Consider the following 125,918-nt stretch of genomic DNA (forward strand, 5'->3'; position numbering starts at 1 on the left):
TAATCCTTTTAATATATTATTGAATTTGGTGTGCTAATGTTTTGTTTGGTTTCTTTTTGCATCTATGTTCATCAGGGATATTGGCTTGTAATTTTTTTGTAGTGTATCTACACTGGGTATCTAGGTAACGTCTGGATAACAGGGTAATGTGGGCCTTATAAAATAAGTTTGGAAGTGTTCTCTCCTGTTCTGCTTATTGGAAGAGTTTGAGAATCTTTCATATTAATCCTTCCTTAAGTATTCGGTAGAATTCAGCAGTGAAGCCACCTGGTCCTGGACTTTTGTTCATTGGGAGGTTTGAGAGTCTTTTTATCCTTTAGATATAAAAGCAGACTCCATGTATCCCACTATATTTTCGGGAAATTGTCTTAGGGATTCCCAGAGTATTTTGTGAAAATTCTGATTACCAATAATCTATAGAGAAGGTAAAATGGATCCCATAGTTACAAGTGATACTGTGTTTCATATGTATGTCTGTTTCTTCCATGACTTAGAACTCTAAAAATGTGTATGGACACTGAATTAACGTTTGCAATTATGGTTTATAGTTGTTAAGATGTTCTACATCTTAAAATGCCTATTTTGATATAGAATGACTGTCAAAATGTGAAGATGGAAGATGGTAAATTATAGTAGGTGTATTTTACCACAATAAAAAAAATGGAGGGGGTGTGAAGATGGTTCAGAAAAAAGAATTTTTCAAGGCTCTAAAACATACAAAGAGTTGGAGTTTTAAAAATTCCATCCATTTAATTACTGATGATAAAAATAAAGTCTCAGGTTTCTTAGCTGAAAATGAGATTAATAATACCTCTCTCTCAGTTTGATAAGAGGGGAAAAAACAGATATAGAGCATATATCATAATAGCCCACACATAGCAAGCAGTAATACATAGCAGCTGCTGTTACAATCCCAAGAACCTAAATGCCCTCCTCAAGGTCATACAGCCAGTCTGTGGCAGAATCCAGCCCAGAATCTGGGTCTTTTGATCCTGAGTCTCTTAAACTATTACCATGCCAATCTAGCCACTAGGCACAAGGCATGAATCCTTTGTCCAGGCAGTGAATTTTCTGAATCTTTATATAGACCATTCTTTCCTTCAGTCTTTGTTTTGTATCTAAAGAATTAAATGTGAATACTATTTCTAAAGGGAATGCAAATATTTTGAAAGTCCTTCAAAATCTTTTTTTTTTTTTTTTTCACCTTTTCAGAGTCCAGATGTCATTCAGAATTTGAAAATACCACCCATTCTGTCTTCAGGTCAGCTAAGTTTTACTTTCATCATCCAGTGCACCTACCAAGTGATCAAGATTTTTGCCATGAATCCTTAGGAAGAAGAGTTTTCATGAGGCATTCTTGGAAAGATTCCTTTCAGCATCATCCAGACAAACAAAGAGAACACACTTGTCTTCCTTCCTCTTATCAAAATGTGGCAAAGACAAAGTCAGATTATACCAGAATAGAGAGCCTCAGTATCAATGTAAGCTTGGAAAACAAAGAAGTACAGCATACTACTAAAAGTCAGGCTAGAGATTTTCCAAAATATGACAAACAAGTTAATGACCTAAAAAGGGATCATAAGGCCACCCCAGAGTTAACAACTCAGCACACTGTGAGTTTAAATGAACTCTGGAACAGGTATCAGGAGCGACAGAGGCAACAGAAACCTCCTGAGTTCAGTGCCAAGAAGGAACTTTCCTTGGTGGAGCGACTTGATCGTTTGGCTAAACTTCTTCAGCGTCCCATCACACATTCTCTCCAGCCCTCAGAAAGTACACAGGATGATAGCAAGGGGGAACAAGATGTTAAGGAATGGAGTGGTAGACAGCAACAGCAGAACAACAAGCTTCAGAAAAACAAACGGTATAAAAGCCTGGAGAAATGCCGTAAAAACACAGGCGATCTTAAAAAAAAAACAAGGTTCTTTCTACTCATCAAGCTGGGAGGGCCAATCAGATTACAATTGAACAGATTAAATTTGATAAATATATTCTGAGAAAACAGCCAGGTTTTCATTATATAAATAACACTTCTTCAGATTCTAGACACTCAGAGGAGAGTGAGCTGCTCACAGATACTGCCGCCAACATCCTTTCCACCACCACTTCTGTGGAATCAGATATATTGACCCAAACAGATAAGGAAGTGACTCTGCATGAGAGGGGCAGCTCTATTTCCACCATTGATACTGCCCGACTGACTGAGCCATGCTTTTGGCCATGAAAGAGTTTGTTTGTCACCCAGGCGAATTAAACTAGACAGCAGCATCACCGACCATCAGAGGAGATACCTTGAGAAGCGGAGCGAGAAAAACAAGAAACCATTGAATACAGGTTACCCCCAAATTACTTCAGAGCACACCAGAAGGAAACACATCCAGGTACATGGCTACAAATTCCATCTGGCAATGTGACTGCATTTTTCATGGACTTTTTAGTTAAGCTTTGCACACAGGTGAAAAATAGCCAATTGCCCTTTCCTCACTATAACATTTCTTACCAGCTGGAAAAGAGTGAGAAAGTGTAGTACAGTGCTGTTTGAGTCGTCATGCTTTTCATCAACACTCATTTACGAATTACCCTTTGGATGAAAGGCTTTGCTGCTAAATGCTTCAAAATCTGCAAAGTCTATACCTTTGGTACAGGGGAGCTTCAAGTTTAGAATGACCTCCATTCTGAACAATATTGCCTGGTTTTTTTGCCTGTTGGTTTTTGTTTATTCATTCCTTCCTGTCTTTTAAGAAATTTTGAGGTGCTTTTAAGCGCGCGCACACACACACACACACACACATACATATATAAGTAATATGATATGATTGTTTTTTAAGTAAATGAAGAATTGGAATGATGGAAAATTAGACTGAAGCCAGGGAGGGGTGAGCTACAACATGATTTGAAAAATAAATACATGAAGAATTAAGAGTGACGGGAAGGCAAGTTGATACCTTGTGGATGTGGTTGCTAAAAATGAGCCACAAATTTTGCTTTATGTTTTCTAGCAATTAGTGTTGCTAGAATTTTGTGATCACTTACATAACTCGAATATAAAAGCAAGCGAAATTTTCAAAAGCATTACAGATATTTCTGGTACTGAGACTTCTTAAATTTCTCTCGTCTGTCCTCATAAAGAAGGCGTTGTGGTGTAACAAAATCCTCAACGGCGTCCTTACAGTACATTCTCAGTAACAACAATCATGTAAGGCTAATAGGGCCTTAGTTTAGGGAATTCCATAAAGGCAGATTTCAAGGGGTCAGTAAATGCAGACCATTACTTTAACCCAAGATAAAATTGATTTGGAGAGGTGCTCTCCAAATAGGGATACTTGCAAAATGGTTCATTGGAGTATGAACCTTTTAAAATTTATATTTTTGTATATGTTTTACAGGGCATGAGTACAGCAATAATATATAATTTATAAATAAGTATCTACTTTAGTAGTTTGTACTCAAAAATATTTTATCAGTGGGACCCCATGATCAAAACAATTTGGAGACCACTAGTTTAGCTGAAAGAAGGCACAAAACATTCAGACATTTAACCATAAATATTATTTCTCAATTGAGTTTTTGGTAGGTATTAAATGACAGTAATTACACATATAAATAGTACAATCAGACTCTTTTTTAAAGTAAGCCAAAAATTGGGACAGACACAGATTGAGGCTTTTTGTTCCATAGAGGAGGTAGGGGGAAAGGATGCAGATAGAGGGGGTTTTGGTGTGTGTACTAGAATACATATACGTAACAAAGTTTACAGTTTTATCATTTTAAAGTATGCAGTTCAGTGGCGCTGAGTATATTCACAGTGTCTTACAACTATCACCACTATCTAGTTCCAGAGCTTTTTCATCACCCTAGTGGAAACCTCATACCCATTAAGCAGTTACTCTCTATTCCCCCTTCCTACCAGCCCCTGTCAATCACTAATCTACTTTTTGCCTCTGTGACCTTGCCTATTCTGGTTATTTCATTTAATTGGAATCATATCATATGTGGCCTTTGTGTCAGTCTTCTTTGACTCTAGAATAATCTTTCTGAGATTTATCCATGTCCCAGCATCTGTCAGTACTTCATTGCTTTTTATGGCTGAATAATATTTCATTATATGTTTAGACACATTTTGTCTATGTGTTCATCCATTCATGAACATTTAGGTTGTTTCTACCTTTTGGCTATTGTGAATAGACCTGATATGCACATTTGTGTACAAGTTTTTATTTGAACAGCTACATACAGTTCTTTTGGGTATACATGTAAGAGTTGAAAATGCTGGGTCATTTGGTAGTTTTATTTTAAGCTTATTTAGGAACCATCAAACTGTTTTTCACAGTGGCCACACCATTTTACATTCCCAGCAGCAATTTCTAAGGGTTCCAATTTCTCCACATTCACCAACACTCTTTGTTTACTTTTTTTTTTTTTTTTTTGCCATCCCAGTAGGTACAAAGTGGTATCTCACACTCATTGTCATTTTGATTGTGGTTTGTTTTGCCTTTCCCTTTGCATAATGACTAATGATGTTAAGTATCTTTTTATGTGCTTGTTGGCCATTTTAAAAATTTAATTAATTAATTAATTAATTAATTTTTGGCTGCATTTGGTCTTCGTTGCTGTGCATAGGCTTTCTCTAGTTGTGGCGAGCGGGGGCTACTCTTCGTTGTGGCGTGTGGGCTTCTCATTGCGGTGGCGTCTCTCGTTGCAAAGCACGGGCCCTAGGTGCGTGGGCTTCAGTAGTTGTGGCTTGCTGGCTCAGTACTTGTGGCTCGTGGGCTCTAGAGTGCAGGCTCAGTAGTGTGGCGCCTGGGCTTAGTTGCTCCGTGGCATGTGGGATCTTCCTGGACCAGGGCATGAACCCTGCGTTGTCAGGTGGATTCTTAACCACTGAGCCACCAGGGAAGTCCCTGCCCACTTTTTAATTAAGTTGTTTGGCCTTTTTGTTTTTGAGTTGTAAGAGTTCTTCATATATTCTGGATTGTGGAATCTTATCAGATGTGTAATTTGCAAATATTTGCTTCCACTCTCTGGGTTGTGTTTTCACTCACTTACTACTGTTTTGTGAAGCACAGCAGTTTACTTTCAGTGAAGCCCCAGTGTACCTATTTTTTCTTTTGTTGCCTGTGCTTTTGGTGTCATATTTAAGAAACCATTGCCAAATCCAAAGTCATGAAGATTTGTCCGTATATTTTCTTTCAAGAATTTTATACTTTTAGTTCTTTCATTTGCATCTTGGATGTATATTGAGTTAATTTATTTATATGGTATGAGGTAGGGGTCAAACATTCTTTCCACATGGAATTGTCCCAAAATCAGCTGTTGAGACTGTTCTTTCTCCATTGAATGGTCTTGGCACCCTTGTCAAAAATCAGTTGACCATAGATGTGAGGGTTTATTTCTAGGCTCTCAGTTCTGTTCCATTGATCTATATGCCGATCTGTATGCCATTACTGCACTGATCTGGTTACTGGAGCTTTGTTGTAAGTTTTAAAATTGAGAAGTATGAGTCTTCCAACTTTGTTCTTTTTAAAGACTGTTTTGGCCAATCAGGGCCCTTGTGTCTCCATATGAATTTTAGGATCAGCTTTTTTTCATTTCTGCTGAAAAGGTTGTTGGGAATCTTATGTTAATTGCATTTAATATGTAGCTTGCTTTGGGGTTTATTGCCATCTTAACAACATTGTCTTCCAGCCGATGAACACAGGATGTTTTTCAATTTATTTAGGTCTTTAATTTCTTCCAGTAAGGTCTTGTAGTTGCCAATGTACAAGTGTTATACCTTCTTGTCTAAATTCATTCCTAAGTATTTGATTCTCGTGTTTTCTTTCTTTTTCTTTATTATTTTTAATTGTGGTAATATATGCATAACAAAATTTATCATCTTAACCATTTTTTCTTTGTAATTCTAGTTTATTTATTTTTCTTCCAGTTTTATCGATTTAATTGACATACAGCACTGTTTGTTTGAGTACAGCATAATGATTTGACTTACATACATCATGAAATGATTATCACAGTAAGTTTAGTGAACATCTATCATCTCATACAGATACCAAATTAAAGACATAGAAAAAAATATTTTCCTTGTGATGAGAACTCTTAGGATTTACTCTCTTAACCACTTTCATCTATAATATACAGCAGTGTTAGTTTTATTTATCATGTTGTACATTACATCCTTAAGAGTTGTTTACCTTATAACTGGAAGTTTGACTGCCCTCAACCAATTCCCACTCCCTCCCCCCACCCGTTGCCTCTGTTAACCACAAATCTGATCTCTTTCTATGAGTTTGTTATCTTGTTTCTGAAGTATAATTAATCTACAACATTCTGTTAGTTCCTGTGCACAAAATAGTGATTTGATATTTCTATACATTTCAAACACCACGGTAAGTCTAGTTACGATATGCCACTATGCAAAGATATTACATAGTTATTGACTGTATTCCCCACACTGTACACTTAATACCCGAGACTCATTTGTTTTACAAATGGAAGTTTGGACTTCTTAATCTCCCTCACTTATTTCTTTCCTCCCTTCACCACCTCCCCTCTGACAACCACCTGTTTGTTTTCTATCTATAACTCTGTTTCTGTTTTGTTATGTTTGTTTGTTTTGGTTTTTAGATTTCACTTAGCATAATACCCTCTAGGTCCATCCATGTTGTTGCAAATGGCAAGATTTCATTCTTTTTATGGCTGAGCAATATTCCATTTCATAAATATATACACCACATTTTCTTTATCCATGGGCATTTAGGTTGCTTCCATATCTTGGCTATTGTAAATAATGCTGCAGTGACCATAGGGGTGTATATACCTTTTCGAATGAGTGTTTTTGTTTTCTTCAGAAAAATACCCATATGTTAATTGTTGGATCATGTGATAGTTCTGTTTTTAATTTTGTGAGGAGCCTCCAAACTGTTTTCCATAGTGGCTGCACCAATTTACATTCCCACCAACAGTGCACGAGTGTTCCCTTTTCTCTTCATCCTTGCCAGTACTTGTTGTATTTTGCTAATAGCCATTCTGACAAGTGGGAGGTGATATTTCATTGTGGTTTTGATTTTCATTTCCCTGATGATTAATGATGTTGAGCATCTTTTCATGTGCCTCTTGGCCATCTGTATGTCTTCTTTGCAAAAATGTCTATTCAGATCCTTTGCCCATTTTTAAAAATCAGGTTGTTTGGGTTTTTGATGTTGAGTTGTATGAGTTCTTTGTATATTCTGGGTATTAACCCCTTATCAGATAGATTGCTTGCAGATATCTTCTCCCATTCAGTAGATGATAGTTCCCTTCACTGTGGAAAAGCTCTTTAGTTTGATGTAGTCCCATTTGTTTATTTTTGGTTTTGTTTCCCTTGCCTGAGGAGACATATGCAAAAAAAAATTATTAAGATCAGTGTCAAAGAGCTTAGTGCCTGTGTTTTCTTCAAGAAGTTTTGTCTCTTTTTTTGGTTGTGGTTTCAGTTCTTACATTTAAGTCTTTAATCCATTTTGAATTTGTTTTTGTGCATGGTGTAGTTTAATGGTATTAAATACATTCATATTGTTGTGCAGACATCACCGTCACCCATCTCTAGAACTCTTTTCATCTTGCAAAACTGAATTTCTACATTGACTCAAATAGCAACTCCCCATTCCACCTTATGCTCAAGCCCCTGGCAACCACCATTCTAAGAATTTGACTACTCTAGGTACCTCACGTAATTGGAATACAGTATTTGTCCTTAAGTAACAAGTTTACTTCACTTAGCATAATGTCCTCAAGGATCATCAGTGTTGTACTATCTGACAGGATTGTCTTTTTTTTAAGACTGAATGATACTGCGTTGTATGTATATACCACATTTTGTTTGTTCATTCATTCATCCATCCGTTAATAGATACTTGTGTTGCTTCCACCTTTAGACCATTGTGAATAATGCTGCTATGAACATGAGTGTACAAATATCCATTCAAGATCCTACTTTCAATTTTGGGGGTTACATATCCAGAAGTGGAATGGCTGGATTATATGGTAGTTCTATTTTTAATTATTTGAGGAACCACCCTACTGTTTTCCACAGCAGCTGCCCATTTTACAGTCCCACCAACAGCACACAATGGTTCCACTTTTTCCACATCTTTGTCAACACTTGTTATTTTCTGTTTTTTTTTTTATAGTGGCATCCTAGTGTGTATGAAGTGATATGTTTTTGACTTGCATTTCTTTCATGATTATATTGAGCATCTTTTTATATACTTCTTGGCCATTTGTATATCATCTTTGGAGAAATGTCTATTCAAGTACTTTGCCCATTCTTGAATCGCGTTATTTTTTGGTCATTGAGTTGTAGTAGTTCTTTACATATTCTGAGTATTAACCTCTTATCAGATATATGATTTATAAATTTTTCTCCCAATCAGTGGGTTGCCTTCTCACCTTTGTTGATTGTGTCCTTTGATGCCCAGAAATTTTTAATATTGATGTAGTCCCAATTGTCGAGTTTTACTTTTGCTGCCTGTGCTTTTGGTGTCATATCTAAGAAGTCATTACCAAGTCCAATGCCATGAAGCTTTTCCCCTGTGTGTTCTTCCAAGAATGTTATGGTTTTAGGTCTTTAATCCATTTTGAGGTAATTTTTGTATACGATGTAAGATAAGGCTCCAACTTCATTCTTTTTTTTTTTTCCCCATTTCATTCTTTTTAAGAGCATGTGCATATCCAGTTTTCCCAGCACCATTTGTTAAGGAGACTGCTCTTTTCCTGTTGAATGGTCTTGGCCCCTTGTCAAGGGTCAGAGATCATTTGACCATGTGGCACAAAGGTTTATTTCTGGGCTCTCTATTCTAGTCCATTGATCTATTTATCTTTATGCCAGTACCACAGTGTTATTGTATTACTGTTTTGAAATCAGGAAGTGTGAATCCTCCAACTTTGTTGTTCTCTTTCAAAGTTGTTTTGGTTCTTCAGGGTTTCTTATCATTTTTAATGATTTCTTATTGTTTTCCATTTTTTTTATTGCTATATGATTTTCTTTGAGTTGTTTTTTTTTGCTAACTTAGCAGCCATGTAATTAACAAATATGCTTAAGCCACTGTCTCAATGTACCACTCAGATATGAAATAGTATCTATTGACTCCATTATATAAAAAATTAAGAAACTGGTTGCACTTGCCCTACTTCTCCCCACTCTCCACCTACACACACTTCCCCCAACATAACAATATTCGTTAATTTTGTGAATGTTGTCTCAGTTCATTATGGTAGTATTACTACTGTATTGATTAGCTTTATTTTTAAGAAGTATAGCATTTTTCTTCCATGTTATAAGCAAAATCACCATTTTATGTGTTTTTTAAAGGGGGTCAATATCATCAGTCTTTTCAGTGTAACTGTTTGTGAGTTTATTAATTTAAATAATTTTATTATTTAGCTAGATTTTTCAACAGTTGTTCAGGAGTGAGCATCTCTTCAGTTCTTATAAATTTGAGATTATCATTCTGTAACCTTTGTATAGGAATAACAACTTGTTTGGGTATAAAACTTTTGAATAATAATCTTTAATTCAAAACTCAGTCAGATTTGCTCCCCCTTTCTGGGCACATACAATTAATATTTCTGTGCCAGAGGCAACCCTAATATTTTTTCCCTATTGGATCCTGGATTGTTGTTGGGTTTTTAAAATTTAAGTTTTCTTACTTTCCCAGGGTATGTCTCAGCGTTGGTCAATCTCTATTGATTTTTTAAAAATAAAATTTACATACCTTACAATTCATTCTTGTAAAGTATACAATTCAGTGGTTTTTAATATATTCAGAGGAGGTTATACAACTGTCACCACTAATTCCAGAACTTTTTGTCATACCAAAAAGAAACCCTGTGCCCCTTCACAGTCATTTCCTAGCCTTCAACCATTAATCTACTTTCTGTATCTATGGATTTGCCCATTGGGCACATTTTCTATAAGCAAATCATGCAATATGTGGCCTTTTGTGTCTGGCTTCTTTTACTTAATATTTTCAAGGTTCATCCATTTTGTAGCAGGAATCAGTACTTGTTGTTTGTTATGAACAGTAACAAACAGTATTTCAAATACATATACAACATGTTTATTCATGAGTTGTTGGACATGTGGATTGTTTCTGCTTTTTTGGCCATTATGAAAAATGCTGCTGTAAACATTAATGCACAGGTTTTTGTGTGGACATGTTCCTTCAATTTTCTTACGTATATACCTAGGCGTAGAATTGCTGGATCATATGGTAACTCTGTTTAAGCTTCTGAGTAACTGCCAAAGTGTTTTCCAAAGTGGCTGCACCATTTTATATTCCCACCTGGATCATATTTCAGTTTGTCTACATCCTCATCAACACTTGTTGTCTGTCTTTTGATAATAACTATCTTAATGGGTGTGAAGAGGTATCTCACTTTTTAATGATTTTAATTTGCATTTCGCTAATGACTAAGATGTTGAGCATCTTTTCATATGCTTATTGGCCATTTGTTTACCTTTAGAGAAATGTCTATTCCAATCCTTTGCCCATTTTAAAATTGGCTTATTTGTCATTTTATTACTGAGTTCTGTTTCTTTGTCTATTCTGAATACAAGTCCCTTATTAGGATATGTTTTGCAAACATGTTCTTTCATTCTGTGCCATCCTTTTCACTTTCTTGATGACTTTACTTGTGGTACAAAAGTTTTAATTTTGACAAAGTACAATTTGTCTGTTTCTTCTTTTGTCACTTGTGCTTTTCATGTCATATCTAAAACTATTGTCTAACCCAAGGTTACAAAATATTTACTCTTTATTTTCTTCTAAAAGTTTTATAATTGTAGTTCTTACTTTTAGTTCTATGATCATTTTTTAGTTAACTTTTGTTATGTGGCATTGAGGTAGTACAGTTTTATTCTTTTGCCTGTGGATAGCCAGTGTCGTAGTACCATTTGTTGCAAAGACTATTCTTTCTTCCATTGAATTGTCTGGGCACCCTTGGCAAAAATCAATTGATCATAAGAAAAAAAAAAATCAGAAAAATAAAAATAAACTTAAAAAATGAAAAAAAAAAGCGATTGATTATAAATGTAAGGGTTTATTCTAGACTATAAACCCTATTTTATTGATCTATATGTCACTCTTTATGCCACTACCACACTGTCTAATTAGTGTGACTCCTCCAACTTTGTTTTTTCTTTTTCAAGATTGTTTTATCTATTCTTAGGTCATAGGAATATTCAGATCAGCTTGTCAATAATTTCTGCCAAAAAGAAAAAAAAAAAGACAACTTGAATCTTGGGTAGGGATTGCATTGAAACTGTAGAAAAATTTAGGGAGTACTGCTGTCATAACGATATAAAATCTTCTAATCCATGAACTGGGGTGTTTTTCCATTTATTTAGGTCATCTTTAATTTCTTCAACGATGTTTGTGGGTTCCACTTCTTTGTAGTTTGGCACTTCTGTTGTTAAAAGTATCCCTGAGGGGGGAGAAGAGAAGATGGCGGAAGAGTAAGACGCGGAGATCACCTTCCTTCCCACAGATACAGTAGAAATACATCTACACGTGGAACTGCTCCTACAGAACACCCACTGAATGCTGGCAGAAAACGTCAGACCTCCCAAAAGGCAAGAAACTCCCCCCGTACTTGGGTAGGGCAAAAGAAAAAAGAAATAACAGAGACAAAAGAATAGGGACGGCACCTGCACCAGTGGGAGGGAGCTGTGAAGGAGGAAAGATTTCCACGCACTAGGAAGCCCCTTCGCGGGCAGAGACTGCGGGTGGCAGAGGGGGGAAGCTTCGGAGCCACGGAGGAGAGCGCAGCCACAGGGGTGCAGAGGGCAAAGCGGAGAGATTCCCGCACGGAGGATCAGTGCCGACCAGCACTCAGCAGCCCGAGAGGCTTGTCGGCTCACCCGCCGGGGCGGGCGGGGCTGGGAGTTGAGGCTCGGGCTTCGGTCGGATCGCAGGGAGAGGACTGGGGTTGGCGGCGTGAACACAGCCTGAAGGGGTTAGCGCACCACAGCTGGCTGGGAGGGAGACCGGGAAAAAGTCTGCAGCTGCCGAAGAGGCAAGAGACTTTTTCTTGCCTCTTTGTTTCGCGGCGCGCAAGGAGAGGGAATTCAGAGCGCCGCCTAAACGAACTCCAGAGATTGGCGCGAGCCGCGGCTATCAGCGCGGACCCCAGAGACGGGCGTGAGACGCTGGGGCTGCTGCTGCCGCCTCCAAAAATCCTGTGTGCGAGCACAGGTCACTCTCCACACCGCCCCTCCCAGGAGCCTGTGCAGCCCACCACTGCCAGGGTCCCGTGATCCAGGGACAACTTCGCCGGGGGGAACGCACGGCGCGCCTCAGGCTGGTGCCACGTCACGCCGGCCTCTGCCGCCGCAGGCTCGCCCCGCCTCCTCTGTACCCCTCCCTCCCCGCGGCCTGGGTGAGCCAGAGCCCCCGAAGCAGCTGCTCCTTTAACCCCGTCCTGTCTGGGCGGGGAACAGACGCCCTCAGGCGACCTACACGCAGAGGCGGGTCCAAATCCAAAGCTGATCCCCAGGAGCTGTGCGAACAGAGAAGAGAAGGGGAAATCTCTCCCAGCAGCCTCAGAAGCAGCGGATTAAAACTCCACAAACAACTTGATGTGCCTGCATCTGTTGAATACCTGAATAGACAACGAATCATCCCAAATTCAGGAGGTGGACTTTGGGAGCAGGATATATTAATTTTTCCCCTTTTCCTTTTTTTGTGAGTGTATATGTATATGCTTCTGGGTGAGATTTTGTCTGTATAGCTTTGCTTTATAATAGCTTTCTTTTACTTCACTATATTATAGCCTCTTTCTTTCTTTCTTTCTTTCTTTCTTTCTATTTTTTCTCCCTTTTACTCTGAGCCGTGTGGACGAAAGGCTCTTGGTGCTCCAGCCAGGCATCAGGGCTGTACCTCTGAGGTGGGAGAGCCAACTTCAGGACACTGGTCCACAAGAGACCTCCCAGCTCCACGTAATACCAAACGGCAAAAATCTCTCAGAGATCTCCATCTCAACATCAAGACCCAGCATCACTCAATGACCAGCAAGCTACAGTGCTGAACACCCTATGCCAAACAACTAGCAAGACAGGAACACAGCCCCATCCATTAGCAGAGAGGCTGCCTAAAATCATAATAAGGCCTCAGACACCCCAAAATACACCACCAGACGTGGACGTGCCCACCAGAAAGACAAGATCCAGCCTCATCCACCAGAACTCAGGCACTAGTCCCCCCCACCAGGAAGCCTACACAACCCACTGAACCAACCTTAGCCACTGGGGACAGATACCAAAAACAACGGGAACTACGAACCTGCAGCCTGTGAAAAGGAGACCCCAAACACAGTAAGATAAGCAAAATGAGACGACAGAAAAACACACAGCAGATGAAGGAGCAGGGTCAAAACACACCAGACTTAACAAATGAAGAGGAAATAGGTAGTCTACCTGAAAAAGAATTCAGAATAATGATAGTAAGGATGATCCAAAATCTGGGAAATAGTATAGACAAAATGCAAGAAACATTTAACAAGGACGTAGAAGAACTAAAGAGGAACCAAGCAACGATGAAAAACACAATAAATGAAATTAAAAATACTCTAGATGGGATCAATAGCAGAATAACTGAGGCAGAAGAACGGATAAGTGACCTGGAAGATAAAATGGTGGAAATAACTACTGCAGAGCAGGATAAAGAAAAAAGAATGAAAAGAACTGAGGAAAGTCTCAGAGACCTCTGGGACAACATTAAACGCACCAACATTCGAATTATAGGGGTCCCAGAAGAAGAAGAGAAAAAGAAAGGGACTGAGAAAATATTTGAAGAGATTATAGTTGAAAACTTCCCTAATATGGGAAAGGAAATAGTTAATCAAGTCCTGGAAGCACAGAGAGTCCCATACAGGATAAACCCAAGGAGAAACACGCCAAGACACATATTAATCAAACTGTCAAAAATTAAATATAAGGAAAACATATTAAAAGCAGCAAGGGAAAAACAACAAATAACACACAAGGGAATCCCCATAAGGTTAACATCTGATCTTTCAGCAGAAACTCTGCAAGCCAGAAGGGAGTGGCAGGATATACTTAAAGTGATGAAGGAGAAAAACCTACAACCAAGATTACTCTACCCAGCAGGGATCTCATTCAGATGTGATGGAGAAATGAAAACCTTTACAGACAAGCAAAAGCTGAGAGAGTTCAGCACCACCAAACCAGCTTTACAACAAATGCTAAAGGAACTTCTCTAGGCAAGAAACACAAGAGAAGGATAACACCTACAATAACAAACCCAAAACAGTTACGAAAATGGGACTAGGAACATACATATCGATAATTACCTTGAATGTAAATGGATTAAATGCTCCCACCAAAAGACACAGGCTGGCTGAATGGATACAAAAACAAGACCCATATATATGCTGTCTACAAGAGACCCACTTCAGACCTAGAGACACATACAGACTGAAAGTGAGGGGATGGAAAAAGATATTCCATGCAAATGGAAATCAAAAGAAAGCTGGAGTAGCAATTCTCATATCAGACAAAATAGACTTTAAAATAAAGACTATTACAAGAGACAAAGAAGGACACTATATAATGATCAAGGGATCGATCCAAGAGGAAGGTATAACAATTGTAAATATTTATGCACCCAACATAGGAGCACCTCAATACAGAAGGCAAATACTAACAGCCATAAAAGGGGAAATCGACAGCAACACAATCATAGTAGGGGACTTTAACACCCCACTTTCACCAATGGACAGATCATCCAAAATGAAAATAAATAAGGAAACACAAGCTTTAAATGATACATTAAACAAGATGGACTTAATTGATATTTATAGGACATTCCACCCAAAAACAACAGAATACACATTTTTCTCAAGTGCTCATGGAACATTCTCCAGGATAGATCATATCTTGGGTCACAAATCAAGCCTTGGTAAATTTAAGAAAATTGAAATCGTATCAAGTATCTTTTCCGACCACAACGCTATGAGACTAGATATCAATTACAGGAAAAGATCTGTAAATAATACAAACACATGGAGGCTACACAATACACTACTTAATAACGAAGTGATCACTGAAGAAATCAAAGGGGAAATCAAAAAATACCTAGAAACAAATGACAATGGAGACACGACGACCCAAAACCTATGGGACGCAGCAAAAGCAGTGCTAAGAGGGAAGTTTATAGCAATACAAGCCTACCTCAAGAAACAGGAAACATCTCGAATAAACAACCTAACCTTGCACCTAAAGCAATTAGAGAAAGAAGAACAAAAAAACCCCAAAGCCAGCAGAAGGAAAGAAATCATAAAGATTAGGTCAGAAATAAATGAAAAAGAAATGAAGGAAACAATAGCAAAAATCAATGAAACTAAAAGCTGGTTCTTCGAGAAGATAAACAAAATTGATAAACCATTAGCCAGACTCATCAAGAGAAAAAGGGAGAAGACTCAAATCAATAGAATTAGAAATGAAAAAGGAGAAGTAACCACTGACACTGCAGAGATACAAACGATCATGAGAGATTACTACAAGCAACTCTATGCCAATAAAATGGACAACCTGGAAGAAATGGACAGATTCTTAGAAATGCACAAACTGCCGAGACTGAACCAGGAAGAAATAGAAAATATGAACAGACCAATCACAAGCACTGAAATTGAAACTGTGATTAAAAACCTTCCAACAAACAAAAGCCCAGGACCAGATGGCTTCACAGGCGAATTCTATCAAACATTTAGAGAAGAGCTAACACCTATCCTTCTCAAACTCTTCCAAAATATTGCAGAGGGAGGAACACTCCCCAACTCATTCTACGAGGCCACCATCACCCTGATACCAAAACCAGACAAAGATGTCACAAAGAAAGAAAACTACAGGCCAATATCACTGATGAACATAGATGCAAAAATCCTCAACAAAATACTAGCAAACAGAATCCAACAGCACATTAAAAGGATCATACACCATGATCAAGTGGGGTTTATCCCAGGAATGCAAGGATTCTTCAACATACGCAAATCAATCAATGTGATACACCATATTAACAAACTGAAGGAGAAAAACCATATGATCATCTCAATAGATGCAGAGAAAGCTTTCGACAAAATTCAACACCCATTTATGATAAAAGCCCTGCAGAAAGTAGGCATAGAGGGAACCTTCCTCAACATAATAAAGGCCATATATGACAAACCCACAGCCAACATTGTCCTCAATGGTGAAAAACTGAAACCATTTCCACTAAGATCAGGAACAAGACAAGGTTGCCCACTCTCACCACTATTATTCAACATAGTTTTGGAAGTGTTAGCCACAGCAATCAGAGAAGACAAAGAAATAAAAGGAATCCAAATCAGAAAAGAAGAAGTAAAGCTGTCACTATTTGCAGATGACATGATACTATACATAGAGAATCCTAAAGATGCTACCAGAAAACTCCTAGAGCTAATCAATGAATTTGGTAAAGTAGCAGGATACAAAATTAATGCACAGAAATCTCTTGCATTTCTATACACTAATGACGAAAAATCTGAAAGTGAAATTAAGAAAACACTCCCGTTTACCATTGCAGCAAAAAGAATAAAATATCTAGGAATAAACCTACCTAAGGAGACAAAAGACCTGTATGCAGAAAATTATAAGACACTGATGAAAGAAATTAAATATGATACAAATAGATGGAGAGATATACCATGTTCCTGGATTGGAAGAATCAACATTGTGAAAATGACTCTACTACCCAAAGAAATCTACAGATTCAATGCAATCCCTATCAAACTACCACTGGCATTTTTCACAGAACTAGAACCAAAAATTTCACAATTTCTATGGAGACACAAAAGACCCCGAATAGCCAAAGCAATCTTGAGAACGAAAAATGGAGCTGGAGGAATCGGGCTCCCTGACTTCAGACTATATTACAAAGCTACAGGAATCAAGACAGTTTGGTACTGGCACAAAAACAGAAATATAGATCAATGGAACAGGATAGAAAGCCCAGAGATAAACCCACACACATATGGTCACCTTATCTTTGATAAAGGAGGCAAGCATATACAGTGGAGAAAAGACAGCCTCTTCAATAAGTGGTGCTGGGAAAATTGGACAGGTACATGTAAAAGTATGAAATTAGAACACTCCCTGACACCATGCACAAAAATAAACTCAAAATGGATTAAAGACCTAAGTGTAAGGCCAGACACTATCAAACTCTTAGAGGAAAACATAGGCAGAACACTCTATGACATACATCACAGCAAGATTCTTTTTGACCCAGCTCCCAGAGAAATGGAAATAAGAACACAAATAAACAAATGGGACCTAATGAAACTTAAAAGCTTTTGCACAGCAAAGGAAACCATAAACAAGACCAAAAGACAACCCTCAGAATGGGAGAAAATATTTGCAAATGAAGCAACTGACAAAGGATTAATCTCCAAGATTTACAAGCAGCTCATGCAGCTCAATAACAAAAAAACAAACAACCCAATCCAAAAATGGGCAGAAGACCTAAATAGACATTTCTCCAAAGAAGATATACAGATGGCCTACAGACACATGAAAGAATGCTCAACATCATTAATCATTAGAGAAATGCAAATCAAAACTACAATGAGATATCATCTCACACCGGTCAGAATGGCCATCATCAAAAAATCTAGAAACAATAAATGCTGGAGAGGGTGTGGAGGAAAGGGAACACTCTTGCACTGTTGGTGGGAATGTAAATTGATACAGCCACTATGGAGAACAGTATGGAGGTTCCTTAAAAAACTACAAATAGAACTACCATACGACCCAGCAATCCCACTCCTGGGCATATACCCTGAGAAAACCATAGGTCAAAAAGAGTCATGTACCAAAATGTTCATTGCAGCTCTATTTACAATAGCCAGGACATGGAAGCAACCTAAATGTCCATCGACAGATGAATGGATAAAGAAGATGTGGCACATATATACAATGGAATATTACTCAGCCATAAAAAGAAATGAAATGGAGATATTTGTAATGAGGTGGATGGAGTTAGAGTCTGTCATACAGAGTGAAGTAAGTCAGAAAGAGAAAAACAAATACAGTATGCTAACACATATATACGGAATCTAAGGAAAAAAAAAAAAAAAGGCCACGAAGAACCTAGTGGCAAGACGGGAATAAAGACACAGACCTACTAGAGAATGGACTTGAGGATATGGGGAGGGGGTGGGGTGAGATGTGACAGGGTAAGAGAGTGTCATGGACATATATACACTACCAAATGTAAAATAGATAACTAGTGGGAAGCAGCCGCATAGCACAGGGAGATCAGCTCGGTGCTTTGTGACCACCTAGAGGGGTGGGATGGGGAGGGTGGGAGGGAGGGAGATGCAAGAGGGAAGAGAAATGGGAACATATTGTATATGTATAACTGATTCACTTTGTTATAAAGCAGAAGCTAACACACCATTGTAAGGCAATTATACTTCAATAAAGATGTTTAAAAAAAAAAAAGTATCCCTGAGTATTTCATTCTTTTTGATACCAGTGTAACTAGTATTGGTTTCTTAAGTTCATTTTGGGAATTTTCCTTGTGGTACAGGAATATTACTGGTTTTTGTATGTATTTTGGTTCCTGCAACTTTGCTGAACTTGCTTATAAGTTTGAGTAATTTGTGTTTGTGTGTTCCTTAGTGTTTTCTATATAAAATATTGTGTCATTTGCAAAGAGAGATAGTTTTCCTTCTTCTTTCCGATATCATGTCATTTATCTCTTTTTCTTGCCTAGTTGCCCTTGCTAGAACCTCCAGTACTGTGTTGAATAGAAGTGTTAAGAATGAGTATCCTTGTCTTGTTCCTGATTTTAAGGAGAAATCTTTCTGGTCATTAAGCATGATGTTAGCTGTGAGTTTTTTTTATAAATGCCGTTTATCAGGTTGAGGAACTTCTATTCCTGTTTTGTTGAGTGTTTTTATTATGGAAGGGTTTTGGGTTTTGCCATATGCTTTTTCTACGTATAATGAAATGATCCTATGTTTTCTTTATGAAGATGGTGTGTTACGTTGATTGATAATCATATATTGAACCAACTTTGCCTTCCTGGGATAAATTCCTCTTGGTTTTAATGTATAATCCCTCTTCTGTGTTGCTGGATTCAGTTTGCTAGTATTTTGTTGAGGATTTTCCTTCTATATTCATAAGGGGTATTGGTCTGTAGTTTTACTGTATCTTTGCCTTTTTTATCAGGGTAATAATCTCCTTATAGAAAGAATTGGGAAGTAATCCTTCTTCTCATTTTGTTTTGATGATGATGTTGTTTTTTGAGTTTGTGAATGGTTGTTGTTAATTCTACTTTAAATGTTTTTTAGAATTCACCAGTTTGGGCCTGGGCTTTTCTTTGGGGGGTGTTTTCTGATTACTGACTCAGCCTCTGTCCTTATTATAGGTTTGTTCAGATTTTCTATTTTTGCTTGAGTCAGTTTTGCTAGGTTGTTTTTCTAGGAATTTGTCTATTTCATCTGGGTTACCTAATTTGTTGACATGTGATTGTTCATAATATTCCCTTATGATCCTTTTTAATTTCTGTGTGATTGGTAGTAACATCCCCTGGTTCATTCTTAATGTAAATGATTTGAGTTTTCCCCTTTTTGCTTTTGGTGAATTCTAGCTAAAGATTTGTCCATTTTTGTTGACCTTTTCCAAGAACCAACTTTTGATTTCTTTGATTTTTCTCTTTTTTTGATTCTCTGATTCATTTATTTTCATTCTAATCTATATAATTTCCTTCATTTTGCCTGCTTTGGGTTTTATTTGGTCTTCTTTTTCTGGTTTCTTAAGGTTGAAGGTGAGGTTATAGTTTCGAAATCTTTCTTCTTTTAATATGGACATTTACAGATACAAATATCTGTAAGCTCTGCCTTCACTGCATCCCAAAGGTTTTGGGATGTTTTGCTTTCATTTTCATTCATCTCAAAGTATTTTCTAATTGCCCTTGTGATTTCTTCTTTGAACATTGGTAGTTAAGAGTGTGTCATTTAATTTCTCTATATTTTTGAATTTCCCAAATTTCCTTATTGATTTCTAGTTTCATTCCATTGTGGTCAGAAAACATACTTTGTATAGTTTGTAAATATATTGTGACTTGTTTTATGGCCTAGCACATGGTCTCTCCTGGAGAACATTATTATGTTCCCTCAGAAGAATGTGTATTCTGCTTCTGTTGGTTGGAGTATTATGTATATGTCTTTAGGTCTAGTTGGATTATAGTGTTGTTCAAGCCTTCTATTTCCTTATTGGTCTGTCGAGTTTTTCTATCCATTTTGAAAGTGTACTATTGCAGTCTCCAGCTATTACTATTGAATTGTCTATGTCTCCCTTCATTTCTGTCAGTTTTTTTCCTTTGGTACCTGTCCTTGGTTTTCCAACACATGGCAGACATTCATTAATTTTTGGATGAAGTGTGTTAATTTGTCAACTACCTTTTAGTCTCCCTGTATTGTCCTAGCTTATCTTGGATCCATTTCATTAAGTCCATGTTCTTTTTAAATTTTCTCTAGAGTGAGAGTACAAATTCTTTATTGACTAAAATGGGTAAACCTTCTGGCAAAATAAATTCTTTCTCTTTCCCTTCTTTTTTTCCTTCCTTTCTTCCACTTGTTTCTTTATACATTTATTTATTTTATTTATTTATTTTTGGCTGCATTGGGCCTTCATTGCTGCGCCCAGGCTTTCTCTAGTTGTGGTGAGCGAGGGCTACTCTTCATTGTGGTGCGGGAGCTTCTCATTGCCGTGGCTCCTCTTGTTGTGGCGCACGGGCTCTAGGCACACAGGCTTCAGTAGTTGTGGCGCGTGAGCTCAGTAGTTGTGGCTCGCAGGCTCTAGAGCACAGGCTCAGTAATTCTGGCACCCTGGCTTTCTTGCTCCGCGGCATATGGGACCTTCCCAGACCAGGGCTCGAACCCGTGTCCCCTGCATTGGTAGGCGGATTCTTAACCACTGCGCCACCAGAGAAGCCCCCTTTCTTCCACTTTAATGCTATAGAATATTTTCATAAATCCTTCTCTTTTGTTTTCAGATGACCTTTGTCTCAAAACAGTTCTGTGGAAGCCATTTATTTGATCACAACCATTTATTTGATCACATTTGATGACCTTATTACCTATTTACAAGATACTGCTTGAGTCCCCTTCCTAGGACATGAACTTGAAGGCTCATTGTGTATGGCTTGTATTTCTTTTGCCCCTCAGAGTTTGGGAAAGGCAGAAAGATAGTAATTGATTCTAGGACTCTGGACAGCTACAGTAGGTGACATTTTTCTCTGCCATTGTTTTGAAACTCATAAATTGATGGCCACCTTATCAAGTGTGGAGGTGAGGAAAGTATCTTGTTCTATAGGACATGCCCTTGGGGTTTTGCTATTACACTACTGTAAAGTCACCTGGCAGCTGCTTTCATAGCATTGTCGTGTGGGCAGTGATATGGCTGAGGCCTTATTTTTTTCTAGCAAATCTTAGTAATAAAACTAAGACATTTAGACTTAAAAGGTTATTTCCCATCCCTTTTTCTGACTTCTTCCTGGCCAGAGTAGGCATACAGTGAACCATTCTGGCAAGGACATAAGGAGCTATTTTTTCACAGGGAACGTGTCTCCAATTGGGACATTTATCTTTCTCCTGGGCCACTTATTACCTCAGTCCCCTTTCTGAGATACCAGTGGGATATTTTGAATTGTTGACTCACCTTTTACCCTTCTGCTGTATGGTCCTTTGTGTAGGAAGAGCTTTGTGGTGGCTCCTTATATTTATTCCCAGTTGTTTCTTTAGACATTATTTCTGGGATTTTGTGGTGTGAGTTGAGTCTGTTCCCTAGATTCTGAATATTTTTTTACTTTTTTAATAAATTTGTTTATTTATGTAGTTAGTTATTTTGGCTGCGTTTGGGGCTTTGTGCACGGGCTTTCTCTGGTTGTGGCGAGTGGGGGTTACTCTTCGTTGTGGTGCGCAGGCTTCTCATTGTGGTGGCTTCTCTTGTTGTGGAGCACGGACTCTAGGCATGTGGGCTTCAGTAGTTGTGGCACATGGGCTCAGTAGCTGTGGCACACGGGCTTAGTTGCTCCACGGCATGTGGGATCTTCCCTGACCAGGGCTCGAACCCATGTCCCCTGCCTTGGCAGGCGGATTCTCAACCGCTGTGCCACCAGAGAAGCCCTATTTTTTTACTTTTTGATGTTTTTTGTTTGTGTCTTTCAGTTATGAAAGAAAAGGTTCATTAAGGTCTCTGTGCTGTCATATTTTCTAAAATCCATTATCTGTTTTCTCAGTTTTGTTTTCGCTCTCTCTTTTATATTCCATTTCTTCCTTTTCTGTAGGCTCCTTCCTCTCAGCTAGAACCATGCTTATGTCTCTCCTTATCATAGACTGGGGAGTGGAGGGCTTGCCTGTGGTTGATGCTTCTACCACTTTACATCTCTCTCTTCTCTTTATTACTAAATACTTTGGTCAAAAAAGATATTTTATTACTTTTGAGTATAAAAGTAAAAAGGTAACTAAATATAAAGAGTTTAGATAATATATAAAATATAAAGACCTTGGAAATCACCCATAATTCTCACCATCCTGAAATAGTCGTGATTAACATTACAGATAAGCTTCCAGGTTTATATTTTATGATTCACATACCTACTGCCTATCTTGGATCTATTTTATTAGGTCTGCAATCTAATGAAGCTAAATATCAAATGAAGAACTCCATGAGAGCATAAAATGAGAGCTTTATTAATGTTTAATTAAATGTTTACCAGTGTTTCTTACACTTTTATAAAACAGGCCGATTTCATACCAGTCTTCAAAATCATGTTCATATATGGAGAGAAACAACAGTCCAAAAAAATGAAATCATACTATGTATATGTATGAATACATATGTATGAATACATACTATGTATATGTATGAATACAATATATGTATTGTTTTGAAGCTCTGCACTTAGTATATCATAGACATCTTTCTATGCAGTAAATAAAGATTTATGTAGTCATTGTTAATAGCTTTATGGGTTCCATTGTATAAATATAATATTTAGTTAGTTCCTAATGACAGATATTTAAGTTTTTTTGGAATTTTTCTTTATCATAATCTGCACTTCGATGGGTAGTCTTGTTACATCTTTCTGAATTTTTCAATTTCCTTGAGAAACATTTCTAAACATGGAATTTCTGGGTTACCAAGTAGGCACATTAAAAATGTTTAAGCCACACTACTAAATTGTCCTTCTGAAATGTTGATTCAATTATTTGTTCACCAGTAATGTGCAATAATATTTTGGTCAATACCTGCCAACAGCATCCTTGTTAATACTTGCCACATTGGCCAGAAATATGGTATCTATCCTGATCCACGTTTCTTTAATCACATGGAGTTTTTAGTTTCTTTTGTGTGTTGATCGACCGTATTTCTTCTTTTTGGAACTGCCTATCTTATCTTTAACCCAGGTTTCCTTAGATATGCTAATGCTTTTTTCCCCCTGAACATGTGTACCCAGGACATGTACATTTGAGGGGTTAAGAGTGAATATAAGGGAATAAGTGCAACTGCCTGCTTGTTCTTCCCTTCTTCCTTTGATTACACCTACTCTTTCTTTGACTCATTCTTTCTGTGCCTCTCTCTGCTGTGTCTATGCAGGCTGTCCCCAGGCTCTATAGTTCATGCTTTTCTCTTATTACAGTGTCTTTGCACCCTGTCTGCTTCTGTGTTCTTTCTCTCTGCCTCTGTGCACCCGCATTCTGTGCACTTGTGCTCTCCTCCACCCCACCCCATGCTGTCTCTTGTCTCACTGTCTCTGCTGTGTAGCTCTCTTGTTCTTCTGCTTACTCCTTTTCTCCTCTCCTTCTCTCATGTTCTTGCTGTGTTTGTCTCTGTGCTCTTTCTCTCTCTCCTTCTTGTTTTTTCTTTCTTTCCCCCTCCCTTTCCCATCTTTTTCTCTCAATGTCTGGGTGTATACTGGGATCAAAGAAAAGGGATAGTTTACTACTGTCAGTACAAAAGAAGCCATATTTAACAGTTTTTGTTTACAGAGAAAAAGCTGAAGATGAATAATTTCTCTGTATTTTTGACCTCTCATTATTTCCAGTTGCCCACGTTTTCAGCAGTGGGGCAAATGAACAACACAAACTAACTACCAAACAAAGAGACCTCCATGAGAGAATAAAATGAGAGCTTTAGTAATATTTAATTAAATGTTTACCAGTGTTTCTTACATTTTTATAAAACAGGCTAATTTCGTATCACTCTTCACAATCACACATATATGGAGAGAAACAACAGTCCAAAGCAGTATCTTGGAACCCAAGGATACATTTCATTATATGCTAAGAGGTAAAAAGCAAGATATAATATTTACATGTATTTATACGACTGGATCAAAATTAAATATTAGCAGATTATTTTAAGATTATGGGATTATACTTTTTTTAAAAAAAATTTTTCATGTTTTTTTTTAAACAAGAAGCACATCTTTTCTACTATGAAACCATAAAAATTTCTTTGTGACATTAATTAAAAAGTGACCTCAGCCAGACTGATCAAACATAAAACGTTAGTTATGAGCTGGAAGAGAGAATTCTCAAGCTTTTCATTGTGTTCTAGTTTCTGCCTAAAGTACCTGTTTGAACCTCCAATCTAGTCATAACAAATCCTTCTAGAAGCAGAGCGAAAGCATAGAATTAGTACGCAGTTTCTATGCCAAGATAAAGTTAAAAAAATTTTTTTAACTTCAGCTGCCAAGAGTTGAGTTAAGTATACTCCTAGGTTCATGGCCTCTCTTTTTAAAATTTCATTCCCATATCCCATCCTCATTCCTGTCCTCCCGTCGGAACTGGCCTTGTTATGTAAATATCTTTTGGCTTACAAGAGTTCTTACAAAATATGTATTCTGTGTTGTCATGTATTTTCAATGTATATAAAAGGTATGTCATTACTTTTGTTATTTTCACTAAGCTTGTATTTTTAAGATTCATCACATTGCTATACACACGTCTAATTCAGGTTTCTGATCACTGCATAGTACTCCATGGAGTGCATCTACCAATCTACCTATGCACTTGCCCTGTAATGGACACCCAGGTCGCCGTCAATTCCCAACAAGGCAAAACACCAGCAGTGCACATCCTTGTCCATATTGCCTTATGGACCTTGTGAGACTACCTTTGTTGCACAGACCCAGAAGTGGAAATCTTGGATCATAAGCTATATGTATACTTAATTTTCTACATTAGTACCAAATTAATTTCCAGTCTATATTCCTACCTGCAATGCATGAAAATTCCTATACTTCCACCTTTCTGCCAATAATTTATAGTTTTTCCGGATTAGAAATACAAGTTTCTATACCATGGAAAGGTAGCGTTTTGGGGTCATTTCTAATTAAATGTTACTTGTCTTGAGAATCTACCCTATCTCCACTCTGTAATTTCCAAGGGAAGAAAGAGTCTTTCAGAGACTTCCAAAATTACTGCTGTGCTTTCAACCAGAGTGCATTCATATGTTCATCCAGACATAATTACAATATACAACGTGACAAAAGTACAAGAATGGGATATTTTCATTGTTTTTATCAGATTTTGACATATAACAGATAAAAGATATGGAAGATTTTAATAGCAATATTAAGAAGTTTGATTTAAAGTATCTATAGAAAACTTTATTCCCAAAACACAGCAGCCACAGTTGTTCCAAATGCCCACGGAATATTTACAAAAATTAACTGTACATTTAGGCAAAATGTTGATAAATCCGCAAAGTAGAACATTTCTAACTAAGCTTATATTCTCTAACCACAGTACAATAAGGTTGGAATTTAACAACTATAACTTTTTCCTTAAATAAACATTTTAAAACAGTCTAAGCTTTTGGGCTACAGGAGAACTAAAAATTGAGATTATAGAATTTTTTTCATTAATGACAGTAAAAGCACATATCCAAAACTTACGGGATGTGACTAAATCTATATTGAGAGGAAAATGTATAGCCTTCAATGATATTTTAGTTCAACAAACTCAACTAGGAAACAATTGAAATAAGCATTCTATAAATCAGTCCCCAGAATTGATCGATATAACCAAGATCTGGTTCTTTCAAAAAAAAAATAGACCAAATCTCTGGTTATTCTGACCATGAGAAAAGGATCAACACTAATAGTATGGAAGGGTATAACCACAGTCAAAGAAGTGTTTTTTTTAAAAAGATTACTGTATGCAACTTTAAGCTGATATATATATTTTTTTTTCCTTTTTTTTTTTTTTTTTAATATGAATGGCTGGATTTTATTTATTTATTTATTTTATTTTTTTGGCTGTGTTGGGTCTTCGTTTCTACGCGAGGGCTTTCTCTAGTTGTGGCAAGCGGGGGCCACTCTTCATCGCGGTGCGCGGGGTTTTCACTGTCGTGGCCTCTCTTGTTGCGGGGCACAGGCTCCAGACGCGCAGGCTCAGTAGTTGTGGCTCACGGGCCTAGTTGCTCCGCGGCATGTGGGATCCTCCCAGACCAGGGCTCGAACCCGTGTCCCCTGCATTGGCAGGCAGATTCTCAACCACTGCGCCACCAGGGAAGCCCTAGGCTGATATATTTTAAAACCGAAATTAGATGGGTGATTTTCTAAGAAAATATAAATTAACAGAGTTGACCAAGAAGTTTTAAATCCTAAGTAGATCATTAATAATAGAAATTTAAAAGACTGTCAGTAATCTGTAGACCTCCCCACCTCTAACTATGTGCCCTCCGGGAATTTTGTACAAATATATGTGCCCACCAAAAGTATGAGAGGATGTGTTTCTTCATTCCTTTGCCAACTATGGGTAGTATCAGTCTTTTTAATATTTGCTAATCTAATGTGTGAAAAAACTCATTGCTTTAAATTGCATTTTTTAAATATTAGGTTTCAGAGATTGCTCTTTACATTTCTTGTTTTGAGAATTAGCTGCTTATATCCTTTGCCCATTTTTCTCTGAAGAATTTTTCTTATTAATTCTTGAGCATTATTGATATTGTATTAATAGTGTAATAGCATTGTTGTGTACTCAACTTCTTTATTTCTTTTTTCCATGCTAAGAAAGATGTCCCCAACCACAAGATTATAAAAAAGTATTCTCCTTTTTTTTTTTTTTTTTTAATACTTATTTAGGGTGGAGGGCAATGCATTTAAACACTTAATCCACATGGAATTTATTTTGTGTGTCTAGATATAATTTTATTGCCAAATGTTTAGCTAATTGTCAGCAGAGATTTTTAAATAAGAAAGTGATATTCATCAATTAATTTATGAGAAGAAACTAAGCTGGACTCTCATCACTTGGACTTGGTAATTAATAGCCGTGGTTCTTTTGAAATTTCTACCCAAAGCAACTAAAATACTATGCAAACACCTTATCAAAATGGAGAGATTGGAAGAGGAAACTAATTCTGACTGAAATATGAAGGAGTTTTATTGATTAAAGTTGAAGTTAGATCAAAACATCCAAGTGAAACTATCTAAAAACATAGCTACGTATGACCTCATGAGTATGTCATGAGTGGAATAAAGATTTTAGAGCCATCCATGTAAAAAAGGTGATCATAATCCTCACAAATACTAAAGCTAAGAGGAAAGATTTCAGAGAATGCAGAGAAGCAGAGAGTGAGAGGGTCACTTCCAGACCATAATTTTTCAAACCTGATAGAAAATCCTTTGGGACTTAAGTCATCTAGCTCTACCACCCTCTACAAGATTTTAATGATCATTTGCTAACCTTCCAGTTTTTCCTGTATATTGAGGGCTTTAGCTCTTGATTTTCTTTCTTTTCTACCCCAAACCCAGCCACTATCTGGGAACCTTACCATCCTGTTAGTTTCTTGACCTCGGTTCTAATGACAAGTACTTCCATTACATTTTAACTCTACAGTCTCATGGCCTGGAATTTTGGCATTATTCAGATTCGTTATGTCTCTGCAATCTTTACTCATTCATGTATGAAAAGAAATTTTCTGAGGACCATTCTGCAGGCGCAATGCATTTTTGATTTGAGGGGGAGGATATATTAGAGTTATCATCTACCATACTTGCAGAAGTAATTGACCAGTTCTGATTTTCTGATGGTGACTACTAGACAGTTATCACCTTAGTTCCTGCTTTTAGAAGTTCTAATCTTGCCTTTCAGAATTAAATCTACGTCAAAATGTTATTTTGGGGGCAGACGAGCTAGTACGTTTTCGTACTGAAACGCCAGTTGCCAGTTTGAACGGTGCATATCTAAAAACTTTTCACAAGAAAAGACTGTCTTTTGGTGCCATCGACTGTATTTCTAATTTTGACTCTGTCTTATCAATGTGTATCTCTGGTCCTAAACTTTAGTGGTTATAAATAAATGAGCATAAACCCATTTTTCTGAAAGAAAAGCATCTTTCAGCAGGCACCTTGCCGGCAGAAGGTCAGCAATAACAATCTTCATACATGAAGAATAGCTGTATAAGGTGATGTAAGAAAATACAGCCTTTTTCCTATATTAGAGATGTTTTCCTAAGTTCAGTTTCCACCTAAAAAGTCATTATTTAATTGAAAAGCTTTTCTTTTTCCCCCCCTGGGTCTCTATGATGGTTTGTCTGATCAATGAACACGGGAATGAATTTCACCTAGATTTTAATTAAACTAAAAAGTACTACAAAAAGCCTGAAACATCTCTGAGATGGTGGCAGTTACTTTTTCCCCAGTTGTAATAAGGCATTAACAGGTGAGTTTACTCTCACAATAATAGAAATTATAACAGAAGAAGCCAGCCAGTGTGTATCTCCTTTCAAGACTCTCTGCAACAGAAAGCTTAAATCATGGTAGCTGATAATGTGAGTTGACTTGTAGTCACTTCAATCTTTATGCGTAAGCCCAGTTGCAGAGAACAGAGTGGGTTGATTCACATCCAGGCGCTAAGGGATGATGAGATCATTAGAGGAAATGCCTGAGACTCTCCCACGGACTAAGGAAAGTGGATTGTTGTGGTTTACCGACGGCATCTGTAAATGAATTCAGCAACAGTTCTATGTTCTATCCCATGGTGGGTCCTCAGCACAAATTGTCACACACAGTGCAGACCTGTGAATTGTGGTTATTGATTGAATCTGTGGAAGTCAAATTAGCGTGACGGCACGGTTCTGACGGTTTGCACTTAGTGCTAGCCGTAGTGTGTGTAGCACTGCACCAAACGTACAATACCCAGCGCCCACATTTTTGTTGGGACTGTCCACTGTTAAATGGAAATGACGCTGTTGGTCACCTTCCATTGTTCTTGTACCCCTGATTCAGTAACAGAAGATGTAAGAACAGAGAGCCCGAGAAGCTTTTTTCTCCAAATAAGGCTTCATAATCGACATGTATTTTAGTTTGCGTACATGAATAAACACATTGTTATAGCTTTCTTGAGATCCTTAACATACCATAAAAGTCACCTATTTAAAGCGTACAGTTAAGTGTGTTTCAGTGTATTCACCGAGCTGTGCAACCGTCACCCCAGTTTAATTTTAAGACATTTTCAACACCTACCATAAACACCCTATGTACATTAGCAGTCACTCATTTCTCCCAATCTCCCACCCCTGCCCCAGCCCCTGCCCCGGCTGTGGTTACTAATCTGCTTTCTGTCTCTATAGATTTCATTATTCTGGACATTTCATGTAAATGGAATCATACAACATGTGATCTTTTGTGACTGGCTTCTTTCACTTAATATTTTCAGAGTTCATCTACACTGTAGCATGTATTCATTCCTTTTTATGGCCAAATCATATTCCACTGTATGAATGCACATATTTCACTTATCTATTCATCAGTTACTGGACATTTGCATTTCTTCCACTGCTTGGCTACTATTAACAAAGCTGCTGTGAACATCCATGTACAAGTTTTTGTGTGGACGTATTTTACATTTCTTTTGGGCATATGCCGATGAATGGATATACTCTGGATAATACAGTTAACTCTATATTTAACCATTTGGGGAACTACCAGACTGTTATGCAAAGTATTGTTACCATTTTGCATTCCTAGCAGCAATGTATGAAGGTTCCCATTTCTCCACATCCTTGAAAACACTTGTTGGCGTCTGTCCTTTTGATTTTCACCATCCTAGAGGGCTAACTAGATACATTTTGTTGAGAAAGAATTTATTTTTAGACTATTTTCTATTTTTAAATGTTTACCGTTTTATAGGCAGGAATGAACTTAATCAGAAAGATTGAAACTAGAAGCAGAAACACACACACCAAGGCTCCTCCCTCATTTAATCAGATGTAAACGTGTGTGCTTTACACCCAGCGGTGCATACCATGTCCTCTGGAAGTGCCAGAGGTTCTCAGACTCGTTCTCGGAAGGGACCGTCAACACTTCCGCTGCCTCTGCTCCACAGGGTGCTCCAGCCTCTGCTTCAACAGCTCCACCACTCACTTGCCGCTCATTGGCAACTTGTTCCATTTGTCTAAGGCTCCAGCTGGCAAAGGTTTTAAAACTTAAAAAGATCCAAAATCTGCCTGTACTAGATTTCCTGGCTCTGCTTCCAGTTCTGCTCTCTGAAGGCACAAAAGAGACCTAATCTTCTACCTCTCAGGTCCCCACTTCCTTCCCTGAAGTATTTTCCCTCAGGTCTTCACTCTTTGAACCGTTTCTCACAGGTCATCCTTTCTACTCCCCTTTCCTAAGTTGACAGCTTCTGGGTCTATTTGTTGACATCCTGTTTTTAAGCATGTCCCTTTGAACTAAGCATGTTGTGCTTCAGATGGTGACAGAGGATTTATCATCTTCCTTTCTGTAAGCTAGAACATTTCTATGGCCTAACATATGTTTTACTCCTATTGAACTCACCAAAGCCATTAAACCTTTATTGCCACACTCTTCCTTGTAAGTTTTTGTTTTGTTTATTCTCATTTCTTAAACTGACAATACATGGTACAAAATTAAAAATATAGAAAGGAGTATTTGATACAGTGTCTTCCCTCTCCCGTTTCCCAGGCACCCATCTTTCCTTTCCAGAGCTACTCAGTGTGACTTGTTCTGGCATATCTTTACAGAGATTTTTAAAACACTTTATAGAAGTTTAATTTACATACCATAAAATACATCCATTTTAAGTATACAATTCAATTATTTTTAGTAAATTTACAGAGCTGTGCAATCATCACCACAATCCAGTTTTAGAACACTTCTGTTACCCAGAAAAGTCCCTTATACCTGTTTGCAATCAATCCACATTCCCAGCCCCAGACAACCTCCAATCTGCCTTTTTCCTTTTCTGCACATTTCATGTAAATAGAATTATATAATATCTAGTCTTTGCATCTAGCTTCTTAGCATGATGTTTTCAAGATTCATCCTTGTTATAGTGTGTACCAGTACTCCTTTTTATTGCTGGTTAGTATTCCATTGTATGGCTCTACCACATTTTGTTTATCCAGTTGCCAGTTGTTGGACATTTGGATTGTTTCATTTTTTTTTTTTTTTTCCGGATAACGTGAATCATGCTGCTATGAACATTTTTGTAAAAGTTTTTCTGTGGACATAGGTTTTCATTTCTTTTGCATATATACGCAGGACTGGAATTGCTGGGTCATATGGTAAGTTTATGTTTAGCTTTTAAGAAAATGCCAAAGTGCAAGCCCCACAAACAGCAAGAAAGTTGAAGAATGAGGTCAGCATTCAAAAATGGGGTCAAATCTACAGCTGGGAAGTGGTGTACAGACAGGTAGAATTTAGATCCTGAGCCTTTAATAAGCACTACCTTCGCTCAGTGCTCTCTGTTTTTAGACTCTATATGAGAACACCTAGGGCTTCCCTGGTGGCGCCGTGGTTAAGAATCCGCCTGCCAAGGCAGGGGACACGGGTTCGAGGCCTGGTCAGGGAAGATCCCAGATGCAGTGGAGCGACTAAGCGCATGTGCCACAGCTACTGAGCCTGCATTCTAGAGCCCGGGAGCCACAACTACTGAAGCCCATGCGCCTAGAGCCCATACTCCGCAACAAGAGAAGCCACTGCGATGAGAAACCCGCACACCGCAACCAAGAGTAGCCCCCGCTAGCCGCAACTAGAGAAAGCCCGTGCACAGCAATGAAGACCCAGTGCAGCCAAAAAAATTAATACATAAAATAAATAAGTTCAAAAAATAAATAAACAAATTAAAAAAAAAAAACAGAACACCTAATGCAGGTGGGAAGGTGGGAGGGACACTGTAAAGGTCATCTATGCTACATGTACAAGAACCCCGAGAGCACACCAATAGGTACCACATTTTTCACTGCTGTAGCCGATCATTCCCCCTGTACTACCACACTGTAGCATTCCCTTCCCTGATCTACTGCTACAGTCTCTTTGGAAGGTGTTTCAGAACTCTTGTTATGAGAGTGCCAGTTGAACTGTCCTCACTTCCTTCATTTATACCAGGATTGAAGACCTTGTGGTCCGAGATCCTGTCCAGAGAGCAAGCAGGCTAAGACTCTGTCTTTGTTGATGTATTTCATCAGAAAGGGCTCTACCCCCTCTCCTAGTTCATGGTGTGAAGTGTTCTTAGCCTCTCAGGAAAGTGGGGAGAATTGGAAAGACTCTACATGAGAATGCTAGGCTTTGTAAAACACTTTAGTTTTTTAAAAATAAGACTCATTTTGTATTGGACTTATAACAATCCTATGAAATACAAAGAAAGCCAAGAATCAGTGACATGAAATGATCACCAGTAAGAACTACAACAGTCACCGCTTATCTCGTAGCACAGGGCATTGTCCATGATCCTTAAGAAGAGTTACTAGAAATGCCTCGCCCATCCTGCCCCTAAACACCAACACAGCAATCATGTACCTTGAACGGTACATGATTGCTGTGTTGGAGTTTAGCGGGAGCATCTCACTTACCAGGGACTGGACTTTTACCTTGATTCCTTTGTAGTGACGGAGACATCCCTGGTGATGAAAAATTCCCTGGGATTGCAACCTCCAAGCCAGACATTTTGTGTGACACAAACTCAAGAACTCCCCAAGTCCTGCAGTAGCAGAAACAGTCACATATTTGAGAGTAACCCAGCATCTGAACTTGGGGACATTTCAGTGACAGCTCCAGTCCAGAGTGCCAGGCGTCTCCTGGCCCTGCCTCCAGCTCCAAGCCAGGGACAAATAGAGAGTAAGCACGTGGATGATATTAAAACCAAGCTTTCAAAGATTCTGGATGCCTAACACATCCCAAAAGAAAACCAAGATCCTCCACTACTCCCTTTAGGAATCCCTGATATTCACCAGCCGCTGGCCTGCACCGATCCCCTCAGCCAAGAGGAGCAGCCTGGTTCTGAAAATGCTGATCTGGGAAAGAACAGCCTGAGTCGTGAGGACCTAGGGACACTCGAAAATGGGATCGAATCCAGCAGTGGTCTTGCAGACATTACTACACTGGCGGAGGATATTCACCTTCCCCAGCTCTTTAGTTCTTTGAAAGATCTTGATCAATCCCAAGGTCCCAACGGGATCAAAGCCAAAGATGCCAGAGCCTTTAAGGTGAATCAGGTGCAGGAAAAGCCAAGTGTCATAAAGGTTCCCTCTGATCAACCCAGGAAGAACAAACAGAAAGCCTCTGAGCCTATCAGTGGCGCTCCCAAGGCCAAAATCCAGCCAAAGAATCCAGAGTGCCTGTTAGGGGGAGAAGTGGTTACATGCCACGCTGCAGTCAGTGACAGGGCTCCTGTGAACACGGCCAAGCACTCTCAAGGCAAACCTCAGAAAGCTGCATCCAGAAAGATCAGCAAAACTAAGAGCCACGGGCAGGAAAAGACCAAAAGGACCAGAGGAAGAAACAAGGCTGAAGAGAACAAGCAGTCAGGGAACAAAGTCAAGGCAGAAGAGAAGCCAACAATTCCCGAGACGAAGCGAAAAAAACACCAAACTGAGCTTTAAAAAGCCTCGAACCTCCCTAGGCATGCGCATGCTGGAGTCTGTGAAGGTTCTTCATGCGCTGGGGAAGAAGGATGATAAGAAAACTGGGCTCTCTTCCTGTCGGCTCTTGGGAAATTCAAGCAACCCCAAAGACCCCCAGCCATCCAGCCATGGCGGCATACCCCACATGAGGGTAAGAGTGCTGAGAAAACTCAAGTCGAAGCCCAGAAACCAGTCAGCAGTGCTGAAACAGAGTGTCTATCCTCATCCCAGTATGAGCGGCCTCCTCCTGGGAAGGTCAAGTTGATACCTCTGCCTTTTTCTGCCTGGGACAAGCCTCAAGCTCGACCCGCTCCTCGGAGGCCACAGTCTCTGGCCTCACATCGGCCTGCTGGGGCTTACCGTGCCCAGCCTGGTTCTACTGACTCAGCTCAACCTGCTGCAGTCAATTCATCCCAGCCAGTTCCTGCCTCTCTGCCAGGTCCCGCCAAACCAGCTCAGCCAACTGTGACCAACCCAACCCAACCGGCTTGGACCAACCATACCCAGCCTCGTGTCCCCTCAGTCTGCTGCTCTTAGGCCTGCACCCTACAAAACTTCATCTGGCGCTTCTCTCCAGCGGGAAGCCTGTTCCCCCTGCTGTGACTAAGCGCCAGTCCCCATCCAAGCTCCAAACCCAACTTCTATGCCAAGACTTCAGCAAGCAACGAGTTCCATGGAGGGAACCCAACGTGCCTGAGCCAGTCATGTCAAAGCCCATCGAACAAGAGCAGAGGCCAGAGCGAGAGGCCATGAAGAGGCGGGCTCAACAACAACGGGAGAATGCTGCCAGATACACCTCTTCGGGGAAGCTGCAATTTTTCACTGAGAGGGAAAAAGAAATGGAAATTGCTGTCTACTACGGATACGTCAAGTGAGAGCTGCTAGGATTCTTGGTGCCACCTTGGCTACCAGCTGTTCTTCCATACATAGGTAAGATAGGTATAGAACTGAATAAGTAAATGGAATACAATTAATAGATGAGTAATAAACCTTAAGAATTTTGAGATGCTGCTAACTGGGGCGTGAGAAAGGAAGGACTGAAAGTTGGATGGGAGAATGAAGGAAAGGGGTAAAAACTGAGCAAAGAGGAAGGAACTTGGCCCAGGGCTAGGAAGGCCAAAAGAGACGTATGGATTTAGGAAAGGAAGCAGGAGTGAGGATGAAATGGCAGAAGTAAAAAGCAGGGTCAGAGGTCTGGGTTGAAAGAACACAATTGGAGTAGAGTTGAAGGTGACAGAAGATGAGTCTAGGTTTACTAGGAGAAATAGAAAAAGTCTCTCGGGGACGCTGGCCTTAAGTCTCACAACCACCAGATAGGTATTTCAGAAAACAAGAGGTTCAGGACACATCTCTGAAAGGTCTGAGTTGCCTTATTCAGGTGTGACTATAGTGGGGGAATAGGGAAATCTACCAGAGAAGTGGCTAGGGCTCAGAGTTATCCTAGGGGCAGCTGACGACAGGGGCAGAGCCAAGGGAACTGCTGCATCAGGAGGCCCACGAATAGGGCCTGGTATGTAAATCACGATGTACTCAACACCTAAGCACGAGGGGAGCGAATGCGCTCTTCAGTTAACCTTGGCAAAGACAGGCAAGGCCGGTATTCCTGTGCCACTTCACTTACAGAGGTGCAGCAAAGGGCTGAGGTCACATCCCATGTGGAGGTACAAGGACTCAATTTGAGGCCCAAATGCCTCTGAAGTCCTCTGTATTTGCAGATGCCCGTAGGCGGCCAACCTGGCTTTCAGAGCACAGCATCCTGAGGTTACTGGTGGACGAGATCAAACTTCTGCACGCGCCTAAATATTAACTTGAGGGGCTTCCTCCATTGAGCAGGGCACGTGCCGCCTTTTGTAAACATCACCATCTACTGAAACGCATGAGAAAAAATCCGACGGAAGCGTCCACTCTCACGGGTGAGAGTGGTGGGGGCACGCGCACTGGGCAGCAGCTCCAACAGCCACAGGACGCAGGCGCCCAGGGGTTCAGAGGCTCCCTGGGAGGCCTCGTGGGGCAGCTCGAGGGAGTGACGATGGGAGAGAGCGGCAGGGCTGGGCGTGAAAAGGAATGCAGTGGGGAGAAGGGAGAGATGGAGACAGTGGATAGTGACTATGGGAAAATGGGCAATTTTCATTTTCAAAATTATTTTTTTGAGATGTCATTCACATGCCATAAAATTCACCTTCTGAAACTGCAAATTCAGTGTCATTTAGTACATCCACAAGCCTATGCAACCATCACCGGCATCTAACCCATCACGTTTTCATCACCCCAAAAAGAAGCCCCCTTAAGCATCAGCAGGCACTCTTCATCCCCTCTTCCTTCAGCCCTGGCAACCATTAATTTGCTTTCTGTTGCTATGGTTTTGCCTTTTCTGGACATTTCATGAAATAATACAAATGTGACCGCTGTCTCTGGCTTCTTTCACTTAGCATAATGTTTTCAAGTTCGTCCATGTTGTAGCATGTGTTAGTACTTCATTCCTTTTTATGGCTGTATAATATTTCACATATCCACCACATTTAAAAAAATCCATTCATCCACTGATGGGCATTTGGGTTTTTTTCACTAATAATGTCCATTTTTTGAGAGTTTATTCTGTGCCAGGCAGCACCAGGCTGAGTTACTGACCTTACTTCACAGATTAAGAGGCTTGGAGAGTGTGAAGAGTTTGCCCTAGATTAAGAGCTAGCAATTGGGGGAACTGGGGTTTGAACTCAGGCAAACTTCAGAGGTAATAGATTCACATGACAGAACACTAGAAAAGGTACACAAGGGTATTCAATGAAAAGTGACCCTTTTCCCCACGTTCCCCAGCCACACATTTCCCTCCTCAGAGACATCTGCTTTGGCCGTGCTGTGGATCCTTCCAGAGAAATATTTATACCCCAACATTTATGTATCACAACTTATTGACTAATCTGTCCCACTGATTTGAAATGTCACTTTTATGGTATAACAGATTCTTATACGTATATATATATTTTAATGTATTTATTTATTTATTTTTGGCTGCTTTGGGTCTTTGTTGCTGTGCGCAGGCTTTCTCTAGTTGCGGCAAGCGGGCTTCTCATTGCGGTGGCTCCTCGTGTTGCCGAGCACGGGCTCTAGGCGCGTGGGCTTCAGTAGTTGTGGCACACAGGCTCAGTAGTTGTGTCTCACGGGCTTAGCTTCTCCATGGCATGTGGGATCTTCCTGGGCCAGGGATCGAACCCATATCCCCTGCATTGGCAGGAGGATTTTTAACCACTGCACCACCAGGAAAGCCCCTTATACGTATTTATATTTCTCTTTTCAGAGCTGTCCTGACTCTTTCTTGCCTATCTGTTATGTTTGCCATTTCTCTAAAATTCTTTTTATCTTCTTTTTGATTTAAAAAAATTTTTTCCTCTTCTTGTTTGTTTCTCTTAAGGCATTATCCATTATGTTCATTCACTCGTATTATTTTATTTAATTTATTTAATTAATTAACTTATTTATTTTTGGAGGTGTCGGGTATTAGTTGCAGCACGTGGGCTCTTTGTTGCAGTGCGTGGGCTCTTCCTTGCGGCTCGTGGGCTCTCCAGTTGTGGCGCGTGGGCTCCAGAGCACGTGGGCTCAGTAGTTGCGGCGTGCGGGCTTAGTTGCCCTGCAGCATGTGGGATCTCAGTTCCCCAACCAGGGACCGAACCTGCATCCCCTGCACTGCAAGGTGGATTCTTAACCACTGGACAACCAGGGAAGTCCCCACTCTTGTATTATTTTAAATTTAGTCCTCATTTCTGAAACTTTTTTCTTTTATTTTGAATTCTGTCTTGAGTTCTATCATCTTACCTAATTCTGGTTTATGCTGTTCTTTCATCTTTTTTTTATTATGGTAAAATATACATAAAACAAAATTTATTATTTCAACCATTTTCAAGTATACAATTCAGTGACATTAAATACATTCACAATGCTGTGCAACCATCACCACTGTGCAAATTCAAAATAATTATGTCAAAAGATTGAGCAGGACATCAGAAAGATGGAGGCAGCAGCATAGCTTCTGAATCTCTCCAAACCCTTTCATGGAAGAAGATCAACTAAAACCAAACACCCATAGGTGGCATTTATCAGCATTTACCATTTCCAGAACTTTTCCACCATCCCAAACAGAGACTCTATAGCCACTAAACAATAACTTCCCATTCCCTCCTCGATCCATGTTCTTTCATCTTTCGCATTGTTTTTCCTAACATCTTTTAGCCCACTTTGAAATAATAGGTTACAGTTTTGATCTGTTTTGTGGACCTGTCTTTTCCAACTTGATTTTATTGTCTGAAGACATGCTATTCTGCTCCTTATTCTCTTTTTTCTTACACTACCTCTGTACGGGATTTGATCCCAATCCTTTTCTGTTACTGATTTTTGGATGAAAAAAGTTTTACAGCACTTTGAAAAGGTGGTGCGAGGCCATGTGGAAACATGTTCTTCATGGCTGTTTCATCAATGCTTCACTTATACTGCTTTGGAATAACTGTTTTCCAGGAGGCATAAACCAGTGGGCTTTACCATTGGACAGAGTGCAGAGAAAGGACCCCACGAAAGCCGATCACCTTAGCAGAAATGACTTAGTTATGATTTCACCCAAGATTGGTCACAAACCAGCCTGGGAAACTCAAGGCACCAGAGACAAGGCATAATGCCATCTTTCCTTCTCTCTGCCTCAGCTCTCAAGGATTGGTCACCTCCATGTTATTAGTAACTATTATTTGGTTTCTGTTCATAATTACTATCAGGAGACACAGCACTTAGGGGCCTAATTACACTGCCTAGCTACGCACCATTCTTCTTCATCTTGGCTTCCTGTCCACCAGCAGGAACCTGATTTAGTTTTGTTCTCCCTTCACCACAGCCCAGTAATTTTTGTGCATGACTCTCAGTCTCACCAGAATCTGTATCTCTCACTCTGCCCCAACATTCCACCCCATCATTCGCTCCCTGAAGTGTACTCTAGAAATTTCGGTCAACTGGATATTTTACCACTGTTCACCATCTCTTATGAAACCAGAAGACGAGCAGCTTTCTTATGGAATGACGGAGAACTTGTAAAGATAAAACACCAGTCTGCAGGAGAAAGGGAAGAAGAGAATGATGGAAATCGTTTCTGCAAAACTAGTTTTACATTACGTTTTGTTTGTTCCTGGTAAAGAAACTGAAATCTTCTAAACATTAAAAAAAAAATCTAAACCACTAAAGTCAATAATACAGGAATATAACTTTTGAAAAAAAGTTCTTTGGCTGCGCAGCATGTGGGATCTTAGCTCCCCAACCAGGGGTTGAACCCACGCCTGCTGCATTGGAAGCGCAGAGTCTTCACCACGGGACCACCAGGGAAGTCCCAGGAATATCACTTTTAAAGGAGAAGTTATAAACCCCTTGGTTCTATGAACTGGAGATTTTTAGTAAGAAGTCATGTATTTTAAATGACTTGGAGCTTTAAAGGAAGGAAGGAAGGAAGGGAGGAAGGAAAGAAGGAAGGAAGAAAAAGGGACTTCCTTGGTGGGGCAGTGGATATAATATCAAAAGTAAATTAATTAATTAAATAAATTTTAAAAAGAAAAAAAAAATGCTGAAATCCACTGACTAATTATTCAGGCTATTATATCTTGCTATTTCCAGATACATCCCTTTATAAACTTTTGGTAAAAGGTTATCGTATGTCAGAACAAATGAATTACAGACTTTTCTATTTTTCCAAAATTTGAGAAATTCCCTTACATTTCTCCCTTCAAATTTTATAACAAGGGAAAAGTAGTGACAACCCTTATACTTACATTCAATTGCATCATCTGGCCACATGCCTTCTACATCAATCAAATATCTACAAAACAACAAAATTCGAGTCATTTGTAAATAAAAAGGAAAGAAAATCAAGTTTTTGCAAAAAAAGGTCCAATTGTGCTTTACAAATACAGATAGAAAAATCCTAAGAAAATATCAGCATATCTAATCAATAATTATTAAAGCATGATATATACCATGACTACAAAAAGGCTTTATTCCGGAGTTTCCCTGGTGGCGCAGTGTTGAGAATCTGCCTGCCAATGCACGGGACACGGATTCGAGCTCTGGTCTGGGAAGATCGCACATGCCCCGGAGCGACTGGGTCCGTGAGCCACAACTACTGAGCCTGCGCGTCTGGAGCCCGTGCTCTGCAACAAGAGAGGCCGCGATAGTGAGAGGCCCGCCCACCGCGATGAACAGTGGCCCCCGCTTGCCGCAACTAGGGAAAGCGCTCGCATAGAAACAAAGACCCAACACAGCCAAAAAAAAAAAAAAAAAAAAAAAAAAAAACAGGCTTTATTCCAAGGACCAAGGATGCAAGGATAACGCAACTTTAGAAAATCTATTAATATAGTTATTTACATTAATACAACAATTTAATCAATAAATGAAAGAGAATAAAATACAGGACCAAACTGGCAGATGTTAAAAAGTTATCTGATAACATACAACGGTCAGTTTCGGTCAAAATGCTTTGTACACTAAAAACAGGAGACTTAATATGACAAGAGTATTCATCAAGAACCAACAAATAACAAAAGACAAATTAGGACAAATATTAACATCATATCTAAAAAACCCTATCTAACCAACCACAGGAGCCAGAAACTTAGGAATCACCATCACTGACAGCTATTTCTCCCTCACCCTCATCCTCAACCCACCACCAGTGCTGACAATGATACTGCCTACATACCTCTAGAATCTGTCCACATCTTTCCACCAAAATGACCACCATACCCTGGTCCAAGCCACCATTATGCCCAATTTCTACACAAGTCTCCTAACTTGCTTCCTCGCTTCCACTCTTTCTCCCTGCAGTGTATTCTCCACTCGGTAGCAAAACGATAGGTTGAAAATGCAATTGGGTATGTTCCACACACTCACCTTCAACAAAAATAGTTCAATGGTTTTCTATTACTCTTCAAGTCTGAAACCTTAAACATAAGCCTGCACGATCGAGCTCCTACCCACACTTGCAGCTCCATTATAATGACATGCTCCCCCAACGGCCCCACCTTCCTGGCCAGTTCCTCCAACACAGCATATGCTTTCCTCTTAGAGGGTCTTTTGCTATTCCTTATGCTCAGAAATCTCTCCCCAACGTCCCTATCTGGTTAATACCTACTCATCCTTCAGATATCAGCTGAAACATCCCTAAACCTTCTCTAATCTCCATGATGAGATCAAATCCTCCCTAAAATATGCTCTCATGGTACCATGTCCCTCTCCTTGGCACCTGTCAGAGTTGTAATTCTACATGCAGAGTGTGATTCTTGAATAGCTATTCCCTCTCTGGACTGCTAGAATTCACAAAGGGCAGGCAGGTCAAGTCTCCTCACTCACAAAATTTCTCAAGTCTTTTTGCTAGCACCCAGCACAGTGCTTAAACATAACAGATGCTCAATACGTATTTCCTGCATGAACAACCATACATTGGTACAGTGTAGCAACACCCACAAAAAGCATAAGGGCATAAACTCCTTGATGCAGAAGTCCCATTCTGAGTGAAGTTAACTGAGACAAAGCATATATATTCAAAGATGTTCACACAGGAATGTTCATTACTTTGATGTTTTATAATATCAAAAACTTCTGACTTGTACATGTTCATCAGTAAGCAAAGGAACAATGCAGCCTTAAAAAAAAAAATAAACCGATCAACAAAGGATTAATCTCCAAAATATATCAATAGGTCATGCAGCTCACTATTAAAAACACAAACAACCCAATCAAAAAATGGGCTGAAGACCTAAATAGACATTTCTCCAAAGAAGACATACAGATGGCCAAGAAGCACACGAAAAGCTGCTCAACATCACTAATTATTAAAGAAATGCAAATCAAAACTACAATGAGGTATCACCTCACACCGCTTAGAATGGGCATCATCAGAAAATCTACAAACAGCAAATGCTGGAGAGGATGTGAGGAAAGGGAACCCTCTTGCACTGCTGGTGGGAATGTAAACTGATACAGCCACTATGGAGAACAGTATGCAGGTTCCTTAAAAACTAAAAATAGAATTACCATATGACCCAGTAATCCCACTACTGGGCATATACCCAGAGAAAACCATAATTCAAAAAGACATATGCACCCCAATGTTCACTGCAGCACTATTCACAATAGCTAGGTCACGGAAGCAACCTAAACGCCCATCGACAGGTGCACGGACAAAGAAGATGTGGTACGCATATACAATGGAATATTACTCAGCGATAAAAAAGAACGAACTTGGGTCATTTGTAGAGACGTGGATGGACCTCGAGACTGTCATACAGAGTGAAGTCAGTCAGAAAGAGAAAAACAAATATTATATATTAATGCATATATGTGGAATCTAGAAAAGTGGTACAGAAGAACCGGTTTGCAAGGCAGAAATAGAGACACAGATGTAGAGAACAAACGTATGGACATCAAGGGGGGAAAGCGGGGCAGGGCGGGGGTCGGTGGTGGTGAGATGAATTGGGAGATTGGGATTGACATATATACACTAATATGTATAAAATAGATAACTAATAAGAACCTGCTGTATAAAAAATAAATAAATTTTTTAAATTCAAAAATAAATAAATAAATAAACTAATTAAAAAAAAAAAAAAAAAAAAAAAAGAATGAGGTTGGGAGACTGTCAAAACAGCACACAGATCACACACTCAAGCCCCGGAAGATGGGGAACTGCCTTAAGTCCCCCACTTCGGATGACATCTCCCTGCCTCACAAGTCTCAATCCGACTGGGCTAGCTTTGGCAAGGGGACGGAGCTGGATCAGGAGCTGCTGCTGCCATATCTGGATCAAGTTCCAGTTTTGGTCTCTCATCCAACACCTAGTCAGACTCGCCTAGCACCTCAGCTGAGAGGAGCAAATTAGGATAGCTCAAAGAATAGGCCTCATACAGCATCAGCCTGAAGGAGTTTATGACCCTGGAAGAAATGGATCAGAAAAAAGGATCCGGGGGACTTCCCTGGTGGTGCAGCGGCTAAAGACTCCACACTCCCAACGCAGGGGGCCCGGGTTCGTTCCCCGGTCAGGGAACTAGATCCCACATGCATGCCGCAACTAAGAGTTTGCATGCCACAACTAAGGAGCCCACCGACTGCAATTAAGACCCGGCACAACCAAATAAATGAATAAATAAAATAAAACAAATATTTAAAAAAAAGATCGGGGAGTGTGTGATCTGTATGATGCACTTTGTTTATGAGAACCCAATTTGATTTCTGCTGTGTATGCAGATCACCTGGGCTGTACAGATGACTGGCTGATGAGATCCTTCACGTGCCCCTCCTGCATGGAGACAGTTGATGCAGCACTGCTTTTGTCCTACGAGACTAACTGAGCCAGTGTCTCTCACCTGACTTCAAGTGAACCATCATTTTTGGTGGTTTTGATCTTTTGTGGTTGAGCCCAAAGAGCCAGGGATTAGGAATTAAGATCATGCATGAAAGTTTCCTAAAAATTCCTGAACGGCTGCAGATGTTGGGGAAAAGCACGTGATATTTTAGAAATTTAGGGGGAAAAAGGAGGATGGTATTTTTATGTAAAGCCTTCACCCAGTGTTGAAAAATATAATTGTTATTTAGATCTTGTTATTCCTCCAGTACATAGGAATTGTGTAAAGTGTTACAGCAGCTATATATGTTTCAACTGTGTGCCAAAGATTAGGATAAAGATAGTGGTTGTTTTTCCTAAGTGAGATAACTTTCTTCTTCCCCCTACCCAAATTCTTTTCTGAAGTTGCTGGCATTTGGGTCAAGGTTTTATGAAAAGCCACATTTTAGAACACTGGCACAAAAAAAGGAGTTTTAAGCTGGTTTGCATAGTTCTTTTTTTGTTTTAGAATAAACATAGAGCACTTATATTTTTTACTTTATAGGAACTCCACAAGTTAAGGTCCCATTGTTCTTTTGCTGTGATTGTTGTTACTATTGATGTTGCTGTTTTCTGTCTTTGCTGGTTCTTTCTAATCTACCATTTGTCATTATTGGCATATGATCATCTCAGGGTCACAAGATGGCTGCTGTAAAACCAAATATCATATTCTCACAAAACAAGGAGGAAGCAGAAAAAGAGCCCAAATGGTCATTTTCCTAATGCCTATTTATCTTTTCTCAGAGAAAAATATCATTCTCATAAGCACAATAACAGCCTTCCCTTAATTACTCATTTGCCAAAACAGACTGATATGACCATTCGTAAGACAATTCATGGCAAAGAGGGATATGATAATGATTGTCTTAGCCTAACAAGGATTTATCCACTCAAGCTGAATGCTTCACTCCTCAAAAAAGTCATAAAGCTCTATGAGCAAGGAAGAACTACTAAGTGACTGTTAAGTAAACCATCAGAATTGTTTGTCCAAGACCATACGATTCTTTCTTTCCACTGGAAATGGAATTCATTGCCTTAGGTCTTTTTCAATAGTGTACTATTACTGTTGGGGCTGGCTCTGTGCTTGAAAACCAGCTGAAAACCAGTTATAACCTGTTACAAGTGCTATATCTGTTTGCAGTTAAGAAATGCAGAATTCAAAGTGATCTCCTAGCTTGTAAGCCAACTGAGATTCACTGTCCCTCTTCTATAAAAAAAATGAGCTAATGTGTCCAGAAACTAACTCTAGTAAAGTGGGGTTTATTAACATTACCCTTTCTTATGAGTTTCGTCAAATTATTTTGGTTGTTAACATGGTGATAATTAAAAGTCAAGGTAAATTTTAAATATTAAGAATTCTGATGTATTGAGCTTGAATTATGCCACCATGCTTATGTAAAAATGAAAGTGGCACCATGGTTACACTGAGAAAAGTTTCTCAGTTGTAACCATTTTGATTTCTTCTTTCCTGTGACCTCCTTCCCTGTTGTCTTGAAGCACAGCAAAAGGATACTGCATGTCTTCTTACTGTAGTGCTGAGGTTATTGAAGTTATATAAAACACATCTCAGTCTCTTGTTTCTTGGAAGGAAAGTCCTGCTAGTTGACTGACAATTCTAAGCAGGGAGAATTAAGAGAAATGTGTTTCATGTTTTGCACACAAATGAAGAATTTGTATAATCACGACTTCACAGCTGTGATCTCAAAAAAGAAGGAATTTCTCTCTTTCTATTTTTCTTGCAATTAACGTAAGAACACTCTAAATCTCTAAGTTTCTGAAGCGTTAGTAGAGATGGTCTAGTAAAGATGTAGTTGTAATGTTTTACCCATTTAGCATGTGTTTATTTTTCCTTATGTACTCCAAGGTGACATATTTGTTCAGCTCAGTGATATTACAGCTAAAACAATCATTCATTAGTAAAAGGAGAAGCAATCTCAACCTAACAAATCAGAAGTGTTTCTTATTATTTTATACTGAGTTGAATATTTGACTCTTAACACTTTTTGCTACATACAAAACACAAGTCTCTTGAAGGGTTCCTCATAAGTGCATTATACAAGGATTTAGTATGTCCTAAGCACTTAAAGATTTGACATTCAACTGTAGTAGTATCCATGTTGGTTACTTTTCTTACGAGCCCCATGATGAGTTGGAGAAACACTGAAAGAATTAAGAGTATCAGGTTCTATTAAATTGTTACATGTATCTTGCTTAAGTTTGTGCTCATTTATTTATATCCAACTACATAAAGCAAATTTGGAGGAAAAAAAAGAATAATAAATAAATAAGAATGAGGTCTCCAAATATTGTCAGACGAAGATGTCCTCCATATATTAAATTATAAACCAGAATGTCTAAAACACTATACCATTAAATCACAGGTACAGTCAGTTCTGTATATCCAACGGTTCCATAACCTGCAGATATGGAAGCCCGACTGTACTACACCATTTTACATACGGGACTTGAGCATCCGAGGATTTTCGGATCCATGGGGAGTCCTAAAACCAATCCCCCTGCAGATACCAAGGGACCATTGTATATGCTTATATCTGCATTTTTTACGTCTGAAAAAATATGTGCTAAATTATTACTGGTGGTAACATCTGAGTAGGGGGCAAAATTGCCTTCCACTTCATACACTTCTCTGACTGCATTTTTTGCATTCAGCTTACATTAGCTTACATTACTATTGTAAACAGAACAATTTAAACATGCTCTGCCTCTTGGGGTTGGCAACTCACCTGCACATGAGGTAGCCAGTCCTGTTGAAACCATGGGTACAGTGGACACCAAGAAGTCTGTCTAGAAAACAGGGAATATGGAATTAAGTAAGCGAAGTAGATACACTAAAAACGAGTTATACAATTTTCTGAAGAGTAGCCTTTATTAGTTACCACAACACTACCACTATCCTGAAAAGGAAAAACTCTGAAGAAAAGAGTGTTTTTGCAGGAACGTACTATAAAGAATTAACTACTATACAGTCAAAATTCATTGTCTCTGGGAAATTTTGCATAGCCTCCAATCAGATGCAATAGTGTGGACTGGAGAATGCCCATCAGGAACTGATCTGACTATAGAAAAAGGGAGTGGAAAAAAAAAACAGGCTATCAGAAGAACAGAATTTGTTTTTGAGTGAAACAAATGGAATGCCTTCACTTTTAATGCTCAATATTAAAAAGAACAAACGGTTTCTGAAGGGCTCTTGGGGTCCCCAAAGCACTTCCATTCCTTCTCTCCTTCACTGCTCCTCACACGCCACGGGTCTATATGCCTGGGGAGTTCTCGGGTTAAGTAGCACCGTTCTTATTTCACAATGAAAAAGTAAGGCTTGAGAACGTAAGCCCAAGCTGCAGAGCAGGCAAACAGAAAAAAGACTAGAATCGAGTCTCAGATTTTTCCAACGATGCCACAGTATTTTGTGGTCCAGGACTTAAAAAAAATTATATGAGAGAGTAAATAAAAAACAACAACATGTAGCTGATCTCTGCAAAAGCTATGTCTGTGACTAGGTGGTGTCTGGCATTCGTCATCTCCTGCCTGGAATACTACCGCCCTACAATTCTAACAATCTCTTCTATTTCAACTGATCCTCCACATGGAAGATGTTCTCTCTCTAAAATATAAACTTGGCTGGATTGCTCTGTTGCTTAAAAATCTGTTGTAGCAATGCAACTTCCCTAACACGAAGCGTCTGCAACTTCTCCAGAGTCTCTGCCCCTGCCGTCAGTTCGGCATCGGCTACCGGTACCCCTTTCCAGACACTCATGGGTAGTGCCTACCTTTACCAACATTCTAGCACGACTATGTTATCTGGAGTTACTGACCACAGCCAGATCTCCACTTCAGCTGCTTCCTATCCAGGTGTTCTTGAGTGGGACATCACAGCAAGCACTGAAAAGAATTCTTCTTCACTCGGAGACTTTACTCTGGCACTCACTGACCGGCATACAGCTGCTTCCTCCATGTTTCTGGCAGCCCAGTATGATAAAACTTCAGACGCCAATAACATGGTCCCTCTACATCCATCGCTTTCTGCCAGCCTTGCTCAGGGAACACCATCTCAGATTCCAAATCAGGGGCAGAGCCACCTGTCACTTACCTACCAGGAAGGAAGCCAGGTATATTACTATAACCAAGGCACACTGGGGTCTTTACTGTATGGAGAACTTGGCTCCTGCCCGCAATCCTATGGCTCTGTGTCATACACAGGAAGTAGGGCCTCTGTGCAACCAGAAATGGGAATGGGACTGAAGGAGATTCAGCCCACAAATATCCGACCACCAGCTTCCACCTCTGCAATCTGCCACCCTGTGTCTGCTCAACGCATCACAGAAACAAGTTTTCAAGGTGAGTACACAAACGGCAGAGAAAGTTGAAGAATGAGGTCGGCATTCAAAAATGGGGTCAAATCGACAGCTGGGAAGGGGTGTAGAGACAGGTAGAATTTAGATCCTGAGCCTTTAATAACCACTACCTTCTCTCAGTGCTCTCTGTTTTTAGACTCTATGTAAGAACACCTAGGGCTTCCCTGGTGGCGCCGTGGTTAAGAATCCGCCTGCCAATGCAATGCGGGGGACACGGGTTCGAGCCCTGGTCTGGGAAGATCCCACATGCCGTGGAGCAACTAAGCCCATGTGCCACAACGACTGACCCTGCATCCTAGAGCCCGTGAGCCGCAACTACCGAAGCCCACGCGCCTAGAGCGCATGCTCCGCAACAAGAGACGCCACCGCGAGGAGAAGCCCGCACACCACAACCAAGAGTAGACCCCGCTAGCCGCCAACTAGAGAAAGCCCGTGCACAGCAATGAGAGACGCAGTGCAGCCAAAAAAATAAATACGTAGAATAAATAAGTTCAAACAATAAATAAATACATAAACATAAATTACAAAAAAAAGAACACCTAATGCAGGTGGGAAGGTGGGAGGGCCACTGTAGAGGTCATCTATGCTACATGTCCAAGAACCCCGAGAGCACACCAATCGGTACCACACTTTTCACTGCTGTAGCCGATCATTCCCCCTGTACTACCACACTGTAGCACTCCCTTCCCTCATCTACTGCTATAGTCTCTTTGGAAGGTGTTTCAGAACTCTTGTTATGAGAGTGCCAGTTGAACTGTCCTCACTTCCTTCATTTATACCAGGATTGAAGACCTTGTGGTCCGAGATCCTGTCCAGAGAGCAAGCAGGCTAAGACTCTGTCTTTGTTGATGTATTTCATCAAAAAGGGCTCTACCCCCTCTCCTACTTCATGGTGTGAAGTGTTCTTAGCCTCTCGGGAAAGTGGGGAGAATGGAAAGGACCCTATATGAGAATGCTAGGCTCTGTAAAACATTTCAGGTTTTTAAAAATAAGACTCATTTTGTATTGGACTTACAACAGTCCTATGAAATACAAAGAAAGCCGAGAATCAGTGACAGGAAAGGATCACCAGTAAGAATTACAGCAGTCACCGCTTACCTCGTAGCATAGGGCACTGTCCATGATCCTTAAGAAGAGTTAGTAGAAATGCCTTGCCCATCTTGCCCCTGAACCCCTTGAAAGGTACACGACTGCTGTGTTGGTGTTTAGGGGGAGCATCTCACTTACCAGGGACTGACTTCTCCCTTGATTCCTCTGTAGTGATGGAGACTTCCCCGCTGATGAAAAATTCCCTGGGATTGCAACCTCCAAGCCAGACAGCTTTCCTATGGAATGACAGAGAACTTGTCAAGGTGAAACACCAGTCTGCGGGAGAAAGGGAGGAAGAGAATGATGGAAATCGTTTCTGGGAAACTATTCTTACATTATGTGTTGTTTGTTCCCGGTAAATAAACTGAAATCTTCTTAACAGTAAAACAAAATCTAAACCACTAAAGCCAATAATACAGGAGTATAACTTTTGAAAAAAATTTCTTTGGCTGCGCAGCATGTGGGATCTTAGCTCCCCAACCAGGGATTGAACCCACGCCTGCTGCATTGGAAGCGCAGAGTCTTCACCACGGGACCACCGGGGAAGTCCCAGGACTATCACTTTTAAAGGAGAAGGTACAAACCCCTCGGTTCTATGAACTGGAGATTTTTAGTAAGAAGTCAATATATTTGTTGTTAGGCTCATTTTATGTTAGGCTGTCTCCCTGCACAGGATGCAGGCGCCTTGAGGATGGAAGTCATATCCCTCTATAGTACGTCCCTCTTCTTTCTGCTTTGCAGTTTGCTGCTCCACTTGCTCAACCCCACCTAGTAATAACCTATACTTCCCTTGTTCCTGTTTTCCCATCTGGAAAACAGACAAAAGGCAACCAAACAACGCAAAGGTCTCAACAAATAAGGGATATCCAAAACCAGAGATGGCCAGAACTTCTGTACCCCTGATGAAATAGTCCTCATACAAAACCTGATAATCAAATTCCTTAATGCTAGGAATCACAGTGAAAAATAGTATCTGAACTGACTTCTGTCAGATGAGTGAGAACTAAGGTTAATTCAGTGTATCTGAAGCATAGAAAGTGAGGGCAAAAGTGGCACAAGATGGGGCTAGAGAAGCAGAGAGGATTCTAGACCACGCAGAGTCTTAAAGGCCAACAGTGTGTTTTCTATTCTCAAAACAATGCTTGTGAGCGATGTTTATGAGCAACGTTCCAACTTGCTTTGAAGGTTTCTTGTGTGAAGAGTGGATTGGAAGGAAACAAGATATATGGACACCAGTTAGGACCTAATCGCAACAGACAGGCAAGTTCAGTATTAGGAAGTTGAGGAAGAGCTGGCTGACAGATTCCAAAGAAATTCAGGAGATGAACTGAAGCGGGCTTAATGGGGTAGGAGATGGAGGAAAGGAAGGTCTTAGGGAATTCAAGGGTTTACTGCACACATGAGCAAAGTCTCAAAATTAATCATTTGAACGTACAGAGGCGGATCTCCCAAATGACACCGGTTAGGAAGCAACGGTACGCCCTTTAGAATTCCTAGAGACAACACAAATCAACTGTTTCGATGGAAAATTCGGCGGGACTCTTGATTTCCATGGGAATACAGAGAAAAGAGACACTGATCTGGCTTGCAGGTATATTTAGGAAGTTGTTAGCCGGACATCACCTACTAGTATCATGTAAGTAGGCCGTCCGAAGTAGGAAGCTTAGGGGAAAAACCTGGAGGAAAACTTAAAAGCTTAAGCCACACCTCTACACTACACCACCTTTCACAATTTCTTCTCAGATAAGCATCATCCCCATCAGTGAAGAAACTCGTTCGTACCTCATAATAGGAAAAACAGGCCTAAAGATTCAATGTGTGTCTTGGGAGGTCCCATCTATGCGATATCTTCCTGGGACCAGAAAAGGCCCCAGGAAGATCCATCTCTGCACCCCTGAAAGCTTACCACCAAGGAAAATGACTAGGTCCATAGATTTCCTCCCTCAAACCAGCTTACCTCACACATAGATCATTAGCAACTCCGCCCTTACTCACATTATCACAGTCACAAGAGTGGTTAGGGAGAAAAGCACTAACCAGGGGAACTAAAACAGAGGCAATCCAGGCCAAGCTGGGCTGGTGGCAGATATCTTGCTCCTTACGCTCGGGTGCATAATGCGACTCACCACAGTGCCTTTTTCACAGACCCTTTTGAACGTTTCTCCACAGAATCCAACAGCTCAAGTTAGTTCATGACGCTTCAAGGTCAACAATCGTCAAGAGAAAAACATGCAATATGTCTTACAATGTTGGATTCCTTACAAACAGGACAAGGAGATAACCATGTAGACAAAACCAGAGCATTTGAAAACATCTGTATTCTACAAACACACCAGTGAATGCTATAAATAAGGTACTATGACATAAAACAAAATGAAAACTAGATGTGAGACTGTTCTCTTCAGTGTACAGACTTCATGGCAGTTGCTGCACACTATCTAGCTACTTAGATCTTTAACTCTCTGTTCTGTTAATACCAAATGAGGCCCAAGTGTGTCAACCTGTTTCCCACAGAAACCAAAAAGTCTACATGCATCTCTTTTCTCCTGTGCCCTTTCACCTTACCTGCTCCCAATTCTCCACCAACGTCCTCCTCTTTCTCTAATTATTCTCCTCTTCATTTTGCTTGGCCTTGCCCCCAAGCATGCAAGACAGAGAGTCCTAGAGGTCCAAGATTCTAGAGTGGCTGTTTGCAAGGCGGAGGAGATTACAGTAACTGCCACACTGTATATACTTCTGTGCAAAGAAAAAGGGACAGTGTTCAGAATGTCTCTCACATATAACAAGAGCTGGAGATGGCAGGATACCTGTGTGGCCCAAGGAACTAGAGCTAGCAAATTATGGGCCAAACAATTGCAACCAAAGGCTGGAAGAGGAAAGGTCTGCAACCAGCTCTGTCTCCTAGCTCTCTGGTATTTGCTGCCAACGGGCAGAGTCTATTTCGTGAAGCATCAAGCACTGAAAAGAAGACTCCTGCTGCTGGAAGGTGACAGGAAGTAACGTCCAATGCAAGATCAAGGCTTGTCCTCGAAGCAATGCCCATAATGGAAGAAAAAAAAAAAAGAGAAAGCGGAAGAGAAATGTTAAGTCGCAAGTCCAACCTGGCCCCCAGCCTAGCCCAGCCCAAGGAAGGTAGGAGTCAAGGAGAAGAAACTAAAAGAGAAGAGCCTTGGACCACAACATTCTCCACAAGGTACACTCAACAAACTTCACCCTACTCTTGAACCAAGTTACAAAAAGAGCTTCTTAATCCCTACTTTGGCTCCTTAAAAGCTGCTATCAGTTCACTCATTAGACACATATGATTTCAGAACAACTGTAATAGTTCAAACTAGATGGCTCTTTCCTTCCTAAGGATTATTAATTAAAGAAGATCTATATAGCTCTAAGTATATGATACATAAAATAGAATACTCTGTAGAATATAAGTAACTCTTAGTTCAGTGTATTAATGAACGTCTGTAAGAAATGTGGCAATGATTTCCCTAATGGAAGAGCCTGGGGGAGGTAAATCTGTCTTCTAGGATTTCCTCCCCAGAGCTCAGAAACTCAGGTGTTGTTTTAGCTCTCCTACACTCTCTTCACCCAAGCCCGCCTTCCTGTTGGGGATCGGACCTCCCTATTGGCTCTCTCATACCTTTCAACTGCCTGCTTTGTGACATCACTCTCCTACCAAACCTACTACCACTTGGTAGAGTCTTGGGGTTTCCGTGGAGCTGTTTGGACCAGTAACCAGTGACCTCTGTACTGGACACGTGCGCCGTTCAGCTGCAGCCACTCGGACATCCTCTAGTGTTGTCTCCTCATCCCTGGTACCTGCAGTGGATGCTTCCTCTTCTCTGACCATGTCAGGTAAGAAAAGAAACGTTGGAAAGTTTTGCGTTCGATTTCTTTTGCCCCTAAATTGAGTAGGAGATTCAAAATAGCATGGAATAATGAGGGAAAGTATTGAACTACACGTCTGGAGACCTAATTTCAGTTTTGACTTTGACGTTTACTATCTGTGTGACTTTGGACAAATCACTGGCTGTCTCACAAAGCCTGTTGCTTTCCTTAACTGTTACGTTAGGATACCACGTTGGGTTGATCACTCTGATCCCCTTCTTTTCCAGTATTGAGCCTTAAAGGGTACCCATGTAGAAAACGAAATCAGACACTTCTCAAGAGTGTTTCAACAGAAACACAGAAAAGCCAGGGGACATAGAAAACTAGCAATATATACCAAGATGTTTCATCTCTAATGGTCTCCCTCCACTAGGATTTCGACTAGTTGAAAAGAGAGAATAGGGAGAGAGGATGGAGAGTACTGGGCTCTACAGGGAGGCACAGAGTCGAGCGTAAGGAAGTTTAGGATGGTTTTCATTAGCACAGGCCAACAGGCACCAAGAGATGGGAGAAAATGTAAGAATGAAGAGGGAAAGCATAGAGGAGCTCTCAAGAAAAACGGAGTTTGCAATGGAATGCTGATGGGAACCAAAGATTTTCAATTAAAGCAGAAACAGCACAGAGGGAAACCTGCTCAGAGCAGGGCAAAACCAAGTTGATGGTAGCAAACCCTTACATTAACAGACTAAGAAGGAAAGTAAGGCCAGAACAGGGGATCACCAGGAAAGGCAGCTTATCAGAAAAGTCATACTCCGTTTTCTTTCTTTTATTGCCTCTCTGAATACAGTTGGCCACTTGACAGTTTTGAATATAAACATTTTAGAAATACGTTTTAGAAATGATGCCTCCTATAAACAAGCAACCACAGTGGTTATCTAGGGGGCTGCTTTTCAGTGTTTTATTCTTTCTAATTTTTAAACTAGGTAGACATTTCACCAATTCAACATTTTAAGTGATATCTTCTAAATTGAATCAGAAGGACTATTTTCCTTGGTGTGATATGTAGGTTCTAAGGCAAGGCTGCTTTTCATTTTTACAGTTATTTCCTTCCTAACACAGAGAGCACATTGATCAACAGCCATCGTTCGCTTGTAGATCTTAGCTACCGAAGAAGAAGAAGAAGAAGAAGAAGAAAAAGTCAAGCCCCACATCTCTAATTCCCCCCACTTAGGGAATTCCCTGGCGGTCCAGTGCTTAGGACTCGGTGCTTTCACGGCCAGGGCCACGCGGCGCGGCCAAAGAAACAAAACAAACAAACATCCACATTTATCGAAAACCATATTGTGGAGTCCTGTGGATTTTCTTACATTTGAAAATCTTTTTTAATTGGATTCTAGGCATGATGGTTTTTTGAGGTTTTGGGATGCCATCTTCTTGGATGCTGAAGATGATTCTAATCTAAGTTCTAGGATAAATCCAAAAACCTTCCTGATACATTTTAAGCTTCCTTTCTGCTTATTATATAAGCTATATTCATTGAAATATATATTTCTCCTAGGCTTAATACCTCTTACTTGCTGGGTAAAAATATGAAGGAGCACAATAATGAAACTCTTTTACACTTATTATTTTGCTGTCTGCTTCGTACCGGTTTTCATTGAAATACTTGTCTATATGTGTTGTGGCTACCTATACATGCACATTTATTGCATTCTGTTGCTTGTTATGCATTTTTTACTGACATACCTTCTCTGTCTGTATGCATTGGCTAGGAATTCATTCACCTCTATCACCTCCATCGTGTCTTCTGGTTAATAGTATTCACTAAAATAGAGTGGGCAAAATTCACTTTCATAATATTGCATGGATAGTACAGAATGCCATTTGTTAGTAAATTCATTAGGCTTCGATACTTGCCACATACCCCAGTTTTCATTAATATCTATGGATTTCTTTTTCGTTAACGTAATATGCTTGTCATGATTTTTCTTTGTCTTTCTAGAACTTATTGTATCTTCCTCCATATAAATCATACGCAATAGATCAGCTTATTCATCTATTAATTATTACTGCTATTATTATTGGTGGTGGTGTTATAACCACTTTACAGGTGAGGAATCTGAAGTAATCAGATAACTCTTCCCTTTCCAAAAGCACTTAAGAAATCCACTTTCGGGTAATCATTTTGAGGTAGGATGAGAAACCAGGCTTGAAGAGGGCAAAAATGACTCTTTCAATTCACCAGTTGGACTGAGCTGTACGTCACCTCTAGGTAATAGCGTGGGAACTGCACAAGCAAAGGGAGACACTGAAGACGACCATGGTAATAGCCGTACTGTTTTCTAATGGACAAAAAAAATGCCTATATTATAAGTTCTATTTCTCCTGCTTTCTGGCAGTATCATGCTCAGAGTGGAGTCCTGGCAAGGAAGTCAGGATACTTAGGTTCTGAAACCTGGTAATGATACTAACATAATGAGAGAACTTGAACAAGTCAACCCGACCTCTCTGAGCCTCAGTTTCCTTACTCACGAAATGAGACTGAGAACATCGAAGTTCTCTAAGGGCCTCCTAGTTCTAAAATGCTTCCAGTCTAGGAAATAGCATAGAAGTCAATACGAGTGCAGGCTGAAGGGAAAGACAGGGCAGGGAGAAGGTTGCTTCCAGCCTAGAGAACAATCTCTGAACCACACCACTTGGCTCTTCTGCCCGTCTGTGCCCAAGATGGGAGCACAGGCAGTGAATAGAGAAGAGTGGAAAACTGCTCAGTCCTTACAGCCATCATTAACTGTCTGATTTTGGGTTTCTCAGGAAGTAGTGATAGTAGAGGTGTCCTGATAGCAAGAACCTTCAGATGATGCCGTTCCTCAAACGTAGTGAGAATTTCTCAACCTCCCTGAGTTTTTCATGACCCTCTTGTTCTTACAGAAAATTTCCAACATCCATCTCTACTTGGAACTCTAAATTCTCTGCAGCATTCTCCTCCTGTGGTGAGCAATGCAACTTCCCTAACACGAAGTGTCTGCAACTTCTCCAGAGTCTCTGCCCCTGCCGTCAGTTCGGCATCGGCTACCGGTACCCCTTTCCAGACACTCATGGGTAGTGCCTACCTTTACCAACATTCTAGCACGACTATGTTATCTGGAGTTACTGACCACAGCCAGATCTCCACTTCAGCTGCTTCCTATCCAGGTGTTCTTGAGTGGGACATCACAGCAAGCACTGAAAAGAATTCTTCTTCACTCGGAGACTTTACTCTGGCACTCACTGACCGCCACACAGCTGCCTCCTCCATGTTTCTGGCAGCCCAGTATGATAAAACTTCAGACGCCAAGAACATGGTCCCTCTACATCCATCGCTTTCTGCCAGCCTTGCTCAGGGAACACCATCTCAGATTCCAAATCAGGGGCAGAGCCGCCTGTCACTTCCCTGCCAGGACGGAAGCCAGGTATATTACTATAACCAAGGCACACTGGGGTCTTTACTGTATGGAGAACTTGGCTCCTGCCCGCAATCCTACGGCTCGGCGTCATACACAGGAAGTCGGGCCTCTGGGCAACCAGAAATGGGAATGGGACTGAAGGAGATTCAGCCCACAAATATCCGACCACCAGCTTCCACCTCTGCAGTCTGCCACCCTGTGTCTGCTCAACGCATCACAGAAACAAGTTTTCAAGGTGAGTATAACAAACGCCAGAGAAAGTTGAAGAATGAGGTCGGCATTCAAAAATGGGGTCAAATCGACAGCTGGGAAGGGGTGTAGAGGCAGGTAGAATTTAGATCCTGAGCCTTTAATAACCACTACCTTCGCTCAGTGCCCTCTGTATTTAGACTCTATATGAGAACACCTAGGGCTTCCCTGGTGGCGCCGTGGTTAAGAATCCGCCTGCCAATGCAATGCGGGGGACACGGGTTCGAGCCCTGGTCTGCGAAGATCCCACATGCCGTGCAGCAACTAAGCGCATGTGCCACAACGACGGAGCCTGCATTCTAGAGCCCGTGAGCCTCAACTACCGAAGCCCGCGTGCCTACAGCCCATGCTCCGCAACAAGAGAAGCCACCGCGATGAGAAGCCCGCACACCGCAACCGAGAGTAGCCCCCGCTAGCCGCCAACTAGAGAAAGCCCGTGCACAGCAATGAGAGACCCAGTGCAGCCAAAAAAATAAATACGTAGAATAAATAAGTTCAAACAGTAAATAAATACATAAACATAAATTACAAAAAAAAGAACACCTAATGCAGGTGGGAAGGTGGGAGGGCCACTGTAGAGGTCATCTATGCTACATGTACAAGAACGCCGAGAGCACACCAATCGGTACCACACTTTTCACTGCTGTAGCCGATCGTTCCCCCTGTACTGCCACACTGTAGCACTCCCTTCCCTCATCTACTGCTATAGTCTCTTCGGAAGGTGTTTCAGAACTCTTGTTATGTGAGTGCCAGTTGAACTGTCCTCACTTCCTTCATTTATACCAGGATTGAAGACCTTGTGGTCCGAGATCCTGTCCAGAGAGCAAGCAGGCTAAGACTCTGTCTTTGTTGATGTGTTTCATCAGCAAGGGCTCTACCCCCTCTCCTAGTTCATGGTGTGACGTGTTCTTGGCCTCTCGGGAAAGTGGGGAGAATGGAAAGGACCCTATATGAGAATGCTAGGCTTTGTAAAACATTTCAGGTTTTTAAAAATAAGACTCATTTTGTATTGGACTTATAACAGTCCTATGAAATACAAAGCGAGCCGAGAATCAGCGACAGGAAAGGCTCACCAGTAAGAATTACAACAGTCACCGCTTACCTCGTAGCATAGGGCACTGTCCGTGATCCTTAAGAAGAGTTAGTAGAAATGCCTTGCCCATCTTGCCCCTGAACCCCTTGAAAGGTACATGACTGCTGTGTTGGTGTTTAGGGGGAGCATCTCACTTACCAGGGACTGACTTCTCCCTTGATCCCTTTGTAGGGATGGAGACCTCCCCCCTGGTGATGAAAAATTCCCTGGGATTGCAACCTCCAAGCCAGACGTTTTGTGTGACACAAAGTCAAGAACTCCCCAAGTCCTGCAGTAGCAGAAACAGCCACATACTTGAGAGTAACCCACCATCTGAACTTGGGGACATTTCAGTGACAGCTCCAGTCCAGAGTGCCAGGCGTCTCCTGGCCCTGCCTCCAGCTCCAAGCCAGGGACAAATAGAGAGTAAGCACGTGGATGATATCAAAACCAAGCTTTCAAAGCCTCTGGATGCCTACCAGATCCCAACAGAGAACCAAGATCCTCCACTACTCCCTTTAGGAATCCCTGATATTCACCAGCCGCTGGCCTGCACCGATCCCCTCAGCCAAGAGGAGCAGCCTGGTTCTGAAAATGCTGATCTGGGAGAGAACAGCCGGAGTCGTCAGGACCTAGGGACACTTGAAAATGGGATTGAACCTAGCAGTGGTCTTGCAGACATTACTACACTGGCGGAGGATATTCACCTTCCCCAGCTCTTTAATCCTTTGAAAGATCTTGATCAATCCCAAGGTCCCAACGTGATCAAAGCTAAAGACACCAGAGCCATTAAGGTGAATCAGGTGCAGGAAAAGCCAAGTGTCATAAAGGTTCCCTCTGATCAACCCAGGAAGAACAAACAGAAAGCCTCTGAGCCTATCAGTGGCGCTCCCAAGGCCAAAATCCAGCCAAAGAATCCAGAGTGCCCGTTAGGGGGAGAAGTGGTTACATGCCACGCTGCAGTCAGTGACAGGGCTCCTGTGAACACGGCCAAGCACTCTCAAGGCAAACCTCAGAAAGCTGCATCCAGAAAGATCAGCAAAACTAAGAGCCACGGGCAGGAAAAGACCAAAAGGACCAGAGGGAGAAACAAGGCTGAGGAGAACAAGCAGTCAGGGAACAAAGTCAAGGCAGAAGAGAAGCCAGCAATCCCCCACACGAAGCGAAAGGAACACCAAACTGAGCTTCTCCAACAGAGCTTTCAAAAGCCTCGAACCTCCCTTGGCGTGCGCATGCTGGAGTCTGTGAAGGTTCTTCATGCGCTGGGGAAGAAGAATGAGACGAAAACTGGGCTCTCTTCCTGTCGGCTCTTGGGAAAGTCAAGCAACCCCAAAGACCCCCAGCCACCCCCAGCTATCCAGCCATGGCGGCATACCCCACGTGAGGGGAAGGGTCCTGAGAAAACGCAAGTCCAAGCCCAGAAACCAGACAGCAGTGCTGAAACAGAGTGTCCGTCTCCAGCCCAGTATGAGCGGCCTCCTCCTGGGAAGGTCAAGTTGATACCTCTGCCTTTTTCTGCCTGGGACAAGCCTCAAGCTCGACCCGCTCCTCGGAGGCCACAGTCTCTGGCCTCACATCGGCCTGCTGGGGCTTACCGTGCCCAGCCTGGTTCTACTGACTCAGCTCAACCTGCTGCAGCCAATTCATCCCAGCCAGCTCCTGCCTCTTTGCCAGGCCCCGCCAAACCAGCTCAGCCAACTGTGACCAACCCAACCCAACCGGCTTGGACCAACCATACCCAGCCTCGTGTCCCTCAGTCTGCTGCTCCTAGGCCTGCACCCTCCAAAACTTCATCTGGCGCTCCTCTCCAGCGGGGGAGCCTGTTCCCCCTGCTGTGAATAAGCGCCAGTCCCCACCCAAGCTCCAAACCCAATTTCTACTCCAAGACTTCAGCAAGCAACGAGTTCCATGGAGGGAACCCAACGTGCCTGAGCCAGTCATGTCAAAGCCCATCGAACAAGAGCAGAGGCCAGAGCGAGAGGCCATGAAGAGGCGGGCTCAACAACAACGGGAGAATGCTGCCAGATACACCTCTTCGGGCAAGCTGCAATTTTTCACCGAGAGGGAAAACGAAATGGAAATTGCCGACTACTACGGATACGTCAAGTGAGAGCTGCTAGGATTCTTGGTGCCACCTTGGCTACCAGCTGTTCTTCCATACACAGGTAAGACAGGTATAGAACTGAATAAGTAAATGGAATACAATTAATAGACGAGTAACAAACCTTTCGAATTTTCAGATGCTGCTAACTGGGGCGTGAGAAAGGAAGGACTGAAAGTTGGATGGGAGAATGAAGGAAAGGGGTAAAAACTGAGCAAAGAGGAAGGAACTTGGCCCAGGGCTAGGAAGGCCAAAAGAGACGTATGGATTTAGGAAAGGAAGCAGGAGCGAGGATGAAATGGCAGAAGTAAAAAGCAGGGTCAGAGGTCTGGGTTGAAAGAACACAATTGGAGTAGAGTTGAAGGTGACAGAAGATGAGTCTAGGTTTACTAGGAGAAATAGAAAAAGTCTCTCGGGGACGCTGGCCTTAAGTCTCACAACCACCAGATAGGTATTTCAGAAAACAAGAGGTTCAGGACACATCTCTGAAAGGTCTGAGTTGCCTTATTCAGGTGTGACTGTAGTGGGGGAATAGGGAAATCTACCAGAGAAGTGGCTAGGGCTCAGAGTTATCCTAGGGGCAGCTGACGACAGGGGCAGAGCCAAGGGAACTGCTGGATCAGGAGGCCCACGAACAAAGCAGGGGCATAGCCGCCTGTCACTTCCCTGCCAGGAAGGAAGCCAGGTATATTACTATAACCAAGGCACACTGGGGTCTTTACTGTATGGAGAACTTGGCTCCTGCCCGCAATCCTACGGCTCGGCGTCACACACAGGAAGTAGGGCCTCTGGGCAACCAGAAATGGGAATGGGACTGAAGGAGATTCAGCCCACAAATATCCGACCACCAGCTTCCACCTCTGCAGTCTGCCACCCTGTGTCTGCTCAACGCATCACAGAAACAAGTTTTCAAGGTGAGTATACAGACGGCAGAGAAAAGTTGAACAATGAGGTCAGCATTCAAAAATGGGGTCAAATCGACAGCTGGGAAGGGGTGTAGAGACAGGTAGAATTTAGATCCTGAGCCTTTAATAACCACTACCTTCTCTCAGTGCTCTCTGTTTTTAGACTCTATATGAGAACACCTAGGGCTTCCCTGGTGGCGCCTGCCAATGCAGGGGACACGGGTTCGAGCCCTGGTCTGCGAAGATCCCACATGCCGTGCAGCAACTAAGCGCATGTGCCACAACGACGGAGCCTGCATTCTAGAGCCCGTGAGCCTCAACTACCGAAGCCCACGTGCCTACAGCCCATGCTCCGCAACAAGAGAAGCCACCGCGATGAGATGCCCGCACACCGCAACCGAGAGTAGCCCCCGCTAGCCGCCAACTAGAGAAAGCCCGTGCACAGCAATGAGAGACCCAGTGCAGCCAAAAACATAAATACGTAGAATAAATAAGTTCAAACAGTAAATAAATACATAAACATAAATTACAAAAAAAAAGAACACCTAATGCAGGTGGGAAGGTGGGAGGGCCACTGTAGAGGTCATCTATGCTACATGTACAAGAACCCCGAGAGCACACCAATCGGTACCACACTTTTCACTGCTGTAGCCGATCATTCCCCCTGTACTGCCACACTGTAGCACTCCCTTCCCTCATCTACTGCTATAGTCTCTTTGGAAGGTGTTTCCGAACTCTTGTTATCAGAGTGCCAGTTGAACTGTCCTCACTTCCTTCATTTATACCAGGATTGAAGACCTTGTGGTCCGAGATCCTGTCCAGAGAGCAAGCAGGCTAAGGCTCTGTCTTTGTTGATGTATTTCATCAGAAAGGGCTCTACCCCCTCTCCTAGTTCATGGTGTGAAGTGTTCTTGGCCTCTCGGGAAAGTGGGGAGAATGGAAAGGACCCTATATGAGAATGCTAGGCTCTGTAAAACATTTCAGGTTTTTAAAAATAAGACTCATTTTGTATTGGACTGACAACAGTCCTATGAAATACAAAGAAGGCCGAGAATCAGTGACAGGAAAGGATCACCAGTAAGAACTACAGCAGTCACCGCTTACCTCGTAGCATAGGGCACTGTCCGTGATCCTTAAGAAGAGTTAGTAGAAATGCCTTGCCCATCTTGCCCCTGAACCCCTTGAAAGGTACACGACTGCTGTGTTGGTGTTTAGGGGGAGCATCTCACTTACCAGGGACTGACTTCTCCCTTGATTCCTCTGTAGTGATGGAGACTTCCCCGCTGATGAAAAATTCCCTGGGATTGCAACCTCCAAGCCAGACAGCTTTCCTATGGAATGACAGAGAACTTGTCAAGGTGAAACACCAGTCTGCGGGAGAAAGGGAAGAAGAGAATGATGGAAATCGTTTCTGGGAAACTATTTTTACATTATGTGTTGTTTGTTCCCGGTAAATAAACTGAAATCTTCTTAACAGTACAACAAAATCTAAACCACTAAAGCCAACAATACAGGAGTATAACGTTCGACAAAAATTTCTTTGGCTGCGCAGCATGTGGGATCTTAGCTCCCCAACCAGGGATTGAACCCACGCCTGCTGCATTGGAAGCGCAGAGTCTTCACCACGGGACCACCGGGGAAGTCCCAGGACTATCACTTTTAAAGGAGAAGGTACAAACCCCTCGGTTCTATGAACTGGAGATTTTTAGTAAGAAGTCAATATATTTGTTGTTAGGCACATTTTATGTTAGGCTGTCTCCCTGCACAGGATGCAGGCGCCTTGAGAATGGAAGTCATATCCCTCTATAGTACGTCCCTCTTCTTTCTGCTTTGCAGTTTGCTGCTCCACTTGTTCAACCCCACCTAGTAATAACCTATACTTCCCTTGTTCCTGTTTTCCCATCTGGAAAACAGACAAAAGGCAACCAAACAACGCAAAGGTCTCAACAAATAAGGGATATCCAAAACCAGAGATGGCCAGAACTTCTGTACCCCTGATGAAATAGTCCTCATACAAAACCTGATAATCAAATTCCTTAATGCTAGGAATCACAGTGAAAAATAGTATCTGAACTGACTTCTGTCAGATGAGTGAGAACTAAGGTTAATTCAGTGTATCTGAAGCATAGAAAGTGAGGGCAAAAGTGGCACAAGATGGGGCTAGAGAAGCAGAGAGGATTCTAGACCACGCAGAGTCTTAAAGGCCAACAGTGTGTTTTCTATTCTCAAAACAATGCTTGTGAGCGATGTTTATGAGCAACGTTCCAACTTGCTTTGAAGGTTTCTTGTGTGAAGAGTGGATTGGAAGGAAACAAGATATATGGACACCAGTTAGGACCTAATCGCAACAGACAGGCAAGTTCAGTATTAGGAAGTTGAGGAAGAGCTGGCTGACAGATTCCAAAGAAATTCAGGAGATGAACTGAAGCGGGCTTAATGGGGTAGGAGATGGAGGAAAGGAAGGTCTTAGGGAATTCAAGGGTTTACTGCACACATGAGCAAAGTCTCAAAATTAATCATTTGAACGTACAGAGGCGGATCTCCCAAATGACACCGGTTAGGAAGCAACGGTACGCCCTTTAGAATTCCTAGAGACAACACAAATCAACTGTTTCGATGGAAAATTCGGCGGGACTCTTGATTTCCATGGGAATACAGAGAAAAGAGACACTGATCTGGCTTGCAGGTATATTTAGGAAGTTGTTAGCCGGACATCACCTACTAGTATCATGTAAGTAGGCCGTCCGAAGTAGGAAGCTTAGGGGAAAAACCTGGAGGAAAACTTAAAAGCTTAAGCCACACCTCTACACTACACCACCTTTCACAATTTCTTCTCAGATAAGCATCATCCCCATCAGTGAAGAAACTCGTTCGTACCTCATAATAGGAAAAACAGGCCTAAAGATTCAATGTGTGTCTTGGGAGGTCCCATCTATGCGATATCTTCCTGGGACCAGAAAAGGCCCCAGGAAGATCCATCTCTGCACCCCTGAAAGCTTACCACCAAGGAAAATGACTAGGTCCATAGATTTCCTCCCTCAAACCAGCTTACCTCACACATAGATCATTAGCAACTCCGCCCTTACTCACATTATCACAGTCACAAGAGTGGTTAGGGAGAAAAGCACTAACCAGGGGAACTAAAACAGAGGCAATCCAGGCCAAGCTGGGCTGGTGGCAGATATCTTGCTCCTTACGCTCGGGTGCATAATGCGACTCACCACAGTGCCTTTTTCACAGACCCTTTTGAACGTTTCTCCACAGAATCCAACAGCTCAAGTTAGTTCATGACGCTTCAAGGTCAACAATCGTCAAGAGAAAAACATGCAATATGTCTTACAATGTTGGATTCCTTACAAACAGGACAAGGAGATAACCATGTAGACAAAACCAGAGCATTTGAAAACATCTGTATTCTACAAACACACCAGTGAATGCTATAAATAAGGTACTATGACATAAAACAAAATGAAAACTAGATGTGAGACTCTTCTCTTCAGTGTACAGACTTCATGGCAGTTGCTGCACACTATCTAGCTACTTAGATCTTTAACTCTCTGTTCTGTTAATACCAAATGAGGCCCAAGTGTGTCAACCTGTTTCCCACAGAAACCAAAAAGTCTACATGCATCTCTTTTCTCCTGTGCCCTTTCACCTTACCTGCTCCCAATTCTCCACCAACGTCCTCCTCTTTCTCTAATTATTCTCCTCTTCATTTTGCTTGGCCTTGCCCCCAAGCATGCAAGACAGAGAGTCCTAGAGGTCCAAGATTCTAGAGTGGCTGTTTGCAAGGCGGAGGAGATTACAGTAACTGCCACACTGTATATACTTCTGTGCAAAGAAAAAGGGACAGTGTTCAGAATGTCTCTCACATATAACAAGAGCTGGAGATGGCAGGATACCTGTGTGGCCCAAGGAACTAGAGCTAGCAAATTATGGGCCAAACAATTGCAACCAAAGGCTGGAAGAGGAAAGGTCTGCAACCAGCTCTGTCTCCTAGCTCTCTGGTATTTGCTGCCAACGGGCAGAGTCTATTTCGTGAAGCATCAAGCACTGAAAAGAAGACTCCTGCTGCTGGAAGGTGACAGGAAGTAACGTCCAATGCAAGATCAAGGCTTGTCCTCGAAGCAATGCCCATAATGGAAGAAAAAAAAAAAAGAGAAAGCGGAAGAGAAATGTTAAGTCGCAAGTCCAACCTGGCCCCCAGCCTAGCCCAGCCCAAGGAAGGTAGGAGTCAAGGAGAAGAAACTAAAAGAGAAGAGCCTTGGACCACAACATTCTCCACAAGGTACACTCAACAAACTTCACCCTACTCTTGAACCAAGTTACAAAAAGAGCTTCTTAATCCCTACTTTGGCTCCTTAAAAGCTGCTATCAGTTCACTCATTAGACACATATGATTTCAGAACAACTGTAATAGTTCAAACTAGATGGCTCTTTCCTTCCTAAGGATTATTAATTAAAGAAGATCTATATAGCTCTAAGTATATGATACATAAAATAGAATACTCTGTAGAATATAAGTAACTCTTAGTTCAGTGTATTAATGAACGTCTGTAAGAAATGTGGCAATGATTTCCCTAATGGAAGAGCCTGGGGGAGGTAAATCTGTCTTCTAGGATTTCCTCCCCAGAGCTCAGAAACTCAGGTGTTGTTTTAGCTCTCCTACACTCTCTTCACCCAAGCCCGCCTTCCTGTTGGGGATCGGACCTCCCTATTGGCTCTCTCATACCTTTCAACTGCCTGCTTTGTGACATCACTCTCCTACCAAACCTACTACCACTTGGTAGAGTCTTGGGGTTTCCGTGGAGCTGTTTGGACCAGTAACCAGTGACCTCTGTACTGGACACGTGCGCCGTTCAGCTGCAGCCACTCGGACATCCTCTAGTGTTGTCTCCTCATCCCTGGTACCTGCAGTGGATGCTTCCTCTTCTCTGACCATGTCAGGTAAGAAAAGAAACGTTGGAAAGTTTTGCGTTCGATTTCTTTTGCCCCTAAATTGAGTAGGAGATTCAAAATAGCATGGAATAATGAGGGAAAGTATTGAACTACACGTCTGGAGACCTAATTTCAGTTTTGACTTTGACGTTTACTATCTGTGTGACTTTGGACAAATCACTGGCTGTCTCACAAAGCCTGTTGCTTTCCTTAACTGTTACGTTAGGATACCACGTTGGGTTGATCACTCTGATCCCCTTCTTTTCCAGTATTGAGCCTTAAAGGGTACCCATGTAGAAAACGAAATCAGACACTTCTCAAGAGTGTTTCAACAGAAACACAGAAAAGCCAGGGGACATAGAAAACTAGCAATATATACCAAGATGTTTCATCTCTAATGGTCTCCCTCCACTAGGATTTCGACTAGTTGAAAAGAGAGAATAGGGAGAGAGGATGGAGAGTACTGGGCTCTACAGGGAGGCACAGAGTCGAGCGTAAGGAAGTTTAGGATGGTTTTCATTAGCACAGGCCAACAGGCACCAAGAGATGGGAGAAAATGTAAGAATGAAGAGGGAAAGCATAGAGGAGCTCTCAAGAAAAACGGAGTTTGCAATGGAATGCTGATGGGAACCAAAGATTTTCAATTAAAGCAGAAACAGCACAGAGGGAAACCTGCTCAGAGCAGGGCAAAACCAAGTTGATGGTAGCAAACCCTTACATTAACAGACTAAGAAGGAAAGTAAGGCCAGAACAGGGGATCACCAGGAAAGGCAGCTTATCAGAAAAGTCATACTCCGTTTTCTTTCTTTTATTGCCTCTCTGAATACAGTTGGCCACTTGACAGTTTTGAATATAAACATTTTAGAAATACGTTTTAGAAATGATGCCTCCTATAAACAAGCAACCACAGTGGTTATCTAGGGGGCTGCTTTTCAGTGTTTTATTCTTTCTAATTTTTAAACTAGGTAGACATTTCACCAATTCAACATTTTAAGTGATATCTTCTAAATTGAATCAGAAGGACTATTTTCCTTGGTGTGATATGTAGGTTCTAAGGCAAGGCTGCTTTTCATTTTTACAGTTATTTCCTTCCTAACACAGAGAGCACATTGATCAACAGCCATCGTTCGCTTGTAGATCTTAGCTACCGAAGAAGAAGAAGAAGAAGAAGAAGAAGAAAAAGTCAAGCCCCACATCTCTAATTCCCCCCACTTAGGGAATTCCCTGGCGGTCCAGTGCTTAGGACTCGGTGCTTTCACGGCCAGGGCCACGCGGCGCGGCCAAAGAAACAAAACAAACAAACATCCACATTTATCGAAAACCATATTGTGGAGTCCTGTGGATTTTCTTACATTTGAAAATCTTTTTTAATTGGATTCTAGGCATGATGGTTTTTTGAGGTTTTGGGATGCCATCTTCTTGGATGCTGAAGATGATTCTAATCTAAGTTCTAGGATAAATCCAAAAACCTTCCTGATACATTTTAAGCTTCCTTTCTGCTTATTATATAAGCTATATTCATTGAAATATATATTTCTCCTAGGCTTAATACCTCTTACTTGCTGGGTAAAAATATGAAGGAGCACAATAATGAAACTCTTTTACACTTATTATTTTGCTGTCTGCTTCGTACCGGTTTTCATTGAAATACTTGTCTATATGTGTTGTGGCTACCTATACATGCACATTTATTGCATTCTGTTGCTTGTTATGCATTTTTTACTGACATACCTTCTCTGTCTGTATGCATTGGCTAGGAATTCATTCACCTCTATCACCTCCATCGTGTCTTCTGGTTAATAGTATTCACTAAAATAGAGTGGGCAAAATTCACTTTCATAATATTGCATGGATAGTACAGAATGCCATTTGTTAGTAAATTCATTAGGCTTCGATACTTGCCACATACCCCAGTTTTCATTAATATCTATGGATTTCTTTTTCGTTAACGTAATATGCTTGTCATGATTTTTCTTTGTCTTTCTAGAACTTATTGTATCTTCCTCCATATAAATCATACGCAATAGATCAGCTTATTCATCTATTAATTATTACTGCTATTATTATTGGTGGTGGTGTTATAACCACTTTACAGGTGAGGAATCTGAAGTAATCAGATAACTCTTCCCTTTCCAAAAGCACTTAAGAAATCCACTTTCGGGTAATCATTTTGAGGTAGGATGAGAAACCAGGCTTGAAGAGGGCAAAAATGACTCTTTCAATTCACCAGTTGGACTGAGCTGTACGTCACCTCTAGGTAATAGCGTGGGAACTGCACAAGCAAAGGGAGACACTGAAGACGACCATGGTAATAGCCGTACTGTTTTCTAATGGACAAAAAAAATGCCTATATTATAAGTTCTATTTCTCCTGCTTTCTGGCAGTATCATGCTCAGAGTGGAGTCCTGGCAAGGAAGTCAGGATACTTAGGTTCTGAAACCTGGTAATGATACTAACATAATGAGAGAACTTGAACAAGTCAACCCGACCTCTCTGAGCCTCAGTTTCCTTACTCACGAAATGAGACTGAGAACATCGAAGTTCTCTAAGGGCCTCCTAGTTCTAAAATGCTTCCAGTCTAGGAAATAGCATAGAAGTCAATACGAGTGCAGGCTGAAGGGAAAGACAGGGCAGGGAGAAGGTTGCTTCCAGCCTAGAGAACAATCTCTGAACCACACCACTTGGCTCTTCTGCCCGTCTGTGCCCAAGATGGGAGCACAGGCAGTGAATAGAGAAGAGTGGAAAACTGCTCAGTCCTTACAGCCATCATTAACTGTCTGATTTTGGGTTTCTCAGGAAGTAGTGATAGTAGAGGTGTCCTGATAGCAAGAACCTTCAGATGATGCCGTTCCTCAAACGTAGTGAGAATTTCTCAACCTCCCTGAGTTTTTCATGACCCTCTTGTTCTTACAGAAAATTTCCAACATCCATCTCTACTTGGAACTCTAAATTCTCTGCAGCATTCTCCTCCTGTGGTGAGCAATGCAACTTCCCTAACACGAAGTGTCTGCAACTTCTCCAGAGTCTCTGCCCCTGCCGTCAGTTCGGCATCGGCTACCGGTACCCCTTTCCAGACACTCATGGGTAGTGCCTACCTTTACCAACATTCTAGCACGACTATGTTATCTGGAGTTACTGACCACAGCCAGATCTCCACTTCAGCTGCTTCCTATCCAGGTGTTCTTGAGTGGGACATCACAGCAAGCACTGAAAAGAATTCTTCTTCACTCGGAGACTTTACTCTGGCACTCACTGACCGCCACACAGCTGCCTCCTCCATGTTTCTGGCAGCCCAGTATGATAAAACTTCAGACGCCAAGAACATGGTCCCTCTACATCCATCGCTTTCTGCCAGCCTTGCTCAGGGAACACCATCTCAGATTCCAAATCAGGGGCAGAGCCGCCTGTCACTTCCCTGCCAGGACGGAAGCCAGGTATATTACTATAACCAAGGCACACTGGGGTCTTTACTGTATGGAGAACTTGGCTCCTGCCCGCAATCCTACGGCTCGGCGTCATACACAGGAAGTCGGGCCTCTGGGCAACCAGAAATGGGAATGGGACTGAAGGAGATTCAGCCCACAAATATCCGACCACCAGCTTCCACCTCTGCAGTCTGCCACCCTGTGTCTGCTCAACGCATCACAGAAACAAGTTTTCAAGGTGAGTATAACAAACGCCAGAGAAAGTTGAAGAATGAGGTCGGCATTCAAAAATGGGGTCAAATCGACAGCTGGGAAGGGGTGTAGAGGCAGGTAGAATTTAGATCCTGAGCCTTTAATAACCACTACCTTCGCTCAGTGCCCTCTGTTTTTAGACTCTCTATGAGAACACCTAGGGCTTCCCTGGTGGCGCCGTGGTTAAGAATCCGCCTGCCAATGCAATGCGGGGGACACGGGTTCGAGCCCTGGTCTGCGAAGATCCCACATGCCGTGCAGCAACTAAGCGCATGTGCCACAACGACGGAGCCTGCATTCTAGAGCCCGTGAGCCTCAACTACCGAAGCCCGCGTGCCTACAGCCCATGCTCCGCAACAAGAGAAGCCACCGCGATGAGAAGCCCGCACACCGCAACCGAGAGTAGCCCCCGCTAGCCGCCAACTAGAGAAAGCCCGTGCACAGCAATGAGAGACCCAGTGCAGCCAAAAAAATAAATACGTAGAATAAATAAGTTCAAACAGTAAATAAATACATAAACATAAATTACAAAAAAAAGAACACCTAATGCAGGTGGGAAGGTGGGAGGGCCACTGTAGAGGTCATCTATGCTACATGTACAAGAACGCCGAGAGCACACCAATCGGTACCACACTTTTCACTGCTGTAGCCGATCGTTCCCCCTGTACTGCCACACTGTAGCACTCCCTTCCCTCATCTACTGCTATAGTCTCTTCGGAAGGTGTTTCAGAACTCTTGTTATGTGAGTGCCAGTTGAACTGTCCTCACTTCCTTCATTTATACCAGGATTGAAGACCTTGTGGTCCGAGATCCTGTCCAGAGAGCAAGCAGGCTAAGACTCTGTCTTTGTTGATGTGTTTCATCAGCAAGGGCTCTACCCCCTCTCCTAGTTCATGGTGTGACGTGTTCTTGGCCTCTCGGGAAAGTGGGGAGAATGGAAAGGACCCTATATGAGAATGCTAGGCTTTGTAAAACATTTCAGGTTTTTAAAAATAAGACTCATTTTGTATTGGACTTATAACAGTCCTATGAAATACAAAGCGAGCCGAGAATCAGCGACAGGAAAGGCTCACCAGTAAGAATTACAACAGTCACCGCTTACCTCGTAGCATAGGGCACTGTCCGTGATCCTTAAGAAGAGTTAGTAGAAATGCCTTGCCCATCTTGCCCCTGAACCCCTTGAAAGGTACATGACTGCTGTGTTGGTGTTTAGGGGGAGCATCTCACTTACCAGGGACTGACTTCTCCCTTGATCCCTTTGTAGGGATGGAGACCTCCCCCCTGGTGATGAAAAATTCCCTGGGATTGCAACCTCCAAGCCAGACGTTTTGTGTGACACAAAGTCAAGAACTCCCCAAGTCCTGCAGTAGCAGAAACAGCCACATACTTGAGAGTAACCCACCATCTGAACTTGGGGACATTTCAGTGACAGCTCCAGTCCAGAGTGCCAGGCGTCTCCTGGCCCTGCCTCCAGCTCCAAGCCAGGGACAAATAGAGAGTAAGCACGTGGATGATATCAAAACCAAGCTTTCAAAGCCTCTGGATGCCTACCAGATCCCAACAGAGAACCAAGATCCTCCACTACTCCCTTTAGGAATCCCTGATATTCACCAGCCGCTGGCCTGCACCGATCCCCTCAGCCAAGAGGAGCAGCCTGGTTCTGAAAATGCTGATCTGGGAGAGAACAGCCGGAGTCGTCAGGACCTAGGGACACTTGAAAATGGGATTGAACCTAGCAGTGGTCTTGCAGACATTACTACACTGGCGGAGGATATTCACCTTCCCCAGCTCTTTAATCCTTTGAAAGATCTTGATCAATCCCAAGGTCCCAACGTGATCAAAGCTAAAGACACCAGAGCCATTAAGGTGAATCAGGTGCAGGAAAAGCCAAGTGTCATAAAGGTTCCCTCTGATCAACCCAGGAAGAACAAACAGAAAGCCTCTGAGCCTATCAGTGGCGCTCCCAAGGCCAAAATCCAGCCAAAGAATCCAGAGTGCCCGTTAGGGGGAGAAGTGGTTACATGCCACGCTGCAGTCAGTGACAGGGCTCCTGTGAACACGGCCAAGCACTCTCAAGGCAAACCTCAGAAAGCTGCATCCAGAAAGATCAGCAAAACTAAGAGCCACGGGCAGGAAAAGACCAAAAGGACCAGAGGGAGAAACAAGGCTGAGGAGAACAAGCAGTCAGGGAACAAAGTCAAGGCAGAAGAGAAGCCAGCAATCCCCCACACGAAGCGAAAGGAACACCAAACTGAGCTTCTCCAACAGAGCTTTCAAAAGCCTCGAACCTCCCTTGGCGTGCGCATGCTGGAGTCTGTGAAGGTTCTTCATGCGCTGGGGAAGAAGAATGAGACGAAAACTGGGCTCTCTTCCTGTCGGCTCTTGGGAAAGTCAAGCAACCCCAAAGACCCCCAGCCACCCCCAGCTATCCAGCCATGGCGGCATACCCCACGTGAGGGGAAGGGTCCTGAGAAAACGCAAGTCCAAGCCCAGAAACCAGACAGCAGTGCTGAAACAGAGTGTCCGTCTCCAGCCCAGTATGAGCGGCCTCCTCCTGGGAAGGTCAAGTTGATACCTCTGCCTTTTTCTGCCTGGGACAAGCCTCAAGCTCGACCCGCTCCTCGGAGGCCACAGTCTCTGGCCTCACATCGGCCTGCTGGGGCTTACCGTGCCCAGCCTGGTTCTACTGACTCAGCTCAACCTGCTGCAGCCAATTCATCCCAGCCAGCTCCTGCCTCTTTGCCAGGCCCCGCCAAACCAGCTCAGCCAACTGTGACCAACCCAACCCAACCGGCTTGGACCAACCATACCCAGCCTCGTGTCCCTCAGTCTGCTGCTCCTAGGCCTGCACCCTCCAAAACTTCATCTGGCGCTCCTCTCCAGCGGGGGAGCCTGTTCCCCCTGCTGTGAATAAGCGCCAGTCCCCACCCAAGCTCCAAACCCAATTTCTACTCCAAGACTTCAGCAAGCAACGAGTTCCATGGAGGGAACCCAACGTGCCTGAGCCAGTCATGTCAAAGCCCATCGAACAAGAGCAGAGGCCAGAGCGAGAGGCCATGAAGAGGCGGGCTCAACAACAACGGGAGAATGCTGCCAGATACACCTCTTCGGGCAAGCTGCAATTTTTCACCGAGAGGGAAAACGAAATGGAAATTGCCGACTACTACGGATACGTCAAGTGAGAGCTGCTAGGATTCTTGGTGCCACCTTGGCTACCAGCTGTTCTTCCATACACAGGTAAGACAGGTATAGAACTGAATAAGTAAATGGAATACAATTAATAGACGAGTAACAAACCTTTCGAATTTTCAGATGCTGCTAACTGGGGCGTGAGAAAGGAAGGACTGAAAGTTGGATGGGAGAATGAAGGAAAGGGGTAAAAACTGAGCAAAGAGGAAGGAACTTGGCCCAGGGCTAGGAAGGCCAAAAGAGACGTATGGATTTAGGAAAGGAAGCAGGAGCGAGGATGAAATGGCAGAAGTAAAAAGCAGGGTCAGAGGTCTGGGTTGAAAGAACACAATTGGAGTAGAGTTGAAGGTGACAGAAGATGAGTCTAGGTTTACTAGGAGAAATAGAAAAAGTCTCTCGGGGACGCTGGCCTTAAGTCTCACAACCACCAGATAGGTATTTCAGAAAACAAGAGGTTCAGGACACATCTCTGAAAGGTCTGAGTTGCCTTATTCAGGTGTGACTGTAGTGGGGGAATAGGGAAATCTACCAGAGAAGTGGCTAGGGCTCAGAGTTATCCTAGGGGCAGCTGACGACAGGGGCAGAGCCAAGGGAACTGCTGGATCAGGAGGCCCACGAACAAAGCAGGGGCATAGCCGCCTGTCACTTCCCTGCCAGGAAGGAAGCCAGGTATATTACTATAACCAAGGCACACTGGGGTCTTTACTGTATGGAGAACTTGGCTCCTGCCCGCAATCCTACGGCTCGGCGTCACACACAGGAAGTAGGGCCTCTGGGCAACCAGAAATGGGAATGGGACTGAAGGAGATTCAGCCCACAAATATCCGACCACCAGCTTCCACCTCTGCAATCTGCCACCCTGTGTCTGCTCAACGCATCACAGAAACAAGTTTTCAAGGTGAGTATACAGACGGCAGAGAAAAGTTGAACAATGAGGTCAGCATTCAAAAATGGGGTCAAATCGACAGCTGGGAAGGGGTGTAGAGACAGGTAGAATTTAGATCCTGAGCCTTTAATAACCACTACCTTCTCTCAGTGCTCTCTGTTTTTAGACTCTATATGAGAACACCTAGGGCTTCCCTGGTGGCGCCTGCCAATGCAGGGGACACGGGTTCGAGCCCTGGTCTGCGAAGATCCCACATGCCGTGCAGCAACTAAGCGCATGTGCCACAACGACGGAGCCTGCATTCTAGAGCCCGTGAGCCTCAACTACCGAAGCCCACGTGCCTACAGCCCATGCTCCGCAACAAGAGAAGCCACCGCGATGAGATGCCCGCACACCGCAACCGAGAGTAGCCCCCGCTAGCCGCCAACTAGAGAAAGCCCGTGCACAGCAATGAGAGACCCAGTGCAGCCAAAAAAATAAATACGTAGAATAAATAAGTTCAAACAGTAAATAAATACATAAACATAAATTACAAAAAAAAACAACACCTAATGCAGGTGGGAAGGTGGGAGGGCCACTGTAGAGGTCATCTATGCTACATGTACAAGAACCCCGAGAGCACACCAATCGGTACCACACTTTTCACTGCTGTAGCCGATCATTCCCCCTGTACTGCCACACTGTAGCACTCCCTTCCCTCATCTACTGCTATAGTCTCTTTGGAAGGTGTTTCCGAACTCTTGTTATCAGAGTGCCAGTTGAACTGTCCTCACTTCCTTCATTTATACCAGGATTGAAGACCTTGTGGTCCGAGATCCTGTCCAGAGAGCAAGCAGGCTAAGGCTCTGTCTTTGTTGATGTATTTCATCAGAAAGGGCTCTACCCCCTCTCCTAGTTCATGGTGTGAAGTGTTCTTGGCCTCTCGGGAAAGTGGGGAGAATGGAAAGGACCCTATATGAGAATGCTAGGCTCTGTAAAACATTTCAGGTTTTTAAAAATAAGACTCATTTTGTATTGGACTGACAACAGTCCTATGAAATACAAAGAAAGCCGAGAATCAGTGACAGGAAAGGATCACCAGTAAGAACTACAGCAGTCACCGCTTACCTCGTAGCATAGGGCACTGTCCGTGATCCTTAAGAAGAGTTAGTAGAAATGCCTTGCCCATCTTGCCCCTGAACCCCTTGAAAGGTACACGACTGCTGTGTTGGTGTTTAGGGGGAGCATCTCACTTACCAGGGACTGACTTCTCCCTTGATTCCTCTGTAGTGATGGAGACTTCCCCGCTGATGAAAAATTCCCTGGGATTGCAACCTCCAAGCCAGACAGCTTTCCTATGGAATGACAGAGAACTTGTCAAGGTGAAACACCAGTCTGCGGGAGAAAGGGAGGAAGAGAATGATGGAAATCGTTTCTGGGAAACTATTTTTACATTATGTGTTGTTTGTTCCCGGTAAATAAACTGAAATCTTCTTAACAGTACAACAAAATCTAAACCACTAAAGCCAACAATACAGGAGTATAACGTTCGACAAAAATTTCTTTGGCTGCGCAGCATGTGGGATCTTAGCTCCCCAACCAGGGATTGAACCCACGCCTGCTGCATTGGAAGCGCAGAGTCTTCACCACGGGACCACCGGGGAAGTCCCAGGACTATCACTTTTAAAGGAGAAGGTACAAACCCCTCGGTTCTATGAACTGGAGATTTTTAGTAAGAAGTCAATATATTTGTTGTTAGGCACATTTTATGTTAGGCTGTCTCCCTGCACAGGATGCAGGCGCCTTGAGAATGGAAGTCATATCCCTCTATAGTACGTCCCTCTTCTTTCTGCTTTGCAGTTTGCTGCTCCACTTGTTCAACCCCACCTAGTAATAACCTATACTTCCCTTGTTCCTGTTTTCCCATCTGGAAAACAGACAAAAGGCAACCAAACAACGCAAAGGTCTCAACAAATAAGGGATATCCAAAACCAGAGATGGCCAGAACTTCTGTACCCCTGATGAAATAGTCCTCATACAAAACCTGATAATCAAATTCCTTAATGCTAGGAATCACAGTGAAAAATAGTATCTGAACTGACTTCTGTCAGATGAGTGAGAACTAAGGTTAATTCAGTGTATCTGAAGCATAGAAAGTGAGGGCAAAAGTGGCACAAGATGGGGCTAGAGAAGCAGAGAGGATTCTAGACCACGCAGAGTCTTAAAGGCCAACAGTGTGTTTTCTATTCTCAAAACAATGCTTGTGAGCGATGTTTATGAGCAACGTTCCAACTTGCTTTGAAGGTTTCTTGTGTGAAGAGTGGATTGGAAGGAAACAAGATATATGGACACCAGTTAGGACCTAATCGCAACAGACAGGCAAGTTCAGTATTAGGAAGTTGAGGAAGAGCTGGCTGACAGATTCCAAAGAAATTCAGGAGATGAACTGAAGCGGGCTTAATGGGGTAGGAGATGGAGGAAAGGAAGGTCTTAGGGAATTCAAGGGTTTACTGCACACATGAGCAAAGTCTCAAAATTAATCATTTGAACGTACAGAGGCGGATCTCCCAAATGACACCGGTTAGGAAGCAACGGTACGCCCTTTAGAATTCCTAGAGACAACACAAATCAACTGTTTCGATGGAAAATTCGGCGGGACTCTTGATTTCCATGGGAATACAGAGAAAAGAGACACTGATCTGGCTTGCAGGTATATTTAGGAAGTTGTTAGCCGGACATCACCTACTAGTATCATGTAAGTAGGCCGTCCGAAGTAGGAAGCTTAGGGGAAAAACCTGGAGGAAAACTTAAAAGCTTAAGCCACACCTCTACACTACACCACCTTTCACAATTTCTTCTCAGATAAGCATCATCCCCATCAGTGAAGAAACTCGTTCGTACCTCATAATAGGAAAAACAGGCCTAAAGATTCAATGTGTGTCTTGGGAGGTCCCATCTATGCGATATCTTCCTGGGACCAGAAAAGGCCCCAGGAAGATCCATCTCTGCACCCCTGAAAGCTTACCACCAAGGAAAATGACTAGGTCCATAGATTTCCTCCCTCAAACCAGCTTACCTCACACATAGATCATTAGCAACTCCGCCCTTACTCACATTATCACAGTCACAAGAGTGGTTAGGGAGAAAAGCACTAACCAGGGGAACTAAAACAGAGGCAATCCAGGCCAAGCTGGGCTGGTGGCAGATATCTGCTCCTTACGCTCGGGTGCATAATGCGACTCACCACAGTGCCTTTTTCACAGACCCTTTTGAACGTTTCTCCACAGAATCCAACAGCTCAAGTTAGTTCATGACGCTTCAAGGTCAACAATCGTCAAGAGAAAAACATGCAATATGTCTTACAATGTTGGATTCCTTACAAACAGGACAAGGAGATAACCATGTAGACAAAACCAGAGCATTTGAAAACATCTGTATTCTACAAACACACCAGTGAATGCTATAAATAAGGTACTATGACATAAAACAAAATGAAAACTAGATGTGAGACTGTTCTCTTCAGTGTACAGACTTCATGGCAGTTGCTGCACACTATCTAGCTACTTAGATCTTTAACTCTCTGTTCTGTTAATACCAAATGAGGCCCAAGTGTGTCAACCTGTTTCCCACAGAAACCAAAAAGTCTACATGCATCTCTTTTCTCCTGTGCCCTTTCACCTTACCTGCTCCCAATTCTCCACCAACGTCCTCCTCTTTCTCTAATTATTCTCCTCTTCATTTTGCTTGGCCTTGCCCCCAAGCATGCAAGACAGAGAGTCCTAGAGGTCCAAGATTCTAGAGTGGCTGTTTGCAAGGCGGAGGAGATTACAGTAACTGCCACACTGTATATACTTCTGTGCAAAGAAAAAGGGACAGTGTTCAGAATGTCTCTCACATATAACAAGAGCTGGAGATGGCAGGATACCTGTGTGGCCCAAGGAACTAGAGCTAGCAAATTATGGGCCAAACAATTGCAACCAAAGGCTGGAAGAGGAAAGGTCTGCAACCAGCTCTGTCTCCTAGCTCTCTGGTATTTGCTGCCAACGGGCAGAGTCTATTTCGTGAAGCATCAAGCACTGAAAAGAAGACTCCTGCTGCTGGAAGTTGACAGGAAGTAACGTCCAATGCAAGATCAAGGCTTGTCCTCGAAGCAATGCCCATAATGGAAGAAAAAAAAAAAAGAGAAAGCGGAAGAGAAATGTTAAGTCGCAAGTCCAACCTGGCCCCCAGCCTAGCCCAGCCCAAGGAAGGTAGGAGTCAAGGAGAAGAAACTAAAAGAGAAGAGCCTTGGACCACAACATTCTCCACAAGGTACACTCAACAAACTTCACCCTACTCTTGAACCAAGTTACAAAGAGAGCTTCTTAATCCCTACTTTGGCTCCTTAAAAGCTGCTATCAGTTCACTCATTAGACACATATGATTTCAGAACAACTGTAATAGTTCAAACTAGATGGCTCTTTCCTTCCTAAGGATTATTAATTAAAGAAGATCTATATAGCTCTAAGTATATGATACATAAAATAGAATACTCTGTAGAATATAAGTAACTCTTAGTTCAGTGTATTAATGAACGTCTGTAAGAAATGTGGCAATGATTTCCCTAATGGAAGAGCCTGGGGGAGGTAAATCTGTCTTCTAGGATTTCCTCCCCAGAGCTCAGAAACTCAGGTGTTGTTTTAGCTCTCCTACACTCTCTTCACCCAAGCCCGCCTTCCTGTTGGGGATCGGACCTCCCTATTGGCTCTCTCATACCTTTCAACTGCCTGCTTTGTGACATCACTCTCCTACCAAACCTACTACCACTTGGTAGAGCCTTGGGGTTTCCGTGGAGCTGTTTGGACCAGTAACCAGTGACCTCTGTACTGGACACGTGCGCCGTTCAGCTGCAGCCACTCAGACATCCTCTAGTGTTGTCTCCTCATCCCTTGTACCTGCAGTGGATGCTTCCTCTTCTCTGACCATGTCAGGTAAGAAAAGAAACGTTGGAAAGTTTTGCGTTCGATTTCTTTTGCCCCTAAATTGAGTAGGAGATTCAAAATAGCATGGAATAATGAGGGAAAGTATTGAACTACAAGTCTGGAGACCTAATTTCACTTTTGACTTTGACGTTTACTATCTGTGTGACTTTGGACAAATCACTGGCTGTCTCACAAAGCCTGTTGCTTTCCTTAACTGTTACGTTAGGATACCACGTTGGGTTGATCACTCTGATCCCCTTCTTTTCCAGTATTGAGCCTTAAAGGGTACCCATGTAGAAAACGAAATCAGACACTTCTCAAGAGTGTTTCAACAGAAACACAGAAAAGCCAGGGGACATAGAAAACTAGCAATATATACCAAGATGTTTCATCTCTAATGGTCTCCCTCCACTAGGATTTCGACTAGTTGAAAAGAGAGAATAGGGAGAGAGGATGGAGAGTACTGGGCTCTACAGGGAGGCACAGAGTCGAGCGTAAGGAAGTTTAGGATGGTTTTCATTAGCACAGGCCAACAGGCACCAAGAGATGGGAGAAAATGTAAGAATGAAGAGGGAAAGCATAGAGGAGCTCTCAAGAAAAACGGAGTTTGCAATGGAATGCTGATGGGAACCAAAGATTTTCAATTAAAGCAGAAACAGCACAGAGGGAAACCTGCTCAGAGCAGGGCAAAACCAAGTTGATGGTAGCAAACCCTTACATTAATAGACTAAGAAGGAAAGTAAGGCCAGAACAGGGGATCACCAGGAAAGGCAGCTTATCAGAAAAGTCATACTCCGTTTTCTTTCTTTTATTGCCTCTCTGAATACAGTTGGCCACTTGACAGTTTTGAATATAAACATTTTAGAAATACGTTTTAGAAATGATGCCTCCTATAAACAAGCAACCACAGTGGTTATCTAGGGGGCTGCTTTTCAGTGTTTTATTCTTTCTAATTTTTAAACTAGGTAGACATTTCACCAATTCAACATTTTAAGTGATATCTTCTAAATTGAATCAGAAGGACTATTTTCCTTGGTGTGATATGTAGGTTCTAAGGCAAGGCTGCTTTTCATTTTTACAGTTATTTCCTTCCTAACACAGAGAGCACATTGATCAACAGCCATCGTTCGCTTGTAGAGCTTAGCTACCGAAGAAGAAGAAGAAGAAGAAAAAGTCAAGCCCCACATCTCTAATTCCCCCCACTTAGGGAATTCCCTGGCGGTCCAGTGCTTAGGACTCGGTGCTTTCACGGCCAGGGCCACGCGGCGCGGCCAAAGAAACAAAACAAACAAACATCCACGTTTATCGAAAACCATATTGTGGAGTCCTGTGGATTTTCTTACATTTGAAAATCTTTTTTAATTGGATTCTAGGCATGATGGTTTTTTGAGGTTTTGGGATGCCATCTTCTTGGATGCTGAAGATGATTCTAATCTAAGTTCTAGGATAAATCCAAAAACCTTCCTGATACATTTTAAGCTTCCTTTCTGCTTATTATATAAGCTATATTCATTGAAATATATATTTCTCCTAGGCTTAATACCTCTTACTTGCTGGGTAAAAATATGAAGGAGCACAATAATGAAACTCTTTTACACTTATTATTTTGCTGTCTGCTTCGTACCGGTTTTCATTGAAATACTTGTCTATATGTGTTGTGGCTACCTATACATGCACATTTATTGCATTCTGTTGCTTGTTATGCATTTTTTACTGACATACCTTCTCTGTCTGTATGCATTGGCTAGGAATTCATTCACCTCTATCACCTCCATCGTGTCTTCTGGTTAATAGTATTCACTAAACTAGAGTGGGCAAAATTCACTTTCATAATATTGCATGGATGGTACAGAATGCCATTTGTTAGTAAATTCATTAGGCTTCGATACTTGCCACATACCCCAGTTTTCATTAATATCTATGGATTTCTTTTTCGTTAACGTAATATGCTTGTCATGATTTTTCTTTGTCTTTCTAGAACTTATTGTATCTTCCTCCATATAAATCATACGCAACAGATCAGCTTATTCATCTATTAATTATTACTGCTATTATTATTGGTGGTGGTGTTATAACCACTTTACAGGTGAGGAATCTGAAGTAATCAGATAACTTTTCCCTTTCCAAAAGCACTTAAGAAATCCACTTTCGGGTAATCATTTTGAGGTAGGATGAGAAACCGGGCTTGAAGAGGGCAAAAATGACTCTTTCAATTCACCAGTTGGACTGAGCTGTACGTCACCTCTAGGTAATAGCGTGGGAACTGCACAAGCAAAGGGAGACACTGAAGACGACCATGGTAATAGCCGTACTGTTTTCTAATGGACAAAAAAAATGCCTATATTATAAGTTCTATTTCTCCTGCTTTCTGGCAGTATCATGCTCAGAGTGGAGTCCTGGCAAGGAAGTCAGGATACTTAGGTTCTGAAACCTGGTAATGATACTAACATAATGAGAGAACTTGAACAAGTCAACCTGACCTCTCTGAGCCTCAGTTTCCTTACTCACGAAATGAGACTGAGAACATCGAAGTTCTCTAAGGGCCTCCTAGTTCTAAAATGCTTCCAGTCTAGGAAATAGCATAGAAGTCAATACGAGTGCAGGCTGAAGGGAAAGACAGGGCAGGGAGAAGGTTGCTTCCAGCCTAGAGAACAATCTCTGAACCATACCACTTGGCTCTTCTGCCCGTCTGTGCCCAAGATGGGAGCACAGGCAGTTAATAGAGAAGAGTGGAAAACTGCTCAGTCCTTACAGCCATCATTAACTGTCTGATTTTGGGTTTCTCAGGAAGTAGTGATAGTAGAGGTGTCCTGATAGCAAGAACCTTCAGATGATGCCGTTCCTCAAACGTAGTGAGAATTTCTCAACCTCCCTGAGTTTTTCATGACCCTCTTGTTCTTACAGAAAATTTCCAACATCCATCTCTACTTGGAACTCTAGATTCTCTGCAGCATTCTCCTCCTGTGGTGAGCAATGCAACTTCCCTAACACGAAGTGTCTGCAACTTCTCCAGAGTCTCTGCCCCTGCCGTCAGTTCGGCATCGGCTACTGGTACCCCTTTCCAGACACTCATGGGTAGTGCCTACCTTTACCAACATTCTAGCACGACTATGTTATCTGGAGTTACTGACCACAGCCAGATCTCCACTTCAGCTGCTTCCTATCCAGGTGTTCTTGAGTGGGACATCACAGCAAGCACTGAAAAGAATTCTTCTTCACTCGGAGACTTTACTCTGGCACTCACTGACCGCCACACAGCTGCCTCCTCCATGTCTCTGGCAGCCCAGTATGATAAAACTTCAGACGCCAAGAACATGGTCCCTCTACATCCATCGCTTTCTGCCAGCCTTGCTCAGGGAACACCATCTCAGATTCCAAATCAGGGGCAGAGCCGCCTGCCACTTCCCTGCCAGGAAGGGAGCCAGGTATATTACTATAACCAAGGCACACTGGGGTCTTTACTGTATGGAGAACTTGGCTCCTGCCCGCAATCCTACGGCTCGGCGTCATACACAGGAAGTCGGGCCTCTGGGCAACCAGAAATGGGAATGGGACTGAAGGAGATTCAGCCCACAAATATCCGACCACCAGCTTCCACCTCTGCAGTCTGCCACCCTGTGTCTGCTCAACGCATCACAGAAACAAGTTTTCAAGGTGAGTATAACAAACGCCAGAGAAAGTTGAAGAATGAGGTCGGCATTCAAAAATGGGGTCAAATCGACAGCTGGGAAGGGGTGTAGAGGCCGGTAGAATTTAGATCCTGAGCCTTTAATAACCACTACCTTCTCTCAGTGCTCTCTGTTTTTAGACTCTATATGAGAACACCTAGGGCTTCCCTGGTGGCGCCTGCCAATGCAGGGGACACGGGTTCGAGCCCTGGTCTGCGAAGATCCCACATGCCGTGCAGCAACTAAGCGCATGTGCCACAACGACGGAGCCTGCATTCTAGAGCCCGTGAGCCTCAACTACCGAAGCCCACGTGCCTACAGCCCATGCTCCGCAACAAGAGAAGCCACCGCGATGAGATGCCCGCACACCGCAACCGAGAGTAGCCCCCGCTAGCCGCCAACTAGAGAAAGCCCGTGCACAGCAATGAGAGACCCAGTGCAGCCAAAAAAATAAATACGTAGAATAAATAAGTTCAAACAGTAAATAAATACATAAACATAAATTACAAAAAAAAAGAACACCTAATGCAGGTGGGAAGGTGGGAGGGCCACTGCAGAGGTCATCTATGCTACATGTACAAGAACCCCGAGAGCACACCAATCGGTACCACACTTTTCACTGCTGTAGCCGATCATTCCCCCTGTACTGCCACACTGTAGCACTCCCTTCCCTCATCTACTGCTATAGTCTCTTTGGAAGGTGTTTCCGAACTCTTGTTATCAGAGTGCCAGTTGAACTGTCCTCACTTCCTTCATTTATACCAGGATTGAAGACCTTGTGGTCCGAGATCCTGTCCAGAGAGCAAGCAGGCTAAGGCTCTGTCTTTGTTGATGTATTTCATCAGAAAGGGCTCTACCCCCTCTCCTAGTTCATGGTGTGAAGTGTTCTTGGCCTCTCGGGAAAGTGGGGAGAATGGAAAGGACCCTATATGAGAATGCTAGGCTCTGTAAAACATTTCAGGTTTTTAAAAATAAGACTCATTTTGTATTGGACTGACAACAGTCCTATGAAATACAAAGAAAGCCGAGAATCAGTGACAGGAAAGGATCACCAGTAAGAACTACAGCAGTCACCGCTTACCTCGTAGCATAGGGCACTGTCCGTGATCCTTAAGAAGAGTTAGTAGAAATGCCTTGCCCATCTTGCCCCTGAACCCCTTGAAAGGTACACGACTGCTGTGTTGGTGTTTAGGGGGAGCATCTCACTTACCAGGGACTGACTTCTCCCTTGATTCCTCTGTAGTGATGGAGACTTCCCCGCTGATGAAAAATTCCCTGGGATTGCAACCTCCAAGCCAGACAGCTTTCCTATGGAATGACAGAGAACTTGTCAAGGTGAAACACCAGTCTGCGGGAGAAAGGGAGGAAGAGAATGATGGAAATCGTTTCTGGGAAACTATTTTTACATTATGTGTTGTTTGTTCCCGGTAAATAAACTGAAATCTTCTTAACAGTACAACAAAATCTAAACCACTAAAGCCAACAATACAGGAGTATAACGTTCGAAAAAAATTTCTTTGGCTGCGCAGCATGTGGGATCTTAGCTCCCCAACCAGGGATTGAACCCACGCCTGCTGCATTGGAAGCGCAGAGTCTTCACCACGGGACCACCGGGGAAGTCCCAGGACTATCACTTTTAAAGGAGAAGGTACAAACCCCTCGGTTCTATGAACTGGAGATTTTTAGTAAGAAGTCAATATATTTGTTGTTAGGCACATTTTATGTTAGGCTGTCTCCCTGCACAGGATGCAGGCGCCTTGAGAATGGAAGTCATATCCCTCTATAGTACGTCCCTCTTCTTTCTGCTTTGCAGTTTGCTGCTCCACTTGTTCAACCCCACCTAGTAATAACCTATACTTCCCTTGTTCCTGTTTTCCCATCTGGAAAACAGACAAAAGGCAACCAAACAACGCAAAGGTCTCAACAAATAAGGGATATCCAAAACCAGAGATGGCCAGAACTTCTGTACCCCTGATGAAATAGTCCTCATACAAAACCTGATAATCAAATTCCTTAATGCTAGGAATCACAGTGAAAAATAGTATCTGAACTGACTTCTGTCAGATGAGTGAGAACTAAGGTTAATTCAGTGTATCTGAAGCATAGAAAGTGAGGGCAAAAGTGGCACAAGATGGGGCTAGAGAAGCAGAGAGGATTCTAGACCACGCAGAGTCTTAAAGGCCAACAGTGTGTTTTCTATTCTCAAAACAATGCTTGTGAGCGATGTTTATGAGCAACGTTCCAACTTGCTTTGAAGGTTTCTTGTGTGAAGAGTGGATTGGAAGGAAACAAGATATATGGACACCAGTTAGGACCTAATCGCAACAGACAGGCAAGTTCAGTATTAGGAAGTTGAGGAAGAGCTGGCTGACAGATTCCAAAGAAATTCAGGAGATGAACTGAAGCGGGCTTAATGGGGTAGGAGATGGAGGAAAGGAAGGTCTTAGGGAATTCAAGGGTTTACTGCACACATGAGCAAAGTCTCAAAATTAATCATTTGAACGTACAGAGGCGGATCTCCCAAATGACACCGGTTAGGAAGCAACGGTACGCCCTTTAGAATTCCTAGAGACAACACAAATCAACTGTTTCGATGGAAAATTCGGCGGGACTCTTGATTTCCATGGGAATACAGAGAAAAGAGACACTGATCTGGCTTGCAGGTATATTTAGGAAGTTGTTAGCCGGACATCACCTACTAGTATCATGTAAGTAGGCCGTCCGAAGTAGGAAGCTTAGGGGAAAAACCTGGAGGAAAACTTAAAAGCTTAAGCCACACCTCTACACTACACCACCTTTCACAATTTCTTCTCAGATAAGCATCATCCCCATCAGTGAAGAAACTCGTTCGTACCTCATAATAGGAAAAACAGGCCTAAAGATTCAATGTGTGTCTTGGGAGGTCCCATCTATGCGATATCTTCCTGGGACCAGAAAAGGCCCCAGGAAGATCCATCTCTGCACCCCTGAAAGCTTACCACCAAGGAAAATGACTAGGTCCATAGATTTCCTCCCTCAAACCAGCTTACCTCACACATAGATCATTAGCAACTCCGCCCTTACTCACATTATCACAGTCACAAGAGTGGTTAGGGAGAAAAGCACTAACCAGGGGAACTAAAACAGAGGCAATCCAGGCCAAGCTGGGCTGGTGGCAGATATCTGCTCCTTACGCTCGGGTGCATAATGCGACTCACCACAGTGCCTTTTTCACAGACCCTTTTGAACGTTTCTCCACAGAATCCAACAGCTCAAGTTAGTTCATGACGCTTCAAGGTCAACAATCGTCAAGAGAAAAACATGCAATATGTCTTACAATGTTGGATTCCTTACAAACAGGACAAGGAGATAACCATGTAGACAAAACCAGAGCATTTGAAAACATCTGTATTCTACAAACACACCAGTGAATGCTATAAATAAGGTACTATGACATAAAACAAAATGAAAACTAGATGTGAGACTGTTCTCTTCAGTGTACAGACTTCATGGCAGTTGCTGCACACTATCTAGCTACTTAGATCTTTAACTCTCTGTTCTGTTAATACCAAATGAGGCCCAAGTGTGTCAACCTGTTTCCCACAGAAACCAAAAAGTCTACATGCATCTCTTTTCTCCTGTGCCCTTTCACCTTACCTGCTCCCAATTCTCCACCAACGTCCTCCTCTTTCTCTAATTATTCTCCTCTTCATTTTGCTTGGCCTTGCCCCCAAGCATGCAAGACAGAGAGTCCTAGAGGTCCAAGATTCTAGAGTGGCTGTTTGCAAGGCGGAGGAGATTACAGTAACTGCCACACTGTATATACTTCTGTGCAAAGAAAAAGGGACAGTGTTCAGAATGTCTCTCACATATAACAAGAGCTGGAGATGGCAGGATACCTGTGTGGCCCAAGGAACTAGAGCTAGCAAATTATGGGCCAAACAATTGCAACCAAAGGCTGGAAGAGGAAAGGTCTGCAACCAGCTCTGTCTCCTAGCTCTCTGGTATTTGCTGCCAACGGGCAGAGTCTATTTCGTGAAGCATCAAGCACTGAAAAGAAGACTCCTGCTGCTGGAAGTTGACAGGAAGTAACGTCCAATGCAAGATCAAGGCTTGTCCTCGAAGCAATGCCCATAATGGAAGAAAAAAAAAAAAGAGAAAGCGGAAGAGAAATGTTAAGTCGCAAGTCCAACCTGGCCCCCAGCCTAGCCCAGCCCAAGGAAGGTAGGAGTCAAGGAGAAGAAACTAAAAGAGAAGAGCCTTGGACCACAACATTCTCCACAAGGTACACTCAACAAACTTCACCCTACTCTTGAACCAAGTTACAAAGAGAGCTTCTTAATCCCTACTTTGGCTCCTTAAAAGCTGCTATCAGTTCACTCATTAGACACATATGATTTCAGAACAACTGTAATAGTTCAAACTAGATGGCTCTTTCCTTCCTAAGGATTATTAATTAAAGAAGATCTATATAGCTCTAAGTATATGATACATAAAATAGAATACTCTGTAGAATATAAGTAACTCTTAGTTCAGTGTATTAATGAACGTCTGTAAGAAATGTGGCAATGATTTCCCTAATGGAAGAGCCTGGGGGAGGTAAATCTGTCTTCTAGGATTTCCTCCCCAGAGCTCAGAAACTCAGGTGTTGTTTTAGCTCTCCTACACTCTCTTCACCCAAGCCCGCCTTCCTGTTGGGGATCGGACCTCCCTATTGGCTCTCTCATACCTTTCAACTGCCTGCTTTGTGACATCACTCTCCTACCAAACCTACTACCACTTGGTAGAGCCTTGGGGTTTCCGTGGAGCTGTTTGGACCAGTAACCAGTGACCTCTGTACTGGACACGTGCGCCGTTCAGCTGCAGCCACTCAGACATCCTCTAGTGTTGTCTCCTCATCCCTTGTACCTGCAGTGGATGCTTCCTCTTCTCTGACCATGTCAGGTAAGAAAAGAAACGTTGGAAAGTTTTGCGTTCGATTTCTTTTGCCCCTAAATTGAGTAGGAGATTCAAAATAGCATGGAATAATGAGGGAAAGTATTGAACTACAAGTCTGGAGACCTAATTTCACTTTTGACTTTGACGTTTACTATCTGTGTGACTTTGGACAAATCACTGGCTGTCTCACAAAGCCTGTTGCTTTCCTTAACTGTTACGTTAGGATACCACGTTGGGTTGATCACTCTGATCCCCTTCTTTTCCAGTATTGAGCCTTAAAGGGTACCCATGTAGAAAACGAAATCAGACACTTCTCAAGAGTGTTTCAACAGAAACACAGAAAAGCCAGGGGACATAGAAAACTAGCAATATATACCAAGATGTTTCATCTCTAATGGTCTCCCTCCACTAGGATTTCGACTAGTTGAAAAGAGAGAATAGGGAGAGAGGATGGAGAGTACTGGGCTCTACAGGGAGGCACAGAGTCGAGCGTAAGGAAGTTTAGGATGGTTTTCATTAGCACAGGCCAACAGGCACCAAGAGATGGGAGAAAATGTAAGAATGAAGAGGGAAAGCATAGAGGAGCTCTCAAGAAAAACGGAGTTTGCAATGGAATGCTGATGGGAACCAAAGATTTTCAATTAAAGCAGAAACAGCACAGAGGGAAACCTGCTCAGAGCAGGGCAAAACCAAGTTGATGGTAGCAAACCCTTACATTAATAGACTAAGAAGGAAAGTAAGGCCAGAACAGGGGATCACCAGGAAAGGCAGCTTATCAGAAAAGTCATACTCCGTTTTCTTTCTTTTATTGCCTCTCTGAATACAGTTGGCCACTTGACAGTTTTGAATATAAACATTTTAGAAATACGTTTTAGAAATGATGCCTCCTATAAACAAGCAACCACAGTGGTTATCTAGGGGGCTGCTTTTCAGTGTTTTATTCTTTCTAATTTTTAAACTAGGTAGACATTTCACCAATTCAACATTTTAAGTGATATCTTCTAAATTGAATCAGAAGGACTATTTTCCTTGGTGTGATATGTAGGTTCTAAGGCAAGGCTGCTTTTCATTTTTACAGTTATTTCCTTCCTAACACAGAGAGCACATTGATCAACAGCCATCGTTCGCTTGTAGAGCTTAGCTACCGAAGAAGAAGAAGAAGAAGAAAAAGTCAAGCCCCACATCTCTAATTCCCCCCACTTAGGGAATTCCCTGGCGGTCCAGTGCTTAGGACTCGGTGCTTTCACGGCCAGGGCCACGCGGCGCGGCCAAAGAAACAAAACAAACAAACATCCACGTTTATCGAAAACCATATTGTGGAGTCCTGTGGATTTTCTTACATTTGAAAATCTTTTTTAATTGGATTCTAGGCATGATGGTTTTTTGAGGTTTTGGGATGCCATCTTCTTGGATGCTGAAGATGATACTAATCTAAGTTCTAGGATAAATCCAAAAACCTTCCTGATACATTTTAAGCTTCCTTTCTGCTTATTATATAAGCTATATTCATTGAAATATATATTTCTCCTAGGCTTAATACCTCTTACTTGCTGGGTAAAAATATGAAGGAGCACAATAATGAAACTCTTTTACACTTATTATTTTGCTGTCTGCTTCGTACCGGTTTTCATTGAAATACTTGTCTATATGTGTTGTGGCTACCTATACATGCACATTTATTGCATTCTGTTGCTTGTTATGCATTTTTTACTGACATACCTTCTCTGTCTGTATGCATTGGCTAGGAATTCATTCACCTCTATCACCTCCATCGTGTCTTCTGGTTAATAGTATTCACTAAACTAGAGTGGGCAAAATTCACTTTCATAATATTGCATGGATGGTACAGAATGCCATTTGTTAGTAAATTCATTAGGCTTCGATACTTGCCACATACCCCAGTTTTCATTAATATCTATGGATTTCTTTTTCGTTAACGTAATATGCTTGTCATGATTTTTCTTTGTCTTTCTAGAACTTATTGTATCTTCCTCCATATAAATCATACGCAACAGATCAGCTTATTCATCTATTAATTATTACTGCTATTATTATTGGTGGTGGTGTTATAACCACTTTACAGGTGAGGAATCTGAAGTAATCAGATAACTTTTCCCTTTCCAAAAGCACTTAAGAAATCCACTTTCGGGTAATCATTTTGAGGTAGGATGAGAAACCGGGCTTGAAGAGGGCAAAAATGACTCTTTCAATTCACCAGTTGGACTGAGCTGTACGTCACCTCTAGGTAATAGCGTGGGAACTGCACAAGCAAAGGGAGACACTGAAGACGACCATGGTAATAGCCGTACTGTTTTCTAATGGACAAAAAAAATGCCTATATTATAAGTTCTATTTCTCCTGCTTTCTGGCAGTATCATGCTCAGAGTGGAGTCCTGGCAAGGAAGTCAGGATACTTAGGTTCTGAAACCTGGTAATGATACTAACATAATGAGAGAACTTGAACAAGTCAACCCGACCTCTCTGAGCCTCAGTTTCCTTACTCACGAAATGAGACTGAGAACATCGAAGTTCTCTAAGGGCCTCCTAGTTCTAAAATGCTTCCAGTCTAGGAAATAGCATAGAAGTCAATACGAGTGCAGGCTGAAGGGAAAGACAGGGCAGGGAGAAGGTTGCTTCCAGCCTAGAGAACAATCTCTGAACCACACCACTTGGCTCTTCTGCCCGTCTGTGCCCAAGATGGGAGCACAGGCAGTTAATAGAGAAGAGTGGAAAACTGCTCAGTCCTTACAGCCATCATTAACTGTCTGATTTTGGGTTTCTCAGGAAGTAGTGATAGTAGAGGTGTCCTGATAGCAAGAACCTTCAGATGATGCCGTTCCTCAAACGTAGTGAGAATTTCTCAACCTCCCTGAGTTTTTCATGACCCTCTTGTTCTTACAGAAAATTTCCAACATCCATCTCTACTTGGAACTCTAAATTCTCTGCAGCATTCTCCTCCTGTGGTGAGCAATGCAACTTCCCTAACACGAAGTGTCTGCAACTTCTCCAGAGTCTCTGCCCCTGCCGTCAGTTCGGCATCGGCTACCGGTACCCCTTTCCAGACACTCATGGGTAGTGCCTACCTTTACCAACATTCTAGCACGACTATGTTATCTGGAGTTACTGACCACAGCCAGATCTCCACTTCAGCTGCTTCCTATCCAGGTGTTCTTGAGTGGGACATCACAGCAAGCACTGAAAAGAATTCTTCTTCACTCGGAGACTTTACTCTGGCACTCACTGACCGCCACACAGCTGCCTCCTCCATGTCTCTGGCAGCCCAGTATGATAAAACTTCAGACGCCAAGAACATGGTCCCTCTACATCCATCGCTTTCTGCCAGCCTTGCTCAGGGAACACCATCTCAGATTCCAAATCAGGGGCAGAGCCGCCTGCCACTTCCCTGCCAGGAAGGGAGCCAGGTATATTACTATAACCAAGGCACACTGGGGTCTTTACTGTATGGAGAACTTGGCTCCTGCCCGCAATCCTACGGCTCGGCGTCATACACAGGAAGTCGGGCCTCTGGGCAACCAGAAATGGGAATGGGACTGAAGGAGATTCAGCCCACAAATATCCGACCACCAGCTTCCACCTCTGCAGTCTGCCACCCTGTGTCTGCTCAACGCATCACAGAAACAAGTTTTCAAGGTGAGTATAACAAACGCCAGAGAAAGTTGAAGAATGAGGTCGGCATTCAAAAATGGGGTCAAATCGACAGCTGGGAAGGGGTGTAGAGGCCGGTAGAATTTAGATCCTGAGCCTTTAATAACCACTACCTTCTCTCAGTGCTCTCTGTTTTTAGACTCTATATGAGAACACCTAGGGCTTCCCTGGTGGCGCCTGCCAATGCAGGGGACACGGGTTCGAGCCCTGGTCTGCGAAGATCCCACATGCCGTGCAGCAACTAAGCGCATGTGCCACAACGACGGAGCCTGCATTCTAGAGCCCGTGAGCCTCAACTACCGAAGCCCACGTGCCTACAGCCCATGCTCCGCAACAAGAGAAGCCACCGCGATGAGATGCCCGCACACCGCAACCGAGAGTAGCCCCCGCTAGCCGCCAACTAGAGAAAGCCCGTGCACAGCAATGAGAGACCCAGTGCAGCCAAAAAAATAAATACGTAGAATAAATAAGTTCAAACAGTAAATAAATACATAAACATAAATTACAAAAAAAAAGAACACCTAATGCAGGTGGGAAGGTGGGAGGGCCACTGCAGAGGTCATCTATGCTACATGTACAAGAACCCCGAGAGCACACCAATCGGTACCACACTTTTCACTGCTGTAGCCGATCATTCCCCCTGTACTGCCACACTGTAGCACTCCCTTCCCTCATCTACTGCTATAGTCTCTTTGGAAGGTGTTTCAGAACTCTTGTTATCAGAGTGCCAGTTGAACTGTCCTCACTTCCTTCATTTATACCAGGATTGAAGACCTTGTGGTCCGAGATCCTGTCCAGAGAGCAAGCAGGCTAAGACTCTGTCTTTGTTGATGTATTTCATCAGAAAGGGCTCTACCCCCTCTCCTAGTTCATGGTGTGAAGTGTTCTTGGCCTCTCGGGAAAGTGGGGAGAATGGAAAGGACCCTATATGAGAATGCTAGGCTCTGTAAAACATTTCAGGTTTTTAAAAATAAGACTCATTTTGTATTGGACTGACAACAGTCCTATGAAATACAAAGAAAGCCGAGAATCAGTGACAGGAAAGGATCACCAGTAAGAACTACAGCAGTCACCGCTTACCTCGTAGCATAGGGCACTGTCCGTGATCCTTAAGAAGAGTTAGTAGAAATGCCTTGCCCATCTTGCCCCTGAACCCCTTGAAAGGTACACGACTGCTGTGTTGGTGTTTAGGGGGAGCATCTCACTTACCAGGGACTGACTTCTCCCTTGATTCCTCTGTAGTGATGGAGACTTCCCCGCTGATGAAAAATTCCCTGGGATTGCAACCTCCAAGCCAGACAGCTTTCCTATGGAATGACAGAGAACTTGTCAAGGTGAAACACCAGTCTGCGGGAGAAAGGGAGGAAGAGAATGATGGAAATCGTTTCTGGGAAACTATTTTTACATTATGTGTTGTTTGTTCCCGGTAAATAAACTGAAATCTTCTTAACAGTAAAACAAAATCTAAACCACTAAAGCCAATAATACAGGAGTATAACGTTTGAAAAAAATTTCTTTGGCTGCGCAGCATGTGGGATCTTAGCTCCCCAACCAGGGATTGAACCCACGCCTGCTGCATTGGAAGCGCAGAGTCTTCACCACGGGACCACCGGGGAAGTCCCAGGACTATCACTTTTAAAGGAGAAGGTACAAACCCCTCGGTTCTATGAACTGGAGATTTTTAGTAAGAAGTCAATATATTTGTTGTTAGGCACATTTTATGTTAGGCTGTCGCCCTGCACAGGATGCAGGCGCCTTGAGAATGGAAGTCATATCCCTCTATAGTACGTCCCTCTTCTTTCTGCTTTGCAGTTTGCTGCTCCACTTGTTCAACCCCACCTAGTAATAACCTATACTTCCCTTGTTCCTGTTTTCCCATCTGGAAAACAGACAAAAGGCAACCAAACAACGCAAAGGTCTCAACAAATAAGGGATATCCAAAACCAGAGATGGCCAGAACTTCTGTACCCCTGATGAAATAGTCCTCATACAAAACCTGATAATCAAATTCCTTAATGCTAGGAATCACAGTGAAAAATAGTATCTGAACTGACTTCTGTCAGATGAGTGAGAACTAAGGTTAATTCAGTGTATCTGAAGCATAGAAAGTGAGGGCAAAAGTGGCACAAGATGGGGCTAAAGCAGAGAGGATTCTAGACCACGCAGAGTCTTAAAGGCCAACACTGTGTTTTCTATTCTCAAAACAATGCTTGTGAGCGATGTTTATGAGCAATGTTCCAACTTGCTTTGAAGGTTTTTTGTGTGAAGAATGGATTGGAAGGAAACAAGATATATGGACACCAGTTAGGACCTAATCACAACACACAGGCAAGTTCAGTATTAGGGTGTTGAGGGAGAGCTGACAGATTCCAAAGAAATTCAGGAGATGAACTGAAGCGGGCTTAATGGGGTAGGAGATGGAGGAAAGGAAGGTCTTAGGGAATTAAAGGGTTTACTGCACACATGAGCAAAGTCTCAAAATTAATCATTTGAACGTACAGAGGTAGATCTCTCAAATGACTCCGGTTAGGAAGCAACGGTACGCCCTTTAGAATTCCTAGAGACAACACAAATCAACTGTTTCGATGGAAAATTCGGCGGGACCGGTGCGTTTTTTCACTCCAACTTAGCTCCAGTTCCTATTACTCACATCTTCTGTGCCAAAACAACACAGCTGGAGGAACTGAAGGGGATTCCGTTTTGGTAATTAAGGAGTGTCCCCAACACTGACAGTCCCATCTTAAAAAGCACTCCCTCTGCATTTTACCCGAGGAGCAATGGCCAGAGCCTCCCTTTGAAAACGATGGGCAGAAATGAGAACATCACACACTGTCCCTTTCAGCTACTGTGAACTGAGCCGCGAGACGACCAATACCCCCTGGCACAGCGCGGACGGGCCAGCGCGCGGGGGCAACAGGGACAGGAGACAGCACAAGAGACGAAGCCCAGGCCCAGGGGCCAAGGCCTATTACCTTTCCGGCATGTGCAAAACATAAAACAGAAGCAATATTGTAACAAATTCATTAAAGACTTAAGAAAAAAACAAAAATCAGATGCTAAAGTGCCTACTCTAACCACTATACTATATTGCTTCTATAAAACAAGCACTAAACCTCAGATACAGAAAAAAACCCTTTTCGTGTCCTCACACCTAGGTCAAAATTACAAAGCGTTAATTCAGGAGACAGAAAGGGAAGGAATAAATCTGAATGAATCTGAGTCAGAACACAGTGCTATATAACCTTAGGCAAATTCCACAATACCCATGCCTCAACATGGCAAATTCCACAATACCCATGCCTCAACCTCCCTATCTATAAAGGAGTTAACCACACCAGCGCTAACCATTACTTGCCTCCTGGTAGCTTGTGAGTGTTAATTAATATTTGTAATAAATACACAGATCATCAGTTGAAAGAAACAAGGAAAACTACAGCGTTATTATTATTGCCTTGTTGCTAGAGCTAAACACCACAAATCAACATAAATAACTTATGTACACCAAGAATGTAGGGTTTGAATATGTACTTTGAAAGGCCATCATATAATTAGTTGTTTCACCTCTAATTGCTTTTCCTTTTTTTTTTTTTTTAATTTAAAAAAGCAATACAGGGACTTCCCTGGTGGTTCAGTGGTAAAGAATCCGTCCTGCAATGCAGGGGACGCGGGTTCGATTCCCGGTCGGGGAACTAAGATCCCACATGCCGCGGGGCAACTAAGCCCTCGCACCAAACTACTGAGCTCGCACACCTCAATGAGGTAGCCCACGTGCAGCAAACTACAGAGCCCACGCGCTCTGGAGCCTGCACGCCACAACTACAGAGCCCACGTGCCACAACTAGAGAGAGAAAACCCGCACGCCACAACTAGAGAGAAGCTCTCATGCTGCAACGAAGAGCCCGTGCGCCGCAACGACAATAAAGATCCCACATGCCTTAACGAAGGTCCCGCGTGCCGCAACTAAGACCCAATACAGCCAATCAACCAATCAATCAATCAAGTGGGGCGGGGGGAGCAATACAGGAATTTCCCTGGCAGTCCAGTGGTTAAGACTCCAAGCTCCCAATGCAGGGGGCACGGGCTCGATCCCTGATTGGGGAACCAAGATCCCACATGTGGCACAGCGTAGCCGAAAAAAAAACAAAAAAAGCAACACATACCCTACGGCATTTATCCCAGAGAACGCATGTTCGCACAAAAAAAGGTACACAAATGTCCACAGCATCTCTATCAGTAATAGTCAGGAAATGGGAAAAAAAACTCAGATGTTCTTCAATGGGCAAGTGATTAAACAAACTGAAGTACAGCCAAACCATGGAATACTACTCAGCAATTAAAAAGAAAGCGGCACTGGGACCTCTCTGGTGTTCCAGCGGTTAAGACTCTGCACTCTCAATGCAGGGGGCCCAGGTTCCATCCCTGGTCAGGGAACTAGATCCCGCATGCTGCAACTAAAGACCCGCACAGCCAAATAAATAAATAAATAAATATTTTTTTTAAAAAAGAGGAGCACTGTTGATTCATGCAATTTGGATGACTCTCCAGGGAATTACACTGATTGAAAAAGGCCAATCCAAAAGGTTGCATACTGGGAATTCCCTGGCGGTCCAGTGTTTAGCACTCAGCACTTTCACTACCTGGGCTGGGTTCAATCCTTGGTCGGGGAACTAAGATCGCACAACCGGCAGCGCAGCCAAAAAAAAATTTTTTTTACTTAAAAAAAAAAAAAGGTTACACACTATATGATTTTATTCACATAACATTCTTTTTTTTTTAATTAATTAGTTAATTTATTTTATTTTTGGCTGCGTTGGGTCTTCGTTGCTGCGTGTGGGCTTTCTCTAGTTGCGGCGAGCGGGGGCTACTCTTTGTTGCAGTGTGCGGGCTTCTCGCTGCGGTGGCTTCTCTTGTTGCAGAGCACGGGCTCTAGGCACGCGGGCTTCAGTAGTTGTGGCACGTGGGCTCAGTAGTTGTGGCTCCCGGGCTCTAAAGCGCAGGCTCAGTCGTTGTGGCGCATGGGCTTAGTTGCTCCGCGGCATGTGGGATCTTCCCGGACAAGGGATCAAACCCATGTCCCCTGCAATGGCAGGCAGATTCTTAACCGCTGCGCCACCAGGGAAGTCCCACATAACATTCTTGAAATGACAGGTTGCCAGGGACAGATAGGGCCGGGGGAGTGGGAGACGGGCCATCTTCCCCAGGGGGTATTTTCCCTTGATCATCTGCACAAAAACTTTATTGCAACTTTATCCACTGCACTATCAGATCATTATGATTTGGTGGGGAGTGGGGGAGCAGCAGTGGCTATAAAATGGCATCAGGAGAGATCCTGTGGGATGGAAATGTTCTCTATCTTGACTGTGTCAATGGCAATACCCAGGTTGTGACAGTATACTATGATTCTGTAAGATGTTACCATTGGGGAAAACTGGGTAAAGGACACACAGGAGCTATCGCACTATTATTTCTTACAACTGCATGTAAACCTACAATAATCTGGACACAAAAAGTTTAATCAGAAATGAAGGCAACACATGCCTCTTGTAACAAGTAAAACAATAGTCCGTGGTCAGTCTCTTTCTCTACCCGTCCCATTCCCTCCCTCTTGAGATAACCATGCAAACTCACTGCTCATACAAACAGGCATGCATTTAATACTTTCTGTTTACTGTATCAAAATGGGATCATACATACTACATATTACCCTGCAGCCTACCTTCTTCACCCATCATCCCTATATCATAGAGAGCTTAAAAAAAAAAAATTTTTTTTTAAGTGCCAAGCAGGATGGCAGGTATAGAAAATTTTCTGACTAGGGCAAATCTGACAAATGTTTACCGTGCTAATGTGCCATAGCTCAGCCAGGTGCATTCAGTGAGAGCACAATATGCAAGTAGCATTCTAAAGAGATCTGCAAAAAATGCAAGGTCTTCAGCAGCTCTTCGAGGATCCCATCCCCCTCTCTGCCTCCTCCATGGAACCATCCCATGGAGGTTGAACAGTTTAACTCCATTTGCCCCTCCTGCTGTTTGTGCTTTCGTTGTATACTTCTGTTCTACATCTCCACAAGACATTATTATTGTCACTTATTTACAAAATAACATATAAATATAAAGGTGTATGTACCTGGGTATATGTACATGTATATATTAGACACACACACACTTTAAGTGCTCTTTGTTCTTTCCTGCAGTTGTGTTCTTTTTTTTTGGGGGGGGGGCAAGTTTTTATATTGGTAAAGTTCTGTACTACTAGAAATATAAGATTTGAAAAGAAAAGTGAGACTTGAGGATCATCTGTGGAGCTTATCCTCATTCTCCTGCTGACGCATTATGTGTTTATAATTTGAGAACTGCAGATAAATACAAACTGGTCTTCTCCATACTTGCTCACTAAGGAATTCCTCATTTCTAGGAAACGTCTATTTCAAGGAAAGGAAACAAACAAAAACACCTAGTGCACTAGATGATTAAAAGGTACACATTTTATAGCCTGAGTTCGAGAAAAAAATTACCCAAGAAACGGCCTTTTTCCCTAGGAGCCAGCTTCTACTAGGGGAGTCTAGGGTTCTCTAGGCAAAGAAAAAAAACTTGCCAGTTTAAACAGAATAACAGAAACGTTCAGCCAATCAAATATACAGAACTCATCACTTGCAGTGAGGAATGAAAGGCCTGTATCAACAGAAAAAATAAATGGCACCGGCAACGTCTGCAACAGAAAACAAACAGGAAATCCTTTAAAAAGCCAAAATTGCAAAGACAGATGAACAGGGTATGAAATTACACGCCGGGCAATGCACCTGTTAAAGGAAAAGAGGCGCACACCAAGTCTGAAGTCTTAAGAATTCGGTGTTTAACACTACTTCTGCATGCTGCCCAGCAGAAAACTCGGGTCCTGGCTTAATCCACAACGCACACTTCATTTAAGGAGGTGAACTGCTTGGTCTGACTCAGTTTCTTATTCTGTAAAATGAATGCAACACAGCTGTCGTGAGTCCCCAAAGAATTCTGCACAAACGCTTTGTAACTCCAAAGTGCTGTGCAAATCAGAGCAGCCCTTCTCTCCTTCACATTCGTTGGACTTAGAATTTCAGAAGTTTAGCTGAAAATATAGACGACTCGGAAGCAAGGGACTGAGAGTGGCCCACACAGGTGGAAAGAAATGCAGAAACTGGAGCACCTCATACAAACCGCAAGAGACCACGTTCACGTGCACACGTTATCAGTGACAGAAAACGCCACCGGTAGCAACTGTAAACCACTGAGAGGACCAGCAACGACATGTGTCCAAATCCAGCCGGCAGCACAGCCTCGTCGGCAGCAATGCCTTAAACACAGCTCCCCGCACTCCGCGGCCTAACAAGATCCACTTTTTCCAAAAAGTTTAGCAACTTGCCAAGTACACTGGCGTAGTTCACCTTTTTTAAATGCTAAGCAAACATGCAGGGGAGTTGAGACAATCAAGGGAATGTTCAGCCTTCCTCAAAAATAAGATCCAGGAAATTCACGTTTTGCTTGAACAGTTTCATGTCTAAAACTGATCACAAACCTCTGTTTGATGTTGTTTTCTCGCTGCTGGCCAATGAGCCCGGGAAAGAGAACCAATTCTTTCAAACAGGGAGGGCTCTCTGCACTCTTCAGCTAAACCAGCGAGGCTTTACCACCGTCACGTTTAAAATAATGAGGAGGATGCCTCCATAGAGTTTACCGGGCTGCGCTAATCACGAGGGGCCTCGGGCGCCCAGGGCGGATCCCAGCGCCGGTGGCCGCGGGACCGGACCCCCTCCCCGGGACGCGGCCGCGGGACAGGACGCCCCCCAGAACCCCTGCCCGGGACGCAGCTGCGGGACAGGACGCCCCCCAGACCCCTGCCCGGGACGCAGCTGCGGGACAGGACGCCCCCCAGAACCCCTGCCCGGGACGCGGCCGCGGGACACGAAGCTCCCCCCTCCCCAGGAACCCCTCCCCAGAGCGCGGGCCTCGCCGCCGTCTCGCAGCACCCGCCGCGCTCACCGCGGGCCGGGAGCCCCCTCAGGCCGACTGGCCCCCGCCCGCCGCCCGGCCTCCCTCCGGCCCGCGCCGCCCGCCGCGCTCACCGCGTTTTTCTTCTGCACCATCTTGTCCATCTTCTTGGCAATGCGGACCACCTCGTCCTCCATGGCCCTGGCAGGCCTGCCCCGCGCCGGGCCGCGGGGGACGGGAAACGAGCGGAGCTGGCCGGGCGGCAGGTAAGCCCAGGCGTCGGCGAGGGCCCTCACCAGGCGTCACCGAGGCGCTTCTTCACTCACGACGACTGCGACGGCGGGGGCGGCGGCGGCGGCGGCGCTCCTCCCACGCAGGCAGCGCCAATCGAGCTCCCAGCTCGCGGCGGCGACGGCGGCGGCGCTCCTCCCACGCAGGCAGCGCCAATCGAGCTCCCAGCTCGCGGCGGCGACGGCGGCGGCGCTCCTCCCCCGCAGGCAGCGCCAATCGAGCTCCCAGCTCGCGGCCGCGGCGGCGGCGGCGCTCCTCCCCCGCAAGCAGCGCCAATCCAGCTCGCGGCGGCGGCGGCGGCGGCGCTCCTCCCCCGCAGGCAGTGCCAAGCGAGCTCCCAGCTCGCGGCGGCGGCGCTCCTCCCCCGCAGGGAGCGCCAGTCGAGCTCCCAGCTCGCGGCGGCGGCGGCGGCGCTCCTCCCCCGCAGGCAGCGCCAACCGAGCTCCCAGCTCGCGGCGGCGACGGCGGCGGCGCTCCTCCCACGCAGGCAGCGCCAATCGAGCTCCCAGCTCGCGGCGGCGGCGCTCCTCCCCCGCAGGCAGCGCCAATCGAGCTCCCAGCTCGTGGCGGCGGCAGCGGCGGCGGCGGCGGCGCTCCTCCCCCGCAGGGCAGCGCCAATCGAGCTCCCAGTTCGCGGCGGCGGCGGCGGCGCTCCTCCCCCGCAGGCAGCGCCAAACGAGCTCCCAGCTCGCGGCGGCGGCGGCGGCGGCGCTCCTCCCCCGCAGGCAGCGCCAATCCAGCTCGCGGCGGCGGCGGCGACGGCGGCGCTCCTCCCCCGCAGGCAGTGCCAAGCGAGCTCCCAGCTCGCGGCGGCGGCGCTCCTCCCCCGCAGGCAGCGCCAAGCGAGCTCCCAGCTCGCGGCGGCGACGGCGGCGGCGCTCCTCCCCCACAGGCAGCGCCAATCGAGCTCCCAGCTCGCGGCGGCGGCGGCGGCGGCGCTCCTCCCCCGCAGGGAGCGCCAGTCGAGCTCGCGGCGGCGGCGGCGGCGGCGGCGGCGCTCCTCCCCCGCAGGCAGCGCCAATGGAGCTCCCAGCTCGCGGCGGCGGCGGCGGCGGCGCTCCTCCCCCGCAGGCAGCGCCAAACGAGCTCCCAGCTCGCGGCGGCGGCCGCGGCGGCGCTCCTCCCCCGCAGGCAGCGCCAATCAAGCTCGCGGCGGCGGCGGCGGCGGCGGCGCTCCTCCCCCGCAGGGAGCGCCAATCGAGCTCCCAGCTCGCGGCGGCGGCGGCGCTCCTCCCCCGCAGGCAGCGCCAATCGCGCTCCCAGCTCTGTTCTTTTGTTTTTTTTTTTTTGAATTCTGAGATTTTTCATTTGAAGTAAATCTTAAAGCTATTAAATTCACAAATATGCTAATTTAAATACCCAATTCTATTATCTAAAACACACATTGCAAACATACAAATATCTATTCTCTCCACATGTCAGAGCCCATTCATTTCATGGTTTGGAAATGGGGAGAATAGATCCCCTTAAACTGCAAGTCAGCAGGTGTTTCTTTACAGTTAACTTTAGCAAAATTCATACAAAATATTAATGAACAATGATCTTCTTTACTTGTTAACTCACAAGGAAACACCTTCAAAACTGCATTTTGTTAAAGTTTCTGTACTAAAATGTAGAAAAACTGAACTACACAAATATTGAAAAGTTTAAAATTCCTTAATTTTTTATTCCTGGTACCACTACCACAATTTACAGGGCAATATACCTGATGTAATGAAAAGAAAAAGACAAAGCTACAACAGATAAAAGACCTCAGGAATGTACATCTAATTGACCCTCCGTTGCATGAATCAATAGCTGCACTTTTTGCAAACTGTGGCTAGGACAGTCCTGAACAAGAAGGGTTTCCTGTTTAAGCTGCAGTAACTTTTCTGACTATGGATCATCGTTCCTTCTGCGGCAGGTTTTTACAGTTCCTCTAATGCATTTGGGACGACTGTCTCAAAGTAACCTGCAGCTTTCCTGACAACTCCTCGCTCTCTCTCCTGCTAAGAACTGTAGCCCTTTTCTTCTGAGTTTTGAGAACCTTCTGCTACCATATCCACCACTTCCACCACCAGATCCATAACCACCACCATAGGGACTTCCCGAGCTTCTTCCACCAAAACTGCCCCCCTTCATGGGTCCATAATTTGATTGCTGTTGTCCACTATAATTTCCAAAATCATTATAGCTCCCACCACCACCACCATAGTTACCTCCAAAATTTCCTCCTTCATTGTAAGCATCATATCCTCCACCACCGCCACCATATCCACCATCTTGGTTTCCATATCCTGGTCCACCACCACCATAGCCTCCTCTACTACTGTAACCAGGACCACCACCATCGTTACCACCGTCGCCTCCAAATCCGTTTTATCCACCATCACCTCCTCCATAACTACCTCTGCTGCCACCACCTCCACCACCATAGCCTCCTCTTCCACCAAAGTTTCCACCACGGCCAAAGTTACCTCCACCACCTCCAAAGTTTCCTCCACGACCCATAAAGTTGCCAGATCCACCTCCACGACCTCTCTGTGATCCAGCAGATTGCATTTCTTGTTTAGAAAGGGCCTTTTTCACTTACAATTATGCCCATTAATAGTGTGGTATTTCTGAACAACAATTTTATCAACTGTATCATGATCATCAAAAGTTACAAAAGCAAATCCTCTCTTTTTTCCACTCTGCCTGTCTTCCATAACTCCTATGGTTTCAATCTTGCCATACTTTTCAAAGTAGTCTCTCGAATTACATTCTTCTGTATCTTCTTTAATACCACCAACAAAAATTTTCTTCACTGTTAGACGGGCACCAGGCTTTACAGAATCCTCTCTAGAAACAGCTCTCTTTGGTTCCACTACACGCCCATCAACCTTGTGTGGTCGAGCACACATTGCTGCATCCACCTCTTCAACCCAAGAGTAAGTCACAAAACCAAAGCCCCTGGAACGGTTTGTCTGGGGGTCTCTCATCACCACACAATCTGTAAGTGTGCCCCATTTCTCAAAATGTTCTCTTAAGCTATCGTCTGTAGTTTCAAAGCTCAGACCACCAATAAACAGTTTTCTCAACTGTTCTGGTTCCTTTGGATCATGGCCCTCCTCCCCCCGGCGGCGGCGGCGGCCGGAGTCGGGCTGGGGGCGACCGGGCGGCGGTTTTACCTCCGTTTTGAGACCGGACTCGCCTCTTCCAACTCGAGTTCAATATGGGACCGAGAGCCCAGCTCTGTTCTATGTTGGGCCATTTTACTTCAGCCCAAAAAAATTTCTTCTAGTATTCCCTAAGGTCTGCTGGGGATCAGTTTTCTTATTTTTCATTTATCTGTATTTGATTTTTTAAAATTGATTCCAATTTTCTGTTGAGATTCTCCATATTTTAATCTATTAATCCCCATCTTTTACTCTCAATATAGTCATTTTAAAGTTCTGTGCTAACTCCAGAATCTGAATTCCCTCTAAATCAATTTTTCTTGGTTTTTTTTTTTTTTTTTTTTTTTGTCTTAAGTTTTAGTCACTTTTTCCTGCTTCAGGAATTTCATAATTTTTGATTGTGTGCTGGACGTGGTGAATAAAAAATTCATAGAGACTGAAGATGCTATTACTTTGCACCAGAGAAGATTTACCCTTTTCTCTGTTAATCAGAGTGGCTGATCATTTCAGTCATTTCAGGAATTTTACTAGGTCAGAACTGGGTTGGAGCTTTAGTTGTCTCATCCTACCTATGATTTTTCCTAATTTGTGGCCTCCCTGGATTTTTGCTGTGAGCCTGACAGGTCTTTGATTCTTCAATAAATACAGTCAGTTATTGACTTCAGTCTTTCAGATGTTTGAATTCAGCTCTTTAGGCTCTCAGTTCTCACAGCTTCAGAGTATGGCAAATGTAAGGAGAGACCAGCTATGTATTTGTTGCCGTTACACTTTCTCAGTGAAAATTTGTCTCATAAACACTGAAACATTGCAGATGACTTCACTTTTTCTGACTCAGCCCCCTTCTTGGGGATGGCACTTCTGGGTTTTTACTGTGAGTCTGGTAGGTCTCTAATTCCTCACTTTGGAAAGTTCTCTCCCTCAGGCATTAGGTATTTAGCTTCCTGCTTTATATAGGTTCAAAAACTGGCAAATGTCTTGAAGAGGAGACCTAATGATTGTCACAGGCCCCTTTATCTAGCGGGATTTGGTTTGTTAGTGCCATGACTGTGCAGGAAATTTCACTCTGCTTTCTTGGCTCAGTCCCCCATCATCCTATACCACCCTGACACTAAGGAAATGTCCTGTGGGGGAAATCGGCTTGACATTCTGCTAGATTTCACTCCATCATGCCAGCAAATGAGTTCATCAAAAGATATGGTGATTTCTCTTTTCCAGTGGAGTATGTCTCCCTACACCAAACCCCTGCTCCAAATCTCTAAATGTCCCTCTCTAGCATATTAGTTGATATTGTTTCTTGATTGCTTCCTTAGCTCGATGATCTTTTATTCAAGTTTGTTTGCTCGTTGCAGCAGGAGTGATGGCCTGTGCCTACCTAGTGCAGGCATATTATTATGGAGATATGGCTTTGGTCCCAGACACCACAATAAGGAGAATATCATAAGAAAGCAAGTCACACGAGTTGTTTGGTTTCCCAGTGCATGTAAAAGTTATGTTTATGCTATACTGTAGTCTATTAAGTGTGCAATAGCATTATGTCTAAAAAAAGTACATATCTTAATTTGAAAGTAGACTTTAAGAATGCTACCCATCATCTGAGCCTTCAGCAAGCTGTAATCTTTTTGCAATAGTAACATCAAAGATCACTGATCACAGATCATGTAACAAGTATAATAGTGAAAAAGTTTGAAATATTGTGAGACTTACCAAAACATGACATAGAGACACGAAGTGAGCAAATGCTGTTGGAAAAATGGCACCACCAGTAGAGCTGCTTGACACAGGGTTGCCACAAACCTTCAATTTGTAAAAAAAAAAAAAAAAAAAAAAAAAAAAAAAAAAAAGCATTATCTGCAAGGTACAATAAAGTGAAGTGCAATAAAGTGAGGTATGCCTATACATCCTGCCTCAAAGCAGAAATCCTATTTAGATCACCTTTAATTTCTCTCTATGATATATCAATAGTTTTCTATTCTAATAGGGTTCTTACATTTTTTATTACACTTATTATTAGGTATATGATGTTTTGATGATAATGTAGATGGCATATTTTTTAGTTTTTAATTTTATAACTTTTCAGACACAGAAAAATGTTAGTGGAATTTTTTAATGTTTGGTCTCTTATCTGGCAACTCTTCTAAAAACTAACTGATATTCTAATAAGTTATCTGTAGATGGTTTTGGATTTTCTGTATCCTTAATTATATCAACTATGGAAAGTGACAGTATGATTTCTTCCTTTCTTAGCCTTATATTTCTGATTTCTTTTTCCTGCCTTACTGCTAATGCCATTTAATACTTTTACTAATAGGTTGAATAGAAAAGGTAAGAGTTGGCATTCTTATTTTGTTCCTAATCTTACAGTGGACGTTCTCCACATTTCACTATAAATAGGATGGTGGCTCTAAAGTTTTTTGTAGTTTCCCTTTGCTATGAGTTTTTAATCATACATAATTATTGAATTTTATCAAATGCTTTATCTGACTATACTGATATGATCATATACATTTTCTCCTTTATTTTATGGATGTGGTGCATGACATTTATTGATATTTGAATGTTAACTCACCTTGCATTTCTGGAGTAAAACAACTTGGTAGGAATTCACACACACACACACACACACACACACACACACACACACATTCACTCACTCACACACTCTACATTTGATTGTCTAACATTTTGTGTATGATTTTTGCTTCTGTATACATAAGGGAGATGGGCCTATTTTCTTTTCTCATAATTGTCCTTTTAATTAGTGAATAGTATATAGAGGGTAGAGATTTAAAAGACCTTTTAAAAGGTCTTCTTCTTCTGTGATATAATACAATACAGTATTACTCCATTTTTTAAAAATGACCTTTTTCATTTTCAAATAATTTCAAATCTGCAGAAAAGATACAAACAGAGTTCCCTTTACCTCTCTCCCAGTTTTTCCTATTGCTAACATCTTATACTACCATAGTATATTTTTCAAAATTAAAAAGCCAACATTTATACATTACTATTAACTAAACTTAAGACTTTTTTTGGATTTCACCAGTTTTCCTGTTAATGACCTTTTTCTGTTCTAGGACCCAATCCAGTATATCACATTCCACTTAGTTAGTTGTCATGTCTCCTTAGTCTTCTCTGGTCTATGACAGTTCCTCATTCCTTCCTTGTTTTTCATGATTTTGACAGTCTTGAGGAATATTTGTCTGATATTTTGTAGAATTGTTCTCAGTCTGGGTTTGGCTGATGTTTTTCTCATGATTCGACTGGAGTTATAGGTTTTGACAAAGAATACCGCAGAAGCGAAGTAACCGTCTCATCACATCATAACAGAGAGTATGTAGTGTCTCCGTGACATCACTGGTGATGTGAAACATCATCACTTGCATAACATGGTGTTTGCTTGGTTTCTCCACTGTAAAGTTACTTTTTCTCCCATTTTATACTGTCTCTGGAATTCAATCATTAAGGCCAGCCCAGGACTGGACTTAAGGGGAAGATTAAGCTTCACCTCCACCTCCTTGGGGAGGAGATGGATGCCGGGGGGGGGCGGGGGGGAGGTTACCTACATATGGAATTCTTCTGTTGGCAAGATTTGTCTTCTCCCTCCCTCCTATTATTTATTTATTTATACACTCATTTATTTACTCCATTATGTTTTAATATGGATTCTTTATAATCTATATACATAATTACAACCTTAAAAACCTCTGGTTCCCCCACTGACATATAAACTTTTTGAGGAAAGGCTCTGTTTCTTTTTTATTTTTGTACACTCTATGCGTTTAGCATAGTCCCCTAATTTATAGTGGACTTCCAGTAATTATTTTTTAATGGATATCTTTCCACTTCAACTGAAAAGTACCCTTTCCTTATATAATAGCATTCTAAATCCAAAATAAAAGTAGATTTTAAAATAAGTAAAAGTAAACTCATGCATGATCACCCTGTAATAAGTATGTAAAAAAGCACAGGGTACTGCAGAAATAACTTAACCATTTGAGTTGGATGTGTCTCCAAAAAATATTGAAGCCACATTTGGAAAGAAATTACAGTATTTGATAAGCCAAGGATATGACCTGCTGTGTGCTTTCTCTTTTTTGTTCAGATCACCAAAGGAGATTAAGACCCCGTTTTCTCCCTTCTCTGGAAAATTATCATCTGATGCAGTCACTCAGATAACAACAGAGAGTCCAGGAAAAACCATGTTTTCATCTGAGATTTTTGTTAATGCTGAAGATCGTGGACATGATATTCCAGACCTCAGTACACAGAAGTTGGGCAAAGTTCCTGTCAAGTTTGCTTCATCATCTTCAGTCCAACAGATTACTGTTCTTCATGGCACAGATGGTAAGAGAATTTTAGGTCACATTACCAACTTTTGTGTGTCATTAACTAAGAAATTTCTTGATTGGGTCTTTCTAGTTAGAAAACCTAATTTTAATTTTAAGCATTAGGTTGTACATGATTAAAACATCTTTTATTTACATAGCTATGAAGAGAATATAATTTATTATGTTTTTACTTCAATTTCTAGTGAAGTTAACAACCTATGTGAAACTCATGCTACTTGTGGCTGACGTATTTTCAACTCATAATACTTGTCATAAGAATGCAAGTAGTTCATGAAAACATAAAAACTATAGAGGTTCAATTTTAGGGAGGTAGATAACTATTTGGCATTGTTTCTTTTACTATTGTTTTGCATGATACAGTGAACAGATAGCAAACACAATACCAGTCTATTTCTTGCTCAAGAAACGTTGAGCAGGGACCCAGGTTGACTGTGACTCTGCTTTCTTTAAAACATGGAACCTTGGATTCATCATCATAGTCAACTGGAAGGGACGAAAAGCATGGAGGAGCACATGTTGGGAGGCTTTTATGGGCTAGGCCTAGGTGTGGCCCACATCACTTTCCACTGACTAGGAATAGTTTAGCTGTGCTTTCCAGGATGAAGAAGAAATGAGTTTTGGTGAACAGCTAGCAATTTCTACCATAAGGTCTACATTTAGAGTGTTCCTATGCTATCATGACAGTGATATTTTTATAGTGCTTATACTATATAACATTCAAAATTATAGCAAGTTATTTTCTTTTTCAGACCAGTAACTGGAAATTTAAGTTCCCATTCTACCTCCAAATGAGGGTGGGAACTTTCAATTACTAATTTTAAAGTATTCAACAGTTTGTACAAATCTATTCAAAATATATTTTAAGTTTTCCTACTTGTGCAAAAAGTTTACCTGTCTGTAGGTATAAATGGAATATGCCTAAATGTATAAAGAAAATTGCTTAGTTCCACATGTAAATTGCACTGAATTTAATTTGAATAAATACATTTATATGTTGAAATGGTTATATTTCTTTTCTTTTTTTTTTTTTTACTTTTATTTATTTTATTTTTGGCTGTGTTGGGTCTTCATCGCTGCGTGCAGCCTTTCTCTAGTTGCGGCGAGCGGGGGCTACTCTTCGTTGCGGTGCACGGGCTTCTCATTGCGGTGGCTTCTCTTGTGGTGGAGCACGGGCTCTAGGCGCGTGGGCTTCGGTGCATGGGCTCAGTAGTTGTGGCTCGCGGGCTCTAGAGCGCAGGCTCAGTAGTTGTGGCACATGGGCTTAGTTGCTCCGCGGCATGGGGGATCTTCCCGGACCAGGGCTGGCACCCGTGTCCCCTGCATTGGCAGGCGGATTCTTAACCACTGCGCTATCAGGGAAACCCGAGATGGTTATATATCTTATACATTTTTATTGTGATATAAAATTATGCCCCCCAAATGTATAGTCTAATCAATATCACACAGAACACCTTTAATGTGTCAGTTACCTATTGCCACCGTGATACTGTATAAGAACCTCGAAAATCTCAGTGCTTCGTAACAACAGACATTTGCTTTCCTCACTCATGGGCTTATGAGTCAGTTGGAGTTTGGCATCAGGATGCAAAAACGGTTTGGGTCTGTTCCACATGCCTTGTACTGAAACCCAGGCTACTCTGGGTATGCTGTTTTCATGTTGGTGGCAGAGCACAGGAGAGGAAATCCAACTGTGAAAGTGTATTTTATACCTCTTCTGACATCAAATGGATCGGTCTACATAGAGCCCACAGTTCACGGTCTTACCTTTACATACAGGTACTTGGTAGAAAAGACTCCTTTAAAAGAGAAATATTATTTGGTTTAATAATAAAAGATTTTTAACTCTGTGGATTCAGAAGTAAAATTTTAAAAATATTTTAAAAGTATACAGAATAGCATGTTGAATTTATGACTATGTGTCCACTGCTCTGAATTAACAAATTAAGAGTAATATGCTATATGTTTATATTTAGTTCCATTTGCAAGTTTTTTGAAGGAATAAAGTTTATGGTTGGACTTTCTTCTTTACCCTTCTGCAGTCCTTTCTTTCTCTCCCAGGAACAACCATTATTTGCTGAATAGTCGCTTCTTCCCCCAGAGATAGGCAGTCCAAAGTAACTTTAAGACTTCTGCATCCAAACAGAAAGTTGTTGAGAATTTCAAAAAGCCACTTATCTTGCCTCTGAATTCTCCATCTCCACATGGTAGCCATTCTTGCCCTGGGTCCATTGTAATTCTGCCCAATTGTTGTTGTCCATTTTCTGCAAACTTTGAACTAAATGGTAAATTTAACCATCACCACCAAGCTTTATATACACTGGTGGAGGAAGAAAACTACTAAGTCAATATTCTAACAATAATGACTACAGCAACGTCCAAAGAGAAGTAGAGGCTACAGCCTATTTTTCCTGTTATTTAAATTCTTCCAGCCTCTATACATTTCTTCATTCTCCTTGAATTCAGCCAGGTTCTCATTGGCTGGGGCTTTGCCTGATAGGTTGGTACAAGTATTCCTAAGTAGTCTAAGGCTTTGCTAGCCCTGCATAGGTTTAAGGTCATTTTTTGTTAATTTCTATGACCAGGCTTGGTAAAGTGGTCCCCTAGGTGTAAGCCATACTCCTACTGACTTTCTTCTTTTAAGGTAACCTTATTTCTCCCTGATAGTTAAGGTCAATTGTAGTTTTAGTCAACACTATGGCATCCTATTCCCTGTATTGTTTCAGTGACATAAAGAATGTAAAATGACTAGATGGCTCCTGTCTCCCGGTAGAAGTGCCCCTCCCTTATTTCTAAGATCTTCCATCAAACAAAGCAGAGTCACAGAGATAGAAAGCAAAAGATTTTAAAGGCTTCTGCCTTTGTTCCTAAATATATGCATTCTGTCTGTAGGATAGGCAAGTGCCATATGTGGTTCTGAGCACATGCCGTATTTGGCAAGCTAGCATTCCAGCCTCAGAAAGTGATGCCTCCCAGCTTGTGCCATGACAGTTATCAGTAAATTGTTCACTCGCTTTTTTGTTTTTGAGTTTACCATAGCTGTGGGTGATCAGGCTTGTGAGGAGAACAGTGACTCCCTTTAGGCATCAGCCTGTTGTCTCATTTCCTTCACTATGAAGTCAGTTCCTTGGTTGGAAGCAGGGTACTAGTAATATGGATTCCATGTCAAATCATCAGAATGATGGAGTGGTCAAGGATGGTAACACAATTCTAAGTAATATAAAAGTTGTTATTGCGTCCAGAATGAAGGAGATCTCATTCTACTCTGGGACTATCAGACTCTGTCTAGAGTATTTTGATTTTTATAAACTAGACATGGGCAACTAGGAGTCCATCTAGAGGTGATTACAGGATGCAAGAGAAGACCATGGTCCATAAGGATAAACTGAAGAAGCTGTTGTGTTTAATCAGGAGAAGTGGTAGCTATCTACAAAATTCTATTTGAATGAGCAGTACAACCCCATGAATACTGAGGAGTAACCTAAACAAGAATTTTATAGGACTCATGTGATGGCAATACTAATCCTTTGTGTAGGCATAGAAAAGGAGAGTAGACTAAAAGGAGGGATGGGATATTTCTGAATGGGAAAATTGAATATTTAAAGATGTCATTTATTCCCAAATGAATTTAAACTCTAATGTAATTCTACTCAAAATTCTAATGGAATTGTTCTTTTGAACTTGTTTAATTGATCTTAAGTTTTTTCCGGAAGACTAATAAAGAAAATACTGGAAAAGAAGAGTAATGGGGAGGATAAATTTTAGCAGCAGCCGGTGGAGTGTTTTAATGGGATGCCTGGAAGTTGCAGACATTATTCTCACCCTTGACCTATGGGCCCAGACTTAGTCATATGTCCATACATGTCTGCAAGGGAGATTGGGAAATACAGTGTACAGATGAGCAGTATGTACCCAGCTAAATATCAAAATGCTGTTACAGAGAGAGAGAGAGTTTCTACCACATCATGAAAGAAAAACAAGTGTATAGAAAAAGATTTCAGGGACTTCCCTGGTGGCGCAGTGGTTAAGAATCCACCTGCCAGTGCAGGGGACACGGGTTCGAGCCCTGGTCCGGGAAGATCCCACATGCCGCAGAGCAACTAAGCCCGTGTGCCACAACTACTGAGCCTGTGCTCTAGAGCCTGCGAGCCACAACTACTGAGCCCATGCTCCACAACTACTGAAGCCTGCGTGCCTAGAGCCTGTGCTCCACAACAAGAGAAGCCACTGCAGTGAGAAGAGTGAGAAGCTCGCGCACCACAACGAACAGTAGCCCCCCCACACCGCAACTAGAGAAAGCCCGCGTGCAGCAATGAAGACCCAATGAAGCAAAAAAATAAGAAGAAGAAGAAAAAGATTTCATCTTCTATAATAATCAAATTACTACCATGTCACAGACATTTTAGAAAGAATTTTAGCAGTTAGTATTTAAAAAAAAGAAACTTTATAAATGACATAATTTTTCACTCTGAAATCAGAAAACTTATGTGAAATGGGGCAGCAGGGGAGAATGGGTATGCTATAAACAGGAAGTCTTTATTACAGAATTCTTTATTATTGAAAATTTAATCCAGCCTAAATTTTTAACATTATGAGAAGGGTTAAATACACTTAATGTGTAGTAGAATGATAAAAAATGTGACGATAGGAAATAAAATGAATATTTTATTATCAATGTAAAGTAGAAAAACTGAATTCCACATTATACATACTATACACAACTATGTAAACAAATAAGAAATACAGAGGAAAGACCTGTAGAAATACATTAAAATATTAATAATAGTTATCTTTGAGTGGTAAGACTTTGTCTTTTTTATTTCTGTGTATTTTTTTAATATTGAGAAGTTATACTTTTTTAATGGGAAACTTATTTTGAAAATCTGCCACATAGAAGAGAATTAGATTTACTTTCTATGACTCTGGAGGGAGAACCTTCAAAGATCAGTAGTAGGGGTTAACAACGACCAGGTTTGGGTTCAATATAAGATAAAGTGTTTCTTAGTTAGAGCCATCTAAATATGGAATAGATTGCTAGGAAGTCGTCTTCTCAATGAATCCTACCCTTACCACTCTATTTAAACTGCATCCTGCTGCAATTTCCCAAATACTTCTAATCTTCCTCAGCATTTTCTAATTTTTGGGGGGGGAGTGGCTGTTTTGGGTCTTTGTTGCTGCACACGGGCTTTCCCTAGCTGTGGTGAGTAGGGGCTACTCTTCGTTGTGGTGCATGGGTTTCTTATTGTGGTGGCTTCTCCTGTTGCAGAGCGTGGGCTCTAGGCGCACAGGCTTCAGTAGTTGCAGCACGAGGGCTCAGTACTCGCAGCACAAGGGCCCTAGAGCACGTGGGCTTCAGTAGTTGCGGCACATGGGCTCAGTAGTTGTGGCGCTCGGGCTCTAGGGCGGGCGGGCTTTGGTAGTTGTGGCACGCAGGCTCAGTAGTTGTGGTGCACAGGCTTAGTTGCTCCACAGCATGTGAGATCTTCCCAGACCAGGTATCGAACCCCTGTCCCCTGCATTGGCAGGCAGATTCTTAACCCACTGCACCACCAGGGAAGTCCCAGTATTTTCTAATTTTTTATGTCACTAATAATTTATAAAAATACTAGATGATTTACTTATTTAGTATGCTAATTGTTTACTGTCTATCTCCCTCTTCTAGAATGCTAGTTTACTGATACATTCCAAGAATCTTGACCACTGCTTGGCACATTAAAGGTGCTTAATATTTGTTCAGTTAATTAATAAATGTTTTCTTATTAATTATTCTGATCTTTATGTCCTTAGGCCAGCCTTTACTGTTGCCATATAAGCCTTCTGGTAGTACAAAGATGTACTATGTTCCCCAATTAAGACAAATTCCTTCATCTCTGGATTCCAAGTCAGACACCACCATTGAGAGCTCACACTCAGGTATTATGCAGAAATTATTCAAAATTTTATTTTTTGAAATTTTATTTGTGGATTGGCTGTTTAATTCTGGATGACATATGAAAGCTCAGTGCTCTTTAATCTTTAAGTGAAACATGGAGATTTTCATGACACAGGCTCTGGTTCAGATAGGTGAGTTATTTGGTCAGATGTATTGTGTACACTCAAACATTTGATAAATATTTGAAGAAAATTGTATGAACAGTTACTTGTTTGGGTTAGTGGACTCCATCTAGGACAAAGGTTTCCAAGTTTTCTCTGTTCACAGTCACCTTAGTGTTTGGGTGATTTCTTTTCTCATCATCGTGGGGATATAAATCATCAGCAGCATATAAATACATGAAGTATTTTTTCAGACACTAAGCTATTATGTTATTAGGGTATAAAAATACTTAGCGTTTTGATCTTACAGCTTAATAAGCAAAAATATTTTTCGTTTTGTGTTTGAAAGAAAACATTTTACTTTGTTCAGAAATATGCATAATTACTTGCTAACGAGATATGTGTGGCTATTAGGGCACAGTTTCTCAAACCTTGAGATGAGATTGGACACAACCACCCTCATTTATTGCTTTTGTTACAGAAACCGTCAAAAATCCAACTCTGCAGAGATACAGACAGCAGCATTGAAAGGAATGTAGCAGTATCTAATGTTGAAACTTTAAACTATCTTTAGCGATTAGTTTTTGTCCTGTACACCAGATATTACATATCACTCTTTCTCTAGAATTTTAAAATATCCCACAACATCCCTGTGAGATCACCACAATAGAACTGCAGATTTAGAAAATGAATAGCATCCTGTGGAGGAACTGAATAAATATTTTCTGTGGAAAATTATAAGGATACAGAGTTGGTATGGTGCGGGGTTTTGATTGTTGGGATAACATATTGATTGGTCCACAGGAGTTGACTTGGTTCAGTTTAGATATAAATTGTTCATGATTTGTCAATAGACATCTTTATAGGTGTAGAAATTAAAAAGAAAGTAGTTGTCCCTGGTCTTACGCAGATTTTCTGTTAATTTTAAGAGGACCCAACTAGTATCTAATGGTAACTGAGTTAAAGCCCCGATATAATTGCTCCTGATTTCCCACTGTGATGCCACTGAAAAAAAGAACCACAAAATGCTCATATGTTAGGATTGATTATGAAGCCTATAACCAGGAACTGGAAGAAATTTTCACTACCTGCATGGCTATGATTTTAAAAACTCACTTAGTGGCTACGAGACATAAAACAAGCTTACTTAATTGATTGTAGGTAGGAAAATCTTTTATCTCAGTCTCACTTTCAGCCCCCTAGTTCAGAAGACAGAATGTACCAATAGAAGTCTAATCAGGTGTTCCAGTATTTTTTGAGGCCTCCTGTGTACTTCTATTCATTTACATCCTAACTCTTCCCTTTGGAGACATTAACTTTGAGAAAAATTGGACAGTAGTGGGAAGAGGAAATGACTCAGGGATGGTACACTGTATCCTGAGAAATACTGTCCGTATAAATAAAGTACTGAATGCATCAGTTAGACAAGAAGAGATCTGTTGGCTATATATACTTGAGGTTGTCATTTATCATGTTCTGCATCTATTCTGAGAGTGAGGGAGTTGACAGTAGAAAATAATAGTTTCTTAGACCAGTAGAGCTGATCTAGATGAAAGCCTAGGAATTGTTCTGATAGATAGTGTCTATTAGTATGTTGTGATTCTATAGATACTAGAAAGATCCAACTAGAGTTTGGGGCCAAGGGCAAGTCATAAACCATTGCAGATATTTGGACCAAATAATTTCTCCTCAGTTGAGAATGAGTAAACAATTGAACTCATAAAATTCTTTTAGAGACAAAAACAAAGGGACTTCCCTGGTGGCGCAGTGGTTAAGAATCCGCCTGCCAATACAGAGGACACGGGTTCCAGCCCTGGTCCGGGAAGATCCCACATGCCACAGAGCAACTAAGCCTGTGCGCCACAACTACTGAGCCTGCGCTTTAGAGCCTGCGAGCCACGACTACTGAAGCCCGCATGCCTAGAGCCCGTGCTCCACAACAAGAGAAGCCACTGCAATGAGAAGCCCGCGCACTGCAACGAAATGTAGCCCCCGCTCGCCGCAACTAGAGGAAGCCCGTGCACAGCACCGAAGACCCTACACAGGCAAAAATAAAAATAAATAAATTAAAACAAAACAAAAACAAAAAAACAAGGCAAAGGTAACCTCGCAAAGAAAGAGATAGATGTTAGAGATTTACTCATTAGGTCAAGTAACACTCTGAAGTAGTAACAGGATTTCATTTATATCTGACAGTAAGTTCTGTGAAGATAGGTACTATGTCTTTTTTTTTGTAAGCCATTTTATACCTCATACCAATATATAATATAGATGTTATTTTTATATTCATTTAAAGACATTTAAATATTTTGTGTACTAGTACTGTCAATAGGAGCAAAAAGCCATGGGGAGAGAACTGGTTGGGATTTTTAAAACAAAGTGAGGAGTTAATAGCAGAAAAAAATGGTGGAGTAAAGACCTCCAACATTTTGCCCTGTGATAAAAGCAACAGAATTTTGGCAAAACTTTATGGAAAACTTTTCCAAAACTCGAAATTAACCAAAGGCTTGTAGCTTTTGTAGTAAGCATTTATTCAAGAAAAATGGCTGAACCTTGATAAGAATAGTAAGCTTGTGGCATTTTACCTTGCCCTATTCTCATTGCCACACTCAGCTCAGTGATAACCTTGAAAAATATCAGCCTGCATTCCCAGGACTGGAGGGAGCAGAACAGAGCTGGACCTCTTTCACAATTTCATTCCCAAAGAATTGTCAGTATTTGATCTGTCTGATGGCTCTCTGGAAGACTCCACTCAAAAGGCTTATCTTTATTTGACCTTACCCAGAGCTATCCAGTGCGTATGAGCCTCTGTGTCTATGTGTGAGGTGTTTGTCAAAAAACACTTACAGGCAAGTGTTTTATTTTAGTTTCTTAAATATTTATTTATTTTATTTATTTATTTTGGCTGCGCCGGGTCTTAGTTGCACCACTCAGGATCTTCGTTGCGGCATGCGGACTCCTTAGTTGCAGGACCTAGTTCCCTGACCAGGGATCGATCCCGGGGCCCCTGCATTGGGAGCCCGGAGTCTTACCCCCTAGACCACCAGGGAAGTCCCCAGGCAACTGTTTTAATGTCACAATGCAGGAGGCAGTGGATAACACTTTAGACAAACAATAGACTAACCAAAAGCTTTAACGGAAAAACTGAGGATGAGATGTCCATAGATATTTTGAAAAGCATTGATATATTCCTAGGACTCTAGAAGACCACAAGTGTGCACAGGCCTGAGTGCATGCTCAGGAAAGATCTGAGAGGGGCCTACCCTTTACCTTTGGCTGCCCTTGAGGCTCTGGGCAAGAAGAAAGGGAAGGCTAAGGCAGAATTGATAACTCCCTGCCCTCAGCATTGATGGCTATGTGCACGTAGTCCCTCGGCAAAGACTGGGAGATTTATTGTTTCTAGATGTTTAAGGATACCTCCATCTAGGCATTAGCTGACCACTAAGCTAGTTGAGTGGCAGCTTCAGTAGACTTCATAGAATTTGTTCAGAAAAGTTACTTAAAAAAAAAACAGCGTAAAGCAACAGCAGGAAACTGTAGGGAGGTAGTAGACTCTGATTTCCAGGGTTGTCACATTATATTTTTTAAGATGTCGAGTTTTCAACAAAAAGTTACAAGATATGGAAATTCAAAGTAAAAACAAAATATATGGACCATACAAAAGTTTAGAAACTGTCTGTGAGGAATCTCAGACATTGGACTTACTAAATGAAGATGTTAAAATAGCTATTTAAAATATGTTCAAAGAACTAAATGAAACCATGTCTAAAGAAGTATAGGGAGAGGGGCAAGATGGCGGAAGAGTAAGACGAGGAGATCACCTTCCTTCCCACAGATACAGTAGAAATACATCTACACGTGGAACTGCTCCTACAGAACACCCACTGAACGCTGGCAGAAGACGTCAGAACTCCCAAAAGGCAAGAGACTCCCCACGTACTTGGGTAGGGCAAAAGAAAAAAGAAAAAACAGAGACAAAAGAATAGGGACAGGACCTGCACCAGTGGGAGGGAGCTGTGAAGGAGGAAAGGTTTCCACACACTAGGAAGCCCCTTCACGGGCAGAGACTGTGGGTGGCAGAGGGGGGAAGCTTCGGAGCCACGGAGGAGAGCGCAGCCACAGGGGTGCGGAGGGCAAAGCGGAGAGATTCCCGCACGGAGGAGCGGTGCTGAGTGGCACTCACCAGCCCGAGAGGCTTGTCTGCTCAGCCGCTGGGGCGGGTGGGGGCTGGGAGCTGAGGCTCGGGCTTCGGTGCTAGCCGAGAGGGAGTCCGGGAAAAAGTCTGCAGCTGCCAAAGAGGCAAGAGACTTTTTCTTGCCTCTTTGTTTCGTGGCGCGCAAGGAGAGGGGATTCAGAGCGCCGCCTAAACGAGCTCCAGAGACGGGCGCGAGCCGCGGCTATAAGCGCGGACCCCAGAGGCGGGCGCGAGCCGTGGCTAACAGCGCGGACCCCAGAGACGGGCGTGAGCCGCGGTTATCAGCGTGGACCCCAGAGACGGGCGGGAGACGCTAAGGCTGCTGCTGCCGCCACCAAGAAGCCTGTGTGCGAGCACAGGTCACTCTACACACCGCCCCTCCCGGGAGCCTGTGCAGCTCGCCACTGCCAGGGTCCCGTGATCCAGGGACAACTTCGCCGGGAGAACGCACGGCGCGCCTCAGGCTGCTGCAACGTCACGCCGGCCTCTGCTGCCGCAGGCTTGCCCCGCCTCCTCCATACCGCTCCCTCCCCCCGGCCTGAGTGAGCCAGAGCTCCCGAAGCAGCTGCTTCTTTAACCCCGTCCTGTCTGGGCGGGGAACAGACGCCCTCAGGCGACCTACACGCAGAGGCGGGTCCAAATCCAAAGCTGAACTCCGGGAGCTGTACGAACAAAGAAGAGAAAGGGAAGTCTCTCCCAGCAGCCTCAGAAGCAGTGGGTTAAAGCTCCACAAACAACTTGATGTGCCTGCATCTGTTGAATACCTGAATAGACAACGAATCATCCCAAATTCAAGAGGTGGACTTTGGGAGCAGAATATATTAATTTTTCCCCTTTTCCTTTTTTTGTGAGTGTATATGTGTATGCTTCTGGGTGAGATTTTGTCTGTATAGCTTTGCTTTCACCATTAGTCCTAGGGTTAGGTCCGTCCATGTTTTTTTTCTTTGTTTTTTTGTTCACTCAAAAAAATTTTTTTTCCTAATAAATGTTTTCTTAATATTTTTTCCCTTATTTTCTATTTTTAGAAATTAAAAAAAAATTTTAATAAGTTTTTTCATATTTTTTATTTTAAAAAATTAAACATTTTTTCTTAATAAATTTTTTTCTTAATAATTTTTTTCTTATTTTTTACTACAAAAAATTAATAAATCTATTTTTAAAAATTAAAAAAAATTTTTTTTCTGAATACATTTATTCTTAATTTTTTTTCTTATTTTTTATTATAATAGCTTTATTTTATTTTATTTTATCCTCTTTCTTTCTTTCTTTCTATTTTTTTCTCCTTTTTATTCTGAGCCATGTGGACGAAAGGCTCTTGGTGCTCCAGCCAGGCATCAGGGCTGTGCCTCTGAGGTGGGAGAGCCAACTTCAGGACACTGGTCCACAAGAGACCTCCCTTCTCCACGTAACATCAAACGGTGAAAATCTCTCAGAGACCTCCATCTCAACATCAAGACCCAGCTTAACTCAACGACCAGCAAGCTACAGTGCTGGACACCCTATGCCAAACAACTAGCAAGACAGGAATACAGCCCCATCCATTAGCAGAGAGGCTGCCTAAAATCATAATAAGGCCACAGACACCCCAAAACACACCACCAGACGTGGACGTGCCCACCAGAAAGACAAAATCCAACCTCATCCACCAGAACACAGGCACTAGTCCCCTCCACCAGGAAGCCTACACAACCCACTGAACCAACCTTAGCCACTGGGGACAGATACCAAAAGCAACGGGAACTACGAACCTGCAGCCTGTGAAAAGGAGACCCCAAACACAGTAAGATAAGCAAAATGAGAAGACAAAAAACCACACAGCAGGTGAAGGAGCAGGGTCAAAACACACCAGACCTAACAGATGAAGAGGAAATAGGCAGTCTACCTGAAAAAGAATTCAGAATAATGATAGTAAAGATGATCCAAAATCTTGGAAATAGAATAGACAAAATGCAAGAAACATTTAACAAGGACGTAGAAGAACTAGAGAGGAACCAAGCAACGATGAAAAACACAATAAATGAAATTAAAAATACTCTAGACGGGATCAATAGCAGAATAACTGAGGCAGAAGAACGGATAAGTGACCTGGAAGATAAAATAGTGGAAATAACTACTGCAGAGCAGAATAAAGAAAAAAGAATGAAAAGAACTGAGGACAGTCTCAGAGACCTCTGGGACAACATTAAACGCACCAACATTCGAATTATAGGGGTCCCAGAAGAAGAAGAGAAAAAGAAAGGGACTGAGAAAATATTTGAAGAGATTATAGTTGAAAACTTCCCTAATATGGGAAAGGAAATAGTTAATCAAGTCCTGGAAGCACAGAGAGTCCCATACAGGATAAATCCAAGGAGAAACATGCCAAGACACATATTAATCAAACTATCAAAAATTAAATATAAAGAAAGCATATTAAGAGCAGCAAGGGAAAAACAACAAATAACACACAAGGGAATCCCCATAAGGTTAACATCTGATCTTTCAGCAGAAACTCTGCAAGCCAGAAGGGAGTGGCAGGATATACTTAAAGTCATGAAGGAGAAAAACCTACAACCAAGGTTACTCTACCCAGCAAGGATCTCATTCAGATTCGATGGAGAAATGAAAACCTTTACAGACAAGCAAAAGCTGAGAGAGTTCAGCACCACCAAACCAGCTTTACAACAAATGCTAAAGGAACTTCTCTAGGCAAGAAACACAAGAGAAGGAAAACACCTACAATAACAAACATAAACTATTTAAGAAAATGGGAATAGGAACATACATATCAATAATTACCTTAAATATAAATGGATTAAATGCTCCCACCAAAAGACACAGACTGGCTGAATGGATACAAAAGCAAGACCCATATATATGCTGTCTACAAGAGACCCACTTCAGACCTAGAGACACATACAGACTGAAAGTGAGGGGATGGAAAAAGATATTCCATGCAAATGGAAATCAAAAGAAAGCTGGAGTAGCAATTCTCATATCAGACAAAATAGACTTTAAAATAAAGACTATTACAAGAGACAAAGAAGGACACTATATAATGATCAAGGGATCGATCCAAGAAGAAGATATAACAATTGTAAACATTTATGCACCCAACATAGGAGCACCTCAGTACATAAGGCAAATACTAACAGCCATAAAAGGGGAAATCGACAGCAACACAATCATAGTAGGGGACTTTAACACCCCACTTTCACCAATGGACAGATCATCCAAAATGAAAATAAATAAGGAAACACGAGCTTTAAATGATACATTAAACAAGATGGACTTAATTGATATTTATAGGACATTCCACCCAAAAACAACAGAATACACATTTTTCTCAAGTGCTCATGGAACATTCTCCAGGATAGATCATATCTTGGGTCACAAAACAAGCCTTGGTAAATTTAAGAAAATTGAAATCGTATCAAGTATCTTTTCTGACCACAACGCTATGAGACTAGATATCAATTACAGGAAAAGGTCTGTAAAAAATACAAACACATGGAGGCTACACAATACACTACTTATTAACGAAGTGATCACTGAAGAAATCAAAGGGGAAATCAAAAAATACCTAGAAACAAATGACAATGGAGACACGACGACCCAAAACCTATGGGACGCAGCAAAAGCAGTGCTAAGAGGGAAGTTTATAGCAATAGAAGCCTACATCAAGAAACAGGAAACATCTCGAATAAACAACCTAACCTTGCACCTAAAGCAATTAGAGAAAGAAGAACAAAAAAACCCCAAAGCTAGCAGAAGGAAAGAAATCATAAAGATCAGATCAGAAATAAATGAAAAAGAAATGAAGGAAACAATAGCAAAAATCAATGAAACTAAAAGCTGGTTCTTCAAGAAGATAAACAAAATTGATAAACCATTAGCCAGACTCATCAAGAGAAAAAGGGAGAAGACTCAAATCAATAGAATTAGAAATGAAAAAGGAGAAGTAACCACTGACACTGCAGAAATACAAACGATCATGAGAGATTACTACAAGCAACTCTATGCCAATAAAATGGACAACCTGGAAGAAATGGACAGATGCTTAGAAATGCACAACCCACCGAGACTGAACCAGGAAGAAATAGAAAATATGAACAGACCGATCACAAGCACTGAAATTGAAACTGTGATTAAAAATCTTCCAACAAACAAAAGCCCAGGACCAGATGGCTTCACAGGCGAATTCTATCAAACATTTAGAGAAGAGCTAACACCTATCCTTCTCAAACTCTTCCAAAATATTGCAGAGGGAGGAACACTCCCCAACTCATTCTACGAGGCCACCATCACCCTGATACCAAAACCAGACAAAGATGTCACAAAGAAAGAAAACTACAGGCCAATATCACTGATGAACACAGATGCAAAAATCCTCAACAAAATACTAGCAAACAGAATCCAACAGCACATTAAAAGGATCATACACCATGATCAAGTGGGGTTTATTCCAGGAATGCAAGGATTCTTCAATATACGCAAATCAATCAACGTGAATACATCATATTAACAAATTGAAGGAGAAAAACCATATGATCATCTCAATAGATGCAGAGAAAGCTTTCGACAAAATTCAACACCCATTTATGATAAAAGCCCTGCAGAAAGTAGGCATAGAGGGAACTTTCCTCAACATAATAAAGGCCATATATGACAAACCCACAGCCAACATTGTCCTCAATGGTGAGAAACTGAAACCATTTCCACTAAGATCAGGAACAAGACAAGGTTGCCCACTCTCACCACTATTATTCAACATAGTTTTGGAAGTTTTAGCCACAGCAATCAGAGAAGAAAAAGAAATAAAAGGAATCCAAATCGGAAAAGAAGAAGTAAAGCTGTCACTGTTTGCAGATGACATGATACTATACATAGAGAATCCTAAAACTGGCACCAGAAAACTACTAGAGCTAATCAATGAATTTGGTAAAGTAGCAGGATACAAAATTAATGCACAGAAATCTCTTGCCTTCCTATATACTAATGATGAAAAATCTGAAAGTGAAATTAAGAGAACACTCCCGTTTACCATTGCAACAAAAAGAATAAAATATCTAGGAATAAACCTACCTAAGGAGACAAAAGACCTGTATGCCGAAAATTATAGGACACTGATGAAAGAAATTAAAGATGATACAAATAGATGGAGAGATATACCATGTTCTTGGATTGGAAGAATCAACATTGTGAAAATGACTCTACTACCCAAAGAAATCTACAGATTCAATGCAATCCCTATCAAACTACCACTGGCATTTTTCACAGAACTAGAACCAAAAATTTCACAATTTCTATGGAGAACAAAAGACCCCGAATAGCCAAAGCAATCTTGAGAACGAAAAATGGAGCTGGAGGAATCAGGCTCCCTGACTTCAGACTATATTACAAAGCTACAGGAATCAAGACAGTTTGGTACTGGCACAAAAACAGAAATATAGATCAATGGAACAGGATAGAAAGCCCAGAGATAAACCCACGCACATATGGTCACCTTATCTTTGATAAAGGAGGCAAGCATATACAGTGGAGAAAAGACAGCCTCTTTAATAAGTGGTGCTGGGAAAATTGGACAGGTACATGTAAAAGTATGAAATTAGAACACTCCCTGACACCATACACAAAAATAAACTCAAAATGGATTAAAGACCTAAGTGTAAGGCCAGACACTATCAAACTCTTAGAGGAAAACATAGGCAGAACACTCTATGACATAAATCACAGCAAGATCCTTTTTGACCCAGATCCTAGAGAAATGGAAATAAGAACACAAATAAACAAATGGGACCTAATGAAACTTAAAAGCTTTTGCACAGCAAAGGAAACCATAAACAAGACCAAAAGACAACCCTCAGAATGGGAGAAAATATTTGCAAATGAAGCAACTGACAAAGGATTAATCTCCGAGATTTACAAGCAGCTCATGCAGCTCAATAACAAAAAAACAAACAACCCAATCCAAAAATGGGCAGAAGACCTAAATAGACATTTCTCCAAAGAAGATATACAGATGGCCAACAGACACATGAAAGCATGCTCAACATCATTAATCATTAGAGAAATGCAAATCAAAACTACAATGAGGTATCATCTCACACCGGTCAGAATGGCCATCATCAAAAAATCTAGAAACAATAAATGCTGGAGAGGGTGTGGAGAAAAGGGAGCACTCTTGCACTGTTGGTGGGAATGTAAATTGATACAGCCACTATGGAGGACAGTATGGAGGTTCCTTAAAAAACTACAAATAGAACTACCATACGACCCAGCAATCCCACTTCTGGGCATATACCCTGAGAAAACCATAATTCAAAAAGAGTCATGTACCAAAATGTTCATTGCAGCTCTATTTACAATAGCCAGGACATGGAAGCAACCTAAGTGTCCATCATCGGATGAATGGATAAAGAAGATGTGGCACATATATACAGTGGAATATTACTCAGCCATAAAAAGAAATGAAATGGAGGTATTTGTAATGAGGTGGATGGAGTTAGAGTCTGTCATACAGAGTGAAGTAAGTCAGAAAGAGAAAAAAAAATACAGTATGCTAACACATATATATGGAATCTAAGGGAAAAAAAAAGGGCCATGAAGAACCTAGTGGCAAGATGGGAATAAAGACACAGACCTACTAAAGAATGGACTTGAGGATATGGGGAGGGGGAGGGGTGAGATGCGACAGGATGAGAGAGTGTCATGGACATATATACACTACCAAATGTAAAATAGATAGCTAGTGGGAAGCAGCCGCATAGCACAGGGAGATCAGCACGGTGCTTTGTGACCACCTTGGGGGGGGGTGGGATGGGGAGGGTGGGAGGGAGGGAGATGCGGAAGGGAGGAGATATGGAAACGTGTGTATATCTGTAGCTGATTCACTTTGTTATAAAGCAGAAACTAACACACAATTGTGAAGCAATTATACTTCAATAAAGATGTTTAAAAAAAAAAAAAAGAAGTATAAGAACAGTGTCTTACCAAATAGAGAATATCAATAAAGAGAAATTACAAAAAAGAACCAAATAGAAGATCTGTAGTTGAAAAGTACAATAACTAAAATAAAAAATTGACTGGAGAAAGCTCAGTATCAGATTTGAACAGGCAGAAGTATGAGTCAGTGAACTTGAAGATAGGCCAATTGAGATTATCCAGTGTGAGAAACAGAAAGAAAAAAGAATGAAGAGAAATTAACAGAATCTCAGAGTCCTATGGGACACCTTCAAGCATCCTATTATACACATAATGGGAGTTCCAGATGAAGAGACAGAAAAAGAGACTGAAGGAGTATTTGGAGAAATAATGGCCTAAAATTTCACAAATTTGATGACTGCTGTTAATCTGCACATCCCAAAAGCTCAAGGAAGTCCAAGCATGATACAGTCAAAGAGAGCCACATCTACATACATCATAAACCATCAAATGACAAAGACAGTGTTAAAGCAGCAAGAGCGGAGTTATCATGTACAAAGAATCTTCAATAAAACTAATTGCTGATTTTTCATCAGAAACCATAGAGGCCAGAAGGCATTGCAATGACATATGCAAAGAGCTGAGGAAAAGAACCTGCCTACCAAGTATTCTGTACCTAGCAAAACTACCCTTCAGAAATGAAGGAGAGATGAAGACATTCTCAGATAAACAACAGTTGAAAGACTCCACTGCTAGCAAACTGACCCACAGAAAATACTAAAGAGATTTTTTTCAAGATGGAATGGTGAACACCAGACAGTAACTTAAATCCACATGAAAAAAGTACTAAAGGTAACTACATAAGTAAATACAAAAGACAGTATAAATGTATTTTTGTTTGTAAGTCAGTTTTTCTCCTATATGACTTAAAAGACAAATGCAGTATAAGCAAGTCCCAAATACATAAAGAAAAACTAACAGAATTAAAATGAAAAAACCTGACACTATTTTTTTAAATAAATAAATAAATTTATTTATTTATTTATTTGTATTTTTATTTTTGGCTGCGCTGGGTCTTCGTTGCCGCGCGCGAGTTTTCTCTAGCTGTGGCGAGCAGGGGCTACTCTTTGTTGTGGTGCGCGGGCTTCTCATTGTGCTGGCTTCTCTTGTTGAGGAGCACGGGCTCTAAGTGCATGGGCTTCAGTAGTTGTGGCTCTTGGGCTCTAGAGCGCAGGCTCAGTAGTTTTGGCGCGCAGGCTTAGTTGCTCCGCGGCATGTGAGATCTTCCCAGACCAGGGCTCGAGCCCGTGTCCCCTGCATTGGCAGGCGGATTCTTAACCACTGTACCACCAGGGAAGTCCGAAAAACTGACACTATTAAACGGAGAAATATTTCAAGCCAATAGCAAACGGTCATATATTGTATAATTCCATGTATATGAAATGTCCAGAATGAGCAAATCCATATAGACAGAAAGTAGATTAGTGGATGCCAGGGGATGTTGGGGAGGGGAAAATAGGGAGTAACAGCTAACATATACAAGATTTCTTTGTGGGGGCGTGACAAAAATGTTCTGGAATTAGATAGCAATATTGGTTGTGAAAATACTAAGAACTAGTGAATTGTACACTTACTTTAATCGGTGAATTTTTTTTTTTGAATCTTGTAGAAGTTTTTATTTCAGTGATGAAAAGAACGCAGTAAATGGAAACTATGCTGGTTTACGTTAGGCATGCACCTCTACCTGAAACTGCTGTTAGTTTTTGACTGGCCTAAATCTTTATAACTTATTTTTTCATTTAGGCACATCTTTAAATTTTTTTGGACCCTGACATACAGGGTAAGTTAACGTCTTCCTTGTGGCAGTTTAGTATGAGAATTATGTTCGCTGGCTAGATTCCTTTAACTAAAGTCCTCTAGACTCTCAGGCTACCTGTACTAGCTCAAGACTGTACTTTATATATAGAAATTTAAGTGAATCACAGTATAAGGGAGGGAGATAATCTAGAAAAGTGAAATGTACTGTATGAATACTCCATACATTTTTTTTCCAGCACTGATAATCAAACACTAGATAAGGAGGCCTACAGTCAAGTACCAAATTACTCTTTCCCCCACTGCTGCCCTTTCTGAGAGACACAAAGATGTATATCGATCTCTCCAGAAATCTGAAAGGAATCCACACAAATAACAGATTATTACCTATGTGGTCCCACATATCAAATTATAGAGCAGTTCCACTATTAAAATTATAGGAAGCAGTTAATGGGACTATGAGGAAAGCATCGTCCCACATACAGTAACATACACCTAGTAGAGTTTTCCATTCATCTGTCAATTGTTTTCCCAAGATTAGCATTAAAAAACACAACCCCAAACACATTTGACCCTCAAACCACCCCCACACACAAAAATCGGTCTTTATTCATTCTCAGATGACAGGATGTCCCAAGAGTGACAAAGGTGGGAGCCGATCCCCCCACAGCCTTTTCTTCAACCATCCCATCAACTGCTCTTCATTTCTTGAACTACCTTCCTTTTCCAGAGAGGTAATACTCAGGTCAGTCAGAAAGGCTTTCTGAGAAGACTGGCTTGGATTTCTGGGTCTGTTCCAGTCGATTCTAGATGAATTGGCTTGTATCAATGAAGCGCTCAACGCAGTTCACAAAACAAGCCTCAGCCCGACTGTCCAACTTTGGCCCAGGCTTGTCCATGCACATTTCCCAACAAAGTTCCGTCATCTGGTGCACCAGCTG

The 125,918-nt window shown here is 42.3% G+C and overlaps 1 protein-coding gene, 2 long non-coding RNA genes and 4 pseudogenes across 7 annotated transcripts in view; 4 read left to right on the forward strand and 3 right to left on the reverse strand.

Moving 5' to 3' along the window:
* LOC309622059 overlaps positions 1 to 1,502 on the forward strand; it is a 13,830-nt gene extending 12,328 nt beyond the window's left edge. Inside the window, exon 2 of the long non-coding RNA XR_014240459.1 lies at positions 1,213 to 1,502. This is a non-coding gene — a long non-coding RNA (uncharacterized lncRNA). The remainder of the gene's footprint in view (positions 1 to 1,212) is intronic.
* A 29,986-nt stretch (positions 1,503 to 31,488) lies between these two features.
* Positions 31,489 to 103,746, reverse strand: LOC309622060 (uncharacterized protein). The gene is made up of 9 exons (XM_082409250.1): positions 103,390 to 103,746; positions 91,506 to 91,643; positions 82,924 to 83,061; positions 74,342 to 74,479; positions 61,649 to 61,786; positions 48,959 to 49,096; positions 46,106 to 46,166; positions 39,757 to 39,803; positions 31,489 to 39,046 (listed from the first exon to the last, which is right to left on the reverse strand). Exons 1-9 carry the CDS (start codon positions 103,400 to 103,402, stop codon positions 38,979 to 38,981), a joined length of 879 nt encoding a protein of 292 aa, XP_082265376.1. The 5' UTR covers positions 103,403 to 103,746; the 3' UTR covers positions 31,489 to 38,978.
* LOC309622061 (RING finger protein 11-like) lies at positions 41,724 to 44,618 on the forward strand (annotated as a pseudogene). Its single transcript has 2 exons — positions 41,724 to 42,948; positions 43,163 to 44,618. The product of its transcript is annotated as an RING finger protein 11-like (transcript).
* LOC309622058 (uncharacterized protein C2orf78 pseudogene) lies at positions 52,552 to 59,553 on the forward strand (annotated as a pseudogene). Its single transcript has 3 exons — positions 52,552 to 52,672; positions 55,574 to 56,323; positions 57,602 to 59,553. The product of its transcript is annotated as an uncharacterized protein C2orf78 pseudogene (transcript).
* On the reverse strand, positions 100,577 to 101,508 carry LOC309622056 (heterogeneous nuclear ribonucleoprotein A3 pseudogene; annotated as a pseudogene). Its single transcript has one exon. The product of its transcript is annotated as a heterogeneous nuclear ribonucleoprotein A3 pseudogene (transcript).
* Positions 103,747 to 105,892: 2,146 nt separating the features above from the next.
* LOC309622057 lies at positions 105,893 to 113,495 on the forward strand. The gene is made up of 2 exons (XR_014240458.1): positions 105,893 to 106,029; positions 111,819 to 113,495. It is a non-coding gene; the product is annotated as an uncharacterized lncRNA (long non-coding RNA).
* A 10,684-nt stretch (positions 113,496 to 124,179) lies between these two features.
* LOC309622062 (mitochondrial import inner membrane translocase subunit Tim8 A pseudogene) lies at positions 124,180 to 125,915 on the reverse strand (annotated as a pseudogene). The gene has a single exon. The product of its transcript is annotated as a mitochondrial import inner membrane translocase subunit Tim8 A pseudogene (transcript).
* Positions 125,916 to 125,918: the final 3 nt, after the last annotated feature.

The sequence above is a fragment of the Balaenoptera borealis genome (genome assembly GCF_965194805.1).
Source record: "Balaenoptera borealis genome assembly, contig: HAP1_SCAFFOLD_1437, whole genome shotgun sequence".
Taxonomy (NCBI): domain Eukaryota; kingdom Metazoa; phylum Chordata; class Mammalia; order Artiodactyla; family Balaenopteridae; genus Balaenoptera; species Balaenoptera borealis.

What these genes read in the sequence shown, in the direction of transcription:
- LOC309622060 (XM_082409250.1), bottom strand. An exon ending in AAGGGAGAAGTCAGTCCCTG is followed by an intron (nt 74,480 to 82,923) that starts GTAAGTGAGATG and finishes TTTCTCCCGCAG; the next exon opens with ACTGGTGTTTCACCTTGACA. An exon ending in AAGGGAGAAGTCAGTCCCTG is followed by an intron (nt 49,097 to 61,648) that starts GTAAGTGAGATG and finishes TTTCTCCCGCAG; the next exon opens with ACTGGTGTTTCACCTTGACA.